Source organism: Lepidochelys kempii, chromosome 14 (genome assembly GCF_965140285.1).
Source record: "Lepidochelys kempii isolate rLepKem1 chromosome 14, rLepKem1.hap1, whole genome shotgun sequence".
NCBI classification, from domain to species: Eukaryota; Metazoa; Chordata; order Testudines; family Cheloniidae; genus Lepidochelys; species Lepidochelys kempii.
The window spans coordinates 15,249,304-15,363,494 of NC_136393.1; the positions used below are offsets into that span (position 1 = coordinate 15,249,304).

The window sequence follows — 114,191 nt, forward strand, 5'->3', positions numbered from 1 at the left end:
GAGTATAAGCCCACATGTGAGCGTGAGCCAAAGACACTAGCATGCTCGGCTCTAACCCCCATCCCCAGCACTCCCTGAGATGTGGTCTCAGTGCAGGGATGGTAAGGGCCAGAGGGGCCAGTCCAGTCCAGGGGGGTCCTGTCTGCAGCTGAGGGTCTTGGCTCCCTGGAGGATAGTGTTAGGCTGTGGTGGCTCCCGCAGGCGGCACCAGTGAGCTGGCTCGCCCCGCTTAGGGGCGCTCTAAGGCCGGCAGCCTGGCCACTGCGACCCCCAAGGCCGGCCCGGCCTAGCTCTTGGTAAAGCTCAGGAACTTGGGCCGCACTAGGACCCAGGGGAAGCGCCTCCTCTCCCGGTACCCGTGCCGCACTAGGACCCCGCGGAGCTCTGCCGGCCTGCAGGGGAAGACAGAGCCTGGCCACGCCGAGCTGCCGGATGGAGCCCGAGCGGGAGCCCCGCGTGGGCCGCCTCTTCGGGTACAGGCAGGCGGGGGCTGGCCTGCGCTGGGCAATCGGGCTCCAGGGGCCCTTAACGGGGCAGCACCTCAGCCCCCGCCCCCGTGCTGCGAACGCCCCGGCACTGCGGGGAGGCGGCGGGTTAAAGGGCCAGTGTTGCGTCGTCGTCCCCCCCCGTGTGTGGACGTGGGGACCAGATAAAGGGGCAGCGCCCCTTCGCCCCCGCAGAGTGGGGCCCTGGTGGGGGTCCCCCAGAGGCCTATTTAGCCCATAGAGCAGGACCCCAGTGCGGCGGCGCTGCCAGCAGGGAGGGGGGAGGGAGTTTCCTGCCCCGTGACACGCTAGTTTGTTTGGACCTTGGGTGAAATCTGTTGCCCCTTGGCAGTGGGGCTGGCGGAGGGGCCTGGGCAGCCCTGCAGACCGTAGCGCCAGAGCAGGTGCCCAGCGTGGGCAGCTTCCCCCTGCCAGCGTGCTTCAACCCTGACCTGCGGAACCACAATCTGTGTGGCCATAGGCTAAGCTCAACCTCAGTGGCTTGGCCTCCCGGCTCCCAATGCCAGCCAAGGGGCCGGGTGCCAGGTGTGAACACTGTGACACAGACATCTGCCTGCTGGGCACTCGGCTGCCGTACCCCCTTAGTGCACAAAACCCCTTCCCACAGAGCCGTCACCTGGGAGTGTTTGGTTCCTGCTAGTCCCTTGGAGGAGGAAGGCAAGCTTGTTATCAACCCCCTGAGCTAGCCAGAGCGAGGTGGCCAGCATTCCCCTGCCCCCCTTTTGGGACTGCATCTTCAAGCAGCAGGAGTTTTTGGAAAGGAACTGCAGCCCAGATGTTCTCTTAACATTTAATCTCCCCCAGCCCAGCTGAGCTGCTGGCGGCTCGGACGCGTGACCGCAAGGTTCCTCAGTGTTCACACGGCCAGAAGGACTTCATCCCCAATAGCTCGGAAGAGCAGGCAAAGAGGCTACACCGGTGCCGGGAGGAGCACTGGCAGCTTCTGGCAGAGGAGCGTGTGGAGAGGCTGTAAGTTCCTTCATCTGGGCTGAGATCATGTTCCTCAGTGGCAACGCTGCTCTTGGGGCTCTTGCTGACTCTCAGGATGATCAGAGTGCATCAGGGAGAAGTCATGTCCTGGATGCTAATGATCTATTAATGCTGATAGTACAGTGGGTTTCTATAGCACTGTTCATTCAAGGCTCTTGCAGGAATATATTAAGGCCTTCTAGCATCCCTGTGAGTTAAACATCTTCCCATTTTACAGATGGAGTAGTTGAGACAGAGAGGTGACATGATTTATCTCTGCACACATGGCAAGCCCGCGATAGAACCCAAGACTCCTGTCTCCAAGTCACTTAAAATGCACTTCCTTTTAGAGCCACACTCCTCTTGCCAAGTCACTCTTTGTTCCCTCTCTGCAGTTCTGAAACGCCCCCCACAAGAGCATGTGCTTTGCTTTGTGTGTTGGAGACCGCAGTGTAGAGTGATTTCAGGAACTGCAGAATGTTACTGTACATTGTACTGTGGGCTCAGATGGGAAGCCTTTCTGGCAGGAGCGCTTTTAGCCTCAGAGAACTCCCTCTGGAAGTTTGCAACTTCCTATCCTGCTGCCTTCTCACATACTGATGGAGAGGAAGATTTATTAAATCATTACATTGAGGGGGAAAAGGAAGGGTGGGCTGATGTCTACTGATATGTGTTGGGTTTTTTTTAACTTCTCAGGGGAAGTTTGGTGAAAGCTGAATGGAAGCCACGAGAGGGCATCGTGGAGCTGAAATCCCCTGCGGTAAGTGGCGATGTTGTATGAGTTTGACACTGTCGCCTCCTGCTGGTAAATGCAGATTGTCTGTCTGATTTTTAATTTGTGTCCCAGTGTGGGAGAAAGCCTGGCTCTGAGTAGGGGATGGCTCCAGCACATCACAGATTTATCCTTTTGTTCCCAGGGGAAGTTCTGGCACACTATGGGGTTCACAGTGCATGGCAAACAGTGCCTACTGCCAGAGGAAGCCCTCTATCTACTGGAATGCGTGAGTAGGATGCCCAGGCTTGGGGGCAGTGGATTCTTTTTGAATAACACTGTTGCAGGAGCAATAGTAGCTGGGAAGGCAGAGAGAGCATTAGGATACCTGCAGTGGATCCTTCATCCTTCTCGATAGTTCAAGATCTTCCACTTGTGTATACTCTTAAGGACACAGTCTGAAACCACATGGCACATGTTGGTCTCTACTACAATCTGAATAAACAATTGTCCTCAAAAGGCCCAATTCCTGACGGACTGGCTGTAGGTGATGAGATACAAAACCTTTCTACTCTAGGCCACTGGTTCAAAGAAGAGCCAGGGGGCCTGTGCCCTAAAGTAGCTGTCAACCCTTTCACGCTCTGGTGCAACATATCTTTCATTATTAGGGTTACCGCCTGCAGTACAAGGAAATAAATAACTGTGTAAAATGCACAGGGCACCCCTTTTCTTAGGGGCCAGCACCGCCCAGTGCTTTATTTGTGGAACAAAATCATATATTTTTATCCTGATGCATAATCGTTCATGTGGTTTTGGAACAAAATGTGTCCTTTATTATCTATGTAGATGATGTGGGATATTAGGCATCAAATCAGGTCCCTCTAGGTGAGGCAGCTGAGGTGTATTAGTGTGTGAGATGCATGTACATGTGTTTCCAGTGCTGTACTTGCTCTGTGGTTAAATGCCTGGCACCCCTTTCTGGCATATATTGCCAAACAGAAAGTCAAAGAGGGATGAGAGCAAAGAGACCAGTTTCTTTTCCTTTGCCCAGAGAATTCTCAGCCCTGATGCTCCCAGTTAAGGTTGGGTTGGCATTCTCTGTTCTTGAGGGACCTATGTGTTACCATTGAGAAATCCTATCAGCTCAAGACCGTCTATTCAAGTCTAAAGATGCACTTGTTTTGTTTTGATAAACTGTTGGATTCAGGACAGCAGATGGTCTCATTCAAACTCTGATTTCAAGGGCTTTTTTGATTTGGGGTTGTGATTTGCCAAGGGCTAGAGATCATAAGTGGCCTGATTTGAAAATGAAATTGTGCAGTTGGCCGCTGGACACAGAATCAAGTAGGTTTTAGAGACAGAAAAGACCTGCAAGATGCATCTACCCCGCGGGAGGCATATTTCCTAGTACTTGGTATTTTGTGGGCAACCAAATCAAGGTGGGAGAGGTTTAGCTTAAAATTAGCTAATGAGCAGGCCCCAATGTTAGAGAGACTAAGGCTGAGAGAAGCTGAGTGCCCATAGCCACCTCTGAGGTCATTGGGGATTGTGGGTGCTCAACATATTTCAGGAGCTAGCCCAGGTTATTGCCAGTTATTTTTTGATTACACAGCAATGTATAAACAGTGAATACACAGCTTATGCCCAAATACATTTATTAGTCTCTAAGGTGCCACAAGGACTCCTCGTTGTTACAGCAATGTGTGTGCTTGCATGGGAAGGCCCAACTTAGTAAGTTTTGTGGCAGTGCTGACCAATGCTAACTCCACCCCATTAGACCCAATATAGAGGGAGCGTGCCACTGTGCACTTGAGAATAAGCTGGCATCACAGATTTGTAGGAGAGAAGTTACATTAAAATAATTTGATACTTAAGAAGCACCAAGCTGGAGTTTGAGTCAAAAGCAGCTGGATGCTGGGACCAGCTATTGAGACCACAAGGAAGGAATGGGCCTGGACCCTGCAATACTGGTTTCCTGCAACCTGTGGTTCCTAAACCCCAGCTTCTGTTTTTCAGGGCTCTATTCAGCTCTTTTACAGGGACCTGCCCTTGTCCATACAAGAAGCCTATGAGACCCTGCTGTCCCAAGGGACGGTGAGCCTGCTGCAGTACCAGGTGTGCACAAAGGATTTGACATCAGTAGTGATCATAGGAGTGGGTAAGGGGTGGTTACAGGTCACCTATTCAGATGGTGGTGGGAGTCTACAATTTAGGGAGGGGGGTGCAGTTTATTTATTTATTTATTTATTTATTCCACCACTATATCACTGGAGGCCCAGGAGGCATTTGGCACTTTTTGGGTGCTGTAGCAAGCTGGGCATTTGTGCCAGTCAGATTCTCCATGTGGATGATCACTCCCACAGCCATGCTGGCTCTCAAGCCATGCAGAGTCCCAGCCAGATTTGTGGTGCTTTGGCATCTAATGAAGTTTTACCCATATGATCTCTCTTGTACTTTTTGTGGAGAGAATACTGGAGTCTAGGCACACTCTATGCTTAGCTGTCTTTGGTCTGAATCAGTCATTCAGATAGTATCTAACTCAGCTTGCCATATGATACAGAAAGAGAATGCTGATTGATGTTTTTGTTTTTTTTTTTAAGGTGATCATTTCACATTCTTGGTTTTCTTTGCTCTTTTAAGGTGTTCAGCCACTTGAAGAGACTGGGTTACATTGTGCTGAGATTCTGCCCCAGGTATCTGGCTTTTCCTTTCCTCACCCCTTCTTGCTGCTGTCTTTCAGAGCCCATGCTGGAATGTCCCAGATGCAGGGCAAAGAGGAGGTGCTCTGCTCTCCTAGGCTCCACTTTGCTATAGTGGGCTTGCTTCTTCAGATCCACTGCTCCGGCACAGGAGGCCTACGAATCTTCGTAGGGGTCTGGGAATCTCTAGATGTGATTCTTAGTTGGCAGATGAAGCCTGAGCTGAGCCAGTAATTCCCTTGTATGGTGGAAGCCATGATCATAGAATCATAGAATATCAGGGTTGGAAGGGACCTCAAGAGGTCATCTAGTCCAACCCCCTGCTCAAAGCAGGACCAATCCCCAACTAAATCATCCCAGCCAGGGCTTTGTCAAGCCTGACCTTAAAAATATCTAAGGAAGGAGATTCCACCACCTCCCTAGGTAACGCATTCCAGTGTTTCACCACCCTCCTAGTGAAAAAGTTTTTCTTAATATCCAACCTAAACCTCCCCCACTGGAGCTCTGCTCCAGCTCCAGGCAAAAACCTGCAGCTCCACTGCTCTGGAGCTGCTCCGTGCTCCAGCTCCAGGCTCTGCTCCAAAGCCCTGCTTTAAACATTCAACGGCTCCTCAGCCTTAGGGAAAGTATTGTCATTTGCTTGGTCCAGTGGACAGGGCGGTGGACTGGGAGTTAGGAGACCTGGATTCCATTCCCAGCTCTGCCACTGACCTGCTGTGGCCATAGACAAGTCACTTCATCTTCCTGTGCCTCTGTATGTTTGTCTGGTCTAGTTAGACTAAAAGCTCTTTGGAGCAGGGATTCTCTCTTGCTTTGTGTTTGTATAGCAGCTGGCATGATAGGGCCCTGATCTTGTTTGGGACCTGTAGGCACTACCATAATACAAATAATAATAGCAAGTATATTATGAGGTAGCATTTACTGTGCAGCACTTACATTGTAAGCTCTCTGGGGGCACTTTTTGTTTGCTGTTTGTACAGTGTCTAGCACTATGGGGCCCTCATCCATAACTACTAGTGCCCATAGGTTCTCCTTCAATACAAATGATAAATAATAGTCACTGAGACCTGCAGGTGGCTCCCCGCTTCTTCTCCTTATAGAGATGTCACAGATAAATCACCTGGATGAATTGAGGCTTTCCAGCCCTCAGGACCCTAGAGGGTTTTTTTCCCTTTAACCTCTTGGATGCTCTAATTCCATGTAAGCATCCCACACTTGAGTCCCGAGACCTGCATCCCCCAAGATCATTGGCTCAGATGAAGTGGAGCGGTCTCTGAGTGTGGCTTGCATTCCGGCACTTCAAGGGTTATGCACCAAAAACGGTACAACAGACTTTCTTATTGTTCAGATGGGACGTGGGTGCATGAGTAATGGGACTGGACAAGTGACTCAGGGTGGGGAGATTCTTTCTGCTGTCCTAGTCCTCCTTGCAGCAGTTTCCATAGCCAGTGAGAAGCTTTTGCTGTTACATTTACCTACGGCTTTACTTGGAAGAGATTTTCTAACACTGCCAATCTCTCTCTCCCTTAATCCCTTTGTCTCTCTGCCTCATTACAGTGCTGTCCCATCTCAATACGAGAGGCAGCTGAATCTGGACAGTTTTCGCAAGAGCGCTGGAAAATGCCATCGCAAAAGGAAGAGGAGCTCCAGCTCCCGGTAAAGGAAAACAGACACGTTGTGGCAAGCCCTTGATGGACTAACTCATGTTCTGGGCCACAGCTAAAAATGTTGCTCGCTGTCCATTCCATCTAAGGGCAAGAAACAAACAGGTCCCCACCAGCCTCAGCCTGTTGGTCCCTGCAAGTTGTCTCGGGTGCTGGTTCTGAGTTTAGTAATCTGACTGAATGTCATTGGAAACAGTATTCAGGTGATCAGATCCCGATCAATTCACAACACATCTTTTACAATGGATGCATTCATGGCTTTTCTTCCCCTCCCCATGCCCTCTGTTCCCCCAGTATTGTGTTGGAGCCCCGGCTCATACATCACTATGTCACTACAAAATCTCCTACCCCTCGTCCCCCAGGTAAATTGCCTGAAAGCAACTGGTGTTTCACTTCCACCCAAACACTTCAGGGGTTGTAGTGACCCTTTGCAATGTATTCCCCTTATCACAGCCACTGTTACAAGGGCTGAACTGAGCTTGGGGGCAGATTGTCTGGTTAGTCCCATCTGCTGATGGTGGTCGGTGTGTGAGATCCTTGAATGGAAAGAGAGAGGTCTATATATGAGAAGCAAATTGCAGGAAACTCCTCTCTCCTTTTCACATCTAAAGAAATAAGGCACCATTAAAGGAGCTCTGAAAAAGGACTGATCAGCAGCCATGGAAGAACAGAAGCCTTCTAGTGTTAATTCTAGTATGGTTAAGCTCTTTAGGGCAGGGACCAGTTTTTTTTGTTCTGTGTTTGTACAGCACCTAGAACAATGATGTCCATGATGGCAGCCCTGAGGCACTACCACAATGCAAATAATAATACATTATTATTTATTAACACAATTAGCAGTAGGTGGCACCACAGACTTAGAAACAGGGAAGGGCAGAATAATCAGTCTAGGTCACTCTTGGTGCAGAAGTGTTTTTCAAACACATTAATGCAGTATGGGTTATGATGCAATTTCAGAAAGCCATTCGAGGTAAAACTGTGGACTTATGAACTAGCCTTTCAGGTCTGGAGACCTGGGATCAAATCTTGTGTAACAGTTTCAGCCCAAAAAGAAAAGGAGGACTTGTGGCACCTTAGAGACTAACCAATTTATTTGAGCATGAGCTTTCGTGAGCTACAGCTCACTTCATCGGATGCATGCAGTGGAAAATACAGTGGGGAGATTTTATGCACAGAGAACGTGAAACAGTGGGTGTTACCATACACACTGTAAGGAGAGTGATCAGGAAAGGTGAGCTATTACGAGCAGGAGAGGGAAAAAAACCCTTTTGTAGTGACAATCAAGGTGGGCCATTTCCAGCAGTTGACAAGAACGTGAGGAACAGCATGGGGGGGAAAATAAACATGGGGAAATAGTTTTACTTTGTGTAATGACACATCCACTCCCAGTCTTTATTCAAGCCTAATGTAATGGTGTCCAGTTTGCAAATTAATTGCAATTCAGCAGTCTTTCAGCCCAGTTCCCGGAGAATTTTATATCTTTGTTTTAAACCCACTCCATTCCACTGGTACATTTGTCAGTGCCTGCTCAGGGCTGGAATAGCAGAGGTGGGGGCTGCCGGACGTGCTTGAGGGCATGGGTAGAACAGTGTGAGGAGGAACCAAGATAGGAATAGCAGGGGGTGCTCTAGGTCAGGACTGTGGTGTGTTTACAGAGCTGTGTGGGACACTTGCATTGCATTTCCTGCTTCTGTGTTTGTCTTTAGCTAGCACTATCCATCCATCACTCTGAGAAGCACCAAAATGGTGCAGAATACTTCACACAAGCAAAAAGACCCTAGTTCTAAGGAAGAGCCTGTTAATGAGGGTGTGTAGGCCCCTTCCTGGGCTCCCAGTATCCTAGCCTTCTCCCCTTCTCATGCTCAGGGACCACACTGTTTTTGTTACCCATGGAGGGGGGCAAAATCTGCTGAAAGGACTTCAAGAGAGCAAAATTCTGAATTTTAGCCCCTTTTTCTGTTTTAAGGTTACAAGACAAGAAACCAAAGGCATCTGGGAATCCTCCAGAAGGTGAAGAGACCCCAGAAAAGGCCAGTGACAGCTGTGGCGGTCCCAGTCACCCAGCCTCTGGAGGGAGCTGTTTGTCAGAGAAGTCAAAAGAGTCAGATCCTGTCAGTGGAGATGGGGAGTCAGCCCAAGTTCCCACTGATGCAGTACAACTCAGCAAGCCCCCCAGTCTCTCAAAAGCTCAGGCTGGAGACTATGGGAAGGCTGCTGGGAACAGCTGCAGTGACACCCACCTGCCCCGTTGGGACTTCACCAGAATCGCCTTCCCCAACATGGCTTCTGACTGCCCACACACCTTCCTGCCACAGCCTGATGAGAGACTGCTCCCGGAGAATGTAGTTGGGCGGGAGGCTGACGCCACCCGCTGGCGCAAGCTGGTCAACCAAAAGCGTGAGAAGTTGTCACGGAAGGAGCGGGAGCAGCGGGAGAGGGAGAGCAGATACAAGAGCAGCATCAATGCAGACAGGAAGGTGAGGCGCTGCTCCAACTGGCAGGAGTACAAGGAGCTTCTGAAGCAGAGGAGCCAGCGGAGGGCAGGGAGGCGGCCTTCGCACCTGTGGAACCAGCCTGTCACCCCGCTGGTGAAGCTGGATCAAGTGGCCTCAGCAGGTATCTGACCTGGAAGAAAAGCCCTTAACACATCTTGGCCAATTGGTGACCCACATGGGGTGTCGTGACCCATTGCGAGTATGTGGGGGGAGGGATTGCTCACCACGGACCACCTGGGAGCAATTAGTGGGAACAGAAGGAAGGGAAATGTAGGCTGAATATCAGAACAAACATCCTAACTGTGAGGGGGAAGAGTTACCTATGGGAAGCAGAGGAAGCCTCATGGCATCGGCCTGGACGAGCAGAGCATAGAATGGCCCTGCACTGGCCAGGGGAGAGACTAGACAGCACTTTCCAGCTCTCTTCTGTGACCCATTAGGCTGTTTTCCATCTGGAATTAGGTGGGAGCAGGGCAGTCCCTGCTGGCGCTGAGGCTGTGTATTTGCCCTGGCAAGTTAAGGAGAAGGGACAGGGGAAGTAAAAATCATTGAAGTAGCAAGAGGATGGGAGGGTGATGTGGCTGCCTTGTCGAAGCAGGGAGGCTCAGAGGGGAGGTGCGAAGCGCTCCGAGTCTAACCTGGACTGGGCAAGAGTGTAGAGAAGATTTCACAGACTGAACTAAAGAGTCTGAACCTTTCCTGTTCTTTCTTCCACCAGCTGCTGTCCTCCAGCAGATCAGTGTGCTGCAACCTTCCCACATCCTGGATGGAGCCTTCCGGTTAGTATTGAGCCAGCAGATTGTAGGGAAGATGGGTCTAACTCACCAAAACATTGTCCTTCCTCATGTGATTTGTTCTCCACAATGGCTTCAGAACTGCCTAATGTACCTGGTGCATGGGAGCAAAAAGAACTTCCCAGTGCTCCTCCCGTGGGCTGGGTACATCCTTACTGAGGGGCTGGCATGTACATGCCATGTCACCATGCAGGAGCTGCAGCAGAGTCCATCAACAAATCAGTTATGTTCCAGGCTGATTACAGCACTGGTGTATAAGCTCTTATTAGACTGCATGGGCAAAGTCCATCATACTGCAGTGAACCTTTCATTCCTTACATTCCCTCTCTGCACTGAGGCCTACTAATGTCATAGGCTTTCAGTGCTCTATCAATGTGTGTTTTGTCCCTGGGATGCTCTTCCATCCCAGCTGCAGGCTGTGGAGTTGAATGAGATTTTAAAATCAAATCCCCCAACCTTCTGGCTGTGCTCCTATCTGGGAGGAGTTGTGTGATGGTTGTGCACAGGTCTGTGGTAAACAAACATTGCACACTAGTAGTTTGCACTAGTGCTATGATGCAGATGGGTATCCAAGCAGCCTGCTTTGTGTTTGGATCTACTGGAGTGTGCACCTCCGCTTGGGATGCCTGCACCGTGGGGCACAGAGAGAGAGTAGCATGCAAGGTGTGGGTGCTGGAGCTGGCCTATTAGTGCACAGGCCTTGCATCAGGAAGCTTGGGAAGCTGTGTGTGGTTCTCCACTTCACATGGAAATGGTGCTAGTTGGTTAAGGAGTTGCTCTGTAGTGGGGGCTTGTTCCCAAGGGGGCTCATAATCTTTCAGGATGAAGCACTTAGGGTCTTATCCAAAGCCCACTGCCATCAGTGGGAGTCTCTGCATTAACTTCAGTGGATTTTGGATCAGACCCTTCCAGAATAACTCCAGGACTGGCCGTTTTGCCTAAGAAGGAAGATTCTAAATGGTCCCTGGGAAGCAAAGGACCTAGGGTTTTAGGTAGGCCGACTTAAAGACTTTGTTTCGCTCCTTGCTCTGATGCATCTGCAGCCTGGGAGGTGACAGAGTCCCGTGATGTGTCATTCCAAGTATGCATGTGTATCTCATCCTACAGGCTGCAGGAGGATACGGAGGGTATGAAGATAAACTTCAGTGTGTATCAAGCAGATGCAGTTGCCAACTTCAAGAAGAACGACCCTGGGAAGCCGTATGCCAGGATGTGTGTGCGGAGGTACTGGCCATGTACCCTGGCTGTTATTAATGAGTGTTTCTGTGTGCAATTATTTGAAGTGCCCTGTATTGCTGCTATGGAAATTTAAGCCTAGTGGAAAGTTACTGACTGCAGGATCTTGTGTATTTGCTGGATTATCAGGCAGTTTTCATTTAAAACGGCCCTGCCAAGATTTTCCCACATTTTCTCCCCCACCTTGTTGGAATCTGTTGCCTGGTCACCCTCCACCCCAGCCTCGGACCCTGATCCTACTTTGGGTTGTCATCATATTGCAGCTTAAATGGTGCTGGTATTATTATTTAGTATTTTTATTACTATAGCACTTAGGAGTCCTGGACGTGGCCCAGGACCTCATTGTGCTAGGCAACGTACAAATGTAGAACAAAAAGACAGACCATGCCCCAAAGAGCTCACTATTTAAGTAGAAACAAGAAGTAACTTTATACTATTTAACTGAGATACCATGTCCTGGTTCACAGAGGCTGTTGGTAACTGTCCTCCCAAAGCAAGAAGCAGCTGGAACATAAGGACCACAATATTGACCCTTTGGCCCTGGTCCTGCAATGAGCCCTGTGCAGCAGATCCCTCAGCCTGTGCAAATCTCCAAGGGCTATGTATGGATATAGGGCTGCACTTGCCTAGAACTTATTGCAGGATCAGTACCATGCAGATTGGTTGAAACTGTAGTAAAGATCAGAATTATCAGACACACAGATGAACACAACATGTTGGAGAAGAGTTAACATGGCTTTTGTAAAGGGGAATCATGCCTCCCCCGTGTTGTATTCTTTGAAGGGGTCAACAAATGTGGACAAGGGTGATCTAGTGAGTATAATGTACTTGAGCTTTCAGAAAGCCTGAGACAAAATCCCTTACCAAAGGCTCTCAAGCAAAGTAGGCAGTTCTAGGATAAGAGGGAAGGTCCTGTCATGCATCAGCAAGTGGTTAAAAGATCGGAATCAAAGGATAGGAATTAGGGCTGTCATGCGATTAAAAAAATTAATTGTGCTATTAATCGCACTGTTAAACAATAGAATGCCATTTATTTAAATATTTTTGGGTGTTTTCTACATTTTCAAATATACTGATTTCAATTACAACACAGAATACAAAGTGTACAGTGCTCACTTTATGTTTATTTTTGGTTACAAGTATTTGCACTGTAAAAAAAAAAAAACCCAGTATTTTTCAGTTCACCTAATATAAGTACTGTAGTGCAATCTCTTTATCATGAAAGTTAAACTTACAAATGTAGAATTATGTAAAAAAAAAAAAAAAAAACCTGCATTCAAAAATAAAACAATGTAAAATTTTAGAGCCTGCAAGTCCACTCACTCCTACTTCTTGTTAAGACAATCGCTCAGACAAACAAGTTTGTTTACATTTGCAGGAGATAATACTGCCCGGTTCTTGTTTACAAAGTCACCTGACGGTGAGAACAGGCGTTCTCATGGCACTGTTGTAGCCAGAATCACAAGATATTTACATGCCAGATGCACTAAAGATTCATATGTCCCTTCATGCTTCAACCACCATTCCAGGGGACATGCGTCCATGCTGATGATGGATTCTGCTTGATAAGAATCCAAAGCAGTACAGACCGACACATGTTCATTTTCATTATCTGAGTCAGATGCCACTAGCACAAAGTTGATTTTCTTTCTTGGTGGTTTGGGTTCTGTAGTTTCCATGTTGGAGGGTTGCTCTCTTAAGACTTCTGAAAGCATGCTCTACACCGTGTCCCTCTCAGATTTTGGAAGGCACTTCAGATTCTTAAACCTTGGGTCAAGTGCTGTAGCTATCTTTAGAAATATCACATTGGTACCTTCTTTGCATTTTGTGAAATCTGCAGTGAAAGTGTTCTTAAAATGAACAACATGTGCTGGGTCATCATTCAAGACGGCTATAACATTAAATATATGTCAGAATGTGGGTAAAACACAGAGCGGGAGACATACAGTTCTCCCCAAGGAGTTCAGTCACAAATTTAATTAACACATTATTTTTTTAATGCGCGTCATCAGCATGGAAGCATGTCCTCTGGAATGATGGCCAAAGTATGAAGGGGCATACGAATGTTTAACATATCTGGCACATAAATACCTTGCAATGCTGGCTGCAAAAGTGCCATGCAAATTCCTGTTCTCACTTTCTGGTGACGTAAATAAGAGGAGGCATTATCTCCTGTAAATGTAAACAAACTTATTTATCTTAGTGATTGGCTGAACAAGAAGTAGGACTGAGTGGACTTGTAGGCTCTGAAGTTTTACATTGTTTTGTTTTTGAGTGCAGTTATGTAACAAAAAAAATCTACATTTGTTAAGTTGCACTTTCACGACCAAGATTGCACTAGTACTTGTATGAGGTGAATTGAAAAATACTATTTCTTTTGTTATCATTTTTACAGTGCAAATATTTGTAATAAAAAATAATATACACTTCAATTTCAATTTCTACATTTTCATATATATTGTATTGTGTTGTAAAACAAAAATATTTAATACATTTCAATTGGTATTCTATTGTTTAACGATGCAATTAAAATGGTGATTAATCACGATTAATTTTTTTGAGTTAATCGCGTGAGTTAGCTACGATTAAGCGAGAGCCCTAGTAGGAATAAATGATCAGTTTTTCACAGTGGAGAGAGGTAAATAGCAGGGTCCCCAAGGATCTGCATGGGGACCGGCGCTGTTCAACACATTCATAAATGATCTGGGAAAAGGGGCAAACAGTGAGATGGTAAGGTTTGCATATGATACAATTATTCAAGATTGTACAGGTTGACTGGGCAACAAAATGGCAGATAATTCAATATTGATAAATGCAGAGTATTCCACATTGCCAAGCATCATCCCAACTATACATACAAAATGGTGGGGTCTAAATTAGCTATTGCCACTCAAGAAAAAGATCTTAGAGTCATCATGAATAGTTCTCTGAAAACATCTGCTCAGTGTGCAGCAGCAATCAAAAAAGCTAACAATGTTCAGAATCATTAGGAAAGGGATGGATAAGACAGAAAATATCATAATGCCAGTATATAAATCCATCGTACGCCTATACCTTGAATACTGCATGCAGTTTTACTCGTTCCATCTCCAAAAAGATGTTGTAGAATGGGAAAAAGTACAGAGAAGGGCAACAAAAATGACTAGGCGTATGGAACAACTTCCATTTGAGGAGAGATTAAAAAATTTTGGAGTGTCCAGGTTAAAAAAGAGACATCTAAGGGTGGGATATGATGGAGGTCTATAAATCATGAATAGTGTGGAGAAAGTGAATAGGGAAGTGTTCTTTCCTCTTCACGTAACAAGAACTAGGGGTCACGCAATGAAATTAATAGGCAGCAAGTTTAAAACAAATATAAGTACTACTTTAGGTAATGCATAGTCAACCTGTGGAACTCGGTGCCAAGGGATGGCCAAAGGATAACTGGGTTCAAAAAAGAATTAAATAAGTTCATGGAGGATAGGTCCATCAAGCGCTATTAGCCAAGATGGTCATAGATGCAACTCTGTATTATGTGTTTCCCTAAACTTCAGACTATCAGTAGCTGGAACTGGACAACGGGATGTATCCCTTGGTAAATTGCCCTGTTCTGTTCGCTCCGTCTGAAGCATCTGGCACTGCCACTGTTTGAAAACAGGATACTGGGCTAGATGAGCCATTGATCTGACCCAGTATGGCTGTTTTTATGTTCATATTAAATATGGAGCAAGCCCTTGGAGTGTATTTTTGCCGCTCGGTGGGTGTCTCTGATAGACAACACTCACCAGGGTGGCTGGTCTTGTAAATATTCCGATAGTTTGAGAGAGACTGGCTTTCTTCCTTTTGCAGGTTTGACGAGCAGATCCCATCCCTGCGGGCACTGAAGCAGCTTGCCTATCAGAGCGAGGATGTCCCGGTGGTCTTTGCACTGGTGGACAATGGAGACATTGCTTTTTATTCTTTCAAGGAATTCAAGCTGCCTGTTGATATTTATCACTGAACTTATCATCCCTTAAAGAAATGGCTTTGGGGAAAAGTGTGAGGGACTTTACTCAAGACGTAATTTCTTGATTCATGGACTATTATATCAAATAGAATCTCTGATAACCAGTCTGCGTGCAGGAGAGGTAACCACCTTATCCACTGCTACAGGCCTCAGCCAGCTAGGAACTAGCTCATTCGTAAAAGCAAGATACACTCCAAACAAACAAGCATGATGTTCTGTGCTTTAGTAGGGCCCCTCCTAGTTGGAGCACGCACTGCTTTGTTCTTTAATCCACTGGTTCTTCAGCTCTTATCATCCTCTGGACCACTTCCCCATGACATTCTCTTTGTCTTTGTGGGCCTTTAGAACAAACTTCACTGGCAATCCACACGTGGTATTCTGAGAACCACTGGGCTAGGCCAGTCTGAATACAACATAAGAATGGTTTAAGAACCACTGCTGTAGATGAATCAGACTCATAAACTAACCAGGACAGTCAATGGTATAGCAAGCCTCTGTTACTCTACTGCACCAACACCCATCTAATAAAATCCTTAGCAAACTATTGGTGTGATAGAAATAAAGGCACTGCAAAAGAACTCTTCTACAGAAATGATGATGCTGGCTTTGCCTTGGTATTTGTATGCCAGCAGGAGATAGTAGTCCTGGGCGAATGCTCCTTGCCGGTAATAGAGCTGCTTTGCTTTGTAAGCCAGTGGAGTCACAGAGAGCCATGTAGTCACTGCAGAGGAACATGCTAACATTGTATTATGGTGTTTGTGTTGAGATGTGTCATTGCGAGACGGCATCATCCCCTATTAAAACTACAGCACACACAGCGTCACGACATCTCACCATCGCAGTAATGTGACCCCATTTCCATTTGACGCCCTTTCTCCTGGATGCAGGAACACGTTTCTCACTCTCTCTTGCAAGTGAGAGGAGCTCTGATTAAACCTGCAAATTCCCCATGAGCTGAGCCTGGTAGTTCTGTGGGTCTAGCGCTCCAGGCTGAGGATCACTGTCCTAAGCATTGATGATATCACCCAATTGCCTTCCACCATTGTCAGCATGGGAATCCTTCCCCTGAATCTCCTGATACCAAACTCTTTAACGTCTATGCAAAAATGCCAGTGTGACTAGTACTAGAAAGTCCTGGTCTGTGGCTAAAAGGGACTTCTAACACTACTGGGCTCAGGGTTCAGCTTTCTTAAGAAGTGTTACAGAAAATGTTTTAGATACATTTTATTTGATACAGAATGTTTGGGTGTTTTGTTTTTTTTTGGAGGGTTGGAGGCTAAAGTAATAAAAAAAGCCTTACTCCTGCTCAGGGGCTTGCATTGTTGGAAATTTATTTATTAGTGTTTCTGTGAAAATTGATCAGTAGTGTCTTGTCCTGTGAGAGGGCAGCCTGCGGAACTGCGCTGTCACTGAATGCAGTCCTACAGAGCCAGAGACCCTGTGAGTCCATGCACGATCCTTGGGGCATGGAATCCTAATGCTGTGCTGCTGTAAGCTTGGTACATCTTCCTTGTGTATTGCCACACGTGCCACAGTGAGGTGGCAGAGGCTCGTGCCCTGATTGCTTTGTTTATCCCTGTGATTAGTTGACATGTTGGCCTAAATCATCAGCTGGTGTAAGTGGGCATAGCTTCACTGACTTCAGTAGAGAAGATGCTGATTTGCTCCTGTTGAGGTTCTGAATTAATATTTACCCTCTTTCTCCCTGTACCCCCAATGCACCTTCCTAGCCACTAGAAGGAAATAAGGGTGCCTCTGCCTGCTTGGGGGATGCGAAGGGCTGGACAAGGTTGGTGGCAGCTCCATTCTGCTTATTCAGCATTCTTCCATGTTTCAGGCAGTGTGGGGAGAGCTCCTGTGATCTGCCTGTTCTTAGATAGAGCAAAAAGAGCTCAAAATTTATTCCTGGAGTTAGGCAGACCCAACTCCCGTTGATGTCAAAGTTGCACTTTCTTACTCCAAGGCAAAATTTGATGGACTCCACAAGAGCTATAGGATGAGTTTCTCTGGGGTAGACAAGACTCTCTGACTCAGCACGAAACAATTACAATCTAATAATCACTTTGGGAAGGATTGAGAAACTGTAGCTGTATTGCTCAGCTGCTTTGGATGCCTGTACAAGAATTGGAGCACAAAGCAGATGGATATCCAGACTCTCCTCCTGCCCATGCCACTGAACAATCTGACGTTGCAGCAAGATGGCAGCAGAAGGCTAGAAAGGGGCATGTTAATTAAAATCTCTTTTGAAATACAGCTGAAAAGTGGCCACTTTGTGGAATTTGTCCCATAGGGTCAATGCCTGTTGCAGCATCATACCATGGCAACCTACAAAAAGTTTTGACTGGGCAGTGGAGTGCCATTCTGCAGCAGTGTGGCATGATAGCATGTATTTTGGACCAGTTAATGTCCTCTCACATTAGGACATGTGATGAAGCCACATACCTTGGTGTTTCTAGCAATCCTGGTGCTTCTAGCTATATGATCTTTCCAAGGGTGCTGACGAGAATGTGTTCAACTTTCTCTAAAGGTTTACAAAACCAAAACCAAAAAAGTGAATGATAGGGTCATTTCCTGTGTCTAGCTTTACTCTTCATGCTAACACATCAGTCCTCATACTACTGGAGCCGTCTGTAGGAAAACAAGATGAAAAGGGCAGAATCCCATGGAGGAATGGTCCCTTCAGCTCCATCATTCTGTGAGAACTAAATTTCTCCATCCCCTTTATTTCTTTGCCTCCTCCAGGTCACCTCTGTGGCCTAGCTACCTCCAAGTCTGTGACTCATCACAGGCATAAGTATAAATCATTACTTAATCATCAGCCAATCAGCTTTGTCCACCTATGAACAATGCAAGAATCTTTTATGCAGGGATAGATTTGAACATATACCTCATTGTGAAGTAGGGATGTGCACCTGTGTGCCCCATAAATTGACTGTCCCTGTGGAGGGAAAGGGACATTGTTAAAATTCCCTTTTGTCTGACAATAAAAAAGAAAAGGAGGACTTGTGGCACCTTAGAGACTAACCAATTTATTTGAGCATAAGCTTTCGTGAGCTACAGCTCACTTCATCGGATGCATACTGTGGAAAGTGTAGAAGATCTTTTTATACACACAAAGCATGAAAAAATACCTCCCCCCACCCCACTCTCCTGCTGGTAATAGCTTATCTAAAGTGATCACTCTCCTTACAATGTGTATGATAATTAAGGTGGGCCATTTCCAGCACAAATCCAGGGTTTAACAAGAACGTCTGGGGTGGGAGGTAGGAAAAAACAAGGGGAAATAGGTTACCTTGCATAATGACTTAGCCACTCCCAGTCTCTATTCAAACCTAAGATAATTGTATCCAATTTGCAAATGAATTCCAATTCAACAGTTTCTCGCTGGAGTCTGGTTTTGAAGTTTTTTTGTTGTAATATCGCAACTTTCATGTCTGTAATCATTTGACCAGAGAGATTGAAGTGTTCTGCGACTGGTTTATGAATGTTATAATTCTTGACATCTGATTTGTGTCCATTTATTCTTTTACATAGCGACTGTCCAGTTTGACCAATGTACATGGCAGAGGGGCATTGCTGGCACATGATGGCATATATCACATTGGTGGATGTGCAAGTGAACGAGCCTCTGATAGTGTGGCTGATGTTATTAGGCCCTGTGATGGTGTCCCCTGAATAGATATGTGGGCACAGTTAGCAACGGGCTTTGTTGCAAGGATAGGTTCCTGGGTTAGTGATTCTCTTGTGTCCACAAGTAACACCTGAGATCACTGTTGCAAAGAGATGTTGCAGTTTGCTGGCTGCATTTGATACCCACTTTTGCATACATCCCCTTCTCACAATCTACCCAGTATAGTTCGTTTCCCCTAACGTTAGTGCTGGTAAGATGAGGGCAATATATATATATATATTTTAAATAGAAAGATGTCCCTGGGAAAGCAGGTGGGCTGGTGGGTGCGAAGGGGCTGGTGTATTACCAGAAATGACCTTTACCTCCTTTTTGGAGACGAGCTAGCTGCCACGTTGCCCACACTCTGCCTGGCACCTTTCCTTACCCTAGCAGATGTGTGTAGCACCATGCAGTTAGGGCTGAGTTGTCCTGTGCCATGTAACCCCTGTGCTTTAGAGCCTGGCTCCGATCTCAAACGGGTGTGAATTAGGAGTTGCCCCGTTTACACTAGGGCAGTTATACTGGTGTGAGACTGGAAGGGGCTCAGGGAGCAGGGTCCGGTGCTGGGCGGGGTGCAGCCTAGCGGCTATTGCTTCCCTGGGCGCGGATGGAAACGGGGCGAGGCTGGCGGCGTGATGCGGCCGGCAGGTAAGCCAAAGTGCAGCAGGATGGGCGGGGCCAAGGCTCATTAGTATTTATGAGCTCATTAGCATTCACCTTGTATCCGTATCAGTTCGCTTGTTAATATTCACCGATATATTAACCGTCAACTCCGTTTGAACAAGGCGGCTGCCCTGAGGCGGTATTCATGAGCCTGGCTCGCCGCCTCCTGATTGGCTCTTAGAGGGAGGTGGTCGTGTGAATTATTCATGAGCGCGTGGGGGGGCACGCCCATTTATTTGCATATCCGGTGAGCCCCGCCCACTTCCCGAGGTATCCGGGAAGGAGAGGCGGCGGCGCTAGCGGAGGAGCCCGTGGCCCAAGAGCCGGCGGCAGGCGACACCACAGTCCGCGGCCTCCTCCGGGCCCGGCCGGTCCAGCTAGCGCCCGTCAGGTGAATGTGAGGCCGAGCCGGGGGGGGGGCGGCGGCACAAAGGACCGACACCCCCCCGGTCAGGGGGCGGGGGGGGGTTGAGGGCCGGGCCGCCACGCTCCTGCGGGGCCCTCACCTGCCTGCCCGCCCGCCCGCAGAGCCGCCCTGGGCCTGGGAGCTCGGGGCTCCGCCGGGGAGTGGGACCCCAGGGGCGGGCTTGAGGCTGCCCCTGGTGTAGCTGTGAGGAGAAACCCTGGCTGCCCTGCGGTGGGGCTGGGGAGCCGGGGGGAGCGCTCCTCTGGGCCTGCCGCTCCTCTTAGGGAGGCCGGGTACGAGGTGATGGGAAGTTGCCCCAGCAGGTAGGCGCTGGCTGACCCTTTGGGGTGGAAATCCCCCCCTGGAACTGGGCTGCAATCGGTTCTCTAGCTAAACTGGGTGGATGTGTTTGATTTATACGTCTGTGCTCCTGGCACTAATCTCTGTACCGGTTTACACTACTTCAGAATACCTGACAGAAAGGAATTGCCACAATAACCCAAGCTCGCAAAAAGGGCTGGGCTCACTTGCATCATCTGCGCAACAAAAGGTCTTGTAGCATGCCTTAGAGGTGAACGAATGTGTCTTCTGGCCAAGCAACAACAGAAGCAGATTCCAGAGCCCTGGGACTTTACCCCATAGAATACCCTACCTCTGCTCCCCCTCCCCCATAGTGCAAATCTGGGTTGACACAGTCACAGAGAATGGGGCTTAGGGAACGAAATGACTTCAAAGGCAGGCAAGACCCAAATCAAATAGACTCATTTAGTGTCAAGACTAAGACAAATTATAAGTATATCCTGTGTGAGGGAAGGTATAGTTGCCAGATCAGGGTAAAACTTCAGTCCACAAGCAGTTTTGTTTCAGTGAAAACCTGAATACTTTGAAGTCTGAGTACATTCTGCAGTTGCCTTGTATCTTACTCATCAGTGGCCTTTTGGCAGGCATACATTCCAGCCAACGGTGGAATAGTCCAGCCAGTGATGTGTTAATGAACTAGGCAAGTAATTACTTTTGGTGTCCCTTTCCCAAAGACAAGCAGGTGTCTGTTGCATGACATCCCTGGGTCCATCCCATCTCTCTTCTTCTGTCTCACTCCCATGCTGGAGTGAGGAGCTTGTCTCCTCTAGAGTGTGTCTATGCTGCAATTAGACATCCACGGCTGGCCCATGCCAGCTGATTTGAGTTTGGACTAAAGTGCTGTTTAATCGCCGAATAGACATTCAGCTCGTCCTCCGGGACTCTCCCACCACACACAGTGCTACAGCCTGGGCTCCAGCTCCAGCCCGCATGTTTACATTGCAGTTAACAGCCCCTTAACCGGAGTCATCTGGCATAGGCCAGCTGTGAGTTTTTAATTGCTGTGTAGACATACCCCTAGATTGTTAACTTCTTTCTGCAGCCTGGTGCTCCTGGAGGTGGAGTCCTGAAGGGCAGAGTCTTCTGGCTGGCCCCGCCTTGCCACAGCCTGTGTTCTTGGGATAGTTTGAAAGCACTGGTAACTTTTGGCCATGTGGCTGCTGCTTGTGGTAGAAATGCTCTCAGAATTGACACCCTAAGTGGTTGCCTACCCAGCCTATGTTTGAAGCTCACTCTGGATAATGCTTGAGGCCGGATGCATTTCAGAGTATTGGACATCAGCTTTCTCCAACTTCTGTTAAGATTTCAAGCTTTAGATTTTTTTCTCCCAAGAGGCTTAATTTACTGCATTTGTTCTTTGATAGACATGTAAGCAATGACTGTAAGCTTCTCTCCCAATGGAGTTTCTCCCTTGCACCTATGAGAAACCTCAGCGCTTTGCTGTAGCTTCCCTAGTTTAATTGTTGATTGATTAGAGTGATTCATGGTTTATATTTCCCTGAGGCACAAATATAAATATTGGTTTTGCTTGTGGGAGTAGGTCAAGTACAGTCATGTGCCTACTTAGTTTTTCCTTCCAGGGGCTACCTGGCAGTAGATCAGGGGAGCATATAGCATCATGTCCTTAGGCACAGGTAATAATGTAATACATTAAATAGAACAAGCTACTTACACTTTAGAATGTCAAAGGGCAGTTGCTGGTAGTAATTTTGCTTTGTAGGTCTTCATCCTTATTACCTAGGCTCTACACTCAGACTAAATAGAAATGCTAAATAACTACCTGTTCTTTATCCTTTGGCATGCTCGGTTAGTGTATTTGTGTGTTATAATGACTAAGTACGGCGTGTGTTGAACTTAATTTTTTTCCAAACTTGCAGTAAGATTTGTGACAGTTTTTGGAATGCATTTCACATGGTATAGGGCAGGTGCCCTGCAACAACCGTTAGGTAGCACAATAGGAATCTATATTCCTGAGTTCTGTTTCATACCATGCTACTGACTTCCTGCGTGAGACTGAACAAATCAAGTAACCACTCTGCTTCCAGTTCCCCATTTGTAATTGGGTTAGTAATACTTCACTTCTGTTTGATGTGGCTTAGGCCTGGTCTGTATTTAAAACTTAGGTCGTCGACACTGGTACAGTGCTCAGCGGTGTGAAAAATCCACACACAGAGTGCCATAGCTATGCTGACCTAGCCCCTTGTGTAGACACAGGCTGTATCTACACTGTCACTTTCAGCGCTAAAACTTTAGTCCTTCAGGTCAAGTGAAAACACACCCCTGAGCAACAAAAGTATAGACAGTGCTTTATCACCGGGAGCCGCACTCCTGGTGATAAAGCTACGACCCCTCGTTCGGAGTGGTTATTTTTTATCAATGGGAGAGCTCTCCCCTGGCTACACGGCCCACGTGACTACACAGCCCACGTCACAGCACTGTCGCGGCAGCGCTGTAATGTAGGCAGTGTAGACATAAGCACAGCTAGATACAGGGAAGAAAGCTTCCATCAACCTTGCTACCTTTCCTACAGTGACAGGAAAAATCCCTTCTGTTGCTGTGGTCTGCATCTATATTATGAGGTTACGGCAGCCTAACTACAGTGCCATAGATATGTGGCTATAGCATCATAGTATGGACATGGCCATAGTGTTTGTAAAGCAATTGGAGATTCTCTGAAGCACCCTATATATATATATATATATATAAAACTAGTGTTACTAGAGTAGAGCCCTTAAAGTAAATTTCTCAAATTAGATTTCTGAAGTAGATAACAGTACAAAAAAGAGTTATGCTCATCTGAAGGGTAGGATGTATGGCGGGGGGAGAATGGGTGAAATACCAATAACTAAAAACCTTTGAATTGTGACCCAGCTACTTCACTGGCAACCTTACCCTTACCCTCTGAGTAGCCAATTGAGAACGCTTCAGTCAACAGGAATGCTATGACTGAGGGAGCCCAGGATGAGGCTGGATGCCAGAGGGAGGATGTTTGGTGAAATTCCCTGGGCTATTGAACTTCTTGCTTCTGGAGATCAGGATATGCACATCTCACCTTTTACTTTCCAATGTAAGGCTGATGTCTTTGTAGGTCAGCTTTTTCCTCTCCCTACAAAAGACTACATGTAGTGTCTCCCACCTTTCTGCATCTTACATGGCATTATTTCTAGAAACACAGTCTTGTCAAATAAGGATCAAAGATGGTCCATATGTACAGTGATTTTTTTCTCAATCTCTGCAGATTGCCCAGATGTTATGATGATAGGCTTTGTAGACATACCTAGATAGAGCTGTGTACTTGATCTTCAGAATATTTGCAAGATTCCTTCAACCACATTGTATGCAGTGGTGGTCCCAGAAGATTAGCGAGATAATGTGGGTGAGGCAATAACTTTTATTGAACCAACTTTCATTGGTGAGGGAGAGAGAAGCTTTTGAGCTTACAGAGCTCTTCTTCGGGTCTGAGAAATCTACTCTGTCTGTGTCACAGACAAATGCAAGATGGTACAGATTGTTTAGCATAAGTAGTTAACACACATTTCAAGTGAAATGGCTTGTTAACATCTTTCCAGCCGCAAGGGGAAAATGGGGAAGAGAAAAGGGGTGTGTGTGTGTTTGTGTGGGGGCATTAAATGGGTTACAGATTTTGGTAATAAACCATAAATCCAGTGTCTGGTCAGTCCCTGATTTTTGGTATCTAGCCAAAGCTATGAATGTAAGCTCCTGAGTTCATTTTTTGAAAGTGTTGTGCAGGTTGTCTTTGAGGATGAAGACTGTGAGGTCAGATTAAAGAGTGATCGCTTTCTAAAAAGTGTTCACCCACAGTGGATTTGGTTTTTTGGTCTCTTATAATTTTTTGGTGAGAGTTCATTTGAGAGCACGGTGATTGTTTGGTTTCTTCCACGTTGTTGGTGTTGGGGCATTTAGTGAATTGAATGAGGTATGCCACGTGTTGTGATAGGCACGTGTAGGACCCATGGATAATGAAAAATGTGGTGTGGGGGTGTTGACTATCCTTGCATTGGAGGGATGTCTAGAGGTTTTGCATCTGTTGTTCTGGCAGGGTCTGGTGCTGCTTTTAGTTTGTGTGTCTTGGTCCGTGGGGAGCTTGCTTCTGATGATGAGCTTGGAGAGGTTTGGGAGGTGTTTGAAGGCCAGAAGAGGGGGATCAGGAAAGATTTACTTCAGGGTTTTGTCATTGAGTATGCGTTGTAACTGTTCGATGATACCTGTATGGGCTGCCGGATAAGGTGTGTTGTGGGGGTGTGTATATATGTATGAGGATTTAAGTCATCAGCAAGTAGTTAGAATTTTTTTTCTACATCTTTCCTTTTGGTGCTGTTGTGGTAATAAGGAGCCTTTGTGATGTCCTTCTCAATAGACCCACCATATTTCTGGCCTAAAAACGTTATTGCAACATGACTTTCAAGGTACCATACCTTCCTTCTATCCTTGAGTCACCCATTGTATTGGGAGAGTATACCAAGAGCTCTGCATCACATCCAATAAATTTCTCTTCATAACATACTTTTCAAATGGAAAAGGCTTTTCTGTGCTATAGCATTTTGAAATCTCATGTATTCCAATGTTACCATGACATAGAGGGTACAAAGGAATCTTAATACAAGAGGTTTGGACAGAATTTCTGGACTCAGAAGGATTCGGTAGTTTTTAGCACTGTTCTGTGGTAGTGTATGAACTTGCATGGTTGACTTGAACACTTTTCCTTTACTTTCCAAGATTGCTTGGGAAACCCATCTTGGAAGCTTCAAACCTAGTGGGGGTGTGTGTGTGTGTGTGGTGGGAGGGTAGAGGATGGGGCACTGCCTACTGTCCCATTTAATGAGGATGGGGTAGGTTAACTTTTGACTGTTAACTTCTATGATTCTGCAGAAGCTAAAAGTAGACTTGGATGGGAGAACCTGTCGCATCATTCAGTCCTTCTCCTTGCTAGTGCAGGATTGTTCCTTAGAAGACACTTTTTAGCATTTCGTTCAGTATTTAAAAAAAAAACAACTCCTAAGTGATGGGACTCCACCACTTGAGTTTTCCTCACAGTCTAATAGATTTCACTGCCAGAAAAGTTTTCCTGATATTCAGCCTAAACTGTCCCTCCTTTGACTTACTACTGGATTAAATATCTCATTCTGGGAAGGTGGTCTGGAAAATCCCTGTCTTGTGTCAGACTTGTAGGCTAGAGTGGCATCTCTGAGATCTCCAAGCTCTTTACATTCTGCAATTTTTCCTTTATTCAGACCTCTCTGCTGCTTTGTAATACTGCCCACTCTTCCGCAGTATCTCACTTGGCAACCAGTTGTTGCTGTAGCAGCTTGGATAAATTATAGCAGAGTGGATAAAAATAGATTTTTTGGTTTTTTTATTTAAAAAACTATTTGAAACTAATACCATGTACGTTAAGGCCTAAATTTATTCTAATCTATGATCTACTCGTTCTGAAATCTTGAAAAACATTGTTTCTCGTCACAATCAGTTCATTTCACGAACTACAGGTAATACTTCCTTTGTTTAATAAATCCGTTTTAAATGCCAAACGTGTTTTGATACACTCTTTTATGTATTCAGCACATTTAAAGTAGATTTATTTACTTAATTAACCAACTTTGAAATGCTGTGGTGTTTCTGGCATTCTTAATTGGACTTGAATTCCCATCCAAATAGAGCTTGACACAAAGCATAGGTAAAAATTAATCATCTATTACAGGGGTTGGCAACCTTTTAGAAGTGGTGTGCCGAGTCTTCATTTATTCACTCTAATTTAAGGTTTCGTGTGCCATTACTACATTTTAACGTTTTTTAGAAGGTCTCTTTCTATAAGTCTATATATTATATAACTAAACTATTGTTGTATGCAAACAAGGTTTTCAAAATGTTTAAGAATCTTCATTTAAAATTAAATTAAAATGCTGATCTTACACCGTCGGCCCGCTCAGCCCGCTGCTGGCCTGGGGTTCTGTTCACCTAGGCCGGGAGCGGGCTGAGCGGGCCTGTGGCTGGGACCCCAGCTGGCAAGGGGCCGGCAGCCAGAACCCCAGACCGGCAGCGGGCTGAGTGGGGCTGGTGGCCGGGACCCCAGACCGGCAGTGGGCTGAGCTGCTCAGCCCGCTGCCGGTCTGGGGTTCCGTCCGCCGGCTCCTGCCAGCCAGGGTCTCGGCTGCTGGCCCCCCTCAGCCCGCTGCTGGTCTGGAGTCCCGGCCCTGTCCGCATAGAGTAGGTATCTTAGTTTCTCCCTGGTTCTGGCCCATTCTCTTTCTCTGTCTGCACGGAGATGAGGGTGGGAGTGCACTGAGAACAGGGCTGGGGGTGAAGGAGCAGGCTGGGGGTTGGGGTGCAGGGTCTGGCCAGGAGCTAGAATGAGGGAGGGGGCTCAGGGTTGGGGCAGGAGGTTTGGGTGTGGAGTGCTTACCTGGGCAGCTCCCATTTGGTGCGAGGGGTGCAGGTGGGAATGTGTATGTGTGTGTGCATGTGTGCGTGCAGGAGCTCCCGTTTGGGGTGGGGGTGCAAAAGTCAGGGTGTGGGGCGGCTGGGTGTGTGAGGAGGGTGTAGGAGTCAGGACAGGGGGTTGGGGGGCTGGATATGTGGGGGGAGCTGGAGTCAGAGCTGGGGTTGGGGGGTGCAGGGGTCAGGGTACGGGGCTGGGGGTGTGTGTGGGGGTGAGGGCAGAGGGCTGGGGGTGTGGGCTAGGGTCGTGCGGGTGCTCCCAGCCCCCTGCCCTGTGCAGCTCACGGCAGGGGGCTGGAGGGGATATGCTGATTCCACCCCCTTCCCCGAGGTCCCTGGAGCAGAGAGCGGGCTGGGGCTCTGCTTTTCCATCTCCCCCTCCCCCTCCGTAGCAAGGGTCGTCAGCTGATCGGCCACAGGGGGGAGAGAAGGAGGGGCAGGAACCCAGCATGCTGGGGGAAGAGGTGTGGGGAGGAGGAAGCTTGCCTGCCCCGCAAGGAGAGAGTGGTAGGTGGAGAAGAGTGGGCCGGGCCGGGCAGGATTTTTAATGGGACGCTGCTGTCCCTGGCTGACAGCAGCATGCCATTAAAAATGGGCACACGTGTCATCGGTTACCGACCCCTGATCTAGTAAATAAAAAAATGCATTATTCACCATTTTCTAACATAATAAAATGTAAAAATTAAGAATCTGAATAAATGTAAATAAGTTATGATTGCTTAAATACATGGGTAGAGATATAATATATCTTGCTGGTTTGCAATAAGAAGCACCATGTTCAGTGTAAAGGCTATATTTAGTTGCAATTCCACCATGTTTTTATGATTGAGTCTCATTAATTGATAACTATTCTTTAGGACAAGAAGTACAAATGCAAAACACAATTAATATCAATGATTTTAACAAGGTTTTCTGCTTACTGATTTAATTCATTGTTAAAATTGGTTATTTAAATTGCTTTGATTTAAATCAGTGCACCCTGAACTTAGATGGGTTTCAGAGTAGCAGCCGTGTTAGTCTGTATTCACAAAAAGAAAAGCAGTACTTGTGGCACCTTAGAGGCTAACCAATTTATTTGAGCATAAGCTTTCGTGAGCTACAGCTCACTTCATCGGATGCATAAAGTGGAAAGTACAGTGAGGAGATTTTATATATACACACAGACCATGAAAAAATATACATTGTAAGGAGAGTGGTCACTTAAGATGAGCTATTACCAGCAGGAGAGTGGGGTGGGGGGAGAGAGAACCTTTTGAAGTGATAATCAAGGTGGGCCATTTCCAGAAGTTAACAAGAATGTCTGAGGAACAGTGGCGGGGGGAGGGGGGAAGAGGAATAAACAAGGGGAAATAGTTTCACTTAGTATAATGATTCAACCACTCCCAGTCTCTATTCAAGCCGAAGTTAATTGTATCCAATTTGCAAATTAATTCCAATTCAGCAGTCTCTCATTGGAGTCTGTTTTTGAAGTTTTTTTTGTTGAAGGATAGTCACTTTGAGATCAGAAATCGAGTGTCCAGAGAGATTGAAGTGTTCTCCGACTGGTTTATGAATGTTATAATTCTTGACATCTGATTTATGTTCATTTATTCTTTTACGTAGAGACTGTCCAGTTTGCCCAGTGTACATGGCAGAGGGGCATTGCTGGCACATGATGGCATATATCACATTGGTAGATGTGCAGGTGAACGAGCCTCCGATAGTGTGGCTGATGTGATTAGGCCCTATGATGGTGTCCCCTGAATAGATATGTGGGCACAGTTGGCAACGGGCTTTGTTGCAAAGATAGGTTCCTGCGTTAGCGGTTCTGTTGTGTGGTTGCTGGTGAGTATTTGCTTCAGGTTGGGGGGCTGTCTGTAGGTAAGGACTGGCCTGTCTCCCAAGACTTGTGAGAGTGATGGGTCGTCCTTCAGCATAGGTTGTAGATCCTTGATGATGCATTGGAGAGGTTTTAGTTGGGGGCTGAAGGTGACGGCTAGTGGCGTTCTGTTATTTTCTTTGTTGGGCCTGTCCTGTAGTAGGTGACTTCTGGGTACTCTTCTGGCTCTGTCAATCTGTTTCTTCACTTCAGCAGGTGGGTATTGAGTTGTAAGAATGCTTGATAGAGATCTTGTAGGTGTTTGTCTCTGTCCGAGGGGTTGGAGCAAATGCGGTTGTATCGTAGATAGAGCTTGGCTGTAGACAATGGATCGTGTGGTGTGGTCTGGGTGAAAGCTGGAGGCATGTAGGTAGGAATAGCGGTCAGTAGGTTTCCGATATAGGGTGGTGTTTATGTGACCATTGTTTATTAGCACCGTAGTGTCCAGGAAGTGGATCTCGTGTGGACTGGTCCAGGCTGAGGGTGATGGTGGGATGGAAATTGTTGAAATCATGGTGGAATTCCTCAAGGGCCTCTTTTCCATGGGTCCAGATGATGAAGATGTCATCAATATAGCGCGAGTAGGGGCATTAGGGGATGAGAGCTGAGGAAGCGTCCACTCTCCTTACAATCTATATTTTTTTGTCATGGTCTTTGTGTATATATAAAATCTCCTCACTGTATTTTCCACTGTATGCATCCGCTGAAGTGAGCTGTAGCTCACGAAAGCTTATGCTCAAACTGGTTAGTCTCTAAGGTGCCACAAGTACTCCTTTTCTTTGAACATAGATGGTAACTGTGCCAGTGATGAATATTTGAGTTTTAGAATACAGCAAGGGATTGTATCATTAAATTATATTGATCCCTTTTACAAGCTTAAAAAGTGGGGAATGGTATGCTTAAGTTCAGTTACCACTTTGCACTTGACCACCTCTAGCAGATTTTATTACCTGTGCCTGGAGAGTTGAGCTCACTTAAACACAGTAACCTTAAACATTAGTAGCTGAGTGCAGCTCTCTTGCTCTCTAATGTTAAGGGATCCTTTTAGAGATAAGGAGTAGCTCTCCATGACACTTGCTGTACTGATGCAAATAATTTTGCTAATATTTACTTCCATTTGGGTAAGTTCATAAAATTTAATTTTGAAGAACTAGAAATCACTTAAACATACATTTTCTCACAACCAGTACTTGGCATTCATATGCGAGTAGTCCAAAGCTCTGTAAAGACAGAACGGATCCTCACAACGACATGTGAATTAAGTGAGTAAGCATTATAGAGAAACTGAGACAGAAAGGTGAAGTGACTTGCCCAAGGTCACATCAAGTCAATGGCAGAATTGGGAGTAGAATTTACAACTCCTAACTTGCAGTCTGGTTCTCTTTTCTTCTGGACATGCTCTCTCTCTCTAGGAGAATATTGCCTACAATAGTCTATCTTCTCTTTGAATTCCCCCTCCCAATAAACCACCCACTAGAGTTTATCTCAGGAGTCATTCAACCAGATTTAAACTCTTTTTTTTAAAGGGGGCTACACACCATCTGATGCATAGAACTGTCATTAGATGCTGGAACTTCTAGTAAAAATCAGCACCTTTATTACAGTGGCGATCATGAAAACCTGGTCTAAGGCATATATACCCTAACTCTTACACCGTTGTTCCTGTTCATGCAGTGGCATAGGTGGGGCATGTTTGTGTTAGCCTTTCTTCCTAAACATCCTCGCACTTCTACCGCAATTGTGAATAATGGCTGAACTGCTAGTGTAGGCTGGCTGTTGTCATCTAACCCTTGCTGAGAGAGAGTCTACTGTAGCATTCCCACCATTGCTACCACTGGCAGAGCTGTATTGGTCCTAGGAACGCTAGGAAACTTTTGGTAGTTTAGAGAAAATCTAGTATAGATGAGGCCTTGTTGGCAGTTGCTGCAATAAGAGTAGTAAATCCTTGTGGTGTAAACAAAGCTTGGCTGGGGAAAAGGGCTTGCTGCTGCTTATCCTTTTTAACAGAAGCAGTGCCTTACTGTTGAAATCTCACATGGGAGGATCCCATGGGGTGGAGGAGAAGAGAGGGGAGAGAACAACAAGCAGGAGACCTAAAGCCTTGAAATCTCTAAATGGTCTTGATATGCCCTAGAGAGCATCTTTGAATCATTTGCCAAGCTTTGAACTATTGTCAAGGGGAGAAGTTGGAATGGCGACTCAACCTGCACAAAGGCTGTTTGGGAAGAGTACTCTCTCTGCCCTGTTCTACGCCTATCCTGTGTTCTCTGAGTAAACACACATGTAAGCTGCATATGAACATTCTGCCTTCTTCGCTTAAGTATCAACCTGTTGTGAATTTTTGGCATCTAAAAGTCTGTTTGATTGTAATAGCTGTCTGTGTGTCTGTATTGAGTGGAAACAGGATCCTCTCGCAGCTTGGACTCGCCCTGCCATACTGTGTGAACAATGAATAGTAATAGGCTTGTGGCTGAGTCTAATTGAACGCAGCGGAGGAGGGCATCTCATAATATTTGTCTGAGCATAGAGCCAGGGACGCTAAAGGAACTAGCTTTAAGTGGCCCATTATGAGCCTGGCTGCAAGGTGGTTGGTCTGTCACATGTTATGTTTCAACTTGTTCACAGTCAAGATGGACTGGAATCGGGGGTATTGTTACTTGCAGATGAGCTGACCTCAGATTCTCTTCAGCTGAGAAGCAGCCTTTACCCAGAGAAGATGTAGTGCTGCTAAGGAGCACATAACTTCTGGTAAATCGGCTGATCTTGCATTTTCTCTTAGGCTTTAATTCCCTGCAAAATACAACAGCATCAACTCCACACAAAGCAGATGTGGCTTCAGAGGCTCCACTCTGGCTACTCGTGGCCACAGCTACGACCACATGCTGTCTGCAGTGAATGGTATTTGTGTCTATGTTCTATAATTGCAGCACACGTTGGGCTGCAGTTTTATGTAAGACATCAGAGAAGGGCATTTCCGAGAGAAATTGGGCTGGCAAAAAGGAAATATGCACCTGTGAGACAAGATGATACAGATAATGTGGAATCTTCATTCTTTTTGGCAAATCTCCTTTGACTGCAGTGTGCATCAGTTTGCATGGTAATGTACCTTGGTGCCAGTTGCTATAAGATTCCTTGATGCCAGCTATTATTAAGGTTCCTTAGCTGGTTTAACAGGTCGTTGTGGGCTGGATTGTGAATGCTACCTCTCTTGGCATAAGCATGTATAAGCAGCATGTGTTGGATGCAATTAATCATTCCTAAACTTTTGTTACAGGACGTGAGCAGCTGTATTTACCTATCCTTTGAAAAGAACCCTCCTCTTTCCTTTGCCTTCTTGCCTTTGTTTACTGTGAGTATTTTTCTGTGCTGCCTTGTTGGCACATGGAAGTCTCCTTTGCTCATACTTGTAAAACCAGTTACTTTGAACTAGTTGAAGTTTCTGTGTGGGTTTTCCTGGTTTCAGAGGCCCAGGATATTGATTGCCAGAGACACACCCTTTCCCATTTTTACTTTTCCTGTCTGGCTAAGGCCAAAGTTGCTGCATATGGGTGTGATACTCTTTCCTTGCCTAGCACAACAGAGCCACTTCTAGAGCCGCTGCTCACTTCTTAGCGTATGCGCAATGTGCCTCAGGTGGCATGTGACCAGGATTCATCACCAGATTTGGTCCGATGGTTGGATCATTTGCTTCCCTGTCTTGGGCCAGGGAGTGCAAGGTGAACGCTGATCCATGGAGAGAGCTGTGTACAGATGTTGTACTCGTCTCTGAGAATTGTATCAAGCAAACCTGGTGAAAAGGTTTGTTACATGGGCTCTAATCTTAGATTTATTTGGTGTAGGTTTTCAGATCATCTTGCAGAGACTTTGTTTTTTAAATGTGTTCCTGCTTTTTGGCTATGCTCCTCTCCCCTTTTATTTTGATATTCCCTGCTGTCAAGGTTTCTGTGTCAAACAGCTAGGCATCATTTCTTCATACCTGCTAGTACTCTGATGGCTTTCATTTCTACCGCAATCATGCAAATATACCAAGCAGCTCAGGTTTACTCTCCCTTCTCTGTCAGTAGGGAATGGATAGGGAAGAAAGCATGCAGGAATGACAATTGGAAAGCTGTATCCTGTGTAGTTGTAGCTGTGTTGGTCGCAGGATGTTAAAGAGACAAGATGTGTCAGGTAAACCTTCCTGATCCACCACATCTCGTTCGTCCTAAGGGGATCCCCCGTGGCGGAGGTACCCCTCAACCAGGCAGACAAGATCGTCCGGCAGGTGGTGAAGAAGTGGCTGTTCCTTCCCCAGAGAGCCAGCAATGAGCTGGTCTATATTGCCCACAGGCATGACGGTGCCAATGTCCCCCGCATGGGTGACCTGTGTGACATCGCGGTGATCACCCACGCCTTCCGCCTGCTGACATGTCCCGACGCCATGGTAAGGAACATCGCAGCAAACGCCCTCCATGACGCAGCAAACGCCCTCCATGACGCAGCAAAGCGGATCGGCAGAGCCCCCTACAACCAAGACACCGCCAGCTTCCTGAGCGGTTCCCTGGATGGCAAATTCGGACGGGACTGGCGCGACATCGCTTCACTGTGGTCCTGCGCTCGCAATGTCACGCGTCGCCTGGGGAAGCGCATCGGCTGCCGCTGGGAGTGGTGCGAGGAGCGCCAGGAGCTGGGAGTCCTGGTGCCGGAGATCAGGTCTGAGGACAACACCGTCGTCGCCCTGAGTGCCAGGGGCATGCTGGAGAGGACCCTGAAGGCAGCCATCCACTCGCTGTACATGGAAGCCCTGAAGCGTAAACCGGACCAGGGTAAAGCCTTCCAACTGACCAGCAAGTGGGATGCCAGCAACCACTTCCTCGCTGGAGGCAGCTGCACCCGTTTTGCCGACTGGCGGTTCATTAACCACACCCGGCTCAACTGCGTCCCTCTCAACGGAGCCGTCCACCATGGGAACCGAGACGAGCGTTGCAGGAGGTGCGGTTACTCCAACGAGACCCTGCCCCACGTCCTGTGCAGCTACGAGCCCCGCTACAGAGCCTAGCAGCTGCGCCACGCCATCCAGAACCGCCTAGTAAAAGCCATTGCACCGCGCCTGGGGGAGGTCGCCGTGAACTGCGCCATCCCCGGTACTGACAGCCAGTTGCAACCTGACGTGGTAGTCACCGACGAGGCCCAGAAAAAGATCTTCCTTGTCGACATCACGGTCTCGTTCGAGATCAGGACCCCGGCCTTCCGCGAAGCCCGAGCTCGTAAGCTGCAAAAATACGCCCCTCTGGCCGATACCCTGAGAGCGAAGGGCTACAAGGTGCAGATGGATGCCCTGGTCGTCTGAGCCCTGGGTGCTTGGGACCCCTGCAACAAGCGTGTGCTGCAGACCTGTGGGATCAGTCGATGCTACGCACGGCTCATGCGGCGCCTCACGGTCTCGGACACCATCTGATGGTCCAGGGACATCTACATCGAACACATCACTGGCCACCGACAGTACCAGGAGGTGTGAGCCGGTATGACATTGTGCATCAACTATGGGAAAGGGACTGAGAGACTTTTTTCCATTGGACCATATGAACTGGAACCATAAACTCACTGAACATTAAATCCCACCAAATGAGGGTAGATCCATCCCCATCATCGTATCCACTCATACTCCACACCTGAACATAGCCATTATATGGACAACATACCCCCATATCTCAATGTCTGTACTTGGACCGGTTAAACTTTTACCCCCAATCGGGGAGATTGCAGATTATGTATTCCTTACGCCACCCGTTCCTAACCGAATTTCGCACCCCTTGATAATCTGTACCTTATTCCCTGATAACCAGAAACTTCTATGCTTGAACTCTGTACCGTTTTCTTTTTACTTCAACATTATCTTAATAAAATTATTAAATCTGTTCTTTTATTGGATCAACTTCCTGTTGGGGTGAGAGATGAGCTTTTGAGCCACACAGCTCTTCTTCAGGCCTGGGAAAGGTGCTCCCAGTATCTCAGCAAAATGCAAGGTGGAACAGATTGTTTTGCATAAGTAGTTAGCTCATATTGTAAGGGATCATTCAAGGAAAGCTGATGATTAGGTGGTACCTGTTGATATCTCTAGATACTGGGGCAGCGAGATCATCATGGTGGGTTCCTTTCCTTTTGTTTGTGAACCTGAAAATGTACTGTGTGTTTGATTAGAGATATTGCAGGTTGAGCTCTGGGATTGTTCTGGGGGTAATTGCTATAACGGTATGCATCCGATGAAGTGAGCTGTAGCTCACGAAAGCTTTTGCTCAAATAAATTGGTTAGTCTCTAAGGTGCCACAAGTACTCCTTTTCTTTTTGCGAATACAGACTAGCACGGCTGTTACTCTGAAACCTAATCACAGTATAAATTTCCAACTTGCTCCACATATGTACACACCCCTTCCTTGGGAAAAATCCACACCCTAGGTCTGAATCTTCAGGTTCTACCCATTTGCTGTACTCCTTTCTGTCCTGGAGAGTGACATAAGGTGCTATCTTTGCTGCACTGGCTGAATACTAGAATCCATATCCTGCTGTCCCAAGTGGTGTTGCTGGTATGCTAGGGCAGGGCTTTTTATTTCTGCATTAGGTGCTCTGAGTGGATCATAAAATGTTGGTGAAGTGGTGGAATTTACAAGGTACAGAGCACTATATTTTCTTGTAGCACTGCACTGAGGCACAGGTGCACTATTCTCTCCCCCTTCCCCCTTAGTAGAGGATTAAGCTTGATGATTTACAGAAGCAGGCTAATAATTAACCTAACTACATTCCAGGCAACACCAGCTCCTTATGCTATACCCATAATGCCAGCCTAAGATGTTTACTTTCCCCTCCTCAGCTCAGTAGCCATAGGGTTATCTGGGTTAAAAACTGATACTAGTCTATGCTGCCACCAACTCTGGAAGTTAGGTTTCAGAGTAACAGCCGTGTTAGTCTGTATTCGCAAAAAGAAAAGGAGTACTTGTGGCACCTTAGAGACTAACCAATTTATTTGAGCATGAGCTTTCGTGAGCTACAGCTCACTTCATCGGATGCATACCGTGGAAACTGCAGCAGACTTTATATACACACAGAGAATATGAAACAATACCTCCTCCCACCCCACTGTCCTGCTGGTAATAGCTTATCTAAAGTAAACTGCATTGTTTGTTTTTTAAAAGCCCCAAGGATTCTAGAATTGAGTAGCATGAAAAAGGGATTATGCAAACCAAATCCTACTATCTGGGATAGTGTGCTGCAGCGGTGTTGAGTTTTAGTCCCTGTTAACTCCCCATATAGCTGTGCTGTCTCATCCAGGCCTGATGAATTCCGTGTTACTTGCTGAAACAAAATAAAGGACCCAATTCTGATTGGTTTTTTTTTTTTACACTCTAAAATCCCACTTGTTTAAACATGATTTTGCTTTTTTACTAGGTTTCTGGTGCCAGGTGGTTAAAGAGGGAAAATGAGAAGATTTTTGAGACACGGACATGATCCTGTAAGAGAGAGGCTCAAGCGTGACCTTTTCCAGTTTAACAAGGTATGGTGGGCTCTTCAAATGAGCTTTAAGGAAAACAAGCATGAAAGAGCAAATCTGTCCATAGTCACTGAAGAGAAAGGAGGGAAGGTTCATTCAGGTATGTATGGAAAAGCTAGATACAACAGAGGTGGATTGCCTTCGTATTTGGTAAATCAAAGCTGGGGTTTTTTTGTGGTTTTTTTGGTTTTTTTTTGTTTGCAGTCTGATGCAAACATATTTGTACATGTGCATGTCTTAAGCTCACAGGCCATTCCTGGGCTTTGAGATACCACATTCTTGGTTTTAGGTCTGTCCATGAGAAAACAGGTTACTAGCATTTTCTCTTTGAGGGAGTGAGGAGATTTTCAGTATGACCATAGTCTTGCTGTGACTAATACATAGGACTTTCACAGTGTTTTAAGTCTTTAAAGTGCTACACATGTTCACACAACACCTCTATGAAGGAAGTAAATATTATTCCCATTTTACCAACGGTGTCACCTGGGAAGGGACTGAGACGGAGAAGCTGTGACTTGGCTGACAGCACTGAAGGAGTCTCTGTCAGAGCCACGATTAGATTTTAGGTGTCCTGTTCTCTGGCCATATTTCAATTGGTTAATGCAGAAGTGAGTACATGGGATTCAAATGGGGCAGGCTATATAGGTAGCTCTTGTGGCAAATGTGACTGTGCTGTTGTCCTGCCAGTCGGAAGCTGCACATCCAGGTTTTTGTAGAGGTTCCATTTTCTGCAAACAGGGAACAGCCCTCTCTGAGCACTGGTATCCACCCAGCACTTGAAGAGTTCTATTTAGTTAGGGAACCTTGTCTGCCTGTTCGTAAAATGCCAAGAATACCTTCACAGTTATATCTTTCTCTGCTTTATGTGATGCTTTCTGACTTTAGTGGTGGTATTTGATTTAGTCCTACAAAGGAAAATGTGATATTTACAAGATGGTGACTTTCTGTCTAAGACACTACTTTTTAGTAATTTATTATTTGTAGTTAGTCTCAGTATTTAAGCAAAAATGACCCCTTATACACTCTTCTTTGTTAGCAAGGGATTGATTGGAAACACTTACTGCTAGGAGAATCTACAGTTTGCTTTTCTAGCAAGGAATCCTTTGTCATTTTTTACACTTTTTTCCCAGCAAAGATATGGCTATAAATCTTGGTGTCTTCCATTATTACCTGTAGAGCGATAATAGAAAGGGTTTCAGAGAAGCAAACTTTAGATATAATGGAGACCTCCATAAGACTGGCAGGTCCTAAAAAGTCAGACTTAGGGTTTGGCATGTCAGAGGTTATGACTTTGAGGAGCCAAGAGGTTAAGAATGTTTTCTATTGCTCGTGAATGGTCCTTGTTAAACATGAAGGTCAAGCTTCATGAACACTTAGGTTTCTGTTCTTTAGCACTTTCATGAATTTATTCTTCAAAAGTCCTCAAATATAATGCCGGATAAGAACTTGTCTGGGAAGGGACTAGTAACAGCTCAGATTCTTTATCTAATTTCAGTTGAGAGTCTACAGTATCTAATCAGTGCAGTCAGGTTGTATCTCTTATGTCTGTTAATCATATTTAAGTACTACTACACGTGTTGCTTTTGAGGGCTAATACTATATAACATAAAATCTGGTCACAGAACAGACACAAGGTATTCCCACCCTAGTTCTCTTATTGCACATTCTTGTATAAAGGTTAAATGTGAATCCATTTTGTACATATAAATTCATAGTGCCACTTATATGAGTGGGATATGCTGATGCAGTAACTACAAGTAAGGCTATGTCTACACGGCAGTTGGGAGGGTGCTTCCCAATGCAGGTAGACAGACATTCACTAGCTCTGCCGCAGCTAACATGCTAAAAATAGTAGTGTCACTTTGGTGGCATGGGCTAGCTGCCAGAGTACAATCCTGCCCAACCCCCAGAGGATGTACTTGCATGGGTGGCCCATGCTGCTGCAGCCACGTTGCTGTCTTTAGTGCACTAACTTGAGCAGAGCCAGTGCATGTCTGTTTACCAGTGGTGGGAAGCACCTACCCCAGCTGCTGTGTAGACCTGCTTTCAGGGCCAGATTAATCTTTTGTAGGCCCGGCGCCAAACATATCTGTGGGCCCCCATTGGAGGCAATGGAGCATGGCACACAGAGGTCAGTCCCCAGAACGAGTGGCCAGCCAGGGGCATGGCATGGAATGGCAAGGGCGGCCCCGCTCCGCTCAGCCCAGTGCGAGGGCAGTATTTACAAACCAGAAGTTGCCAGACGCACAGTGGTCCGCCCGGCCCTGTGCTGCCAGCATGCCCCTTCTCTTTTGAGGACTGGCCCATGCCGCGCCACACAACTCCCCTGCCCAACATGAACACCACCCCAACTCCCTAAGGCCACAGTCCCCCCGTGCCACCCCACCCCCCACCCCAGACTCACTCCCCCACACCTTGCATCCCGGCTGCACTCACCGGCCCTGCTGGGACCTGACTCTGCCAGGCAGAGCCGGCAGCACAGCCAGGGCTGGTCCCAGGGCAGGGAATTACTCCAGCCCCTCGGGAGGGGTGGGATCAGTCAGGCCAGGGTCTGTCCCGGCCAGGCTCCCTCAGGACCACTTGCCTGGAGGGGCTCAGCCAAGTCGTCTCGTCCCCACCCCGGGTCTCCCCTGCCCCCACGATTGGCCAGGCTTCTGCACCAGTCCCAGGCAGCTCAGCTCCGGGGAGACAGGCGGGGACCCACAGATGGTGGGAAGCAGAGACTGTCCGGAGCTGGAGGTGCACTGGGGTCTGGCCAGGGGGCAGAGAGGAGCCAGTGGGTGGGTCCAGGGGATGGAGAGGAGCCCTCTGCCAGCCGGGGGGCAGGCCAAGCGGAGCAAGTGGTGGGCGGGGGGTAGCCAGTAGGCTGATGGGGTCTAGGGGCGCAGTGCTAGTGGAGCAGGCTGGGGCCCCTTCTGAGCAGGGGCCCAGCCCCATGGCGCCATTGGCACCATTGTAAACCCAGTACTGCCTGCTCTAACAGATTTGTACTACAAAAATAAACAGGAGCACTCCTGTGAATAAAGAGAAGGGGACAATTTCTTCTCTTGAGGCTGAGATGTATCCTCCTCCTTCACCCCGAAACAGAGCTTGTCATTCTATCAGTATGGGCACAAGCTAGTCCTCAGTTTGTCTAACTTCTTTCCATGCTGGGATGTATGTGCAGTACGTCAAAAGTAGAGTAGTAAGTACTGACTGATTAGTGTAAGGGAGAAAATTGAATGGGTAGTAGACAGAATCTTGGTGACAAAAATATAATGCCCTAATAACCTGGGGCACTGTCTGTTCCTATTTTGCTGACATTAGTATATCAATTGGAAAGCCTAAATTTTTGATGGGAGATGACAAATTTCTGGGATTTTTCAGAAACCAGGCAAATAGACATGGTCTCAGAAAGCATGATCTTGACATTTCCTCAAATGATGCTTCCTTTTCTGTGCTTATGGGATCTCCACACCTACAGTGTTGTGGTCCTCCAATTAAAATAGAGCTGTATATTCTGGGATGCTTTCTTCCCCTAAAATCTGTCTTGTGTAGCCTTTGAATCCTTCCAGCTAGACTGCTCTGAGAGCCCTATTTCATTTAGTGGGATTATTGGACTCTGGCTTTGTGCGTTGGTCAGTATGAATGATTACAGCTATGGAGAAGGATTTTTTTTTTTTTTTAAACGTTAGGTTTGGCTCCTTCTCCATCCCAGTTTAGCTGTATCTCCTGAGGGTTGTTTCTCATTTTAGACCTGTATCTAACGCCATCAAAACCCGGACCTGGCTGCTTCTTGCTCTTTGTTCAATATTAGATGTAAAATTCAGTAGTTCTGATGTTGGTAATTAGCAGTAAATCACTATAGCTACATACTCAAGTAATGAATTGGCTATGAGGGTGTAATCCCATTGAAATCAGTGGAGTTGCATCTTCTTATACCAGCAACGAATGGGGCTATTTTAAGGACATGCCTCCTGCCTAACTTGATGTAATTGTTCAATTGTGATTTTAAGCATTTTAAAGGCTTATGTCTCCCAGCTTGGTTCTGTCATCTCCTCCCTCTTCTGTCTGCACTCCAGAGTTTACCTGTTGTCAGAAATGGGACAATCCAGAAAATTTTGACGGCCTGAACTGTGCAGCCAGGCTAGCTTTCCAGCCTCTCTTCTATTAAACTCTTATAACAACATGTGCTCTTTAAATAATTGTCTTTCCACATTCTGTGTGGATGACTTGGCTTTGCATACCTCTCTCTGTATGACCAAGAACTACCCTTACTTGTATATACCTGTTGCAAGAATCTGTTTTTAGCTCAATAGGTAGCATAGAGTGAAAGGTTTGTGTACTTGACAATCTACTTTTTTTAAAAAAAGTTCATCCTGCTTTTAGCATAATATCTGATACCTTTGGCTCAGTCCCAATCCTGCAAGACAAAGCATGTTTAGACTGGCATTTTCTGATTAGATGATAGGTAACACATAGGTGAACCAGCCTGTCCTGCAGCTGAGTTGCCAAACTGGGTTATAGTAGAAAAGATATTACTCCACCCGCCTTTTCTTATGAAATTGGAAGCATTCCATGTCATTTATGGCAGAGATGTGCTCTGCATTTTTCCTTCTCTTTAACCCTCTTGCTAACTGGTGTGATGGATGGTTGATTTTAACTCGCTGAATAAGGAACTATGTCAAACAGATTTAACACCCACTGGCCTCATTGTTGTCTTCAAAGGGAGTATTTAACAAAGATGCAGTTCCTTTATTTTGCTTTGTCATAAAATGTTTGAATAGGAGTGCAGGGGAGGGAAAGGAGGAGGAACAGCTATGAGCCCAATCCATTCAACTTCAGTTTGGGTTGAGTCAGCTGTTAGCTATATTTGCTGCAAGAAAGAAATGGGCAAAAGTGAAACACCTCTGTTCACAAATGCTGCTGACACCAGGCTTCCTCTTGCCCTGAACTTGAAACTAGTTTTTGCAGTTTTAGGAGAATGAAAATGAAACCTCCTAGCTCACCTAAAAGAAACAAAAAGGTCCTTTTTGAGAAGGGGATGACATTGCTGTCACACCAGTACTTTATATGCACCAGTAAAAGGCTCTATTGTACTCTCATCCTCCCTTCCCCCACTAGAGGTTCACCTGCTGAACAGATTAAAGTACAGGCTGCTTTCATCAGCCAGACATGAATGAGGGAAAACAGGGACAGCCAAACAGCTCCTACTTTAGTTCTGGCTTCACTGCACTATTTGCAAGGAGAAAGAAATCCGCAGAGAGATCTTGGTTAATCAGTGGAGAGAGAAATCTGTATGCAAAGTCAGTGCCAAAGCTGAACACAGCAACAAACCTGCCACAATGTCCTTCCTGCCCTCTTGCCTACAGTAGAAACAACAGACAAACCTGGAAATGCACACCCCACACCAGTCATCAATGATGCATATTCAAATAAATTTATTTTATCCATTTTCCCCTCCTTTGTCTGTACATGGTCACACTTAAATTGCAGATGCCTTATCTTGTGTTTGTAAAGCAACAGGCACACCTGCCGTGCTGTTAAAATAAACCCATTCAACTGCAGCTAACTGTTTTGCACTTGTTGTGGGCAGGATATTCCTGTATCCTTGACACGCATTGGGACAGGGGTAGGCAACCTATGGCACGCATGCCAAAGGCGGCACACGAGCTGATTTTCAGTGGCACTCATGCTGCCTGGGTCCTGGCCACTGGTCCGGGGGGCTCTGCATTTTAATTTAATTTTAAATGAAACTTCTTAAACATTTTAAAAACCTTATTTACTTTACATACAACAATAGTTTAGTTATATAGTCTAGACTTATAGAAAGAGACCTTCTAAAAACATTAAAATGTATTACTGGCACGCGAAACGTTAAATCAGAGTGAATAAGTGAAGACTCGGCACACCACTTCTGACCCTTGCATTAGGATTTTTGTATTTGCAGCTGGGGGAGAGGAAGACACATGAACTGTATTTCCACTTTTTATAACCAGTGGCAAGCAAGTGTCTATCTTCCATGCATTTCTTTGCCCTTGGGCCTTGAGCTCCATTAAGTGGACCATATTTAGAAACTGAACAGGCAGAATGTGCTGATAGAATCCTCATAGTTTTATTTCTTGGATCAGGAAAATTTGGGAACAAAGACAACAAAGCTTGTCACTGCTGTTTAGATGAACAGCATCTAAATGGTCTTCTTGACAACCTCTTTTACAGCACAAAAATTACTTGTGTTGTATGTAGCACAGATGGAAGAGGTGAATTAATTTTAGAGGTCATGGAATCCAGAACGGCATAGCTGTATCTCTTATTGCGAGGTTGAAATGAACCCATGTGATAGACTTTCATTCTAAACAAGGTGTAGATGTCAGTTTTACCAACAGTTGGAATCATTTCTGTGCCTGGTGCCAGCTTATGCTTATCCTAAAGTTACAGAAATCCAGGGAAAAAGCATTTGTGGTTCTTAGTGCTGTTTTAATATGGTAAAATACCACTGAGATGAATCAGCTTGCCTTCTACCTCTGTAAATGTGGGTTCAAATGTGACCTATATCAGCTGTAGCATAAACATTATTAGCTTAGATTTGTGGTTGAATGTTACTGCACTCAAGATTCCCACTGAAGACACCTTCACCGTAGGTGGTAGTAAATGAAATAACTGTCTCTCTTGAATCACATGTGAGCAAACCTTACTTAAAAATAAAACACACACAGTCCTGTTACTGAACGGAATCAGTAAACTGAGGCTACACTATGGGGGGATATCGATCTAAGTTATGCAGCTGCAGCTACATGAATAACGTAGCTGAAGTCAACGTACTTAGATCTACCTACCGTCGGGTCCGCACTACGCAATGTCAACTGGAGACGCTCTCCCGTCTAATCCCCTTGCACTTCTCGTTCAGGTGGAGTACAGACAGGAGAGCGATCTGCGGTGGATTTAGCAGGTCTTCACTAGACCCGCTAAATTGACTGCCAGTGCATCGATTGCCACATGTCGAACCCTGGTTCGTGTAGACAAGACGTTAGTAATTGGGGAAAATGGGAGAGTATTGTATATTGTTTCAAGGTATGGGTTTAAATGAAATCTTAGGAAATATCACAGCTCTGAGATGCCACATTTCAAGTGATAAGGATTCAAACTATCTTAAGCAGAAAGGAGTGTTTGTCCTCAGATAATACTGAGCACCTATGTAGCACACTGTACTGTAAGCTACTTTATATACAGAATCAGTCCACTTTAGGGTGGAGCAATGTTTCCTTTCTTTCCTACTGGTATTGGATTAACCAAATCAGGTAATTGAGGGTTGGTAGAAAGTGTTGCAGGGACTCGTATCTGTGGTCCTTTATTCCAGATTTATTTTCCATGGTCACTCTGTGAAGCTAGTCCTGTAACAGGCTAAGGCCTTCATTGCCAGACTTGCTCCTTGTGCTCGTGTGCTGTTGCCCACATTCCTCTCAGAAGGACATGTTTGCATTCCAGACCATTTGCCACCTAATCTTCACTACATTTTTTAAAAAAGAAGAAAAAAAAAAACCTTGAAATGTTTTTCCCCTTTCCTATGGCTTGTGGTACCTTTTTTGAACTCTTGGTCACATCACAGAGGAAACTGACTGTACACAGAATAAACAAATGAGAGCATGGAAGCGCTCTTCAGTTTGAGATGATGCTTCTAACACTAGGCCCCATCTGTTAGAAAAGGTTTGTGTGTATACTATACCAGCGAGAATGCTTTTACTGGTATAAATTAAGTCTTTTCCCTGCCCTCAGAAAGGACCTTTTTGCCAGTAAGACTGCATGTTCACTAGATCTTTTACCAGCACAGCTATATCTGTTAGGGGTGAGATTCTCCCTCCCTCTCTTCCCCCCCCCAATCCTAACTGATGTAGCTATGCTGGCGTAACTTCTAAATGTGGGACTAAGGGCTTGGCTACACTTGCGAGTTAGAGTGCATTAAAGGAGCTCCGGGTTCACTAGCTCACTACCTGTCCACACTGGCAAGGCACGTAGAGTGCTGTGACTCCGCAGCTAGAGCACTCCTGGCACTCCACCTCGGCGAGTGGAATAACGTTTTGTGCGCTCCTGCTGGAGCGGCGCCAGGGTGGACACGCTGGTCTGTTAGTGCACTCTGATCAGCCTCCAGAAGTGTCCCACAATACCTGTTCTAGCCACTCTGGTCATCACTTTGAACTCTACTGCCCTGCCCTCAGGTGACCAACCGTCAGACCCACCCTTTAAATTCTCTGGGAATTTTGAAAATCCCTTTCCTGTTTGCTCAGCAAGGCTTGGAGTGCTCTCAGTGAATCTTTCCAGGTGACAATGCCTCCATGCGCCAGGCGATCCCCAGCATGGAGCAATGGTGAGGTGCTGGATCTCATCAGTGTTTGTGGGGAGGAAGCAGTCCAGTCCCAGCTGTGCTCCAGCCGTAGGAATTACGATATCTTCGGGCAGATATCAAGGGACATGATGGAAAGGGGCCATGACCAGGACACACTCTAGTGCATGGTTAAAGTGAAGGAGCTGCGGAATGTCTACCGCAAAGCCCGTGAGGCAAACAGCGCTCCGGTGCTGCCCCTGTGACCAGCCATTTCTACAAAGATCTGGACGCGATACTTGGGGACAACCCCACCTCCACTCAGAATACCACCATGGGCACTTCAGAGCCCAGTTCAACAAGGCAGGAGGAGGAGGAGCAAAGTGGGAGCGAGGGTGCTGAGGTGGAAGAAGACACCCCAGAATCCCTAGATGCATGCAGCAAGGAGCTGTTCTCAAGCCAAGAGGAAGGTAGCCAGTTGCAGTGGCCGGTGCTGAGGGAAGGACAAACACCAGATGAGGTTCCCGGTAAGCAGCTTTTATTTTGGGAAGGAAGTTATTCGGTGTGGGCTCTTGGGGCGAGGAGGGTTAGGGCTGCATACATGCCTAGATGCAGAATAGGGAGTTGATGTGCTCTCATATCGCGGTAATCTGCCTCAGTGATCTCTTCAAAGGTCTCATCCAGAACTTGGGCAATGCGCTTGTGCAGGTTTCTTGGGAGAGCCACTGTGGTCCTTGTCCCAGTAAGGCTAAATTATCTGCGCCACTGTGCTGTGAGGGGTGGGGAGACAATTGCTGCACACAGAAAAGCTGCATATGGGCCAGGGGGGAAGTTGCATTGCAGTAGAAGACCCTCCCTTGCTTCCCAGGTCACCCTCAGCAGCAAGATATTTTCCAGGATGAACTCCTGTGGAAAATGTGGGGACAGTGTTCAGTATAGGGGCCCCCTGCTGCTGTTGGCTCTCCCCAAGGCACAGAAACCCAGAGGACAGTACAGCCATGAAACAATCGGTCACGTTTGACCCTGTGCTTATTCACCATTTTGGGGCTCCTGTGGGTTATGTGCACTTGCTTTGGGACAGGCAAATTTATGCTACGGGCAAATTTATGCTATTGTGTAGACTGTGCTTGCCCTTAAGTACGCAGGAATCATTGCTCTGTCTGGTGTGAACCTCTGTTAAGCCTCTGTTAAGTGTTGCATTTTGCCTTTACAGATGCAACCTTGAGATCTCAGCTGTGCATGTTATCACCGGCCGAAGGACTCCAAAAAATCAGAAAGAGGCCATGTAGAAGCAAGGAAGACATGTTGCATGAAGTAATGCAGCATTCAAGTAATGAAAATCAACAAGTGCAGGAGTGGCAGGACAGTGAAAGGAGGATCCACCAGCAGAATGAGGAGCGCCGGCACAAAAGCTACGACCCTTACCCACTGCACTCAACCCCTATCACCGTGTAGTATAGACATCCTGAAGTGCAGCACTCCTTGCACAGCACTCCAGACAGGAACACTGAGTATGATAACAGGACATATGCAAATCCCCACCCCCTTGCCCTTTCTGTTTCCTAAGCAGTTGTGTTTCTTTTCAATAAATGGATTTTTTGGCTTTGAAAACATTCTTTATTTTTGCATAAAGTAAAAGATACCTTAGCCCAGGAAACAAACAGGCACCGCAAGTCAGCGCAGTGCAAACAGATTCCTGCTAGCATTGGAACCACTGCACTTAACTCCCGTGCAGGGCTCCAGACATTCTGGAGGCTTTCAGCCTCAAATTGCTCCCTCAAGGCATCCCTAATCCTTGCAGCCCCATGCTGGGCCCCTCTAATAGCCCTGCTCTCTGGCTATTCAGATTCAGCCTCCAGGTGTTGAACCTCCGAGTTCCATGCCTGAGTGAATCGTTCACCCTTCCCTTCACAAATGTTATGGAGGGTACAGCACCCGGATATAACCACGGGGAAGTGGTCATCGGCTAGGTCCAGCTTCCCACACAGAGTGCCAGCGGCCCTTTAAACGGCCAAAAGCACACTCCACAGTCATTCTGCGCCGGCTCACCCTGTTATTGAACCGCTCCTTGCTGCTGTCAAGGTTCCCTGTGTAGGGTTTTATGAGCCACGGCATTAAAGGGTGGGCGGGTCTCCAAGGATCACAATGGGTATTTCGACTTCCTGTACGGTGATTGTCTGGTCTGGGGAAAGTCCCGGCTTGCAGCTTCCTGAATAGACCAGTGTTCTGAAAGATGCGTACGTCATGACCTTTCCGGGCCAGCCTGTGTTAATGTCAGTGAAACTCCCACGGTGATCCACAAGCGCCTGGAGAACCATAGAAAAATATCCCTTCTGATTAATGTATTCAGAGGCTAGGTGGGCTGGTGCCGAAATTGGAATATGTATGCCATCTATCGCCCCTCTGCAGTTAAGGAAACCCATTTGTGCAAAGCCATCCATAATGTCATGCACGTTACCCAGAGTCATGATTCTTCTGAGCAGGATGCGATTAATGGCCCTGCAAACTTGCATCAACACGATTCCAACGGTTGACTTTCCCACTCCAAACTGGTTAGCCACCAATAGCTGGTACACCACTGGTAGCTGTGTGGAGTTGCTAGCTTCCAAATTGCAATAGCCACCTGCTTCTCCACCGTCAGGGCAGCTCTCAATCTCGTGTCCTTGCGCTGCAGGGTGGGGGTGAACTCCTCACACAGTCCAATGAAAGTGGCTTTTCTCATCCGAAAGTTCTGCAGCCACTCCTGTTCATCCCAGACTTGCATGACGATGTGATCCCACCACTCAGTGCTTGTTTCCCAAGCCCAAAAGTGGCGTTCACGGCAGTGAGCACATCCGTGAATGCCACAGGCAAACTCATGTCATATGCGTTACTTGAGTCAATATCCTCATTGGAGCCCTCACTGTCACTTTGGATCATAAGGAATAACTCGCCTGCAAACGTGACATGCTGGCAAGACTTGCCAGCATGTCACTCCTCAGCAGTTCAGGTTCCATTCCCGCAGACCGAAAGGGAAGACAACAAAAAACATTGAAAGATGACGCCAAATGTGGATGGAAGCACAAGGATCGCTGGGATGCAAACGGATGCATCACGGGGCATTGGGACAGGACCCAGAATGCCCCCCGCCCCCTTCCCATAAGCCACAGCGACAGAATGGGAAGAGGTGCTCTGTGGGATAACTGCCCATAATGCACCGCTCCCAATGCCACTGCAAATGTGGCCACGCCAGTGCGCTTGTAGCTGTCAGTGTGGACAGACTGCAGTGCTTTCCCTCTGTGCTCTCCAAAGGTGGGTTTAACGCCCAGCGCTCTACACCTGCAAGTGTAGCCATGCCCTAGGTAAAGGGGCACTCCATTTGTTCTCTGACTTGTCCTGTGGTCTGTTTTAGAAATGACATCCCCTCTGGAAGCCCACAACCTACAGCTCTCTTCAGATCTAATTGTAGTTACTATCTTAAGACCACATAATGTTCAGATATCCAGGGTTTGAGCCAACTGTACACTGGCACTTCTGAAGACTAGAATCTGAGCTGTTTTCAAATTGCAGTAGTGCCATAGTTGCTGAGTGCAATTTTAAGGAACTGTTTACTCTGTAAACACTTTACATAGGTGTTTATATTCAGTAAACTATTTATGTTCCTAGGTAGATAGTACATATCCACTCCAAACTGTGTGTTTTGGTGTAAGAATGTATTTATGGCAGTCACTAAAACCAAACAAGCTGCTTTTTGTGCTCTTATCCGCTTGAGTTGTGAACATGTCTTTATAATCAGTACTCTGAGCTAGTTTGATATGGCTTGATAGGCCTCTAAATAGTATGAATAAAACCCACAGTGTCCCCTCCTATGTTTGGGAATTGGATGCAGATTCACCAGTTTTCCCAACTGCCCTGTGGGACGCTGCCTTCTTGGCTGGTATGTTGAGTCCATTATGGGAACTTGCCATAAGGCTGCTAACAGGAATTGATATACAAGCTATACATAAGAGCATAGGTGGCGAGCTATGAGAGCCTGTCGTGCCCTTGCTCCACCAAAATTCAGGAATGTGGGCCCGGCTCCACCAATGTTTGGGTTTATATTTTCAGAGCCATCCTGTCATAGAATCATAGAATCTCAGGGTTGGAAGGGACCTCAGGAGGTCATCTAGTCCAACCCCCTGCTCAAAGCAGGACCAATCCCCAATTAAATCATCCCAGCCAGGGCTTTGTCAAACCTGACCTTAAAAACTTCTAAGGAAGGAGATTCTACCACCTCCCTAGGTAACGCATTCCAGTGTTTCACCACCCTCCTAGTGAAAAAGTTTTTCTTAATATCCAACCTAAACCTCCCCCACTGCAACTTGAGACCATTACTCCTTGTCCTGTCATCCGCTACCTCAGAGAATAGTCTAGAACCATCCTCTTTGGAACCACCTCTCAGGTAGTTGAAAGCAGCTATCAAATCCCCCGTCATTCTTCTCTTCTGCAGACTAAACAATCCCAGTTCCCTCAGCCTCTCCTCAGAAGTCATGTGTTCCAGACCCCTAATAATTTTTGTTGCCCTTTGCTGGACTCTCTCCAATTTCTCCACATCCTTCTTGTAGTGTGGGGCCCAAAACTGGACACAGTACTCCAGATGAGGCCTCACCAATGTCGAATAGAGGGGAACGATCACGTCCCTCGATCTGCTGGCTATGCCCCTACTTATACATCCCAAAATGCCATTGGCCTCCTTGGCAACAAGGGCACACTGTTGACTCATATCCAGCTTCTCGTCCACTGTCACCCCTAGGTCCTTTTCCGCAGAACTGCTGCCTAGTCATTCGGTCCACAGTCTGTAGCGGTGCATTGGATTCTTCCGTCCTAAGTGCAGGACCCTGCACTTATCCTTGTTGATCCTCATCGGATTTCTTTTGGCCCAATCCTCCAATTTGTCTAGGTCCCTCTGTATCCTATCCCTCCCTGCCACCATATCTACCACTCCTCCTAGTTTAGTATCATCCGCAAATTTGCTGAGAGTGCAATCCACACCATCCTCCAGATCATTTATGAAGATATTGAACAAAACCGGCCCCAGGACTGACCCTTGGGGCACTCCACTTGATACCGGCTGCCAACTACACATGGAGCCATTGATCACTACCCGTTGAGCCCGACAATCTAGCCAACTTTCTACCCACCTTATAGTGCATTCATCCAGCCCATACTTCTTTAACTTGCTGACAAGAATACTGTGGGAGACTGTGTCAAAAGCTTTGCTAAAGTCAAGAAACAATACATCCACTGCTTTCCCTTCATCCACAGAACCAGTAATCTCATCATAGAAGGCGATTAGATTAGTCAGGCATGACCTTCCCTTGGTGAATCCATGCTGACTGTTCCTGATCATTTTCCTCTCGTATAAGTGCTTCCGGAGAGATTCCTTGGGGACCTGCTCCATGATTTTTCCGGGGACTGAGGTGAGGCTGACTGGCCTGTAGTTCCCAGGATCCTCCTTCTTCCCTTTTTTAAAGATTGGCACTACATTAGCCTTTTTCCAGTCATCCGGGACTTCCCCCGTTTGCCACAAGTTTTCAAAGATAATGACCAATGGCTCTGCAATCACAGCCGCCAATTCCTTTAGCACTTTCGGATGCAACGCATCCAGCCCCATGTACTTGTGCACGTCCAGCTTTTCTAAATAGTCCCTAACCACCTCTTTCTCCACAGAGGGCTGGCCACCTACTCCCCATGCTGTGTTGCCCAGCGCAGCAGTCTGGGAGCTGACCTTGTTCGTGAAGACAGAGGCAAAGAAAGCATTGAGTACATTAGCTTTTTCCACATCCTCTGTCACTAGGTTGCCTCCCTCATTCAGTAAGGGGCCCACGCTTTCCTTGGCTTTCTTCTTGTTGCCAACATACCTGAAGAAACCCTTCTTGTTACTCTTAATATATCTTGCTAGCTGCAGCTCCAGGTGCGATTTGGCCCTCCTGATTTCATTCCTACATGCCCGAGCAATATTTTTATACTCTTCCCTGGTCATCTGTCCAATCTTCCACTTCTTGTAAGCTTCTTTTTTTATGTTTAAGATCCGCAAGGATTTCACCGTTAAGCCAAGCTGGTCGCCTGCCATATTTACTATTCTTTCGACACATCGGGATGGTTTGTCCCTGTAACCTCAATAGGGATTCCTTGAAATACAGCCAGCTCTCCTGGACTGCTTTCCCCCTCATGTTATTCCCCCAGGGGATCCTACCCATCAGCTCCCTGATGGAGTCGAAGTCTGCTTTCCTGAAGTCCAGGGTCCGTATTCTGCTGCTCTCCTTTCTTCCCTGTGTCAGGATCCTGAACTCGACCAACTCATGGTCACTGCCTCCTAGATTCCCATCCACTTTTGCTTCCCCTACTAATTCTTCCCGGTTTGTGAGCAGCAGGTCAAGAAAAGCTCCCCCCCAGTTGGCTTCTCCAGCACTTGCACCAGGAAATTGGGCATCCACCCTGGGCTCCACACTTCAGGGGGATGCAGGCTCCAGGGCGGCCTGGGGTGTTAGCAGGGGGCCTGGTGCCAGCAGCAGCAAGCAACCTGGGCCTGCTCCACTCCCGCCCTGCCTCTTCCCGGCCCTGCTCTGCCCCTTCCCCTCCCCCATTCTACCCCAAGTCCCCTCCCCGCCTCTTTCTGGTTTCCGTCCCCTCCCCAAAACGACACTGGAAGCTGGCTGGGCTGGGGCCAGGTCTCTCACTGCTGCTGGCACCAGGCTCCCCGCTAGCCCCCCAGGCCGCCCTGGATCCCGCGTGCCCCTGAAGCACAGGGCCTGGGTTGGTTTCCCCGGTCTGTCCGAGGGACAGGATGGCTCTGCTTGGACCTGTTCTGGGCATGACCAAAAATTATACAAACCTGGTACCTATGCATAAGAGGATGTTATACAGACTGACCTTTTTGGAAGTCTAACTTGACTGAAACTCAAGCTGTAATTATCAGTCAGTTTCAGCCATGAACTCTGGAGATGTCCAGAGCTTGAATCATGATTTAACAAAGGTGACTTGGAGTGGAGTTGATAAGAGGATTGACTGCGTGCAGTGTAGTGAGTCTTGTAGGTTGTGCTCAGGCGAATTTCTAAGTTTATAACCCTTATAAAACATGAGGAGTCCAACTGGATCCTTGTTTTGGAATATTCCTTTGCCATTTCTATTGTGGCAAAAGGTGCAGTATTTCAACTTTTATGCATCTGTACTGAATAACCAGGAGATCTTGGTAAGTAGATTTGATGGTTATTGACAGAGCTGAGCTGAGACAATCAAACTTCTGTTGGAGCATATTTTGACTTAAAACATTATCTTTGAACCTGCTATATTTGAAACAACTAAACCATATTTAATTTCTGGCTTTTCTGTCCATGTATGATGCACAATGCCCATGACACTACATGTTCTTGAGGTGTTTTTTGTTTTCACCAGACTGTAGAACATGGATTTCCTCACCAGCCCAGTGCATTGGGATATAGCCCCTCTCTCCATCTTATGGCTATCGGGACCAGATCAGGAGCCATCAAACTGTATCCTTTCTACACATGTGATTTAGAACTTGCAGTGTCAGGCTGGATTCTCAGATTGTCTGGAGTTTTATCCCACAAACAAAGCAAAGAACCTCACCCAGTAACCTCAGTAACCCTTCTGTTTGAGCTCTAGCACTGCTTTTAGAGAGATGGTTAATTACTCTTGCTTAATTTTTCACCTTATTTTTGTCTGTAGTGGAATATATGATCTTCAGAAATGAGCAAAGTACATGGAACATGACTAATGAATCTTGTTTTCCCTTATCCAGTTTTATATGTAATTGTGTTCATATAATGCATTTAACATTTGTATGTATTATATGGAAGCAGTAAAAGCGGGTGAAGTGATCTGATTCCTTTTAGAGAGAGAAAATGGGTGAGGTAATATCTTTTATTGGTCAGACCTGAAGATGAGCTCTGTGTAAACTCAAAAGCTTGTCTCTCTCACCGACAGAAGTTGGCCCAATAAAAGATATTCCCTCGCCCACCTTGCCTCTCTAATATCCTGGGACCAACAGGATTACAATAACACTGCATACAACAAATTCCTTTTAGCAAGTAAGATCGTATGTGGAGGATCAGACTAGATGAGCATAATGATCCTTTCTGGCCTTAAAACCAAATTGTCCCTTATTGTAAACTCCAAGGCTATCTTAATACTGTAAAGTGGGAGAGGGAGACTATTTTTTTTTAATGAATACCATCTCAAAGGTTGAAATTTGCCATGAAGACATTCTGCTTCCTGGATTAAAGTCCCCTAATGTTGGGCCAGAAGTAAAACTGTTGAAGGCAGTTGTTTGTCCAGTCCCAGGATAGCGTGTATTGTGTATACACAAAGGCATTGAGAGGCGGTTCCCATGACACAAGGCCAGCTGAGTTTGGAATGAAAGAGGCGTTCACTCCAACCCAGAAAGGAAAAGTTAGAACTGTCTGCTTGCTTAATCATTTCCAGCACTGTTTGTGTTCAGAGAGGCTGAGCTCTGCAGGAAGGCGTTGGCCATCTGTCTCCTGGTTACAGATTGGTTAAGCAGGGATTGAAGTGTGTGGGAAACCACTAACAACCTTTAGAGAAAGCTGGGTGCAGCCACCCTTTCTACATCTCCCCCAAACTACCAAATAAAAACTCCTGTACTTGCTTTCCATTGTTGTGTGCACACTAAACTTGAACTAGGCATGTATGGATTCAAAGGAATCTATGATCACCACTGATTCCACTCGGTTTCTAACTAAATCTCATCTCATTTGCTAGCAACTGCTCCTCAGGTGATTGTAGCTGTGGGTGATCTTTAATACTGTTGATCCTCAACAAACATTTCAGATATGGTGCTCCTGGGGTGGAGTTTATGGGTTTACATGAAGAGAATAATACCGTCATGCAGATACACTTTATTCCCGGCCAGGTGAGTGGAATTCATATACCTCAGTTACTGTGTGTGTGTGTGAGCACCTTTGAAAACCCATTGACTTGGAAATGGAGGATGGATGGACTCACCTCCAAGCCCTGAGTTCTAGAATCCTTTTGGGCTGTGTAATGTCTGTGTCCTAGAAATGCTGGGTCTGTGACAGGCCTCCGCAGTGTTGTTCGTTGTGCTGTAAATTGCACCCATTGTCGTGAAGATGTTAGTCATAAACATAGAGAGAGCACCTTTAATTGAGCTCAGAAAGCACCTGGTGGTAGTGGCAACAGGATTAGGATAAAGAAAAGGAGTACTTGTGGCACCTTAGAGACTAACCAATTTGAGCATAAGCTTTCGTGAGCTACAGCTCACTTCATCGGATGCACTGCATCCGATGAAGTGAGCTGTAGCTCACGAAAGCTTATGCTCAAATAAACTGGTTAGTCTCTAAGGTGCCACAAGTACTCCTTATCTTTTTGTGAATACAGACTAACACGGCTGTTACTCTGAAACCTGTCAGGATTAGGATAGTTGCTGTTGCAAGAGGCTGTCTGAAAGGGCTTCCTTTTGTATTGCAACCTGCATTCCTGTAGTGGTGGTATATCCCTTTTCCTCTGTGCTATGTAGTGCTCGCCAGGTGACACAGCAGCTGCTGTTCAGCAGGTTTCATCATTCTTTGGCCTGACATGCTTTGGCTAACCTAGCCACTTTTAAGCTTCCTTCCTTTGTTCTTGCATAGTATGGCTTCACCACTAACTAAAAATGGGAAGATAAAATTCCCCAGATGCCTGTTGGCTTTCTAACTGCCTTCCTCCCCGTTCCCCTCCCTCCCCCCGCCCGCAACCTGACTAATTAGTAGACCAGCGTGCCACAAGTACTCCTTTTCTTTTTACTGTCTGACTCACCCATTTGGGGAGAGCAGTGTTGTATATGAGAGGGTGTGAATTCTCTAGATAGTAAACCACGCAAAATTTAATGGTATAAACTGAAACTCCCATGGGGGAGTATTGCATGTTGTACCAGGTGTGGCTTCAGCAGGCAAAAAATGCTTCATTTGAATTACAACTGGCAGGGCTGGGCTCATAAAAGGAGTCTGTGGCACCACCCTTGAGAATGAAGTTGGACGCAAAGAATGCAGGATGAGTGGTGAAGTGGAATACACCAGCAACTCCCAAAGCAGGGGTGTGGAGGGGTGTGTACCCACCTCAGCAAACCATGAAGGAAGTAAATACTGTGTGCTAGCTACAACATAGCTCTCTGAAATAGGTAGCAGAGTGTGGGATTTACCAATTGATGAAAGTGCAGCTAATATTGCATCCTTCAGAGGATCAGACCCTCATCCCTCCCTGCTGGTAGATTGGATAAGAAGCAGACAATAAATGCTTTTAAGCCTGCATGCCATTCTGTGTAGTCCCGCAGTCCCTTACTGCCTGAGTCAGCAGAATTCTGCTGAATATAACTGTGTAAGCCCGCTGCTCTGTGCGACCGGTTCCTGAATCCTGGATTAACTGAGGTAATCCCCGAACAGCAGTGGTTTATTGCTTGATTTAGTATACTGCTTTTAAATAGGTTGCTTTCTTTATGATCATGTCTCTTGATTTTAGTGCCAGCTGGTGACACTGCTGGATGATAACAGCTTGCATCTCTGGAGCCTGAAGCAGCATAGTGGGGCATCTGAGCTGCAGGAGGAGCAACGCTTCACACTTCGGGGGCCTCCTGGGTATTGTGCTCTAATATTGCTCTTTCTCTCCTTCCTGTGCCACCCACACAGCAGTTTATGAAGTGCACTCTGACATGGCTTAGTTCACAGTGCCCTGATTTAGGGCCCAATCCACCTTTCGACTGAAGTCAATAGGGGTGTTTTCCATTGGCGTCAACAGGATTTGAATGAGGCCTCATCTGAATACAAAGGTGCACCAATTTAAAGGCCTATTTTTAAAATATATTTAGTTTAAATCTGTGCAACTCTGTATACTCACTCAAATCAATTTAAACCTGACATATATGTTGAGCTTACCCCTGTAACTACTCTTACATCAGTAAGTCTGTCCACAGATTTAACTAAATCATTTAAACCACAGTTTAAAATATTCCAGTATTTCTAGTTTAACTTTTTCCAGTTTCTGGACAACTTATTTATTTCTGCTCCTGTGGGTAGTTAGATGAGTTTCCCCTTAATAGTGACTAACACACACCGCTCTCTATCAATGCATTTCTGGATTATTTTTAGGTTTATTTTAAAGCTGGTGTTCTGCTTCCAAAAAACCAAGATCCTGGCTCAAAGCTCCATTTGTCCAGCAAAATGCTTACTGAATCTCTTGCAAATGGCTTATGGGTAAAGCAGGGGTCAGCTTTCATCTGAGGCTCTATGGAGCTGTTTAAATGAATACCGTAGCTGCTTCTCTCTAGAACTGATCTCCTTCACAGGCAGTTAACTGGTTTCTTTTTGCATTCACAGATCTCCTCCAAGTGCCACCCAGATAACGGTTGTCCTTCCACATTCATCACGGGAAGTTCTGTACCTTGGCACTGAGAGTGGCAATGTCTTTGTGGTAGAGCTCCCGTCCTTCAGACTGTTAGAGGATAGGACCATCACCTCTGAGGCAGTGCTGCAGCGGTGAGCAAATGGGTATATTGACCAATGGGATTGGTCATGTATAGACATGACAGAAGGGAAAAGTTTGTGTGTTGCACTTAACCAATTTTTTATTCCAGTTTGTACACTGGAGCCTAACTTATATTAAATGTTACAGGCTGCAAATGTTGGATGGTGTTGGAGAGACAAATCCTTACTCTGGGCCCTAGTTTGTCTGCGTTATACAGATGGTATTCTCTGGACAGGAATAACCCAAGACAGTTATAGCAGAGGTGCTGTAGAACATTGCAGAACTATTTAGGGGAAGCATGCAATAGGTCTGCAAATGCTGTGCCTGTCTCATCTAGTGCTCAGTCCCTCATGATTAAGGGTACAATTTTGTCATGGATATTTTTAGTAAAAGTCATGGACCGGTCATGGGCAATAAACAAAAATTCACAGAAGCCATGACCGGTCCCTGACTTTTAGTAAAAACATTCCTGACAAAATGAGGAGGCAGGAGGGTCTGGCACCCTGTCCCGTTGCATGCAGTGGCTGGGAGCTGTGGCCCCCCAACTCCTGCAAGGGGTGAGGAGCTGCGGAGGGATCCCCTGCCATCAGCAGCGGCTGGGAGCTTGGGGGGGAGGGAGGGGAGATCCTCCACTGCCCTGTGAGGCTGGGGAGCGCCAGGGTCTCCCAGCCACTGCTGCAGTGCTCCAATGTCATGGATTCTGTCACTTCTGCAACCTCAGTGACATAATTGTACCCTTACTCATGATTATGTATCCAAGTCTCGCCAACAAATATTAAATTAATTTAAGGTTCCAGAATGTTTAACAAGGCATTTAATTTTTTATATGGGCGATGGGCAAAGTTGCTACCTCTTTCCTATGTCTACAGAAACTCAGGGTAACATTTTCAAAAATGCCCAAGGTTCCTACGGTGCTTTGGATGCTTTAGAAAATTTTGCCCTGATTCCTTATGTACCTGTAACCTTTTGAGGTGGGAGTCTCACCAAAAAACACATTTTGTGGAATGCGTTGCTTCTAGTGCTGGCTGTAAGCACAAACGGTTGGCAACAGGCTCGTGTCAGCTTCATCCCACTGCCTGTGGCTCTCCTCTCCGCTCTTTCCCTGCCCTTGTCAGTGGGACTGGAGAGGGAGATAGCTCACATCCTTTCTACTCCCCGCTTTGTGGGCTTCCTGCTGTAGATTTCATCACAGGCATCTGATTTCCCCTTCTGATGGTGGGACTGGGCAAGGAGGTCCTCTCTTTTAGAGTCTCCACAGTAGTTTCCTTGCTTAATGCCCTGCAAATCGTAAGGATCTTGGCTGAGTTTTAAAAGATGCCATGCTTGTTCTCACCCTTCTAAGAGTTTCACCTTCCCTGTCCTTCCCAGCATGTTTCTCTCCCATACTTACGCTGTCAATGTGGCTGTCATAGGCAGGTGCACGTGGATTAATTTTTCTCCGCATTTTGCCCAGGGTGCCAGAAGACTATCGTAACAGGCGGTCGTTTGAATTGGTTGAAGCCTTACGGGAGCATCCCAGGAACCCTGGCCAGATTCTGATTGGATACAGCAGGGGCCTCATTGTCCTCTGGGACGTGCATAACAAAAGAGTGTCGCACCACTTCCTGGGCAGTCAGGTATTAATGAGGGCTGAAATCACTGGGCATGAGCAAGGTGAGCCCTCCTCTCTCCAGGGTTCTCTGAAGAAATAGATCCAGGAGGTACAGGGAGAGCCAACTCCGTTATTTCGCTCTTATGAATGTATATTCCGGTTCTAGAAGGGTTAAAGATTCTCTGGATGTCGGTCATTCTGTGTCTCTTCCTCCCTAGCAACTGGAGAACCTCTTTTGGCAGAAGGATGGCCGTCAAATCATTAGCTGCCATTATGATGGAAGTTATGCCCAGTGGCCAGTATCCAATGATAACAGGCAGCCTGAGCCCCTGGAAAGCAAAGTGCCTTATGGTCAGTATATGTGTGATAGAAACAAACTGCTTCTGTGCTGAGGCTTAAACTGCTTTTGTTGAACTGCTCTTAAATTCAAAGTCGCTTCAAGCCCCTCTGGGATCTCGGAGACAAGCTCTCCCCTGGTGTGTAGTCATGGCAGCGCAATGCAGAGCTGTTGCCCCAATGGGCATTAAACATCTTAACTCAAAGGGGTCTCTTAAATCCAGTTTGCTTTGGCTTTGAACTCTGCTGAAGCAAGGATGTCTAACTGAATGTCTGTACTGAGCATAGATGAGCAGGAGGTAAAAATCTGCATACAGAAGCATAGCTCACATGATTGGGAAAGGAGCTAGGGATTCAGTTTTATTCCTTGTTCTGAGTCAGGTGTCCAGCTTGTTGCCGGCACGCAGTGCCAAGAGGCAAAACAACAGCAGGGGTTCGTTACCCGGTGTGCTTCACTCAATAATTACAACGGGGTGGAGAAGCAGAAAAGTTTATTTGAAGCTTCAAAAAGGTACAGGGAGACTAGAATCTCAAATCCTGTACCCAGAGCAGGAAGTTACACAGGCTTTTATACATATATACATTTATACTTATGTAATAGCAAGCTGCCCTAAGTATCCATATAGCCAGCCAATCCAGTTACCAGCTAGTTGAATTTCTTCTCTGGTCTGTTACTTCAGTGCTAAAGAGGAAGTGATGCCTCTTGTTGGCTGAAACTCCTCAAAAGAGGATGACTTCTTCCTTTTGCCATATGGAGGCCTCCATATTGGCCTGATCTGGCCTTTAGAGCTTACTATCACCCCTGCGTTAACCAGAAGAGAGTGCTGGAAATTGAGGCACTTCTAGTTAATGCAGAGGTGATAGTAACCAGAACTGCATTACTGACAGCAATACAAGTCAGCTACCCTTTGGCCTTAGCCTTCTTCGCACTGAATAATACTACGAGAAATGGCATCTCCTAGAGAAAGTACTGCTTCTCTGAGTTCAGCACAGTGAGGTGCCACTGCTCCACATACTATTCAGCTCGTGTGGCCCTACCATGTATTTGGCACTTTTGTCACTATTAAGCAGAATAATTAAAAAGGGCCTTCAATTTCCACTCTGCTTCCCCTTGCTAGAAATATGAACGCCACCTAATGGAAGATGCATCTTACAATTGTGGTAACTTTGTAAATCTGTCATCCTAGGTCCTTTCCCTTGCAAGGCCATTTCCAAGATTTATTGGCAGACGACAAAGAATGGGTAGGTTCTCGTTTATTCATTTCCCTCCCACCTACTGTTTACAAGAGATGCTTAAGATAATAAAGGGGTTGGGGGTGGGAAAGCACAAGTTTTCTTGTAATCCGTTGCTGACTACACTGGTCTCTCACATATAGCCCCTTTTGAGTAACACTGTAGGGAGCCTTTGTCAAACATTGGGGCCTTAAACTTTCTCAGTTAATAAGTTTTTGGTGAAATAGATGGACTCTAAAGAGAGCACAAACGTTGTGTGTCTGTTTTTAAGGCTACCTTACATTATATTCCAAGGAGGGATGCCCCGGGCTAGCTATGGTGACCGGCACAGTATCTCTGTCATCCATGGCAGCCAGCAGACTGCCTTTGACTTTACATCGCGGGTGATAGACTTCTTTGTCATCTGCAATGCAGATCCTGCTGCAGGTATGTGTTGACAAGGTGCCCCTTCTCTTCTGAAGAGTCAGGGGCAGCCTGGAGTTGCTCTATGGGTGGAGATTCTGGACATGACAAGTAGCAGCTTAGATGCAAAGCACTGTTTAGCTTGTGTTGGGTTGTTTTGTATCATTTTAAATGTCTCAAGATGCAATTTATAAGTGAAGTGTGAAATACTGGCAGCAGTGATGGATCAGCTATAAACTTCGTAAGCACCCACTAAAACCCACTTGTTGTATTATTGTTCATGCTCTTATCAGCTCATGGAAACAGAGCAAGGCTGGACATGGAGCATGATTAAGTTACAAGATCCAGTTCTGAATATTTCTATTAAGAGACAGCGCGTCAAAGGGGACTGTAATTAAAAAAAAACAATCTCAGACTGGGAGTGAGTAGCTTTCTTAATTAGTGTCTGGGTTTATGACATGAGGCTCCATGTAGCATATGAACAAAGGGTAAGGTTACAACTAAGGGTTGGTATACAAAGCATTTGATTAATTCTCTGCTGGCCAACACAAATGTTCACATTTTTTTATACAGCTTAGAAATGACTCAATCGTATTTGTTCCACCAGCTCCCGATCAGCATGTCCCATAGCGTCTCCTTTTCCTGCTAGCAATGTGGAGCCTTTGCTACCTAAGTTTGCAATACCTGGAATCACTTCCTCTCTTTATCCATCAGATCTGAATGTGTCAATGATCCAGCCCCCACCTGACTCTTTTTTTTTTTCCCCAAAACCTTTCTGGTTCTCCTGCCCATTTCACTATTGCTACTGATCTCGCCTTCAGAACAGATGTCAACTTAGTTATTTTAAGTTACAGAAATACACTGTTTAAAAAAAAATAAAAATGGTTGAGTGAATTGCAAAACTAAGTGCCTCGGGGGTTCTGTGAGCAACTCTCTCCTGTCATGTGCTATTTAGCCTTGCTTTTTCAGTTTATGGTGGTCTATAATACAGAGAAGACTTCCAGTTTTAATAGATAGATGTCTTGGAGAAGCAGACATCTAGTTTGGAAACTAAACACTGTAGCTGTTTCCATGACTTTAAAGGATTTTTTTCAGTTGGACTTTATTTGCTTCTTTATGATGTATGATGAAAGCAGGAAAGATGTTTGTCACTATAACCTTGTTGACACTAACTACCTATTACAGATAAGGTTACAGTGTCTTCCAGGATAGACAAGACCTGAATTTCTTATTTTAAAAGACAAGCTTTCAGTCCTCCTTTATACATCCTATAGAAGCACATGAGCCAATTTTTTTTAACCTTGCAAGTGTTGGCTCTGAGATGCTGACAAGAGAATATATTTGAAGTTGGAATAATCAGAGTTTTATGATCACACTTGACACTTCTAAACACAATTCCTGGATGTGAATTAAGAGGCTTTAGCCTGAAATAACTACAAGCTACCAAGCTTGTACTGCCCAAGAATTGAGCAATCCAGTTTGCCTGTGTTTCTCATGTGTGCACGCAGGAGCTGTTAGAGGAAGCTGTAGCTGCAGCACTTCAGACCAGGAAGTTATTTACAACTAAATGTCGTGTCTGTGGTCAGCAAGCTTCCTTGTGGCTGAGTGCCTAATACTAGTGGATCTGCCCAGCTCACCTTACGTGCCCCTTAGAGTGTTCTTCATGATGGAAGTAGCGAGGGGTGGCTATATCCCAAAGCCACTTGAATGAATGAGTGTGAAGCTTGTGTATAGCAGCATGATTCTAGTAGGCAGCTCTTTCCCTTCCCCCATCTTCAGACTGAGAATACTTTTAAAAAAAATAAACGTGCAGATTGGATATTCCTGTTTGTTTCCAGCTGTTAGTGGGTGGATGGATGGGAGACACATGCGTAACACACTATTGCCTGTACTGTTAGACTGTGCATCTACAGTGTACTGTCCATACTATTAATGCTGTACCAAGGTGCAGTGCCCACTATATTTATATAGTGCTTATAGCTGCATGGTGCTCTATGGATGTACAAGAGACTGGGTTGTTGCCCTGCAGAGTTTATCTCAATTAGGCACAGTGAAGGACAGCAGACTGAGGAGCAAAATAACAAAACACTTAGTTCTTTTAGCTATATCGTATCCCCACCACCACTTTATATATGGAGAAACTGAGTCACAGAAGTGACTAGACTAGGGTTGTTCAGCAGGCCAGAGCCAGAAGTACAACCCAGATCACCTGACTCCTAACCCAGTGTGAGGTAGAGAAATAATGCACTTAAAGCAAATATTAATACACTGAGTATCTTGTAGGGTTTGTTTAGGAGATTTTGTTACTTGTGAGTCTTATACTTCAGATGGTCAGACAAGTGAGCAGGAGGTGAATTAATGGTGGAAAACTAATCCAAATAGAGTTGTGAGCAGAGAGATGGCCAAGGAGAGCTGTTTGGGGTATGATAAGTGGGCTGCGTTGATGTGAATGCAGCTGTGTTCACTTTGTTAGATTTTCCACTAAAATAAAGTGCACTTATGTAGTTTTTATATGATGCTCTTTAAAGAGCTGAAAAACCGGCATTAATAAATAATTTAGATATGGGTAGAGCCCAACTTTGGTTTTCCCATCAGTAACATGGCTGCCTTGCAACATATGTAAAAGCATGAATATCAGGGTGCAGTGAAGGGAGAGGGGCGCAGAGGGCCCATGACGAGATGGGAGTGCTGTCTAGCCCCTACTTAAGTGAGTGGCATTGTGACCCTGTGCACCAGGATGCAATGCCACTCATTCAGATTTGGCCTAGCCAGCCCCCTGTCCTGATGACGGGCTGTCCAGGCCAAAGTTGAGTAAGTGGTGTTGTGGTCCTGGTGCGCAGGGTCGCATTGCCACTCACGTTTGGGGCTGCCAGTAATCTGAGCCCCCTCCTGAGCAAAATTCTGGTTGAGCTTTTAAGTGTTAATACCATATACAGTAATACGGAATTCTATAAGTCTCAGCTTTGTGGTTGCATTAACGGCTTTTTGTACGTAATTGATAATTGTAGTGCTGTTACAGGTATAGAAATGTTCTTTTCAAGCATTGCAGATGGCACAGCACACCAGAAGCAGGGAAGCTTCAGATGTCTGAGAGCTGAAATGTAAACATTTGTCAATTCCAAGTAGCACAGCATTTCCCAGAACCTGCTGCATTACTGCTTTTAAGCAGCTTAGCCTTGAGGGACTGAGGTCTTAACAGAGCACTGAAACAGTCATTGCCGGGGTGAATACATACCCATCCATCCCAGCCATTATTAGCTAACTGTAGGTCAAAGGCCTCTTGGGTATATCTACACTGCAATAAAAAAATCCACGCCACTGAGTCTCAGAGCTTGGGTCAGTTGACTTGGGCTCACGGACTGTGGGGCTAAAGATAGCAGTATAGCTGTTCAGGCTGGGGATGGAGCATAGGCTCTGAGACCCTGCAAAGCGGGAGGGTCTCAGAGCCAGGGCCTGAATGTCTCCAGTGAAATTTTAGCCCCACAGCCTGAGCCCCATGGGCCCGAGTCAGCTGACCCAGGTACAGCCACAGGTCTTTTATTGCAGTCTAGATGTACCCAAATGACATTAGGAGTCAGATTTGGTCAACAATGTGGCTGACCCTCTGCAGGACTTTCTATTAATGCTGCTGAGGTTTTGTCACACTTGTTGAGAGCTGTTGTTTCGAGTTTCTGGCTAAATATGCAGGTTAGTCCAAAAATAGTTGAGGAGTATTTATTTACTGCTGTTCACAATCATGTTTGTGGGGAGAAGCTTCATGGGAATATATTTTCATACCTATTCTATAGGAAGCGTATTTCTACTGTTAGAGCATATGTAGCTAATTTTGTGATTAAAGCACTAGGTGCATCATCTTATCAAAGCACTATCAAAACCCAGTGAATAAGCCAGTTGAATAGTTTCAATGAATTTTCTTTGCACAGAGTTTGATGACCCCTCTGCTATGGTGGTGCTAGCCGAAGAAGAGCTGGTGGTAATAGACCTAAAGAGTGCAGGCTGGCCAGCAGTCCATCCTCCGTACCTGGCATCTCTCCACTGCTCAGCCATCACCTGTTCACACCACGTCTCCAATATCCCACTGAAACTGTGGGAGAGGGTGATCAGCGCTGGAAGCAAACAGAACTCTCATTACTCAAATATGGTACGGCAGCTTTAAGCATGCACCCATTCACATGCACATAAGAACATTATAACATACTCAGTAGGTATCTTTTCTGCCCGGCTGGCTGCAGAATGCCAAGTGAAGCACTGTTGTGGTTGGTGGCAGTACTAAGAAGTCCTGCTCCCAAAAGACCACCGACTTAGTGAAGACAACTATTTGGAATTCAAAATACTTAGTTCTCCAGCTTTCAGCAGCTCTTAGTAAAAGTGATCTCCAGCTCAGATTGTTTCCAGCAGGCAGTGCTAGCAAGCAAAGCTGCTTCTAAACCAGCAGCTGTCAGCCAGAGCAGCTCCTTAAAGAGGAAACTTGAATATAACAACTCCTAACCAAGAAAGTACAACTGATGAGATCAGAACTAGTACATCTAATCTTAATCCAAACAAAGGCTAACAGAATACGCACAGACAGATGCTCTTTCCTTGTAGCTCATGCTTTCCTGTTCTCCTCCCTCTCTATGGCATGCTCTGTTGCACTCTCATTTCACAGACAGTCATGGTGTGGTCTTCAAGAGTGTTTTCTTTTTAGCCCTGGCTGATAGATGGTGGCACCAACCTGGCTCCAGATCCTCCCCAGAGGGACCTGCTCCTTACAGGGTAAGTGCTTAAACTGATGAAAATCAAGGCTTCCTGCCCAGTATTTACCCATTTTTGAATTGCGTGTGTTCCTGTCATAAGTGTCACATGAATAGACTTGACTCCTGAGCTCTCTTCTGCAGAGAGTAGGTCACCACTTCTTGAAGCTGGACTGCTGATTTTTAAAGCTAGTGACCTATAACGTGTCAGAGCAGTTAAGCCATAACTTTTATGACAGGAAGTCATCCTGTCTTTGATCATCGTGAAAAAACTATTGACCCTTCCCAAGATGGTCTAAATTTCAACACTGGAATTAGTCAAACAGTCAAGACAAATTATGCCAGTTCAGCGGGAACAATATATCTGCAGGAGTGTGTCTCACCCTCACCAGTATAAATCAAGAATAACTCTATGGGAGTTGCAGCAGTTTTACATAATTGATACAAATGAGCACAATCAGACCCGTATGGTCTAGACATTTCAGTTTCTGATGTTACACTGGATGCTAGAATGAGATAATTTCCCTGTCCATGTTGTACAAGAAGTCTGCCCCTCTACTGCTTTTCATCTGGAATTTCACAACACTTTTCAAACATCCCTGCCAGGTAATTCTATAGGATTTTCAGTGTCGGGATTCTTGACACAACTAGCTCTTCTTAGAGGTGCAGGGGTGCTGCAGGAAAGATCAAAGTTGCATTAGCAGAGCAGTCACCCATGACTCAGAATGTTGTTGTTGCTACGGGCTAGGAGTAAGGGGATGGAGGTGAACTGAAGGTAATATTCCTTTCCTATTTCTGGCTCTGTCAGTGTTCTTAAATCCTTTTATTTTACAACATCAGCTTCATAAAACCCAGTAGGAGTGCAAACTAAAATTCTCCCTAGGATTCAGGGATGTGTAAAAGGACTGCTTTCACACCTTAGCATGTATGTCTCAGGTTGTGCCTCCTGTCTTTAAAATAGCTGGTCTCTTAGAAGGGGGGATTCTGCTTTCTCTTTCTGTCTCTTTCCCTCCTGCTCTCTCCCCATGCTGCGACAGCTATTAGTGAATGACTTGTTTCTGACTCTTCCCCATCAGGCACGAGGATGGCACTGTGCGGTTTTGGGATGCTTCAGGTGTTTGCTTGCGCCTCCTTTATAAGCTGAGCACTGTGAGGGTCTTCCTCACAGACGCAGATCCCAATGACAACATGAACCCGCTGGGTGAGGATGAATGGCCTCCGCTGCGTAAGGTGAGATGGCAGTCACTCAGGTAAACTTTCTGAACCTAGAGAGTTTGCATTCCTACTGTTGTTGCCTATCCACTTTGCAGCTGCAGTGCTAAGGCCAGCTTGTGTTGATGTGACCTCTTTACATTCCATCCACCAGGTTGGTTCCTTTGACCCTTACAGCGATGACCCCAGGCTCGGGATCCAGAAGATTTACCTGTGTAAATACAGCGGCTATCTGACCGTAGCTGGTACGGCAGGGCAGGTACTGAAACTGTAAAACTGATTTTTTGGTGGTCTGCTTTTAAGAGTGCTTCTTGACTAGCATAGGAAATACAACACAAACTAGAAATGGAGGACAAAATTGATTCCCCTCTGGGGGTGAGTTTTCTTCACTCTGTAAATAGAGCCATTTTGTGGAAGGTCCCCCTATCTGTCAGCTCCTTCTTGTCTATACTGTATTCTCCCCCTTCTGTCTGATTTGACCCTTCAGCCCTGAGGTAGTTGCCAGCTACCTGGGTTTTTATGCTTCAGCTTTTTAAAACTTTCCCCCTGATTGTCTCTGCCTGTTGTCTGTACGCCTTCGCTATTTGCATTTTGTGCAGGCACACTGCCTGCTAGCTAGCCAGTTGGATCCTGGTGTTGCTGGTGCCTAATCAGTAAGTGGCACCACCTTGCAACATTCATATAACGGAGAAGCTTGGAGACCATTTAAAGTGGCTGGGTCAGTTCGCAATCCTGCTGACAGGAGGAGGTATTGCTGTGCCTCTGGGGAGCCTTTGGGGAGGCAACCGGCCTGAGGCTTTCTCGCTATCTAGTGCAACTGCAGCAGGGGCTGATGGTTCTTTGCCCTCCCTGTTCTCAGAGCTTGATGCTGTTGTAACCCTTTTCTGTGACTGACACCCATGATCCTTACGTATTTCAGCCAAAAAAGGTAAACTACCTCTGCTGTCTCCCTTGTTCCTGTTCCTTGCAAGAGCCTGTGTTATTGCTGTGACAGAAGACCCCATTTTGGTGTCTGTATAATGTTTCCATTAGCCTGTGCTACAATCCTCCTTCCGTGAAGACATAACGTGTCTCCTCTCATGTAAACTGACCATGAGCGCCTGTGCTTTGCTTTGTCCCCCAAGCCCTCTCCTCTTCTTAGGAAGCACTGAATGAGTTAGGATGGTTTGATTTGAAGTAACCAAATTTGGTAGCTAGAATGTCATGCTGCCAACATAATTAATCAAATTAAGAAATTTTTAAAATGGGAGGCAAAAGTTCTCATGGAAAATTTGCCCAATGGGTGTCCGTTTGTCATAGGAGTCAGATGGGGAGGCATGTGGTCATGCTGGAAACAAGTATGCATGTTGAAGCCATCGAGAGATCAGGTGGAGTCTAAAAGCTCTGGGCATTGCACAAAGCCTCTGAGCTTATTCCTGTTCCCTCAGATACTGGTGATGGAACTGAACGATGAAGAGTCGGAGCATGTTGTGGACCACGCTGAAGCAGACTTACTACAGGACCAAGAAGGCTATAAGTGGAAAGGTCACGAGAGGCTAAAGGCCCGAGATGAACCTGTCCGATTTGAACCTGGCTTCCAACCATTTGTCCTGGTTCAGTGTCAACCACCTGCTGTGGTCACGTCACTGGCCCTTCACTCTGAATGGAAGCTCGTGGCCTTTGGTACCAGCCATGGCTTTGGGCTCTTTGATCACCAGCAGAAACGACTGGTCTTTGTCAAGTAAGTCTCTTCCTTTCTGGCATGATATGGGTACTTCCCGAGGTATGGGAGCAGGCTGGCTAGCTCTTCCAGGCAGTCCTAGTAAGAGTTGGTATTTCCTGGTTTATGGAGATCAATGGGTATAGAGAAAAGTCTTCTCCTGCTGGGATGAGTGTCTCTCCTGTGCTTGTTAGTAAGAGTTCACATGCCTAGCTACCAGTTGCTCCCGTACTGCCAGCCAGCTGGTCAGAAAAGCAACTGAGCACACCTGCCAAATCTCTTTTTTGTCTTAGATGTACGTTGCATCCCAGTGACCAGCTGGCCTTGGAAGGCCCTTTGTCTCGGGTGAAGTCCTTGAAGAAATCCCTCCGGCAGTCGTTCAGGCGGATCCGGAGAAGCAGGGTGTCTAGCAGGAAGCGGCGAGCTGGCGGTGGGATCACTGGGGAGGTGAGTCAGTCTGTCTCTAAGGGCTTGTCTATATGATGGGTAAGCTCACAGGAGCTGGTGCACACTAGCTATTCTGCACTAACTCCCCATGTATACACTCTTGCTGCACACTGAAGTGCCTTTGTGTGTGTTCACTTAATACACTTTGGAGTCGTATTAAGCTAAACTGCCTCAGGGCACCCTTCATGCACAGTAAGTGTGTGCACTTGTGGGGAGTCTGTGTGCAGTAAGCTAGTGTGTGAATTTAAAGCACACTAACTTCCCTGTGTAGACAGGCCCTAAGCCTGAGCCCTGTAAACTCCTGCTTGGACCACACGGTGGGGAGAGCAGGGTAATGCAGATGTTCTTAATCTTCAGTCTTAGGTCTGGTCTATACTACAGAGTTAAGTCAATGTAAGACCGCTTATTCTGACCTAACTCTGTAAGCGACTACACTAAAATGTATCTCCCACCGTTGTAACTCCTCCACTATACCAACTTTACTCCACCTTCATGAGAGGTGTAGTGCTTAACTCAAAGTAGTTGGGTCAACAGGGTCAGTGTCGTGTCAGTTATATCGACTGTTGCTGCCTTTCAGATACCATCCCAGAATGTCCCACATTAGCAGTTAAATTGGTGCACTCGCTCCTGGTGAGGACATGCACTATGAGCAGAAAGAGCAAAGTATGGGCGTGTAAAACCAATTCAATTCTGCGGTGGCTGTACGTCGACATAACTCAGGTCAACTTATTTTTGTAGTGTAGACTTGCCCTTACTGTACAAATTGCAGCTTGACGTAATGGCCTGCACACAGGGCAAGCCTGCAGAATTAAGTTGACTTAACTTAGGTCAGCATATAGCTGCCACAGTAATTGTGCATTCTACACTTAGCTCCTAGTGTTGACAGTGCGCATCCTCACCAGGAGTCCCTGTGTCAATTGTACTGTCAGTACGGGGTGTTGTGGGATAGTTGTTGAAAGCTGGTAACAGTCTATGTAATCAATGCAGTGTCTACACTGATACTGAGTCACCCTAATTACATCGACGTTGACTCTATGCCTCTCATGAAGGTGAAGATAAGTTGGCGTAGCAGGGCAGTTACATCGGCGGGAGCGAAATTTTAGTGTAGACACATACATAGTTAGGTCAACGTAAGCTGCCTTGCATCAACCTAACTCTGTAGTGTATCCGGCCTCAGTCTTGTCACTCCTAACATTGGTAACTATTTACTCCTGGGGGAATTCTGTGCCAAAAAAATTAAAAATCTGTGTATTTTATTTGTCAAAATAACACAGTATAATCACACCAGTTTCAGTTATTTTCAGTCATTTATTTCAAAATACCAGTCAGCAAGTGTTTCTGTAACAATACAGAAAAAAAGATTCAGGAAATGTTTTTTGACAAATAGATTCCTTACTAGATATATTAGTACAGAACTCTGAGTAATAAATAATTTAAACTACAATATGGAACCATATTTTCTGCACCCCTGAGAAGCAGTGCAATAGCTTGGGGGGGAGTTGGGGGTAATGGAGGAGCTGAGGGAGAGGGAAGTAATTGCTGGGTGTGAACTTGGAGGATTGTTTGGTATGGGTGGGAAAAGTATGGAATAGGTTTTTTGGGGGGGATGGGAAGGGATTGTTAGGAAGCTTCCCCCATGCAGACCCTGGCTAACCCCAGCCTCTCCCATTCAGTCAGGCACATGTGTCCCTGTACCCCCATGTGTCCTTGCACCCCCTGTCCCCATGTGTTCCTCCACCCCCACTCAGACACCCTGACCCATCTCTATGTGGTCCTGTACCCCCTCCCACTGTCCCCATGTGTCTGAGCCCCCATTCAGTCACCCCCTGTCTCCATGTGGCCCTGCACCTTCACTCCCGCTCAGCCCCTGCCCAAGTCTCTCCTCCTGACTAGCCCTTATGAGCCCATCTGACAACACACACCCCCCTCCCCGCCTGCCCAGCAGCCCCACACTGTCTGTCTCCCGATAGCCCCTGTCTCCTGACCTGGCCTAACAGGCACTGTGAAGAAGACAGGGTCTTTCTCTTCCCTTACTTGCTGGGACATCCTGTTCTGTTCTATCACCACAGCTCTTTCTGGTGGGTGAAAGGTGGAACTGCAGTTTCTTTTTTGCTTATAAAAAAAAATATGCGTGGCTCATTAATTATGCGCACACATGGTGCAGAATTCCCCCAGGAGTAACTATTTAGATATAGAACACTTGACTAACTCTGTTTTGGATCTTTATCTGGCAAAACGCTCTGTCCGGAGTTGAAATAAAAATATTAATAAAATACAGAAATTCGTCAAGGACCAAAGTTGGGCATTTTCCTTCACTTGCTTGCCACTGCCTTTCTCCTCCCCTACACTATAAAGAGATAGTGTAGGGGAGGAGAAATCTTCCAGGGGAGATTGAGGGAGGCTTTATACCCAAAGTTAAATTCCCCTCTAGAGAGGAAGACTCTCTCTAAAGGTAACTACTTGATGTCTTTGAGAGACAAGGTAACTGAGGTAATCGCTTTTATTGGACCAGTTTCTGTTGGTGAGAGGGACAATTGTTCAAGCTCCACAGAGCTCTTCTTCAGGTCTGGGAAAGATCATCAGTGTCACAGCTAATGCAAGGTGGAACAGATTGTTAAGTACAAGGAGTTAACGTTGCAAGAAACCATTCAAAATGACATGCGCAATTAATACTTCTGCAGTCGTGGAACAAAGAGTTAATGCGTTACAGATTGTTGTAATGAGATAGAAAGCCAGGTTCGCTACTGAGTCCATGATTTTTGGTGTCCAGCAGAGTTATGAATTTAAACTTCCAGGCTTGTCTTTTAAGGTGTTGTGCAGGTTTCCTTTGACAAATTGGACTGAGAGGCCAGATATGGAGTGTTCGTTTTGTGAAAAGTATTCACTCCCAGATATGATGATGATTTTTGTCTTTTATCCGAGGTCATTCGAGAGCATAGTGATTGTCTTGTTTCACCCACATAGTTGTTGGCGCATTTGATTCACCAGATAAGGTGCACGGCATGTGTAGGCACTGTGGATCTTGAAAGGTGTGTTTTGTGGGGTATTGATCATTATAGCAGTGAATATAAGACTGCAGGTTTTGCCTATGTTAGGGCAGTGTCTGGTACTGGTTTGAGTTGGTGTATTCTGGTCTGTGGGGAGCTCGCTTCTGATGCGTCGTTTGAAGGTCAGAAAAGGGGATTTAGAAAGATTTTTTTTTTTTAGGATGTGGTCCCCATCAAGTATGAGTGGCAATTATTTGATACCCCATATGGGTTCCAGTATAGGGTGGTATGTGATAACTAGGGATGTGCAGTCAGTGGCTTTTTTTTTTCTAAATTGAAGCAGGTGCTCTCAGGGAATTAGGGTTACCCTGTTCCATGGTGTGATCTACTTCTCTGATAAAGAAGTTTGGTGAGGGTGATTTTAAGTGTGTTAACATGTATATCCTGGATATTCTCCTCAGAGCATATTCTGTGGTATCTGAGTGCCTGGCTGTAGATAATTGATTTCTTGGCATATCTGGATTGGTTGCTGGATCTGCGAGAGGGTTCTGTTGAAGCTGATAGTGGTGCTCGGGAAGTTGATGCTGGTGCGGGTTTGATTGCAGAGTTTGATGGATGGGTGGTGGTAGTTCAAGTTGTGGTGGAAATCTGAGGGAGTTTAGGTCATCTGTCCAGCAGATGAAAATATCATCAATGTATCTCAGGTTTGTCACTGGTTTTGTGGAGCATGGTCCAGAAATTCTTCCTCAAGATGGCCTATGAAGAGGTTGGCATATTAGGGAACCATCCTAGTACCCATGGCTGTTTGCATGGTTTGGACAAATTGTTTTTTGTTGAATATAAAGTTGTTATGGGTGAGGATGAAATGGATGAGTCTGGCAATGTGTTTGGGGTGGATATCTGAGTGTTGTCCATTTTCTTGTAGATATTTGAGGCAGACAGTGATGTCGTCGTCATGAGGGTCGTTGGTGTATAGGGAAGTGATATCCATTGGCCAATATGATGTTCTGAGAGAGCTTGTTGGTGTTGTGGTGTTTGTGGAAGAAATAGGTTATGTCCTGGAGGAAGCGGGCCCTTTGTGTGGTGAGTGGTTTGAGGATGGTTTCTATGAGTCCTGATATTTCCTGAGTAAGAGCGCCATGGCCAGATATGTTGGGTCTGCCTGGGTTCCCTTGTTTGTGTTTCTTGGGAGGCATGTATAAGATCCCTGGCATGTGTTCATGGGGGATGAGGTGATAGTGTTTCTCTTGGAGTTGTCTGGGGAAGGATTTGATGATATCCTTAAAATCCTATGTGAATTGTGGTGTGGGGTTGTCTTTGAGTTCTTTATGGGAAGTGGTGTCAGGGTCGTCAGTTGGCCTTGTTTATGTAGTTGTCATGGTTGAGGACTATGATGTCATCCCCCTTGTCTGCTGGCTTGGTCACTATTTGGTGGTTGGATTTCAGGGGCTGTATAGCTTGTCTTCTCAATAGAGGTTGGTCCAATAAAACTTCACCAAAGGAAGTTGATCTAATGAGATATTACCTCCCCAAGCTGGTTTCTTTCATATCCTGGGACCAATACAGCTACAACAACACAAGCAAAAATGAAAGTCCAGTGCTCCCTCTGCTCAGCCTATTGCACTAGCAAAAGTGGCCAGTGTTGGAGAAATGCAGATTTCTTTGAATATGCAGGAGGGAGTTAAGGAAATGAAAATGTAATTCTCATCTTTCTGTAGGATTCAGGTAGACTGAATAGCCTCTGCACATTCACACTTATGGGATGCACAGGCCTGGGCTGGAACATCCTGCTAGTGTGAATATGCAGAGTCCATTTTGAAGAACTTGGGTTACAAGTAAGTAACCTTAATTTACCAGCATCTGTTAATCCCTACTTGCTGCCTCTCCTATGCTAGAAGGGATTGTTGAGGAGGAAAGAGAAATGTTATGTCTGAGAGAACTTGCCTCATCCCCTCTGTTCTTCATGTGAAGGTGCAAGAGGCGAATTCCAGGTTTGACCAAGATGCATTACAGGAGATGGAACTGGCTCCAATCCAGAGGAAGATCGAAGCGCGGTCCGCAGAAGATTCCTTCACTGGCTTTGTGCGCACCTTGTACTTCGCAGACACCTTTTTGAGAGACAGTGAGTAGAAGGAGCTTGCCACCGCCACGCTCTGCACTATGTTCGTCTAGATTATAGACCCAGCACTCCCTTCGTGTACTCCCTGTAGCACTGAAACTATTCAGTCTAGAGCCAAAGTAAATGAGTGAGAGCAGAGCTGTTCTGTATGATCACTACCAGCTGCTGATTGATCCATGACTAAACAGGTTCACCTTCTTGGGGGAGAATTTGAAGTATGTGGTTTTCAAATAGGATGAAGCTTCTTTGGCCTTAAACACCATTCATAGTCTCTTCGCCTCTGGCTGCCAAAAGTCAATACCCTGACGAGGAGAGGATGTGGTTCCTCTTAATCCTGTTGGGGATGCATCAGATACCAAACTGATCCTACATTTGAATTTCCCTCTCATCACGTATGTGCTTGGGTTAGTGTGAGCATATACATTTGCATACAGACAGTAGAACCATTCCATCACATTTGAAAGTTCCTGGAAAGATACCCTGCTCATGGGCTTTATACCTGGTCCAGGTTCTCGCCACTGCCCCTCCTTGTGGGCAGGCACCAATGGAGGCACAGTCTATGCGTTCTGTTTGCGTGTTCCACCAGCGGAGAGAAGGATGGATGAGCCTGTCAAGGCAGAGCAGGGTGAGTATCGCTCACTAGTGGGAACTTGTGAAACAGCCCTAATGGAATCAGAGGGGCTGCTGTTATGTACTGCTAGAAAGCTGCAAAGCTGTTAGTTATAAATGGAGAGCAACATGACCTGGAAACATTATGGTTGGCCAGGAGGAGAGATCTGATTACGTTTTGACCAATAGTAGCTCGGAGTTCAGCTTTTGATTATACAGTAGAACCTCCGTTATGAACACCTTGGGAATGGAAATTGTTCGTAACTCTGAACAAAACATTATGGTGGTTCATTCAAAAGTTTACCACTGAACATTGACTTAATACAACTTTGAAACTTTACAATGCAGAAGAAAAATGCTGCTTTCCCTTTTATTTTAGTAGTTTACATGTAACACAGAACTGTGCTGTATTTGCTTTTTTTTTTTTTATTTTGATCTCTGCTGCTGCCTGATTGTGTACTTCTGGTTCCAAATGTGGTGTGTGGTTGACCGGTCAGTTCGTAACTCTGAGGTTCTACTGTAAATGGGTTCTACTGTCCCCTGAACCTCTTTAGTTTTCATTCCCATTAAGCTGCTGGTGAAGGCACTGTCCCTATACTCGGCCACTGAACTCTGCCAACAAGACATTTTCTCGCCCCCACCCCTCACTTTCTAGTTTATCATTCTGATGGGGGGCCCGTTATATCCTTTCGCTCCACCATTAATAGTACATGTGTATCGGTTAAAATGAGCCAGTTCTATCCAACACGGCAACAGTGGGAATCTGCTGTCTTGCTCATTTAAAACTCGTTTGACCTTGTGCACTTAGTTAGGAGGCAAAGACCCTACTTTATAGGCCAGAGTCATCCATGGACTTTGCCTAAAATTATCTCTAAAAGGTGACTCTTTGGAACTTCCATACGCTAAATGTGACTGTTTTGAAAACGACTGTATAACCATTGTGTGCTTTTGCCTGTGGTGCTAATCCAGGAGGTGTTAGTTCGGAGCAAAAGTACATTAGGTGACCAGCATCATTTAATTATTCCTGCTTCAAATACCACTTGCTTGGATGGGTGCGTATCAGTAGTAGTCTCAGACAACATATTGATGGGTGCTTTGGGGAAACCTACAATAACAGCCTAATCCATTTACACATTTCTTAAACCCTTGTCAGTTGGAATTTGGAAACAATGTTTGAATTCAGTTTAAATGCCCATTCTAATTAAACTGGATTCTAAAGCTGTTTGATCACACAGTATGAAAGCAGTTGAATTATTAGATGCATATTGTAGCCTAGGATGGCTTTAACATGGCTGATCAAAATGCTTTAGAAAGTACTCTTGGTAAAGTGTCATTTCTAGAATCATGGCTTTAGGGCAAGCAGTTAACTAACATTTCTACAGATACTGGTGCTGGTGCATAAGCAAAGGAAGCAAACACAAAGAGCCATATAGGGGTCTCTTGTAAAAAAATAAATAAATAAAATAAATAAACAAAAAATAAACAATGTGCTAGTTGGAAGACTCAGATTGGGTGTAGAAATGCAGCATTGTCTCATTTCAAGAGGATGTGTGAGAGTTCTAACACTATGCTTGTCACATCCTCTCGGCTGGTATCATATCTGTCTGTTTTCTCACCCTTCTCCACGTCTTGTCTGTCTAGCCAAGGAAATTCAGCTGATGCACAGGGCTCCTGTTGTGGGGATACTTGTCTTGGATGGGCATGGCACTCCCCTCCCAGAGCCGCTAGAAGTAGCACATGACCTTTCTAAAAGTCCTGATATGCAAGGCAGCCATCAACTTCTTGTGGTGTCTGAAGAGCAGTTTAAGGTAAATACAGTCCACATGCATCTCGTCTGATATAAATTCCCCTTTTTAAGGTATTGATCTGTACTCCTAGGGATGGATTACAGTAGCTCCTAGGAACTGCAGTCTAGGATCTGGCTCCCTTGTGCTTGGCACCATACAGACAAATGAAGACTCTCCCTGCCCCACAGAACATAGACTTGGTGTCAGGGCAGAACTGACGCATGAAATGGACAAGTGGAAGTGGGAGTTTAGTATAATGCAGATGGAGAATATAGGAATGTTTGTAGATTGATTTAAAACTCTTTGACAGCTGCAGTAATTGGCCATTGGGAGAAGCTTTAGATTCTGCAGATTATAGTTTAGGGGACATGACTCTTTACAAAGGACACTGAGAATTGGCAAGTGTTCAAAAATTGTTCTCACTGCTTTTGCCAAATAGCTACATAACCAGTAATTGACTGGTTTAAGGAAGGAGACTCTAGGAATAATTTATCGGGGATCTCCTTGTCGTTTTAATGTGGTAGAGTGGGCTGTTGGGTTAATCCCAACTTTTCCCTGTGGATATCCTTTGTGGCTGGAGGGGAAGGGGTTTGAGAGGACAAGAGATAAGTTGTAATGAGGGTCTGCGATTTGAAGCGTTACATTTTCTTCCAGTGATGTCAGTGGCAAAGTTCCCATTGACTTGAGTGACAGCAGGAACAGGCCCTGAAGTTGAGACCATGGCTGGCTACACTTATGCCTGTTCAGTATCCCATGATATCCAGGCCTCATTTTAAGCAGGAAGGCAGATTCAGCCTTCATTTCTGTGCATGCTGTTGGGCAAAGGTTCCCTATGAATCCAGGCTTTGTTAAAGCAGGAGGGAGCAGCACCATTCCTGAGCTGGGGTTGTTGGCAGTGTACAGCGTGGAGGTGTATTATGTGGCTTTTTTTCCTCCTGGCAGGTATTCACGCTGCCCAAGGTTAGCTCCAAACTGAAGTTCAAGCTGACAGCTCTGGAAGGCTGTAGGGTACGAAAAGTGACAGTCGCTAACTTTGGCAGCTGCAAGACTGATGATTATACTGAAAATGACCTGGCCATCCTCACTAACCTGGGAGACATTCAGATCATCTCTCTGCCCTTCCTCAAGTTACAGATCCGCTACCCCTGTATCCGTAAGGAAGATGTGAGTGGCATTGCTTCCTGTGTCTTCACCAAATATGGCCAAGGTAATGGCACAAACAGCATAAGCTCCCCTAGATCACCTGCCTCTGCCATGTCTTCTGAACGCTTGTTTCACTGTTCTTTAAACTTCGCATTGGTTTTGCTTCCATAATGAGCATGTTGAATCCTCTTTGTAGCCATTCAGATCCAAAGACATCAGGGGCTAACTCACCTCACTGTAGAGGGTGGTGTCCGTTGTGTTCCATATTTCTTCTCAGGCCTCAAAATAAAACATCTCTGTATTTTGGCATCTTCCTAGGCTGCTGGATAGCTCTTCGTGAGTCACTGGTGCACAACGCTGTCACTTCAAACTGGCATCTGGGGAGGAGCTCCTCCCAAGCCACTCACTTTCCCCTTCCACATCTCCAAAAGGAAAGGAACTAACCCATAGTATAACTATGGAAAGAGAGGGTGCTGCTCAGGCTCTTGTCCTGGGGGTTGTAGCTGAAAACTCTCAAACTGCAGGGTCTCGGACACGTGTCGCACAGCTTTAAAAAGAGAACAAAGCAATCTTCAGTTGTTCAATTACTGGGTTGACCCCTTAATGAGGCAGGTGCAATACTCTTCTCCAAAGCCCAAGTGCATTGGTTTGGAGGAAGTATAAACAAGATGCCCTTTCTGTGGAGAGTAGAATATATTTAGCTCTCATTTACCATTGGACTGTGATTCTGGATTCTGGCTCCTGAGCTTGCATTCTTTTGTGAACGAAACACCCTTTACGTTTTCCCCTCTAGGTTTTTATCTGATCTCACCATCAGAGTTTGAGAGGTTCTCCCTGTCTACCAAATGGTTGGTTGAGCCCCGATGCGTTGTGGATACACCAGAAATTACAGGCAACAACTACTTGCATAACAAAGCTGGCATGGAGAAGGCTACAAGAAAATCCAGGTAGGACAAGCTAAAACGCTCTCTGTAGGAGTACCTTACCTCTCATTAGCTTTTCCATTATGGCTTGTGTTTGAAGGGTGTTCTACTTCCAAATCTAGTCTCCCTGGTTCAGGGGTGAAAGTAACTTAAAGGATTTACCAGTATGCTGGAGTCCTGAGTGGGGGCGTGGCCTCAACCGGAAGAGGCGGGGTCTTTAAAGATTTAAAGGCCTCGGGGCTGCAGCTCTGAGCACCCCTGGAGCTCCCAGCTGCAGGGGCGGCTGGGAGCCCCAGGGCTCAGGGGCGATTTAAAGGGCCCAGGGCTCCTGCTGCTGCAGGGAGCCCTGGACCGTTTAAATTGTCAGCCTGGGGAAGCTGGTCCGGTCCGGCACGGCATACTGGACCGTACCGGCTTACTTTCACCTCTGCCCAGGTTTGATGTAGACAGGACCATGCTACTGTGAGTTCTATGTGTTCTTGTCTGCCCTCCTCCCCCTCCAAGCTCACTGTGATATATTATCTGGTGGAGCCAGAGAACCTTTTCTTTCCAAAAAGGACTGGACAGGGCTTCCTTTGGAGACTGTTAATATCACTCCAAACTGATTGCCATGATGTAGAGCCCTGTGTGGGACTGTTCTTCAATCCTGCTCCCGCTATTAATGCAACGGGTCCTGTGGGACTAGGAGGATTCCAGTCCTGCTGCATGAGGCAATGTAACTTTCTCCCTGGTCTTTTCCCTACCAGCTGTCTTACATTTCCCACTGCCAACTTACTAAGAGTGACATCTTTTGAGGGCATTGCATGCAACTTCCCACCTCTCCACCCATTTGCACTTTGTCATATTACTTGTTTGCAGTCTATTATATAGCAGACTGGACTGTTGCTTTGTAGCTTGAACCCTGATGTTCTTCCTTGTGGAAGCAGATCTTCCCTAGAGGTGGTGTGTTTTGGTGCAAGTCCCCTGTGGGGGAGGAGGGGTGTTGAAGAAAAATTGAGGAATTTTGGCCACTGGGGAACTTCCCTATCACCCACCATCCTAATGCTTCTCTCAGCTGCTTGCTCAGGATACCTCTCTGCATTCGCATGCATGCTCTGATTGACCCAGAGGAATCTGTCCTTGTCTGATCTGCCAGGTATGTACAAGAATCTACTTGCCCCTCTAATACATGTGTTTTGTTTTTTGTTTTTTTTACCTTCTTCCCCAGGGAATCAGGCAGAAGCTCTGGTGACCCCGGAGAAGATGATGGTAAGCAGGCAACAAACTTATGTATTTAACTTTGTGACATGTATAAACATTTTTTAAACCTTTGCGGTTGGTGGTCATATTTTCTTCAAAGAAAAGGAGTGAGGAGCTGTAGTGTTGGGAAGAGGGGAGATCGTTCTCTTTGTGCGAAGTAGTCATCTCAGACTAAGGCTACAGGGGCAGAACCTTCTGGTGACCTGGACGTGACAGGTTCAGGTTCTACAACAGGCTGATCTTGCATTGTTTTTAGAAAGGGAAGCCCAGTCGTGCTAGGAAGAAGGGATTGTGGATGTGAGTGTGTGGAGTCTTTTACCATTTAATGAGCACTTTGCTGTGATGCCGTCTCTAGAACGAGCCCGAGCCAAACTGGGCTTAAGTATCCACCTCTTTTATATTTGTGACGTTTCCCATAGTGCCTATCCCTGTAGTGTTCTAAGTGCATAGAACATGAAAAGTAGCTGGACGTCAACTTGTTTTCTGTCTTTCAGAGAGGAAGTCTGGGAGGTTGATGGAACATGCCTTACTCAATGATGAAAGTGAGTGAGAGACAACTGGAGCTGCTGGAGGGGCAGCTGCACTGGTTGGTGAGGGGAAGGGGGGTGATAGGTAGCCTTCTCTGGTGGAGGCATGGACTGTTCATCCTCCTGGTTACAATAGACTGTTGCAACTCCATAAAGTACATAATGCCAGAACAGAATTATTTATTTGCATTACTGTAGCCCCTAGGAGCCCCAGTCATGAACCAGGACCCCATTGGGCTAGGTGCTGGGCAAACACAACAGAAAGATAGTCCCTCTCCCTAAAGATCCGTACCAGCTTTATTTCATGGATTGGTGAGGATGGGAGTGCCCTAAGGAAGGGAGATGAGAAAGCTCTGCATAGCTGCCTACCTGCTTCTATCGTTACCTAGCCTTAATATACACAAGGAACATCACTTTCCAGCAGTACCCAAGAACGAAGGGCCGGCTGGAACTGGCTGTGTTCCTGGACTGCTAGCATGTTGGTGCTGGCAGCACTTCCTCTGGAGACACTGCTGTGCGCCAGCCCCTTAGCCAGAGTTTTATAGTTCTGTCAGAGACTAGTACTGCAGAAGAGGCAGTGATATTTAAAGGTCTGACAGTCATGGAGGAGGCAGGAAGGCAGGTTTTAAAGGCCATTCTGAAATGAGGTGCAGCAGAAGTAGCATGTGCAATCAAGCTCTTAATGTCACTGTAAATGTTTACTGATTCAAGCAGAGGACCTTGCCCATCTGCTCCCACTTCTCACTGCTCTTTAACGGTTTGCTTTCCAGAAGTTCTGAAGGAGATCCAAAGTACACTGGAGGGGGAGAGAAGGTGAGTACCCTGTGACCAGCCTTCCCTTCTCCCTGGTGGGTGGGGAAAACGGGGAGACTATCCAGCACAATGGCAGATATTGTTGCAGTGAAGCACTAGCAACTGATCAAATGTGTGTGTAGAAAACTGGTCCAAAGAGAAACTTTTTCTACACAAGAACCAATTCCCTTGAGTTTTTATGAATAATCCTTTGTCTCTTTCTCTTGGCGAAACAGAAGCGATCACATTTCCATATCCCAAAGGAGCAGGACTCTGAGTACTCGCATACAGGTTCAAATCAACCCACATTAATCTATGGGCAGGCCACATGGGCTTAGTTGGCTGAAGATGGGACTTGGGACAGGAACTCTAGGGATCTAATCCTGGCTCTGCACTGACTGTAACTTGGACATGTATCTTTCTGCTCCAATTCCCTATCTCTACACATAGGCAATAAGTTACCTCATGGGTGCTGGGCTTTAACTCCTGTCCACAGAACACTTTGAGCTGTTCAGGTGAAGGGCTACAGAAGTGCAGATGAATGACTGATGTTACAATTGATGCAAAATACTTTAGTGCTTGGTGGAATGGGAAACCCAGGGTTTCCAAGGATCTGCGGAGAGGATGAGTGACTGCCTGACACACCTGCATGTATCTATCCAGATAGGGTGATTGCATTGCACTGATGGACTTTGCTCCCTTGTCATTGCAGGAGCTATGGAGAGAGAAATTCAAGAAGAATTCACGTAGGACATGGACTAAGTAATGGAGGAGGTAAGTGAAGCCCAGGGTATTTCCAGGCTCTGGTGCAGCAACATGAGGCAAGAAGTGAAGGGTCAGCATTCCTAACAATCTGGTGTTTTATGTTTACATGGCACTCCGGAGTGCGGTGCTCTTCAGCAGTAGCTCTCAACCAGGAGTACATGTACCCCAGAGGGTACACAGAGCTCTTACAGGGGGTACATCAACTCCTCTAGATATTGGCCTAGTTTTATAACCAGTACGTAAAAAGCACTAGCAAAGTCAGTACAAACTAAAATTTCATACAGACACTGACTTGTTTATACTACTCTGTATACTATACACTGAAATGTAAGTCCACGGTTTATATTCCAGTTGATTTATTTTATAATTATATGGTAGCAATGAGAAAGTCAGCAATTTTTCAATAGTATTGTGCAGTGACACTTGTAAATTTGTCTGATTTTTTTTGTAAGCAAATAAAGTGAGGTGAAACTTGAGGTACACGTGACAAATCAGACTCCTGGAAGGGAACAGTTGTTTGGAAAGGTTGAGAGTCACTGCTCTACAGATCACCTCATCTGACTGGATGGGAGCCTCCTGGCTGCCTGATATGTCTCAGTGTTTGAGCAGCCTGGGTGCCACCTGAACAAACAAGTGCTGCCCCAGTCCCGGATGGAGTGACACAAGCTCCTCCTAAAACCTGTCTTGTGTTTTAAGCTGTTGAAATTTGCTGTGGGCTCCTTTGGGGAGAGCTGCTGGCAGAGAAGGGCTCTGGGAGCATTGGGGCATGTAGAAGTCCTTTGTATGCCACTCCCCTCTTCCTATCCTCTTCACCTCTTTGTAATAAACCATGAGCAGGCTAAGCTACGGCAGGCCTACACTATAGCATAGCTGCTTGTGCTGCATTCAGCACGGCCAGGGGGAAAAAACACCTTACAGGGTATGTACGTCTAGCCCGAGGGATAAACCAACTTGTCTGAAGTGGATGTGCAGGCTGCCTGTCTTCTCTAAGGGAGTGTCTGGCAGCCAGGGCATAAGGCCTGTTATTGGGGTTTCCATAGGGATGTGAGTTGATCTTGTGAGCATTGATGTGAACCCCAGACCAAAGATCAGACTGGGATGAGCTCCACAAACTTTATACCCAATATGTTCCTGAATTGGGAGGGGGTTGGAGGTGTGGAGGAGTTATCTGTCCAGAATGATCCTAATATGGTGCTGCATATTCTTTCCCTAAGCAGAATGATCAGACCTCAGCAAAGCCGCTGTGACATCCTGGCATTGGATTGAGTGCCATAACACTACTGACTGGGAAAGCAGTCCCATGGAGAGGAGGCCTCTATTTCTCCCTGTACAGCAGGAGAGAGAGCTGTAACTCACTCGTGTGTCTGCGTCCCACTCCCCCTCGTGCCTCACCAGAAACCACCTTCTCCTCCTCGAGTCTTGCACGGAGGCCAGAAGCAGACTGCCTGCTCTGAAGCACCACAAGCCTCTGTGTACGTCTTTGTAACTATTTTTAATGTTTGCACAATTATCTCTTTTCTACTGGGCTGGGTTTTAAATTATAAATGTTACTGCCCTGGGTGCAGAGTTTTAATAAACACACTGTTACCTCTGAGTGGTTTAAGATTATTTTTTGTACAATTTTTTAAATTGTAAGGGTGTTTGTTTTAATGGAAACATATTTTTAAAATGTACTTTTTTTTTAAGAAAACAAAACAAATGAAATAATATATCTGTCGTTTTAGATCCCTGTGGCTGCTGTAACTGGTATTGGAATGAGGCATTCCAGTTAGGGTTTGTTTGATGGTACTGTTAACTGGTTTTACGGATTTGGGTAGAATCTATTTTTGTAGCTGTTCAGATTAGAGGAAATTTAATCGAACTTGATTTGTGTCTCAACACTACGTTGCTCTTTTTGAAATAAATGAAAACCCTCAATTACCTTTGTTGTCATGGTCTGCTCCAGTATCTGTCACTTCTGCAAAAGCAGGGACTCATTCCTCTGCATGATAGAAGCAGTGCAGCTTCAGGCATCGGGATTCTCACCAGCATCTGCTGAGAAATTGACATGAAAAGCCAGTGTTGCTAAAGAACCAATTCTAATCAGTGCATGTGTCCGATTAGCGGGAGGAGCTGTTAGCCTTCACCTTCACACTTGCCTCCTTTACCTACAGATTGCAGGGGCTTATGAATCCACCCCTAGAAATCTGATCTAGAAGCACTTCTAACACTATCCCATGGTAATTCATAGCATAATTAGAAAATCCTGGGGACCATCCTGTGCTAGTACTAAAAACTAGCTTGGGCACGGGGCGGGGGGGAGGGCGAGGGAAGAGGCTGTACAGTACATCGAACCAGCTGTGAGCCTTATGGAAAAGCTTTGAGTAGGAGAAACCCTTTTGTGAGAAATCTTTCCCTTCCTCTCCATCCCAAATCATGTGTTATCAAGCTAAAATTGATCTCCTGTTTTCATTACTAGTCTGTTAATCTCTTCCCCACTCCATTTCTGTTGGAGGGTGGGTGTTAGTAAGGAAGAGGTGAATGTGTTGATCTGCTGTTCCAAATCTACTCAAAAGACCTATGAAGGAGAAGCTGGACTTGTTTAGACTTCCTGGTACTGGGAGCTGCACAGCACCTGTGTTTGAAGCAGTAACTCAGCTTTTTCAAGTGTTTGTTCTTGTCCACTCGTGTTAGGGGTGTGTGCCTGCTACATGCACCAGTGCCGGAAGTTTTTCCTTCAGTGGTATCCATAGAGGACCAGCTCTGGCACCCTCTGGAGTGGCGTGTGTATGCCACAGTATAAGCGGCATTGCCGGTTCCCCCCACCCTCAGTTCCAATGGTGATGGTGCTGGAACATCCTTTGCTTTGGCAAACCTCCCTGTCCAGAACTGTTCATTGTGAACTTTTTCTCCTGTAAATAGTTATTAAAGTTGTTAGTTTCCTTAGTGTGTTACCTAGTTGGACTGCTTGTCCTCTTTCCTCCTTCCCTGAACCTCTATAACTGCGGACCAATAGGTCCTCAGTACTGTGGCTCAGGATTATATCCTCCAGTTTATTTCTGCTCCCTCCCTCCCCGTCCCTCTTCGGGGACCCCTCTCATGAGAGCCTGTTTTGGCAGGCGGTGCAGGCAGGAGCCATGGAGGAAGTCCCTCTACACCACAGGGGCTAGGGGGTTTTCTCCCATTACTCTCAGATCCCAAAGGCGGTATAAGACCCATACTGGACCTGCAAGACCAACAAATATCTCAAGAAGTTGAAGTTCCACATGGTCTCCCTGGCCTCCATCATTCCATCCCTGGACCCAGGAGACTGGTATGCTGCCCTTGACCTGAAGGACTCATATTTCCACATAGAGCTATTTCATGGACACAGACGCTTTCTCCATGTCATGGTGGGCTACCAGTTTGTGGGGCTGTCGTTTGGGCTGGCGACAGCACTGAGGGTGTTTACCAAATGCATGTCAGTGGTAACAGCTTACCTCAGATGTCACGATATTCAGATTTATCTGTATCTCGATGACTGGCTGGTCAAGGGCCACTCCAGGTCCAGTGTGATGTCGCAGTACTGGAAGCCACATGCCACCCCTTGGGCCTGTTGATAAATGAGATTAAAATCGGTGTTCGTTCTGGTGCAGAGTACAGAGTTCATCGGAGCCATGCACAACTCCACCTGTGCCAGAGCCTTCCTGCCACAAGACTGAACATAAGAACAGCCATACTGGGTCAGACCAAAGGTCCATTCAGCCCAGTATCCTGTCTGCCGACAGTGGCCAATGCCAGGTGCCCCAGTGGGAGTGAACCTAACAGGTAATGATCAAGTGATCTCTCTCCTGCCATCCATCTCTACCCTCTGACAGAGGCTAGCGACACCATTCCTTACCCATCCTGGCTATTAGTCATTAATGGACTTAACCTCCATGAATTTATCTAGTTCTCTTTTAAACCCTGTTATAGTCCTAGCCTTCACAACCTCCTCAGGCAAGGAGTTCCACAGGTTGACTGTGCGCTGTGTGAAGACCTTTTCAGTTCAATGGTGCCCATTAATTTCATTTGGTGGCCCCTAGTTCTTTAGATTATGGGAACAAGTAAATAACTTTTTCCTTATTCACTTTCTCCACACTACTCATAATTTTATATACCTCTATCATATCCCCACTTAGTCTCCTCTTTTCCAAGCTGAAAAGTCCTAACCTCTTTAATCTCTCCTCATATGGGACCCATTTCAAACCCCTAATCACTTTTGTTGCCCTTCTCTGAACCTGCCCAATCACTTAGTTTTGTGAGATCTTTTTGAATTTCTTCATAGTCTGCTTTGGTTTTAATTATCTTGAGCAGTTTAGTATTGTCTGCAAACTTTGCCACCTCACTGTTTACCCCTTTCTCCAGATCATTTATGAATAAATTGAATAGGATTGGTCCTAGGATTGACCCTTGGAGAACACCACTAGTTACCCCTCTCTGAATAAATTTAGCATGTATTCCTACCCTTTGTTCCCTGTCCATTAACCAGTTCTCAATCTGTGAAAGGATCTTGCCTCTTATCCCATGACAATTTAATTTATGTAAGAGCCTTTGGTGAGGGACCTTGTCAAAGGCTTTCTGGAAATCTAAGTACACTATGTCCACTGGATCCCTCTTGTCCACATGTTTGTTGACCTCTTCAAAAAACCCTAATAGATTAGTAAGACATGATTCCCCTTTACAGAAACCATGTTGACTTTTGACCAACAATTTATGTTCATGTGTCTGACAATTTTATTCTTTACTATTGTTTCAGCTAATTTGCCTGATACTGATGTTAGACTTACCGGTCTGTAATTGCTGGGATCACCTCTAGAGCCCTTTTTAAATATTGGCGTTACGTTAGCTATCTTCCAGTCATTGGGTACAGAAGCTGATTTAAAGGACAGGTTACAAACCATAGTTAATAGTTCTGCAATTTCACATTTGAGTTCTTTCAGAGCTCTTGGGTGAATTGTTACTGTTAAGTTTATCAATTAATTCCAAAATCTCCTCTAATGACACTTCAATCTGTGACAATTCCTCAGATTTGTCACCTACAAAGGACGGCTCAGGTTTGGGAATCTCCCTAACATCCTCAGCCATGAAGACTGAAGTAAAGAATTCATTTAGTTTCTCTGCAATGACTTTATCATCTTCAAGCGCTCCTTTTTTATCTCGATAGTCTTAGAGTACCGCTCGACAATCCCTGCCCCTTGGCCTCTGATTTCGGATGCCTCCGATCTCGGCTGTGAGGAGCACCTCAGCAAGATGCAGACCCAAGGGATGTGGTCCCCAGAGAAGCTGGGGTTGCACATAAATGTCAAGGAGCTCAGGGCAGTCCAATTAGTCTTCCTGCCACATCTGACTGGTAGAGTGGTGTGGATGCTGACGGACAACACGGCCTCAATTTTCCACGTCAACAAGCAAGGGGGAGCATGCTCGTTGGCTCTCTGTCAAGAAGCACTCCAACTGTGGGACTTCTGCATCCATCATTTGATTCACCTGGAGGTTGCCCAGCTCTCCGGCGTAAGGAATACGCTGGCAGATCGTCTCAGCAAGTCCTTTTTCTCTCACCATGAGTGGTCGCTCTATCCGGGGGTGGTCCAGATGGTCTTCCAGAGGTTGGGATGTCCCTGAGTGGACTTGTTCACCACCAGATAGAACAGGAAGTGTCATCAGTTCAGCTCCCTGCAGGGTCTCGGCAAGGGCACCCTCTCTGACCCCTTTCTCCTGCCGTGTTTGGGGGATCTGATGTATGCATTCCCACCAATTCCACTGATCAGCAGGGTCCTGTCAAAGGTCAAGAGAGACAGAGCATGAGTCATCATGATCGCCCCAGTGTGGCCACACCAGCGTTGGTTCAGCATGCTGATGGACCTGGCAGTAGCTGCCCTGTGGTTGCTACCCAGTTGCCTAGACCTTTCTTAGGATCACAGCAGTCTCATGCACCCAAACCTCGCCTCTCTCCACCTCATGGCATGGATGTTATGTGGCTGAACCCAGAGGAATGGACCTGCTCTAGTGAGGTATAGCAGGCTCTCCTGGAGAGTAGAAAACCTTCCACTAGAGCAGGGGTCTCAAACTCAATTTACTTTAGGGCCAGCCCCAGTCCTCTGGGAAGGAGTTTGGGGATGGGGGTATGTGGGGATGGGATGCAGGCTCTGGGAGGGGGTCGGTGGATGCAATGCTTACCTGGGGCTCCAAGGCTGGGGGGCTCCATGGGCCACTGCCCCCAGGCACCGCCCCTGCAGCTTCCCATTGGCCGCAGGGGCGCTCAGGGGCTGGGCAGCTTGTGGAGGCATAGCCCCCTGTCCCGGGCCCGCAGGGAAGGACGCCACTCAGCTCCGCTGTGCTGCTGGGCCCCCTGCGGGGGGGAGCACCTGGGGGGAGCAGGTGGGGCCAAGGGAGAGAGCCAGCCTCATTGGAGGCTGGAGCCCCGTGGGCCACATTGGGGAGGTTTGCAGGCTGCAGATGGCCTGCGGGCGCGAGTTTGAGACCCTGCACTAGAGCAACTTACCTGGCGAAGTGGACGAGGTTCTCCCACTGGGCAGCAGAACGTAGCATCTCCCCGATGCGTTCATCCCTGCAGTCCATCCTAGACTATCTGCCCCACCTGAAGAACCAGGGCTTAGCTCTCTCTTCCATCAAGGTTCATCTAGTGGCCATCTTGGCCTGTCACTCACGTACCATGGGAAAATCGGTGTTCTTGCATGAGATGTCTGTCAGCTTCCTGAAGGGCCTCAAGAGTCTTTTCCCACCGGTTTGGAACCCGGTCCCACAATGGGACCTCAATCTGGTCCTCGCCCAGACTTACAGGCCCACCCTTTGAGCCTATGGGCTCTTGTTCCCTTTCTTACTTGTCATGGAAAGTCGCCTTCCTTGTAGCAATTACATTGGCAAGGCAAGTGTTAGCTGAAAGCCCGGACTTTGGAGCTGCCATATACCATGTTCTACAAGGACAAGGTACAGCTGCAACCCCATCCGACCTTCCAGCCGAAGGTGGTGTCCTCTTTACACATCAACCAGGACATCTTTCTCCCAGTATTGTGTCCCAAACCGCACTCAACTGCTGAGGAGAGGCTGCTGCACACCCTGGATGTTTGGCGTGCCTTGGTGTTCTATCTGGATTGTACCAAGCCCTTCTGCAGGTCAACCTAGCTCTTCATTGGGACAGTAGATAGAATGAAGGGTCTTTCGGTGTCCTCTCAAAGGATCGCCAACTGGATTATCTCCTGCGTCCGGACCTGTTACGAGCAGGCATGGGTCCAGCCGTCACCTATTGTGAAGTCCCACTCAACTAGAGCTCAAGCGTCCTTGGCGGCCTTCCTGGCACACGTCCCCTATTCAGGACATTTTGCAGGGCTGCGACACGGTCATCGGTGCACACGTTCACAGGCCACTACGCCATCACCCAGCAGGCCAGAGATGATTCTGGGTTCGGCATAGCTGTGTTAGTCTTCACATCCATGAACTCCTTCCCGCCTCTGGTGGCACTGCTTGGGGGTCACCTTGTTATACCAATAAAATAAAAACCAGCAGGATCTTATTAAAGGGAAAAAGGCAAAATACCACATTTATTGTGAATACAGAAAGAATCATAGTAAGCAGTTAGTTATAACATTCCATTCAATCATATTTATTCACACATACACACACACACACACACACACACACAGAGGTTCTGCAAGGTTGTTATCATAGTTACCAGCCTTAGAGTTGCTCATGCCAAGCCACTGGCCAGGTGGCCTGGACATGAGGAGGGAGCAGGGCCTTGTCTGATGCTCCTGGAAGTTGGTTTGCAGAATCGGACCCCAAAGTTCTCACTTTTTAGAGTCTATTTTTATAGGAATTTCTTCCTATGCCAGTCTATGGGAATTGCTGCTTCATGCTGTTGCTGAATCAATCAGCAGATAACATCTTGGAGCCGTCAGGAATGTGTTATCTTGTTCTTTGGTTCTCCCATTCTTGAGGCTGTTGGGTGGATTCCAGTCTGCCCTCCGGGGGGGGGGGGGGTGTCCCTCTGGTTATTTCCACTTGACGCCTTCTTCAGCCGATGGACACTGGATTCTTAGGCTGGCACCTCCCTGATCATTCAGTTATTATCCACACCAAGCATCCATCCACATCCATCCTCTATCTCTATTTTAATCACAATTGTTAATACAACAAAAGGGTGGGGAGTCTCTGGGTGCTGTTTCTGTTGTTAGAGTATTGCTTTGAGTCTCTCTCTCTGTGAATTGCTTTGAGAACAGACTGTCTTAGAATGTACTAACACAATTAGCAGCTTGCAAGTTTCACACATAGAGGGAGAGAAACAGTATCAAAAACCAAGAGACCTCTTAATTAGTAATACCCTGGAATTGAAACTCTGGGGAATCAAACTCATTTGTGATTTTAATACAGAACTTCTTTAATATGATCCAACAACCTAATGTGAATGGACATGAGCAAGCACTTGAAGTAGAAAAGACAGTTACCTTTTTCTGGAAACTGGCATTCTTCGAGATGTGTTGCTCATGTCCATTCCATGACATGCTCTCCTTCCCCACTGTCGGAGTTTCTGGCAAGAAGGAACTGAGAGTGGGGGGGAGCCGGCAGCGTCCCTAATACCGCAGCATCTGCACGCCACTCCAGAGGGCACCAGAGCCAGTCCCCTATGGATACCACTGACGGAAAAACTTCCAGTACGGGTGCATGTGGCAGGCATACCCACCTCTAACATGAATGGACATGAGCAACACCTCTCTAAGAACACCAGTTACTAAAAAGGTAACACTTTTTTCCACCCATGTGTCTGGCTTGCAGTGCTAATATATTATGTGCAAGCACTCCTTAGCCCTGCTGCTCTGGGGCTCTTGCTGTAGTATTTGATAGGAAAAGTGGTCAGTAATTACTAGCTAATGTAGAACCAGTTACTACAAGCTCTGATTGGATGCGGCCCATTTCTATGCAGTCATGGCTCCTGGATTTTGTTTATAGAGCTGCTGCGTTCTTGGCTTATGGGTCAGCATGTGGAGACTTGCACTGATTTCTGTCACAGATGAAGTAAGACTCTTTGGATGACACCTAGTGAATGGTGAGATGGTTATTGTGTTGGTTGAGGTTTGACATACTATAGACCGTTCATTCTGAACTCTTAACCCCAACTGCTTACTACAGTGAAAGTGGCATCAACTGCCAATTTTTGCCCCGCAAACCTCATTCTTTCCCCCTACCCCCTTAAGAAAAATCCCCAGCCCTCCCCTCTACAAAGCAGCTGCATTTAGCCTTCCAGGTGCAAGGACAAATGGTGAATTTATTAGCCTTGCAGGGACAGATGTTTGAGATGGGAAATTTTGAACTTTCTTTACGGTAATAAATTTAGAGCCCCTGTCAAATGGTTTCATAATCCATCAGCTTCCACTGCAAGAGAGGAAGGTCTGTTTGCCTGCATTGCATTTGCTATAAGTGCATTAGAGAAATGAATAAGAGCTCAGTGATGCAAGATTCCACCCACTCTTTCCCCAACTGCATGCATATGGCTGAGTGCAGGAGGATAAATGGCAAATAACTCCACTGTGTCCCATTCTTCTCTGGTAAATTTGGCATGCTCCCAAAAGGACACCAACTCAGATCACATTTGTCTGAAAGCTTTTTTTTCTTATTAATCTGCCCTGTAACTCCTTTAGATGCCAAAAAACGGGGGTGGATTTTATCTGGCAATGTTTTGTACCTAATCAGTGTCACTTTCATTTTGGGTCTGTTTCACTTCCTTGTCTGGGTACTAGTCAGCTGAGAAACTGTACAGGTGCTTCCCCAGCCATTCTAGAGATGGGTTAGCACAGCAGTAGCTGCTACGCATCTGCACTGAAGTCCTCTGCTGGTTTAGGCAGAGAAATTGATGTCATTTAATATTTCTAAATGTGAAGTGTCTTGCTAACGGTTCTGGGGAATGTCTGGCTGGGGGAAGGAGGAGATTGTATCCCAACTGATCTCCCCATGGCTCGCCAGAGAACGCTGCACCCAGCCATGGAGGGGAGCAGAGGGAGAAGTTTGATGGGACCCCTGCACCAGCTAGGAAGAGGAGCAGCCAGGATAGTGTCCCCCTCCCCGTAGGTTTTGGGCAGAGCTTCAACTGTGAGTTATAGGAGCTGGGGAGGAAAGCTGAACCCTGCTGGGCTGTGAGAGGGCCTTTCCCCTTACCTCCCCCACCATCCCTCCTGGGATAGTGCTGGAAGCCTGAGCAAGGGGACTGGGCCACAGAACAGGGTAAATGGCCTCTCAGGTCTCTTTGCTCCTCCAGAGCAAGGGCGAGAGCTGCTTTGTTCCCCAAGACTAACTCCAAGGGTAGGGTGACTAGACAGCAAGTGTGCAAAATCGGGGGGGGGGAGGTAATAGGAGCCTATATAAGAAAAAGACCCCAAAATCAGGACATCTGGTCATCCTATCCAAGGGCAGCCTTGCAGCTCATTCCCTGCAGGAGAGGAGCTGCTGGTAAAGGAAGAGAGCAACATGGATGCCTGCATTCCAGACCACCCTGGGGGCTGCTGCTCTCTGGCCCAGGCCTGCTCTCTTGCTTATGATTCCAGCAGACGAGGATGAGAGCGCTATGCAATAACGTGGCATTAGGGCATAGCATAGTTAGCCATAAGGAATTTTCCTTAGACTGATCCTAGCTGTTGCCTGGTCACTGAAAGTGTATAAAAAAACGGTCTACTGCCCCTGTGGTATTGTCTAACAAGGCCCACCTCTGAGCTGGTTCTAACTCAGCAACTATATCACTTCTGTTGCTATTGCTGTACCAGCCAGAGGCTATGATTGAAAATGGGGGGCTGTGTTGCTTCTCCAGGGCACCCAGAGCTGAGTGTCACTTTGGCAATGTCTACGCTTACAAGCTTACAGCTGTACCAGCCCTCATGTAGCTGCGTTATGCCGATGGGTGAGAGCTCTCCCATTGACCTAATAAAACCAGCTCAATGAGCAGTGGTAGCTATGTCCGCAGGAGAGCGTCTCCCGCCAGCATAGCCCTGTACATACAAGCGTGTATGCTGGCAAAATCTGTATTGCTCAGGGGTGTAGGTTTTTTTCACACCCTGAAGGACAAAAGTTTTGCTGACATAAGTTCTAGTGTAGATGTGGCCTTAGTTGCGACCTGACTCCAGCATGAGGAAATCTGTTCCCTCCCTAACACCACCAGCCAGTCAGCCACCCACTCTCCTCTGGGCTACACCAACCCTGTCTTTGCCCTGAAGTTTGCAAAGAGATGGACTCCGGCCCCAAGTCCCTTCCAAGTGTCTCCCTGTGGTGTCCAGCCCCTGATCACTAGATACTCTCAGAAATTCCAGATCTTGTTCTCAGAGGAACCGTGTCTCCCGGTTTTATCTTAGCCCACCACTCCTGTATCTCACACAGCACTAGAGTTCAATTATAATAAAACAACAAAATTATTTTAGAACAAGTAAAGATTCAAAAAGAAATGAGTGATTGGAAACAAATGATTACACACAAACCAATTATAAAGCACAAAGGCAGGCCTATGCTTGTTAATGTTACATTTCCTAGCTGATCAAGTAGATTCTTATCCCACAGAGTTCAGTCTTTTGCAGGGTTTGCTGGTCTTTCATGAAGCACCCCTGTTCATCAAAATACCTCTTCAGTAAATGGATGCAGTGTGTCTTTCTCCACCCTGTGATATGCTGAATCAGTCTTCTGTCTTTATTCACAGACAGGCACACCCTTTGCTGTCCTATCTTTCTTTTTTACTTCCAAGTGGTTTCGATGTTTGTTGTTTGTGTTTGATGGTTTTCTATTGACTTTTCTGGAGTGGTGCAAAGTGGAGCAATATGTTACATAATTGTTAGCCAGGGAGGGGTGACAGCTCCCTCCCACTTGAATGAGCCATCATCCAGCCACATCATTCTCTGGTGACTCACTTTCACTTTAAGACCTTAAAGGCATGATTTTCAATATTAACTTATTCCTTAGGTATTACCCATACACCCATCTTGCAGTGATTGAGTATTGATAAGTTACAGGCTTTCAGCAGAGAACTTACAGGTTACCCTTTATGGACAAAAACACCATGAAAGCAATGTGTTAGGTGTGGTGAGTTTGTCAGGTCTGAGGTGGGAGTTGCTTGGGAAGAACAGTGACCCCTTTTGCCAGTTAGCACCAAGGGGCCTCTGTGACACAGTGCTCCCCTGACTTTGATACAGTGGAGTCAGCCACTGGCTATTCTACAAGCGTTGGTTCTGGACTCCTTCCTGGGCAAGGCACCTGTTTTCTTTCTCTTGACATGCAGAGTTTCCATATTAGGCTCCTGTAGTGCTATTCTGCAGCATAACTGGCCAGAGTTTATACTACTTGTGCTGTGTAACCATACTAATGGAGAGTGATCTGTCACAAGGCCAGGTCTCTGCCCTGAGCAGCTTACAGTTGCATGTGGTCACATGCATCCCTTGGTATAATGCTCACACCCAGGAGGCTCTGCTGCTGACAGATCTGCTGTGGGGGCCTGTGAGTATGACCGCAATCTGCCAGCCTTCTACGGGCTATGTTCCATAGCTGCGCTCTGATTTCAGAAAGGGCAGTCACACCAAATGCCTCCGTTCCTCCTACTGCCTCTAAAGAAATAGTGAATGCGTTCCTCGTGGTCTCTTCCCACTCCCACCCACAGCTTGTTTGTAATATCAACAGCTTGTGACACATTAAGCACCACGGGTGTTTGCACAGCTAATAGTTGTGGGTGGTGTTTGTGCATAGGCTGCTGCTTTCATATGGCCACTTAAAAGTAAAACACAATTAAAGGTTGATGTTCAAGTTTGTCATCCACTTGGTGGCTTTCAGTGACATGGAATGAATCAAGGCTGTCCCTCTGCAGAAGGGTTTTAGAGGACAGTGTTTCACTAGTGTTCCATGGTTTGAGTGTCTTCTCCACGTTCATATATTGGGCTGCCCTTCAGTTTTCATTTGTGCAGTGTGTAACTGCAATGCCTGTGTAAGGTTCTGATACAGTTCCCTGTGATCCATAGCTTACGTGGCAGGGTGAAGCCGGGTGGTCAGTCTGTAGGATATGCAATCAGATCTTGACCCCACTGTTTTCTCAGAGCCTCTCTCACTTGTCTTTTGGGGACAATCCCGAGGTTTTGCGAGCTTTGGCCAAAGGACATGGGGTTCCTGGACTTAAGACAGCATCTCCAGGGGTGGAGGGAGGGAGTTTGGAGATCTTCATAGATGGGCAACTGTGGGTTTGTTATTGTGCAGCCGTATTCTCATATGTGCATGTGAGGAAGATGGCAAGCTTCATGCAGTGCATCCTGTTAATGGCTTTGGCTCAACCAATGCCATCACCATGGAGACAGACGGCCGATCAATGGCCTTGCAGTCTAAAAAGCAACTCAAGTGACCGTCTCCAATGAAATGGCCTTGTGCAGACCAAACATCGACAGAGAAACATAAAATGTGCATAGGCTGAAACCTCCATAAAGTGAGGTCAATGCTGAGAGTGCTCAGTGAATAAGACTTGGCATATCCTCATGCTTCTAGCCTACAGCGCTCTGATGGGAGCCTCTCTGGTACTCAGCAATTGTTCAGTCCCTGAATGCCCTCTCCCTGCCAAGTCTCAGCTTCTGTCAGCACTGGCACTGGGCAGTGCTTTTGGAAAGGAGATCAACACTTTCTCAAGACTATGTATCCAAGCCTGACTAGAGGGCTGGGTTTGTCCTGAGTCTCCCTCTACTGCACAGCCCAGTCCATTTCTGTATGAACCAGGTGAGTTAAGTACTGCAGCCCCCTCTGGGAGTTAGATAACAGCCTATGTTCACTGCTCATTACTCTACCTATGTTGCAGGGAGGTGGCGGGCCTAAGCCTGCCCAAAACTAAAGGCCTCCTCAGCTGAGGCAGAGGGGACCAGTGACCCCCCAAGCCACAATAAACAGGGTCTGGAGTGAAGGTCAAAGGGAAACAATCAGGGAACCAGAAGGGGACACCGAGCCCCTTGCTCCTCAAATGTGTCCAAGGAGTCAGTGGACACCACCCAGAGGAACTCTGCTTGGAGCAAGGGATTGGAAATAGGCCCCACAGTTGCAGAGCATCCCGCCCCCATCCGGCTTCCTCTTCTTGGAGTGATGGATGGCCATCCTGGCCAGCACCAGAAGGAGGCTGATGATGTCTTGCAACTTTGTGGGGCCATGGATGGGGTATGCATCAATGAGGCGCTGCAGGGAGAAGTGCAGCCAGCATCTCTTACTGAGTACAAGGTTCTGGAGGAGTTGGGAGAGGGGCTGAAGTCTGACACACCCTATGTAGATGTGTGCCAGGGTCTCCCTCATTGCAGAAAGGATAGTTATGGGGGGAGTTCATGACTTGTGCTAGGTACACGCCTGTGCTCACTGCTCCTTAGATGAATTGCCAGCTAAGAACCCTGGTGGGCTGTGGAGCCAGCGTACACTACACAATCATTACTTCAGCTCAGATAGCAGAGGTATCATTTCCAGTGCTGGAGGTGCTGGGTCCAAAACCGGCTGCTGATCCTATGCCGGTGGCCATTTCATGCGCCCTCTCGGCCACAACCCATCTCTGGGACTGACTCCTGCTTCTAAGGTGGGATGTGCTTTTCCCTGCTTGTTCTCCCCTCAGGCCAGCCACTGCAATGTGACTGGCATCAGGGTGAACAGCCTGAGCAAACTTAACCAGGTCACAACCAGGGACCACCTGATCAGTGGTGTCTTCACCAGTGCTGTGGAGGTATACGAGGGCTCACCCAGACAAGAGATGCAGAGCTTAGTGACTGATATCCAGAATATCTGCCTAGGGCTGACCACTGCCATCTCTGTATCCTGGGCTGGGGGTAAGGTGCTAAGCCAGCAGGGGCTGTATGGTGATGGGATTTCAGGCTCTTTCACTCTCTTTGGATGTTAGGACAGCCAGCTCCAAGGCTGAGAACACAGGGGAACTGCATTAAAGAACGAATGCCAATGTGTAAAGTGTCTGAGTACCTTTTGAGGAGCTCCACGCACCTCAGCGGAGGAAGTTCCTATCTGCTGTTCTAGGCTTCTTGCCTTCCTGGTCCCAACACAGTCACCTGGCGCTCTAGTACTCGATCTCCTGCTCCCCATCCATGCTGAACCTCCTCCCCAGAGCTGAGAATGTACCCATGAGTATGCCCCAACATGGAATTATTTCTTGATGGCTGGGATTGAGCTACCTCACACAGAGGGATAGGCAGGGATTCCTGGAGAGGGCCACATTCTAACTGTTCTCTTGTGAGCCTTTCCATGAGGTTCTGCATCTGAGCACAACCTCTTCCTTACACCTGCTTCCAGATTCAGTATTTCATAGATGCAGGGATAGGAGAGAGTGAGTAGGAAATGGAGAATAGACTGCCAGGCCTTCTCTCTCCTTCATGTTCTAATATTATCCTGGTGCTTGACCGTGCAGGAGAAACTTTCCCTTCCAGTGGAGAGTCTGGTGTGACTTAGGAATCCAGATATTTCTGAATTAAGGAGCTTTTAAGAAATGTGACTAACCAATGCTGACTAAATCCTGATCAGTCTCTTCTCCTGTATTAGGTTCTGTCAGCACATGGGCTGTGCAGTGCTTCTGGAAACAGGATCAGGAAGTCCTAAAGACTGTTTGGCTTCTGAGATCCTCCATGCATTCAGAGACAGAGAACAGGGCAGGCAACCCAGTAACAGAAGGTCCCCTGCTCCTTAGAGAATGGCTAGTTCTACTCTGTAGCTACTTTCACAGTTCAGGGCAACCGCACCTATATTCCCCCTCTCTGGTCTAGCAAGGGTAGCGACTCTAGGCTTCTGGCTTCCCAGCTTTCGCCTCTCTTGGGTGGAGACTCGCGTATCACTCCAACCAGAAAGGAGTATATCCAGGCTGAACATTTCCCTGACTTCACTTTGTTACTCCCAGCAAAAGACAGGTTGGCTAAACAGGCCTGTTTGCTCTCTTCAGAGACTAATACCAGTGCAATTGCCCACAGTTATAAGTTACCACACACAGCTCTTTTTAAGCAAGCCTATTTTATTCTTAAGATAAAAGCATTACAGGGAAAACATTAAAACACCAAAAACCAATGTGCATGCTAATAAGCTTATCAGAGATCACGCCCCCAACACCCTCAAGTCCACAAGGGTCTGGTCAGTTTCCATCCTTCCCCCCCCCACCCCTGGACAGAAGGGTCTGTCTGTTTGCTGGATCCGAATGAAGGCCCTGGAGTCAGTTTAAATTTTTATTCAAAAATCCTTTCTGTGTTGGTCCCTGGAGAATCCAGGTTGGGTCTCTGAACTATCCTCATGTAACAGGTGATCAGCAGACAAAAGGTCCCCGCACTCAGGACAAAGATATAAAGGCTGATTTAGTAGGTTGGGGTTTTCTATCCTCTCCTCCCCAGGGCTTCCTAGGAATTGCACTTCACGCACACTGTCCCAAAAGATCAATCATGTATGCTTGCATTGGTCAACATAGTCTTTTGAAGTTCATATTATCTCCTAGAGATTGCATTAATCCTCCTTCCCCGTCAACAAGCTCCATACTGTCCCACAATAGTACACACACAATTTGCATTTTCAATACAAGGGACCCCAAAGATATCACATGTAATTCAATCAGGTTTAACTTAACTAAGGCTTGCCCAGGATATTGTCATATCTGCCACAGCTACAACCACCACTTGCAGGTGCTCTGACACTGTGGTGATGGGAAGAACAGAAGATTGAGCATGGTGGAGCCTGTGTTCTCCCTTCCAGGTAGGACCACTTGTATTGATACTCTTTTATTTCCATTACAGAATTGGGGAGGATGCCTACAAAGCGGCAGATTAACCCTGAGAGCTCCACCATGGTCACAGCTGAAGACAAATGACTTGAGATCATGTTTAGTCTCTGTCTTCAAAGCTAGTCCAGTAATAGGGTGATGGCTAAGGTAAAATGGAGGGGAGGCTCCTATGTAAAACAGGACAGGGTGAGGGTCTTGCAAGCAGGGCCAATCTGCACCCTACAGAGGAGGGACTTCCTGGAAGAAGCTGCCTGGTTCTCTTCTCTGTGGGGGGAGGCAGTAATAAGACTCTCCTAGGGCTTACATTTCCCATCATATAGGAGAAGTGGAGGAACAGCAGCAGCCGCCGGTGAGGAGGCAGGAGGAGGAGTGAAGTGCTAGCTTCTGCTATAAATTGCATTGTGTCCCGGGCCACGGCAACATCTTCCTACTGCTTGCTTTCTGTATAGGGGAGGCCTCTCCCACCTGCTTCTATACAAAGTAAAAGAGGCTAGAATTGTTTCTCTGGGGAAACTAGTGAAAAAAGTACACTTCAGGGTGCGTGAGATGCTTATAAAAAAGCTAGATACACCTCTTGATATGGGTGTCTGTAAGCAGCTTGTGAATGTAAGACGAGACTGCCCCTTCTGCATGTCTGTCCGTTCAGCCTTGCCTCTGATGCAAAGTTCCTCTGTCTGGCTCTTGATGTTAGCTTGTCTGTCTGCTCTGGCGTGGTGCTAGCCTGCTTCGGAGCTGGGCCTTTGGGTCTGCCAAAACGTCTCCTGGTTCTGTGCCCAGATCTTCTTTCTAGGTATCTTATAGAATTTTTTGCCCATTTATACCCCCAGTGTTTTCTGGAGACTTGACTTCTCAGAGTCTGGCAAACTTATAGCAACCATTTCAGATTTGGCTTAATTCATTTTAAATCCAGATGCTTTCCCAGAGTTTCTTCAGATACTAATCTTTCCAATCACAAGCTGGATCTTTATTTGCAGTGTGCTCTCTCTCCAAAATTCTAATGCTTTCCGAGTGTTCAGACACACTGTTGTACTAGGGAAATTCTTCATAAATGTATTGCCTTGGCTATCCCTGGTTCAATGCTAGCTGTGTCAGTGCTGTACTCTAGACAGCTGCTGGAATCTAGCACCATGTCACCTAACCCCCCTCTGAGCAGATCTAACTAGGGTATTTTGACAGTAGCACATCGCCCTGGCAAGAACTGATCTGCTATTAGCAACGGTTGCTAACTTCTGGATAAAATTCCAAGTTGCTAGACATGCTTTAAGGATGTGTCATACCCCTCATAAACCCTGCTGCTCTATGGGATGGTGGGGAAGAGGAAATAGCAAAGAACTGTTTGTGTATTGGAGCAGAGGCCAGTGGAAAAGTCTTGGCCCTCAATTGAAGAACTATGGCCAAGGTTTTCCAAGAATGAATAAAGATTTTTCAGTACCCAACTTGAAGTACCTTTTTTAAGGAGCTGAAATTCAGAGAGCAGATGCTTGGTGGAACCCTTCAACATGCCTCAGGTTGGGCAGCCAAAGTCCTTAGTCTCTTGGAAAATTTTAGCTCATGGCACTTTTCTTTCTTAAGCTTTCTTCAGCCATTCAGCAGTTGACTCAGGGAACGCAGCTGTGCTGAGTTTTGCTCTAATAATTCTATTAGAGACAGAACAGCATGGTATTAGGAGCAATAGGAAGATGCTTGTATCCATCTTAGCCATAAGCCCGAGACCTGTTTGGCATGTGTGAGAAGAATGGGATTGATGGGAGTCTGGCACTTGCCATTTTCCCTTTATTACAGTTAATCTAGAAAATTGTTTTCTTGACACCTGCCTGGTTGCAAAGTGCACATGGATCCATCACCTGCTGCTGGGCTAGACTGGCCCTGTTGGAGCTGGCTTTACTTCACAGATTAATTTGTCTGGTTTTCAGAATAACTGGCTTGTATCTGTTGGGGCTTGAACACAACTGTGTGATTGGGTCACACTCCTAAATTCAGCCTTGTAGAGCATGTCATCTCACACAGGGTCTGAGCTGGGACCTGGTAGAGTCAGGTGGGGGTTTCCCATTGGCTTTAATGAGAGCAGGATTAAGCCCTGGGTAATGAGAAGTATCAGTATGGCTAACAAGTTAGGCCAAGGTTACCATATCAGGGCTGGTGGGTATTGGTAGGAAGCTTTTGCCATCTCACAAACCTAGTCTATAACATTATTTGTCCTTTGTGATGGTGCTTTTCACCCATGGATCCCCAAGCACTTTTCTTAGGATTCGCTCTGAGATCTTTCCACTTGGCTTATTCAGAACACATCATCCAGTTCTCTGGGATCCAAAAAAACTCAATTCGACGCCAGCTGGTCACCCAGGTTACTTTATTAGGCATATAACAAACAGCTCTTTGTCCACACCGGCTAGGCGCAGACACAGGGGGTTGAGGTACAGGGTGATACCACAATTCCAATTCCTGTCACACACTACACAGTTAATATACATCTTTCCTAGCTACTAACATCTCTGCTTCTTGCATGCAAAGACCAAATGCTTTGCAGATTACATAAGGACCAATCGCTTTTGTCTGATAAACCTCATAGACCCTACAGAGGTACGTCAGGATTATTCTTCGCTTGTTACAGGTTGGGTAGCTGCAGCACAGAGAAATTAATGCACCTGCACCAAGGACACGCAGCAAGTCAGTGGCAGAACAAGGACTATAAAGGAGGAATTGTCCATATGCTATTAGCCTCGTGTCTAATATGAATACAGGTGTTTCCGCTCTAATACATCTCAGCCTCCGTGTCCAACCTTCTTTCTTGGAGGAATGTTTATACTGAGCCATGGAGGTAGACAGAAACTGGTGGCAGTCTGCAGCCTGCACCTGGCAGGTGAGCTCCGAATGCCTGCACCATTACAGTGCCATTGGCCTGAACGGCCAAGGGCCACTCAGATGGTTAATTTTGTCAATGCTGTTAGAATGACATCTGCCAGGTCTCCTGCAAACCTCCCTGGCTGGGCCTCATCACTTGAAAAACAGGCAGTCCATGATCACCTCTCTCTCCTATACCGCTCTGCCAAGCCACCTCACTCCTGACCAGCCTCACCCCCTATTATCCCAGTCCTAGGTCCCTCACATCTCTCCCTAGGGAGTTCATTCCTGTGCTGACCTGCACCCTCTACCAGGATCCCTACACTAGTCTGCCAATGCACTTTAGTTTTGACTTGCCCCACCCCTGTGATAACCACACTACTCTGCTCATGTACCTTGGTCCTGCTCTGGCTCTTCTACTGTGTTACTGACCCCTCCGAATTCTGTGTGTGCATCTCAGTCCAGATCTGTGTCAGTTCCTCATTATTCCACCCCGGGTGTCTCTCAAGCATCAGCTGATGTTGTGTCATATTGGGTGTTGGTTCAGTGATGTGTTCAGAATGGAGAGGGCTACAACCCACACTGGTACTTGGGAGGAAAAAACTTGGTGCTTTAATCCACAGGGTGTCACAAGCCCTTGGTGTCTGGGTTGTTTCTACTCAGAACATCAGCACCCTCTTCAGATACTGTGGTGATTTGGGAGGGGCCTGTAAACCCCCAGGTGGCTTAGATCTCTTCTTTAAAAGAGGATCTGAATGCCCAGCTATCCCTTTAAGAAAAAGTTGGTGTGTTAACAAAACAATCACATTCATCCCCATCATCCACCCTTGATTAACTGAAGCAGGGTAGGTATAAACCGTCAATTCACAAACTGAGCTTTTAAGGCTCAGGGGTGTATGAGTAGAGCTCTCTAGGTTTAAAAGGAAATGATTTGTGTGTGTGTGTGTGTGTGTCTCAGTGTCCTTGCCTTGGGCAGGTATTGGCTGAATACAAATGGCAGTCTCCTGCTGTTTTCAGTTTTTTTCTCTGATTTTGATTATAAGTTCACCAGCAGCAGTAAGTGGTTTATAACATGGTCTGGTGTTTATGGGCTGGTATAAGTGGTCAGAGGTTTTATCTTCCTCCCCACTCCACCCCATTAAATTAATCTGTAGGGGTGATGTGGGAAGGAACTGGGCAGGAGAAGCAAAGCCAAGGAATCTAGAACAAACTAGCTGCTCCTCAAAGATTCTTCCTTTTGAAAATGGCTGTAGAATCGCCTTGTTCTATGCGTGTATAAATGTGTGTTCTAGCAGACACTGGAGTTCTGATTTGCCAGAACCTTTTGTGATAGTGGTGTGTCTATTTCCCCCTTTCTCCCCCCTCAACAAACAAACGGTGATTTAGCCCCAAATATCTGACTTAGACATACTGGGAAAGTGGTGCTTTGGGTGTAACAGGGCTATTCCCAGGTGTCCTGACTAGGATTAGGGCACCTGTTGTGCTAGGTGCTGTACAAACATGGGGAAAGACAGATTTTGCCCTGAGGCACTTCCAGTCTAAGAAAACAGCCCTGTTTCTGCTCTAAGGACTATCTGCAAAGTCCAAATATCTCAGAGGTGCTAGGTGTAGGAATTTGTCCTGTGTACAGAACATTTGAATGCTCATCCTGAAATATCACTTCTGTCTAACCTAATCTTTAATGTGACTCTTAGGAGTTAGAGTCTGCAGGGGAGGTGGTGCAATTGCCTAATTCCTAATCAGCTTCTTCTACGACAAGTAAGGTGACTGCATCTGAGAAGACATGGCCCTTGGGAGGGCAGGTGCTGGGTGCAGCATTCTAGCTGGTTATTAAGTCTGGGAGGAGGTGCTGAGAAGTGGGGAGAATGGAACTCCTTCCTTTCCTTACTCCAGTTTTGCAGGGATTAATCTCTTCAAGGAAATATTGTAGCAAATGAGTTGGGTTTGCTCACCTCCCTGAATGCTATGAAGCTTCTAATCTCAGTTTGCTCTCCTCCATTGCCTTCTCCGTAGGCTGGTATGAGGGCCAGGCGCTGCGGGGGCTTCAAGAGGCAGAGGACAGCAGTGGACTGGAAAATTCTTTGTCTTTAGGTTCAGCTGGCACTCCTATGCTTATGTAGTACAAAAACCTGCTTTGGGGCCTGTTCACATAGGGGCACTCAGAAGAAAATGAATTAGCTAAAGGTTGATCCTCTGCATTAGCTACAGTGAACTAAAACCACTCTCATTCTAAGTGACAGTGTCCACACAGCAGGGGTTTAGGTGCATTAACTTAACCCCTGTAGTTAATTCATTTTAACTTTCCAGAGTGTCCCCACATGACAAGCCCTAGATTGGTATACATTAATGCCAGATATGAAAAGGAGTGAGTTCCTCTGTAAAGAGACAGAGAAATTGGGCAGTAGGCAATTGGCTTGGGTTTCTGGGAGTTCTGATATGTTTGCCCTTAATTAGTCTGTTGCCCCTTTCATACTCTCCCATTCCCCCTCCTGATGAGGGCTGAGCAGATACTCTGATGCACCCATAGTACATGAGAGCAGCTGAGGTTCCTAAGCAAACTGTGATCCTAGTTCTTCTTGTCCATTCTCCATGCAAGGAAATGACCTAGTTATAACTTCAGCTTCTCCATTGCTGAGGCAGGCAAAATAAACTTGGGTGTTCTGAGGTATGTTTTCTAGCACTGCAGTGCTAGCTTAAATCAGCTCCATCCCTTCCAATCAGGTTCTGTCAGCATCTGGGCAGGGCAGTCTTTCAGTATTTTTTTTTTTTGGTGTAAACTTCTTTTTAACTTCTGGATACCAGACCAGCAAATCCTGCAAACTATGACTCTGGATTTCCTCAGTGCATTCAGAAGCAGAGAACTGTGCAGCCACCAGGTAATGGAAAGCCAGAGAATAGTCAGTTCCATACTACATCTACCCTACCTGATGTAAAACCTGCATTCTCATCTATGCGTGCATCTCTTACTAATGCTTTTCTTCCTGTGTTACAGGGTGGGCAAGACTCTTTCTATAAAATGGCAGGTGAACCTCTTCCTCCTCACTGGACAAAATTAAGCAGCCAATACATTCAGATGTGTGCTATATACTGAGGAAAATAAGTGTCTTAGTGGCTGGACTTTTAGGAGTTCATAGCATCCTCATAGGGTACAGATGAAGTGCATTTATGATTAAAAGGTGGATGAAGCTTGGAGAGTGAAACTAAGTAGGAGATAGTTATCGATGGGGTCTGGAGTGGGGGAGGGGAATGGGCTGGCTGACAGAAGAGGTTCTAGGGCACTGATCAACTGTCTGGAGGCTAAGGATACTAAAGCCAAGAGCACTTTTGGTGGGGAATACCCACAGTGGCCAATAGCATATTCTCTAGCCTTCTCGTCTGTTCTCTAGATGTGGTTATTGTCACACCGTGGGGCCCAAACACATCATGTAGACTTTAAAAAAAAATTAAAATTGCTGCATAATCCTCTCTCAACCCCAGAATCTCACTGTGTGTGGCTTCAGCATTACCAAAAATCACCAGGCTTGTTCTAGCCTGGGCCAGGGACTGAATTTTAAGGTTAAAAAAAAATCAAACCCTCACCTTTCAAAAATTGAAGCATTCCATTATGACTTAGTATCCACCTGTCATTGCACAGGAGTCAGGCTGCTTATATGGCAGCTGGGCCATTGCTTTCCTGCATGCAGCTCTGCTCCCAGAAGGTAGCAAGCTTGGCCTCCTCTGCAGTGAAGAGTCAGGTGCTGGTGGTGTGGCAGCCGCACGGGAGGAGCAGAATGTTGGAGCTCCTCTTCCCCAGGCAGAGCTCGCCAAGCTCGGTGCATCCGGCATGTTAACTGTCAGCACCATGGGTTCTATGGTTCAGTGGAAGATGCTTTGTGTCTCCCACGTCCTCCAAAATGACATGCGGCGTGACTGTGTCAGTCAGTACAGGTAACTGGGATGCTTCAACAGTGCCCCTGACTCCCAGCACCCCTCTGGAGCCAGAACTGTGCAGGGGAGATGGGGGTATGAGGACTTCGCTGGTGCCTTCCCTTCCCTCTCCAGGTGGCCTCGGGGGGAAACTACAGAGAAGAGCCAGCCACTGCTTCCAGCTGGTAGGCCAGAAGCCGCCAAAGCCAGACCTGGAAGGTTCCAGCCAGACCTGCAGGATGTTCTGGGGCCTGTGCTGACGGGCTGTTTGCTCCGGCTCTTCCCCTCCATTTCCCAGTCTCTTTCCCCGCAGCTTCACGCCACACTTCCCCTCCCACTTCCCTGTGTAACCGATCCCCCTCCTAAGTAAACCCACCCTAAAGGAAAAAATATCACGACACCAACGTCCTGTGCCCTTTGCCGCCACCCCCTCGTTCACTCTGCTGGCGTGCTACCCCCTTCCCCCAGCCTGTGCCTGGTGGGGCTAGGCAGATAAGGCTTCCTCCTGCTCCCCGGCCGGGCTGTACCCATCTGTCGGAGACAAGGTGCGTGAGGTCAGACCTTTGACGTTGGTGGGACAAGCCGTACCCGCGTGTCGTCTCCTATACTCAGAGCGTCAGCTCTCCGGGACAGGGCACGTCCTGCTGTCTGGACAGCACCTGGCACTGCGGAGTCCAGGGGCTACGCTCAGTCAAACAATACCGGTGAGGAAGAATTTTTCCCCGCTGGCTTGGTATTCCGTGCCTGTCCACCTGTTTCTTATGCCTCCTGCTGCTGCTACCTGCGGTCAGCGCCAGGCTCCTGGCATTGGGGGGGACGCAGCCTCCCACGACGCAGCCCCACTTCCCGCCTTCCCCCGGGCCTAGCTGCGTCTGGCCACCCAGAGGTAGAGGCACTGAAGGAGGGAAACCCCAGCAGGTGAGCGCTTGTCTCCCTTCAGCACTTGGCCCTCTTCCTGCTCACACCCACGGAGCTGGCTTGAATGGCTGGGCAGCCCCTGCAGGCTGCCTCCCTCCATGAGGAGAAAAGGAGGGAAGATCTTTTCCCAGGGTAAGGGACATGGTGGTAGCAGGAGCCAGAAGGTGGCGTTGTTGCACACGGATTGACAAGTTATTTTCTTCACTTGGGAGCTGTGAAGAATGCTGTAGCAATTCTGCCATGTAATTTCTGGGGTGGGGTGGTGGTGGGGGGTGTTATTGCAGGCAGCAGAAGAGTTCGCTCTCTGCTTTCATCTCTTTAACTAGAATTTATTTTGGGGGGCGAAGTTCCTTCCTGGGCACTGGCCACTGGTGCTCGAGCTGAGATTTCAGACAATGCAATTTGTGACCGCCTCTGTTCGAGGGCTGATAAGTACAGTGTAAATAAAACAAGTTGCACTGAAATATACCCAGACTCCACATCACTGAGTTCTCCTCCAACAGGAAGCTGACCTGCAACCCTCAAAAATCTACAACTACATGACAGACGGGTGATGATATTGTTTCCTTCACTACTCCGTCAGGAACAGTCCTCGCCGTGGGCTCTTTGAAACAAGACTGCACAAGGTACAGAAGAATCTCAAAGTTACGAACACCTCGGGAATGGAGGTTGTTCGTAACTCTGAAATGTTCGTAACTTTGAACAAAATGTTCAGATTGTTCTTTCAAAAGTTTACAACAGAACATTGACTTAATATAGCTTTAAAACTTTACTATGAAAAAGAAAAATGCTGCTTTCCCTTTATTTTTTTTAGTAGTTTACATTGAACACAGAAGTGTACTGTATTTGCTTTTTTTGGTCTCTGCTTCTGCCTGATTGTGTACTTCTGGCTCCAAATGAGGTTGACTGGTCAGTTCGTAACTCTGAGGTTCCCCTGTATTAATATATGTACAACAGGGCCAGTCCTTCACTGGCCAGCAGGTGGACTAGACAGTCCAAAGGGGCTTTTCAGTCTGTAGCTTTACTGAACTCTGAGTAGGAATTAGCCAGGTGTGTGCTAGGAGACTTTGCGGTCCAGAACATGATATCATTCAATCAACCCACCAGCCAGCATGTGCCCTGTAAATGGAGAGGAACTGGCACTTTGGTTGCAATAAGCACTAAGGTGTTATTCAGCATTGCAAAGTGAAGACACAAGGGATTGGATGATTCTAACAGACAGGCTCCTGCTAGACAATAGTACAGTCATAAACTCTCTTCTGTTGACCTAGCGCTGTCTATACTAGGGGTTAGGTTGGCATAACTACTTCTCTCATAGGTGTGAAAAATCTGCACCCCTGAGACATAGCTATGGTGATGTAAGTTCCCAGTGTAGACCAGCCTTCACCCAGGTAGACCAGCCCCACGAAACTTTTCCCTGGTTTCCCCCTCCCTCCTGCTCCTGACATCTGTCTTTACAGTAGTCCCGGGGAAGCAGTGTTGTGAATGGTGCCTAAAATGACTTGTTTAAAAAAAATGACAAAGCCCAAAATAATAGGCAGAGCAAAGAAGGAAGAAGAAATAGACTCAGCGCTATTGCCATGGACCAGGATCCCATTGTGCTAGGTACAGTACAAACATATTTGTGGTCCATTCAGTGGAGAGGACAAAGACAAGGAAACAGAGCCAAGGTGGTGCCTTCAGCACATTGCCACTGCCTGCGCTAGACCTGTTCTCTGTATAAATGACCTGAGGGTGCTATCTTTCAGCACTGTTAATGTGGCCACTTACACCAGCATGGTATTAAAAACATCTAGATGGGGCAAGGCCTCTAGCATGGGTGATCCTACAATCCCACTGATAAAGGGAGTAATGAGGCAGGGACAGCCTCCTCCCTCTGAGGATGCTGGGATTAAAGGAGGGTAGGGTGCAGGGCAGTGGGTGTATAAGAAAGGGCACATCCCTAGCCCACCTCCCCATCAGAAGAGGAGGCTGCAATGCCCAGCTATCTCTGTATGAAAATGATACTTCAGGGATTCTCAAACTGGGGATCATCACAAGGTTATCACATGGGGGGTCGTGAGCTGTCAGCCTCCACCCCAAAACCCCGCTTCACCTTCAGCATTTATAATACTATTAAATATAAAAAAATGTGTTTTTAATTTATAAAGGGGGTCGCACTCAGAGACTTGCTGTGTGAAAGGGGTCACCAATACAAAAGTTTGAGAACCATTGGGATACTGCATTAGTGAAACCAGGTGACCACTGTTTTCACCTCCACAGCCACCTCTGATTAACACACACACACACACACCCCGCAGCTGGTTGGGTATAAATTGTCACTTCCCAGGCTGAGCTGTTAGGATGCGGGAAAGCAAGTTTGGCTCTGCTAGGAAGCAAGTTTTAACTCTTAACTTTAGCTGTCTAAAAGGCATTGCCTGAGTGGGGATGGCTGTCCTGTGCTGCTTGAAGGGTCTCATCTGGTTTTTGATTACAGTCTCCCTAGCAGCAGTGAGTGTTTTACCGTGTTATCTTGGGGGCTGGTGGGGGAAGAGGAGTGGTCCAAGTTGTGCTATTTTCTTCGTTGTACTCTGTAGGGGCTAGAATGGGAGCAGGAGAGGAAGAGCTAGACTAAGTGCTTTCAAAGTCCTACTGGTATTGAGCCTCCTTGAGGCTGGCAGTGTTACCGACCTGAGCTGCTGGGGGAGGTGATGTTTTACCTAGGCCAGTGATTCTCAACCAGTGGTACGCAGAGGTCTTCTAGGGGGTACATCAACTCGTCTAGACATTGGCCTAGTTTTACAACAGGCTATGTAAAGAGCATGTGTATGAAATGAGTGCAAACTAAAATTTCATGCAGACAATGACTCGTTTATACTGCTCTATATACTATACACTGAAATGTAAGTACAATATTTATATTCCAATTGATTTATTTTATAATTATATGGTAGCAATGAGAAAGTCAGCAATTTTTCAGTAATAGCGTGGTGATGCTTTTGTATTTTTATGTCTGATTTTTGTGAGCAAGTAGTTAAGTGAGGTGAAACTTGGGGTATGCAAGACCAATCAGGCTCCTGAAAGGGTACAGCATTCCAGAAAGGTTGAGAGCAACTGGCCTAGGCTACGCATCTGTAGTAGCAAATCCTCAAGGATGCTTCCAGCAGTTGACTAGATCAAGGTGGATGACGCTTCGTAACAAGGTAATTTAAGGTACCCAGAGCATGGGATGAGCCCTTACTGTGGCCTTCTAAATCATAAGAAACAACTAGATTAGAAAGTCTGTGCTGGTTTAGAAGACAGTCTTTCAGTCTGCAAAGGACTAATCTTCTCCACACATGCCCTGGAGAAATAGCAGCTATGGGTTTTCCTGTTCTGCCTAAAAAATGGCCTCCTCCCCAGAAATGTTTCATCCACTTCTACTGACAATTGGATTTCTGACCATGGGAACTCATGCAAACTGTGACTTCCTCAGACTTTGTTTTTTGTCGGGAAAGCAATTTTTTTCTGGCCATAATGTTTCCTAGGGGAAACCCTATCACTTTCTGACCAGCTTTAACAATAATCCATGTCCTGGAGTTCTCCAAACTACTGGGAGATTATACTGAGGAAAAAACCTGCATGTGACCCTGGAAACCAGTATCCTGTGCAATTAACTTTGAACTTGTATGCCAGCTTGGGTCTGAAGACCTTCTGTTCGCAGAACTCCGCATCAACTTCAGTGGGAGTTAAGCAGGTGGAAGTGCTTATCATATGCCCTCAAGAATTGCCAATTGTTAGCAAGGAGTCAAACCTGAGACTTTTCTTCCAGCTCTGTAGTACCTGAAGGCAATGCAGAAGGTATCAACTGGGGTTCAGGAAGCTACTGCTTTAGTTGGGGAGGGTTATGAAGCAAAAAGCGTTGCTTGGTTCTGCCTAGCTAGATTACTATTGCTTGCAGTCCGTTTGGGAGTGATAGGGCAGGGTGTTTATGCAGTGACTGACGTTGGGTCCCACCAGCCCCTATACAGGACTCTGGAAACCAGAGAGCCTGCTAGGTGACGGTGACATACACCAAGTGTTGTTGGGGGCACAATGTACATAGGTGAAGGGAGGCCTGCATAAAGAAGGCTACTAGCTGAGAAACTCCTTGCTCAGAACAGCTGATGAGGAATCTCCTGCAGTCAGAGGGGCTGTACTCAAAAGCAGAGCTGTTGAGAAGGTATTTAAATACTTGAAACCAGTCGGTCATGTGTTGACTCATCCATCTTTCACCAGGACTAAGGGCTCTTTAAGGCCAAAACACATGTAGAGGAGGGAGCATCTATGTCAAGTCCTCCTCCCTGTTTCCCACAAAAGAGTAAAGCTCATTGCAGGAGCTACCTCTTCCCCTTTAAGAAGGGCATGTGTAGTGGCAGGAATAGTAGAGGCCAGGTCTACACAACAAACTTGCTGGCAGAGCTGTGTCAGTCATGGGTGTGATTCCCTGATTGTGCCAGCAAAAGCCCCTAGTGCAGATGTAGATATACCAACAATTGTACGTTTGCTGGTGTAGATTATTTTGGTGGGGTGGGGGTTTAGATAAACTAGACTGACAAAAGCACAGTTTTGTCAGTGCAAGTGGTATCTGGTGGTATAGCATAGCTCCTAGTGCAGACATGACCTGAAGCTGTTCTTCTTTCCTCTTAACTTCAAAGCTGATCTGTTTAAAATGGCCAAACAACCTCTCCATGCCAATGAAAGCTCTGTGTTCTTCCATGTCACCCAGGGGATGTGGAATAAAACTTTCCTCTAGACTTGCAGATGTGGGGTATCTTCATCTGATCACCTCCCCCCCCCCCTTGAGTATGGGGTGCCTTGCCTCTGTCTCTAGTTGCTAACTTCTTTTGTGGGGGAGTAGAAGTGCCTTCCAAGCAAACTGATTGGAATTCTCCCCCACACACACACCTCTTCCACCCATCTAAGCTGCCCACAATTTTGAACAACAGGAGTGTTGTCAGCTCTTATCATGACTTGTGATTTTTTGGGTGGTGGTGGTTTTTTGGGGGAGGTTCCTTCTTAATATCTTTGCTCCTAGAGACCTGTGATTATGTGAGAGTATCAGTTTTTACTTTAAAAATAAATACATTCAGTTTCTCGCCTTCATGCTTTTGAAAACGTGAAATGTGCCCTAATGGCTCAGCAATCAGAAGGCAAAGAGAAACCCGTAACTTACTGTTTAAAATCTTTTATACTTTTTTGGGGAGGAGGGACTGACTCATGATTTTTATGCTTGGTGGGTGGCTATGCTGAGCAAAGGGGTGAGAAGGGGGAACTATCCCCACCCTCATACACCACTTGACTGCTACCCCAGAAAGCTTGCTAGACTGGGGCGAGAATGGTGGAATACAGTGTTCAAAGGAAAATAATACAGTCCTCTTCCTAAAGTGCATTTTGCTCCCAGAGAGTCACAGCTTGGGTTGGTTTGAACCCCTCAGTCCTAGTTCATCTGAACACTCAGTGTTTAATGATATGGTTCCACTTTTGTGTCACCCCTTTAGTTTCTTGGGCCTTGTTCAGGCAGCTGTTTCTATAGTTTTGTTAACCCTGCTGGAACTGGGATATCTTTTTCATAGAAAACAACTATTAGAGGACAAGAGCAGTGCCTGCCTTTTCCAGTAGCTCTGATGTGGCCTATGAACCAGCATACTCAACATCTGGCCTCTGAGGGGTTAGTGACATGGCTGAACTAATACCAAAGTCACATTATGTGGGGATTCTTAAATCACTCCACCAACCCCGCTTGCTATGAGCTCCTATTCATGTTGGTAGCCGTGTTGGTGATGGGGGCAGATGCGACCACAACTACTTCCTGTAGGCTCACTTGCTAATAAAATATCATCCCTATAGCTAAGAGCACTTGGTTAGCTCACTTGCTGGTGCACTTGACTCTGGCCAGCTGGTCACAGAAAAGGACTTTTTCCATTAGTAAATAGGCTGTTTAAGCAGAGGCACCCAACTTTGTGAACTCTTCCTTTTAAAGAAGGGTTAAGTGGAGGTAGTTATCCCAGGTCAGGGCATCTCAAATGCATAGGGAGAGAATAGATTAGTCTGTTGTTAAAGCAAATAAGAATCTGCCCATTGAGTATTAGGGGAGTTAGTTTATGCTACTATGCATGTTTAACTTGAATACTGAAGCAGGAGACACTGAGGGACTTATCAAAATCCTTTGCTTTTATTAAATGTGAGATTGCAAGAAGTGAGAGATCAAAGCAGTTCAGGAGAGGTAGTCCCCTTCTTCAAGAGCCCTCGAGCACCGGTGTGTTTGGAGCAGAAGGAGTGATTAGCAACTTTTAAATTGCCTGGGACCTTTGACCTTAGCAGAACACAAGGTCAGATGGGCTCCAGAATAGTCCCTGTGCATGCCCTTAGCATACAAAGTATTAGTTGGTTTGCAGCCTTTCAGTAAGGTGCCAACACTCCTGAGAGGCTTCACCTCTATCCAGCTCGAAGCATCCCTTCTTTGAGAAGGGGTTGGGGGTGCCCTATTCATTAACATTAGTAATCTAATAGCACCTAGAGGCTAGGCACTGTGCAAACATAGTAAATGACACCCCCTTCCCTTGAGGGAGCTCCCAAGTACCTCTTCCTCAACCCCCCATCTGCAGTGAATAAACACCAGATGACATCTAAAAAAGGGATTTATTTAAAAAACACAATGGTCTATTTAAAATGGAGGTAAAGGGCAACTTAGCAGGAGTCCCTGAGTTGGGTGCTGCTGCAGGGAATGCTGCTCTGGCTGGGAGAAAACTCCTCATTACACTGAAGTCATAGGAGCACACTCGCCGGCCCTAGTGAACAACAAGAGCCCCATTTGTCCACTGGAGTCAGTACTGGATGTACCGTTTCTTGGGTGGGAGGTGCTCACTCCAAGCAGTGTCTCCGGGCTGCTTGGCAGCCAGGATGAGGGTGGAAATGGAGGCCATGTCCCTCTTGCAGTTGCTCTTGGAGTGCTGCTCGAAGCCACTGCCTTCCGCTCCCCAGAGGCTGTGCTGCGGGTGGGCAGCCTCATCTGCTTCCCTGACAGGCGACACGCTTTCTGTCTGGGCGTGAGCCGCCCGAGTGCTCCTGCAAGAGCCTCGTCTCCTTGGCCAGGGAGTGAATTGCCGGTAGAAAGATTCCACCTCAGAAATGTCGGCGGGCTCTGTCATTACCATGGCATCTACCAGGTGACTGTACTCCAGAGGGACCGGGCTTCTCGCGCCCTCCTCCAGTGGGTGGGAGGCTGATCTTCTTTTCCATACCTCTACGTGCATCTTCCTGTTGGGGGGTAACAGCCGCGGCCTCTTCCTCAGAGAGGAGCCCAGCAGCAAGTCTGAAGCACAGATTTGGAGGAGCTCCTCCTCAGAGTCCCCTTCCCAGGCCAAGGGCAGGCCTGCCAGCTCCTTGTGGAAAGGACCTGGATCTTTGTCACAGGGTCGTATTCCAGATGGAGTTCTGGGTGTGTGCCTGGAGCAGCCCCCAGGTGCCACAAAGGACACAGGGGTGGAGCCTGAGTGGTCCAGTGCAGTCACCACTGCCAGGAAGTAAAGGGCATTGTCACTAGGGCGGCAGCTGGGATGCAGCAGAGCCCCCCTGAGAGAGAAAGGTACAGGCTCAGCCCCAGGCCACTGCCCCTGGGTCGGAATGCTGCCGGGGGACGGGCAGTTTAGCACTTGCGGAGAGATGGGGCAAGGCTGGAGTTTCAGCTTTTCATTCCAAGCTTGTAGGAACTTCTCCCTGCAGGACCTGGGCCCATCTAGCCCACTCCTCCAGCACCCAACTTTCTCAACCTGCATGGCAGCTGTGCCTGGGGCAGTGGGGTCTCTGAGAGGTAAAGGGTGAGAAGATAGCAGTTAATCACTCTGAGAAGGAGGGGTGTGGGGTTTTGGGCAATCCCTTTGGAACCTCCTCCCCCTGCTCTCTGATCACTACCCAGGAATAGCCAGGCTGTTGCCAGGAGACTGCAGGTTCTAGAACAAATGCTTCAGCAGGCAGCTCTTGACCCAGGCCCTGGCATCTGTAGCTGGATCAAGTAGAGGTGGTGGTCCCTCCAATGTCATAAGCACTGTGATGTCATTGCTACCGCCAATGGCTGCTCCATGTGCCCTGCTAGAGTAATTCTGCCTGACTGAATAGCACAGGCTGCTATTTACAAAGAAATGGTCACTAGCCAATGCCACAGCTGTGAATTCTCCAATCATAAACTCTCTAAGGTAGCTGCACTATATTTGAAGAGGCAACTTCTACCAGTTACTGATGGCTGTCTTCACTGAAGGATAAAACTCCTGGCTGTGCCTTTCAAAGGAGCCATGAGGTGTTTGGGCACCTAATTCCCATTGAATTTTAGTGGGAACTGAACAATTAAACTCCCAGCCTATATCACTGCAGTGATAAGGTCTCTCAGTGCCATGCACCTCGACTGTGCAGATACTCAGGCTTCAAGGGAAGCAGCATGATCTAGTGCTTGGAGCAGGGGCTGCTGCTTCTATTCTCAGCTCTACCACTGAGTCAGTCGTACTCTGTGCCTTAGTTTCTCCTTCTGGAAAATGTGGATACTACTTTGCTCACAGTAGTGTGGGACCAATTAGTATTAACACAGCACACTGTGAGTCTTGGGGAAAAGTCTGCAATATACTAATTGCCAAGTATTATCCTACCTGGGCATGCTGTGGGTAGACAGCAATTTCTTGATAAAACAAGTCTTATGGTGTACTTTTCATTAAACTGAAAAATTAGACAAAGACTTCAGTTCCTTCTGCCCTTATGTCTCCAAGCCCATTACCCTCCCCTGGGAATTTTCAGGTGCCCTGCTCATAATTATTCTAATCTAATTTTACGGAATTTAACTGAACATTATTCATAGAGAACTTTGCTGCCTCCCTATGGATTAGAGGGGCCACTACTCATGGGAGAACAGGCTTGGTGTATAGGCACATACTAGGTCTGTATCCCAGGCAATTAAGTAACTGCCTCTTGCATGCAGAGGCTGATCATAAAGTTGATGGGACTATTTCCATTGACTCTAACAAGATTTAGATCTGCCCCATAGTCCATTGCTCCCAGTTATGAGAGAACTCTCCAAATATGAGCTTTTATGATCAAAGGGGAACAGAGACTGCTCCCTTTCCAGGGTCAGACAGGGAGCTCTGGGGATTAGTAGTGGGAGAGCCTGAGCTGGGCCCTCGTGTAGTCCAGCGGGGACTTGAGAGACTTTCAGCTAAGACCCTAATAAAGCAAAGCACAGCCCTTGCAGTTCAGTGTAACACAATCTTCCTCCAACAACTCCATGCAATGCTTCAGCCCAGCCGCCTGCCTCTCTAGTCAATCTCTGGGCAGGAGCAATGCGGGGCCAGCTTCCAAAGTTCCACTGTAACAGGATCACCACCGCCCCCATTGAGCTACAGACAATTAGGCAACAAAGCACTCCTGAAATATTAAAGGGGTCTGT

General features: G+C 46.6%; 2 protein-coding genes across 6 annotated transcripts; both read left to right on the plus strand.

The window, feature by feature from the left end:
* Positions 1–401: 401 nt before the first annotated feature.
* TSEN54 (tRNA splicing endonuclease subunit 54) lies at positions 402–15,883 on the plus strand. Of its 2 annotated transcripts, XM_073312135.2 has the most exons (11): positions 402–473; positions 1,311–1,475; positions 2,172–2,235; positions 2,393–2,476; positions 4,204–4,302; positions 4,828–4,880; positions 6,444–6,542; positions 8,517–9,166; positions 9,764–9,824; positions 10,947–11,063; positions 14,904–15,883. In XM_073312135.2, exons 1-11 carry the CDS (start codon positions 433–435, stop codon positions 15,052–15,054), a joined length of 1,584 nt encoding a protein of 527 aa, XP_073168236.2. In that variant the 5' UTR covers positions 402–432; the 3' UTR covers positions 15,055–15,883. The 2 variants fall into 2 exon arrangements, with proteins under 2 accessions (XP_073168236.2, XP_073168237.2); XM_073312136.2 differs by lacking the exon at positions 2,393–2,476.
* Positions 15,884–19,652: 3,769 nt separating this feature from the next.
* On the plus strand, positions 19,653–82,272 carry LLGL2 (LLGL scribble cell polarity complex component 2). Of its 4 annotated transcripts, XM_073312132.2 has the most exons (27): positions 19,653–19,784; positions 31,748–31,822; positions 35,896–36,001; positions 51,708–51,805; positions 53,124–53,205; positions 54,807–54,922; positions 55,661–55,819; positions 57,262–57,424; positions 57,618–57,750; positions 58,923–58,977; positions 59,240–59,394; positions 63,294–63,511; positions 64,058–64,125; positions 65,180–65,333; positions 65,470–65,574; positions 66,743–67,035; positions 67,308–67,461; positions 72,420–72,570; positions 73,076–73,192; positions 74,818–74,984; positions 75,906–76,170; positions 76,900–77,053; positions 78,237–78,277; positions 78,763–78,810; positions 79,566–79,608; positions 80,300–80,361; positions 81,567–82,272. In XM_073312132.2, the coding sequence occupies exons 3-27, from the start codon at positions 35,927–35,929 to the stop codon at positions 81,572–81,574; spliced, it is 3,084 nt and encodes a 1,027-aa protein (XP_073168233.2). In that variant the 5' UTR covers positions 19,653–19,784; positions 31,748–31,822; positions 35,896–35,926; the 3' UTR covers positions 81,575–82,272. The 4 variants fall into 4 exon arrangements, with proteins under 4 accessions (XP_073168233.2, XP_073168232.2, XP_073168234.2 ...); XM_073312131.2 differs by lacking the exon at positions 31,748–31,822; XM_073312133.2 differs by lacking the exon at positions 31,748–31,822 and having other exon boundaries at positions 81,570–82,272.
* Positions 82,273–114,191: the final 31,919 nt, after the last annotated feature.

Coding starts and splice junctions, on each gene's coding strand:
- TSEN54 (XM_073312135.2), top strand. CDS start 433: ATGGAGCCCGAGCGGGAGCCCCGCGTGGGCCGCCTCTTCGG. Junction 2,477..4,203: donor CCCTCTATCTACTGGAATGC/GTGAGTAGGATG, acceptor TCTGTTTTTCAG/GGCTCTATTCAGCTCTTTTA. Junction 11,064..14,903: donor GCCAGGATGTGTGTGCGGAG/GTACTGGCCATG, acceptor TTCCTTTTGCAG/GTTTGACGAGCAGATCCCAT.
- LLGL2 (XM_073312132.2), top strand. CDS start 35,927: ATGAGAAGATTTTTGAGACACGGACATGATCCTGTAAGAGAGAGGCTC. Junction 64,126..65,179: donor AGGGACCTGCTCCTTACAGG/GTAAGTGCTTAA, acceptor CTTCCCCATCAG/GCACGAGGATGGCACTGTGC. Junction 65,575..66,742: donor TAGCTGGTACGGCAGGGCAG/GTACTGAAACTG, acceptor CTGTTCCCTCAG/ATACTGGTGATGGAACTGAA.